General features: G+C 43.2%; 2 protein-coding genes and 1 long non-coding RNA gene across 6 annotated transcripts; 1 reads left to right on the top strand and 2 right to left on the bottom strand.

Annotated features, from left to right (window-relative positions):
• Window positions 1-2,563: 2,563 nt before the first annotated feature.
• Window positions 2,564-17,147, bottom strand: NR2F1 (nuclear receptor subfamily 2 group F member 1). 3 transcript variants are annotated; one of them, XM_064140235.1, is made up of 3 exons: window positions 16,274-17,147; window positions 12,062-12,589; window positions 2,564-6,298 (listed from the first exon to the last, which is right to left on the bottom strand). In XM_064140235.1, exons 1-3 carry the CDS (start codon window positions 16,722-16,724, stop codon window positions 6,018-6,020), a joined length of 1,260 nt encoding a protein of 419 aa, XP_063996305.1. In that variant the 5' UTR covers window positions 16,725-17,147; the 3' UTR covers window positions 2,564-6,017. The 3 variants fall into 3 exon arrangements, with proteins under 3 accessions (XP_063996305.1, XP_063996308.1, XP_063996307.1); XM_064140238.1 differs by lacking the exon at window positions 16,274-17,147 and adding an exon at window positions 13,655-14,329; XM_064140237.1 differs by lacking the exon at window positions 2,564-6,298 and adding an exon at window positions 11,154-11,614.
• Window positions 17,148-17,274: 127 nt separating this feature from the next.
• On the top strand, window positions 17,275-64,676 carry LOC135173379 (uncharacterized). The gene is made up of 6 exons (XM_064140239.1): window positions 17,275-17,788; window positions 20,410-20,518; window positions 20,741-21,249; window positions 51,515-51,597; window positions 55,040-55,163; window positions 61,860-64,676. Exons 1-3 carry the CDS (start codon window positions 17,502-17,504, stop codon window positions 20,744-20,746), a joined length of 402 nt encoding a protein of 133 aa, XP_063996309.1. The 5' UTR covers window positions 17,275-17,501; the 3' UTR covers window positions 20,747-21,249; window positions 51,515-51,597; window positions 55,040-55,163; window positions 61,860-64,676.
• LOC135173380 (uncharacterized) lies at window positions 18,243-19,194 on the bottom strand. Of its 2 annotated transcripts, none has more exons than XR_010301301.1 (2): window positions 18,710-19,194; window positions 18,243-18,328 (listed from the first exon to the last, which is right to left on the bottom strand). It is a non-coding gene; the product is annotated as an uncharacterized LOC135173380 (long non-coding RNA). The 2 variants fall into 2 exon arrangements; XR_010301302.1 differs by lacking the exon at window positions 18,710-19,194 and adding an exon at window positions 18,461-18,589.
• Window positions 64,677-123,499: the final 58,823 nt, after the last annotated feature.

The following is a 123,499-nucleotide window of genomic DNA, read 5'->3' as shown; positions in this document are numbered from 1 at the left end:
TCCACTTCGAAATGGATTTATTTATCGTTTTTTCCTATGCTCCCTGGAATCACTGCAGAATGCTCATCCTCACCCGCCCCGACCTACGGGGGATTAAAATGGGGGAAGGGTGTGCGTGTCAAAAAAAAAGAAAAAAGACAACAGAAAAAGGAAAGAAAGAAAGAAAGAAAGAAAGAAAGAAAGAAAGAAAGAAAGAAAGAAAGAAAGAAAGAAAGAAAGAAAGAAAGAAAGAAAGAAAGAAAGAAAGAAAGAAAGAAAGAAAGAAAGAAAGAAAGAAAGAAAGAAAGAAAGAAAGAAAGAAAGAAAGAAAGAAAGAAAGAAAGAAAGAAAGAAAGAAAGAAAGAAAGAAAGAAAGAAAGAAAGAAAGAAAGAAAACCCCTCACCTGAAGTCGGTGGCTGTGAAGTCAGTTAGAAAGGCAGACTTTTACAAATAAATAAATAATTAGACAGGAAGGAGGTCTGCGTATTTGCGGACGTCAAGCCGCGTTTGGAATTATCCTCAAGATGTAAAGAAACGGGAAGAAAAGTAGAGACAAGGAGAGGGGAGAGGCTCCTGTCTCTCCCAGGAAATCAGAGAGCAGCCAGGATGAAGATGTGGGTCTTAACCAAAAAAACCCTAAAACCCAAACCAGCCCAACAAAAAACTCCAACCAACCAAAAAAAAAACCCAAATCACTAAAAAAAACCAAAAAAACCCAACCCAACCAAAACCAAACTCCCCCCTCAAAAAAAAAAACCCACCTAAACCCAACAACAATAAACAAACAAACAAAAAACCCCAAACACACACACACACACACAAACCACCAAAAAAAAAAAAACAAAAACCCACAACTCAAAGTGATAAAGGAAAAAAAAAACAAAAAACAACCCAAACCCGAACTCTCTATTTCAAGTCTTAAAATAATACCCTTTGAATAGTCAAAATGCCCCATGAAACCGGAGGAAACATGTCGACAGTGCCTGTAATAGCCGTGCACACGCCTTCGCGGGCATTGCTGCTGAATGGCTGAGTGCCTGGACACTGCTGCTGGGGCTGAAGCCAGCCCTGACACACACAAACCCCCACACACAGACACCGCGTTCCCAGCCTCCATCCCTCTGTTCCTAAATCGCAGGGTCCATCCAGGCCAGCTGGGATCACTGCCCTTTGCCAGCTCCCGTTCTGCGCACTCCTCGGCGGCGGGTCTGGTGGGCAAGGGGTGCCTGACTACCACATACCACAGTCAATCAAAAGATAAAGTGAAATATACAAAATAAAAGAACTTGGAGGGTCTGTCGAGCCCTTTCCTTCGGATAAAATACATTTATCTTTTTGCGTGGAGAGACAAACATTTTCCTGAAACAAAGCAGAATTTACTCTTTCCACACACACCCCTCCCTCCGGGATGTGTGTGTTTTTCTTCCGCTACCACTTTGCTAGGGCCCCCCGCTCAGATCGTCCCACGCTAGATCCTCCACACACCCATCAACGAACACAGATTTTTCCATCTAGAGTAGCGGTGGCCCAAGGTGGGGGTGTCCACTCACAATGGAACCTCATCTCCTTACTCCTTCATCCCACCTAATTTGGAGGGGGAAAACTGTGGATACACTTCACCCTTTCACCCTGGCGGTGGGCTCATCACCCTCAGGTGAAAGGGGTAGGTGGAAGATGAGCTGCCCAAACGGTACCTTCCTCGGGGTTGCGGATGTCGAAAAGCCACGGGAAAGAAGCTGCCGCTGCCCCTTTTCCTGGCCGGGCAGGCGGAGGAGGTGCAGGGGCTGGGGGTGGGAACACACACGATCCCTTCCACTGCCGGCAACTCGCGCCCCCTTTGCCTCAGTTGGGGTTCAACCTACCACTTAGCAGCATTTCCAAATATTTATTCGATTGAATATATAGAAAAGACCTTAATTGGGCAGTGGGAGGAGGCAAGCTAGTTAGCGAGAAGCTAAGAAGGGGGGGGGGGAGGGGAGGGGGGCTTTGTATCTGGGCAGATTTGATGCTCAGGGCTGAGGTGGGAGGGTCGCAGCCCCCCTTTTCCCTTCAAATCCCACCCACCCCTTGCTTTTCCCCCCTCTTCTGCCCTTTGAAGCTCCGTGAGCGTGGAGGGGCCACAGAAGGGTGATGGAGGGAGTGGGGTGAAGGATGCAGGAGAAACTTGGGGTGATCATAGAACCATTTCTGGGTGACAACAGAGCAGGAGAAATCTATCTGGGATTGGTTTTAAAGCAATATATTGAAGGTTAGGAACAAATGGGCAGAAGCTTGATTAGGGATCCCAGCCCCTTTCCACATTTGCATATTATAATTATTTTAATTTAAAAATATTTTTATTTATCTGTTGTTCCCATTTCTTCCTTCTTTCCTTTTTTCCTTCTTTCCTTCTTTCTCTCTTTCTTTCTCTCTTTCTCTCTCTCCTTCCCTGTTTCTTACTTTTTTTCCTTCCCTCCCCCTGTTATTTTTCCCCAGCAAATGTCATGCCACTATTTGAACATTCAAGAGGCTAGAGCATGGCAAAGGTAAAACATCTCCCGACACAACATGGGCTGGACAGTTAACACGTCAGAACACCATAACTGTCTTATAAGCAAAGTTTAATAAGGGATTGAAACACTTTCTTTCTAGGCACATACATGGAAATAAGTGCATCTTGTACACCTCCTCTACACCTGCAAGTTTCTTGGCAATCTGTGGATTTGTTATTGTTATTCATAAATATGAAAATTAATTTAAAAATACGTTTCTGATCTACGAGGGATGGAGTGGGGGAAATTTAACTGTTTTCATCAGTGGGATAACACTGTAATGAATATATTTACATCTCATTGGAAGAAACCAAGACCTGTCTTTCACTTCCGATATCCCCATTTGTTTGGTTTAATTAATATTAGTTGTTGTTTTGCTGTTTTGTTGGGGGTTTTGATGGATTTTCTTCGCTGTGTGGTTGGTGGTTTGTTGGGGTTTTTTTGTTTGTTTTGGGTTTTTGGGTGGGTTTTCCTTGTTTTATTGTCTTTTTTTTTTCTTTTCTTTTTTTCCCCCTCTTTCCTCTGTGGGTGTTTTTGGTTTTGCTTTTTTCATTTTGTAGATTTTTTAAAAAAATATTTCTTCTTTTCTTTAACTTCTTGACCCATCTGGGTCCCCACTCACCCACCCCACCACAAAGCAATGCTGAAGAGCTTCTCTAGCACCTTTCAGGGCTGAGCATCTTCCCTCACTCTCACTCCCTTCTGAGAGACTAGACAGGGTGCTGGACTCCTCTCTCTTTCCTTTTCCAGGGTGGAGAGGAGGCAATTAGAAGCAGAAGCAGCAAATCTATCCCCTATGCAGCAGCCTATGAGGGAGCAAACTCCCATCCTTGTGTACCCAGCTTTGAACGCACCCCTGTGGTGTATGTGTCACCACCATCACCACCACCACACACACAGCACCTGTGAACAGGGGCCACTTCCCCACCCTGAAATGGGCTCTACCCTCGTTGAGGACCTGCCTGTGGTGGTGTTGATTATCCAGCTATAAGTGCCTACTGTATAGAGAGCTGCTCTCACCTCGGATCTGCTGCGCCTGGAATATTAAAAACCCCAAGCGGGTTGGATTGAAGGATCTTGTTAATGCAAGGGAAAGAAGAGAGAGAGAGAGAGAGAGAGAGAGAGAGAGAGGGAAGGGAAGGGAGAGAGAAGGAGAGTATGGAGGACAGTAAATTAAAAGGAAAACATTGCCCATGACTCCTCAAACTGAAAAGCCTTGCCTCATCCAGGCTTGTTTGGAGGGTATGGGAGGTGTCTGCGTGCAGGAGAATAGGAGGGGGTTATGTTATTTTTAAAGATCCAGCTTTATTAATACGTTAAGGAAGAGCTCCCTTGGTAGTATGTGTTCTTACAGCTCCATCTCAGATCCCATAAAACATTAATGCACTAAAAGCTGTTACAGAGATCTGCACCACCAACTAGAAGCATTGTGAAACCTTTACCTTCAAAGGAGCTCCATTACAGAAACCGTTTTTTAGTTTTCATTGAAGAAAAAAAAAAAGAAAAGGAAAAAAAAGGGGTGAGCCGAAACACAGCAGGACTTTTGGCTCTAGCACCCAACAGTGGACTGGGGAAGGGAGGGCCACAACCCACTGCACATGAGCACACAAGGAGCAGACTGGCTTTCCACCCAATAAGCCATCATCCAGTTGGATTTCTATATGAATGGGTTGGGAACATGCTCCACGCTCAGCGACCAGAGTCTGAAGAAATAGTGAGAGGGATGCTCCAGCTGACAGCAAGGCTGGGAGTCTGTAAGTCTTTGGGGTGGAAAAGAAGATGAAAGAAGAAAAAAATCCCAACACCACCAAAGAATGTTTCCACCCCACTCCAATCCCCTTAAAAGCAGAAGACCTGCACCCAGCAAGAGTCATGGCTACATTATGCCAGCAATGAGCAATGGTGGCATACAGCGACTTCAATCCGTGACCATTGTGCCCATGAGCAAGCAGCAAGGTGTGAACTCGGCAGAAACTCCAGCTGATGGCAAAAGATGTTTAAAATAAAAAAAAGAAAAGGTGTAGGCCACTGTGAAGGGCCCACCAGCCCTGGCGGAGAAACCTGTAGCGCAGCAGCAGCGTGGAAAGGTCAACCATGGTATTGCACTGGGCCTCACTCTTCCTAGGCCTTGGTAGCTCAGCCCTAAATTCATATACAGTCCAACCAGTCAGGGGACATCACTTGGCTTTACACAACTTGGTTACCCCTTACAAGTTGTGGGTTTTTTTTTTTTTTTGGTGTTTTGTTTTTGTTTTAACATCTCCCTTTTAACACCAGGGTAGGAGATTAAAAATCCAGGGAGATTTGTTGCTGCATTATTTTTTTTTACATGTCTGTCTTTCTTCCTTTCAATTTAAGTAATTTTTTTTTTGGGTGAACTGTTGGCATGTGTCAAGCAACAAGACTCGTGGGTTGTGGGGTGATAAGTTTGGTTTTGTTGTTTGTTTGTCTGTTTGTTTTTTTCTAAATTCTTTTATTTTTGTTTAAATTCTCATTTCAATTTTAATTCTTGAAGAACAGCTTTGACAACATATAATCGCACTCATTATAAGAAGCAAAGGGTTATATCAAAAATTATTAGTATAGAATCACAGGAAAACCTGGTTTGGAACCAGAAAAAAATACAAAACAGATATAGATACATAGACACAGGACAATTATTTTTTTTCTTTTTTTTCTTTTTTTTTTTTTTTATAATTATTTGGAAAATGTTATTTTCCCCTAATTCTTGTTCCTTTCTTTTTTCTTCCTTTTTTTTTTCCTTCTTTCTCCCCCCACCCCCTTCCTTTATGCGCATAACGATGTTTTAAGTTTTACAAAAAATGAAAATAAAGACTAGTATTTTACAAAATGAGTAACAATGCTCGTGGTAAGTGGTTGTGTGTGTGGAATTTTTGTTGTTGTTGTTGTTGTTGGTTGGTTGTTGTTGTTGGTTTTGTCTGCTTATTTGCTTTTCATTCTGCACAAGGTTCAGTTCAGCTTCATCGCTTTTTTGGATTTTTTTTGTTGTTTTGTTTTTTTTGTTACTGTACAGCATATATCAACAACAGTCCACAATAAATCCTGGAAGATCCAGTATCCCCTTCAGGTTTGATTAATATCCCCTCAATACTCATTTTTTAATTTTTTTTTGTATTTTTTAATATTTTTTTTGCCTTTTTTTTTCCTCTTTTATTTATTATTGTTTAAGTATTTTTTCCTCCTCTCCAGAGAAAAAAATAAAAAGAAAAGGCCAAAAAACCCAAATAAAAGAAAAAAAAAAAAAAAGCCAAAAACACCACAACCTCCACCGGACCCGAGGTCCTTCCTCTCCATCTCCCTTACCACCACCACCACGGCCACACCTCTTGCTCCTACTCGGCCCCTTTCTTTTGTTCAGTGTCCGCCTCCCGGGGCACCCCCCCACCCCCGCACCCCGACTCGCCCCCTTCTCGGGACGATGCCCACCACTACCGCCGCCGCCGCTTCCTCCGCATCCTTCTCTGCCCGGGGGTGCGGGCCGGGCTCTAGGAGCACTGGATGGACATGTAAGGCCAGTTGAAGCTGCTCCCCGACAGTAGCATGTCCCTGATGAGGGTCTCGATGGGGGTTTTACCTACCAAGCGGACGAAGAAGAGCTGCTCGATGACGGAGGAGGAAACGGTGCGCAGGGAGGGCAACCTCAGCAGCAGCTTCCCGAAGCGACTGGGTTGGTTGGGATATTGGCTTCTCACGTACTCCTCCAGGGCGCACTGGGATTTCTCCTGCAGGCTCTCGATGTGAGCAGCATCCGACAGACCGCAGGCGTCTACCCGCCGGCACCGCGACCGCGGCAACAGCCGAGGAACGGCGGAGAAGCAGGAAGGAGGAATTTGGGGTGGGAAGGCGGATGGTGGTGGAAATGGAGATGGGGGTGGTGGTCGGGATGAGGTGGGGGGGGTTGGATGAGACGATGATGATGAGGAAGGCGACGAGGAGGAGGAGGAAACGGGGGTTAAGATGGTTAGTGACAAGGAAGCACCAACGGGATGAGGGGGTGCCCTTCAAAAGGCGCACCCCCTGCACCACATCCCATCCTACCCCATCCCACCATCCCTCTCCATCCCCATCCCACACCTCCACTTGAATACATATACCCCTTGTCTCATGGATATTTCCATGGAGGGGGTGTGCACATACCCCCATCACACACTCACACCCCCCTTAGCCTCCCCCAGGACACTTCTTGCAGGCTTCAAGGCGCCACTTCGACCGGCAGTGGCATACACACACTCCCTGCTCTGTTAAATAAGACCCAAGTCAGGAGAAAGAAGGGACGTTGGGGAAAGTAGTAGCAGTAGTAATAATAATAATAATAATAACAATAATAATAATAATAATAGAAGTGGAGGAATGCACACACAGAGGGAGTGTGTTGACATGGCTGCAAATCAGAGAAAGCAGTGGCTAGAACCTGAGGAGGCTGTCAGGGAACTGGCCAAAGCTGGGGGGAAGGAAAGGGGGTCCCCTCTGCTCCTGCTTGTTCCAGTCTGACTTTTTTTTTTTTTTTTTTTTTTTTTTTTTTTTTCCATAAACCCGGGCAGAAAATGGTTTAGTTTAGTCCTGTCTTGTTCTGAGACCTATGCCTTCATCCATCAGACACTAAGCTGAGGATGACTTTGCCTAAAGGTGATCTAGGAGAATCCGTATCTGTAGGTCATTATGGAACATATAGGGTCAGGAAACATATCCTGGCACCGTGCAGAATGACGTCAAATAGGCAAACTTGCACAATCCCTTCACATCAATGGATTCACACCCCATACGTGTTCTGCGTATGTATGAATACGGGCAGGGATATGTAGATGGCTTCTGTGCTGTTATACACAGTCGTGCAACCTCTTTCTGTGAGCATATAGCCCAAAACAGGAGTTGTTTGTGCACCGGCTGCTTGTTGAGGCACTTGGGGAGGAAATTAGAGTCATGAAAAAGTGTCAGGGTAGATGGCTGGGTAGTGGAAGCCATCCACATTGTTTCAAAGATTAATAATAAATATTTAAAGGGGGAAAACAACAACAACAAAACAAAACAAAACAAAAAGCCCCAACACATCAGGATCAGAGGGAGGCAGTCAGCTGGCAGTGCAGTTTTAAGACAGATCAAAGCCAGACTTTGCTAATATATAGATCTCTATATGAATTAATGCATGCTAATGGTCCCCAAAAGGACATTACAAAATTGTGAATGTAGAATTATGACCCTGGAAAAAGGCACAACAAATTGTTCAAAGCCCCATACGCCCCCCCCTCCCAACCCCGAAAAGAAAAGAAAAGAAAAGAAAAGAAAAGAAAAGAAAAGAAAAGAAAAGAAAAGAAAAGAAAAGAAAAGAAAAGAAAAGAAAAGAAAAGAAAAGAAAAGAAAAGAAAAGAAAAGAAAAGAAAAGAAAAGAAAAGAAAAGAAAAGAAAAGAAAAGAAAAGAAAAGAAAAGAAAAGAAAAAGAGGGGAAAAAACCCAAAACTGTTTGCAGCTGCATTTTCTTGAAGTTTAAGTCTTCCCCATAGAAGAATTGGCTTTACAAAGATTTCTGATCACCTTCATCTACAATCCAATGGCCTCAAGCAAAAAGACAAATAAAACAAGCCATAATTCAGGAACTTCTGAGGAGGAGAACCTCTGACCTGTGCTGCGGACTTGGCATCCCTCAGATATACAATTACCCGAGCCATTCTGTTCTACTAATCCATACTGTACCTTCAATGCAACAATATTCTATGACACCTAAAGCACCAGATTGCAACATATAGATCTATCAAAAGAATGAGCCTGCCCTTGTTTGCGATATATATCAAAACCATGGGCCTTGTTCATATGTTGATTGCCACAAATCACACTCCATATTTACATATATCTTGCTATTTTACATGCATTATCTGTCCATTATGCATTAGGATCCTATTCAGCTTCCAAACAATGCAATATGAAAGGGTCTTACTGACACCCTAGCAGGGCTAGAGTTTCTTTCTTTTCTTTTTCTTTTTCTTTTTCTTTTTCTTTTTCTTTTTCTTTTTCTTTTTCTTTTTCTTTTTCTTTTTCTTTTTCTTTTTCTTTTTCTTTTTCTTTTTCTTTTTCTTTTTCTTTTTCTTTTTCTTTTTCTTTTTCTTTTTCTTTTTCTTTTTCTTTTTCTTTTTCTTTTTCTTTTTCTTTTTCTTTTTCTTTTTCTTTTTCTTTTTCTTTTTCTTTTCTTTTCTTTTCTTTTCTTTTCTTTTCTTTTCTTTTCTTTTCTTTTCTTTTCTTTTCTTTTCTTTTCTTTTCCTTTCTTCCTCCCTTTCCCCATCCCCTTTCTGTCCCACATGTCATACCCTTAAGGTTAATAATATATTTATCAGGTATTTACAGTAATTGCACCTACAACTGCAGGGCACTGGACAATGTGGATGAGGAAGTTTGCGTGTTGGAAGTATTGCAATCTGAGGAAAGAGTGGATTATAGGGAAAAATAAAAGGTCTGGGGCTTTGCTTTGGACCTCCAAACAGTCAGAATTTCCTCATGTCACTAATATCTACCGAGTTTTAATTAATTAAAATGGCCTGGCATATGCTTTTACTCAGGTTTTACTTCACATCCTTGAAGGTGAAGGTGTGAAGACTTAACTCTACCCTCAAAACAGAATTAATAACAACAACAATAATTAAAATTAAGAAGGCACAGCTTGATTACATTGTGGAGTCCAGAGAGGTGCAAACTGTGGCATAAACCAACATAATCCCTGTTTACCAGAGGTAAATTATTATTCCATCTCAGAAAGTGGGTTAATGTGGAAATCCTGCTTGTGCCTCACACTTTTTTTCCTTTTTTTTTTCCTTTTCCTTTTTTTTTTTTTTTTGTGTGTGTGTCAATAAGGGAAAGCTCTATAATTCTTCCTCCAGTCTACAGAAAAGAAATTATGTAAATAAATAACCATTACTGCTCAGCACACTCCAGCCTTCCCTTTTTGCAGTGGAAGGAGTGTATTTTATGTTAACGCATTCAGAAGAGTTTAGCATTGAGAAAATAAAGATGTAATCAGCTGGCATCTAACTAGAAATCAAAGTTCTTATTGCCCTGCAAAAAGACTTCTTTTTAAAATTTATTTATATCATCTGGCTCTGTCCCTTCCTGGAAACGTTTATTTATGAGGAGGAAAAAGTAGGTGCAGGAATTAATAATCTTAAAGTTTGGAAGGGAAAAACAAACCAACAAATAACACACACACACACACAAAAAAAAAAAAACAACCCCAAAAACAAACAAAAAAAACAAGACCCCAAGAAACCCCAAAATCAGGAGGAGGTTTTGGGTCATGACCTAGTCTTTGGATGGTGTCCAGGATTTTACGAGTTAAATACATGCTACCCAGAGCCCAAATCCAAAAAACACAACAGGATAAAGCCCTGCCAGTTTTAAATACTTAGTTCCCTTTGCAAAGGGCTTTTAGGGTTGTTTTTTGGTTTTTTTTGCCTTTTCATTCCCTTTTGACAATATGCCTAAAAAATATCTTCCATGAAGTCTAAGTTTGTTTAAAAGTTGGATGACTTTGAGAGAGGCTTTCCATGAATTCCCCTCTGGCTAAGCAATCAAAACAAGTTTAGTGCAAAGTGAAAATGTGCGGGTGGGGGAAGAGGGGTAGATTACTCCTGACAGATGGATTTCCATTTTCTGAGGTGCCCTGCTCCATTCTGCACCAAAATAATATTATTGTTCCCTTTCTCAAACCCCTATTCACTCTCTGGTCCATGATGGGAAGGGGCTGCTCCCCTCTCAAACTTTAAGTTATCACATTTGGTTCTAAATACATATAAATGAAGGGCTCCTCTAAAGCCACTTTTCCAGCCAAGGTCAGTGGGTTCAGGAAGGTAAAAGGGAGAGATGGGAGAGGAAGGGAGAAAAAAAAGGAGAAAAAAAAATAGCCTTCACAAGTAACCCCCAAATCTTCTTCTCGGGTCCTTTGGTGAGTGGAAAGGACGAGGAATAGGCCAATTGATCTCTCAAAATCTGGTCTGGCCATCAAAAAAATAAAGTCACATCACTACTACTAATACTAACAAAAAAGAAGGGTTCCCTGAGTATTGATGAACACCTTTGGGGGGAAAGAAAAAGAGAATGGGAATGGAAGGTCTGTGAGTCTGCAGGCAGTCCTGCGCAGTTAAATCAGCCTGATAAATGCCGGCAAGGTCTCTTTGTCAGTTTTGAAAAACATGTTTCCATCCAGAAGACTTATTAAGATAAAACGCATTAAAATGTCTAGCCAGCTATTCACTAAATCTTCCATTTGTTTTAAGATCCTCACTTTATACTCTGCAAAGAAATAATTCCTTTCCCAAGACTGCGAGACTGCATTTGCACTGGAAGGAAAAGGGGGCAGTCACAGTACACGTCTCCGACCACCCTGCATACAAATTAGAGACTCCTGTCTAAATAAATTACCCGATGCTCAAATCGATATTAATACTGCATTTTGCTACATTACAATATTGTGCAAATTTAAGAGTCATTTTAATACAATGCAAATACTATTTTTCATGCGTGGAAGGCAACAAATATTGACGGATGTGAAAAGTGCTGGCTGCTAAGGGCCTCCCCCCCCCCCCCCCCCCCCCTTTTTTTTTTTCCTTTAAAAAAAAAAAAACAAAACGATTTACCATCTTTGTTCAGGAATGCTTTTAATTTTGCCTCGGCCCTAGTTTTACACCAGGTTTATCAGAGATGTTTAGTTAGATGGCTAACTGGTGGGACCCGTTTGGAATAGAGGGGGGTGGTGGTGGTGACAAGAAAGGAGTAAGATGGGAAGGGAAGAGGGAGGGTAAAAGAAAAAAAAAAAAAAAAGAAAGAAAGGAAGGAAGGAAGAAAAAACAAACAAGCAGAAAATGCGGCAATTAGCCCATTCGTGGTGATAATTAGAATAATAATTTTAAAATTACACTGCCAGGCCTCTTATCTCGCCTTGTTTCCATTTCCTATATTTCCTCCACATCGTTTGCCTTTGATGTTTATAAATTTCTCTCTCGCAGGTTACAATAATAGAAGACATATTATATTCTTATAGGCTACGACCAGAGCACTTCAAAGGCGACGCTAATGCACTTTCCCGCTAGTTAATTCGAACCATCTATCACCGGGGGAAAAAAAAAAAAAAGAAAAAGAAGAAAAAAGAAAAAAAAAACAACAAAAAATTGTTAACATGTATGTTTTCACGGCCTCCACTTAATTTGGTGTTTTATGACTCTGACTCTCTCTATATATATACAAACACACACACGTATTAGTGTTTGGGTTGGGGTGGAGAGTGGGTTAAAATGCTCACATCAGTGGAGCTGAAGGGGAGGCTGATCCTTAGGCCAATTCAGGCCCCCTCAGGCTCTACACTCACTCGGCCTTCCACATGTTTTCTTCACACAGAATTCGACTTTTTTCCCCCAGCTTTTTTTCCACTTTTTTCTTTTCTTTTTCATTTCTTCCTTCTCCTCCCCCCCCCCCCCCCCCCCCCCCCCCTTTTTTTTCCTCCCACGGCGCACTTCCATCCCCATCTCGTATTCCCCCTATCCCTTCCCCTCACCTGAGGTGAAGAGGACGATGGCTTTCAGGCAGCTGTACTCGGCCGAATCGACGTGCAGAGCCTTCAGCTTCTCCACCTGCTCCTGGAAGATGCGGATGTGGTCCATGAAGGCGACGACTCGATCGGCCGACATGGGGGATGCGTGAAGACCGGCGGCGGCCAGGAGAGGGGCCACATGGAGGGGCATGGAGCACTGGGCAGCATTGAGGACGAAAAGCTCGCTCCAGGTGAGCCTGAGCAAGGCCACCTGGTCGGTGATCTGCAGGTCGGGGAAGAAGGGGATGTTGCGGGCCCACTCGACGGCGCTGAAGAGCAGGCGGGCAGCCAGCTCGCAGATGTTCTCGATGCCCATGATGTTGTTGGGTTGCATGCACTGGCTGCCATAGCGAGAGGTGGGGTAGGGCTCGGCCCGCAGAAGCAGGGAGATGTATCCCGAGAGATAGCAGTGCCCGTTCAGGGGGTCCCCGTTGGTCAGGGCGTACTGGCCGGGGTTGGGTTGAGTGGGCGGCATCCTTCCTCTCTGAACCGCTGACAAAAAGGAAAGAAGGAGAGGAAATGTGCATCCAGGAGGATCGCAGGCATCTCCCCGCCGGCGCTGCCAGCCAGCCGGAGACAATGCCCGGGCTGCCTGCACCCTCAACAACCTCACCACCATCACCCCCTAACCCCAACCTCCTCCCCTTCTTCTCTCTTCCATCGCCCCCGGCACAAGCACAAGCACGGACAGACACAGGCATGCGGAGCCGGGCGGCTGCATCGACATCCCCCAACCCCATCCCGGTCCTGACCCCAGCATTGGCCCCGACGCCCTTGCTCAAGCAGACCCAGCAGCAGCCAAGCGCGTACACCCCTCGATCCACCTTCCACCACCCCCAAATGCAGACAGGCTTCACAAAATAAACACAGATTAAACAGATTTAAAAAAAAAAAAAAAAAAAAAAAAAAAAAGGTCAAGGCAAACAAGACAAATCCGCAAAACACCCCCCCAACCCTCACCAGGCCCCCCTCCCCTCTTGCAACAAAAGGCAGCCCCGCACGTTGAAAAAACATAATAAAATAAAATCAAAGAAATCTTCCGGGGTGGTTGAGAAAACGGGGTTAAAAATCGCAGCCAGCTGTTAAAAAATATATAGCCCAGCTCTGTTGTGGATCCCAGACGATTGCCCTGGTTGCACTGAGATTTTACAAGTGAAATCGCTTTTTAAATAAAATAAATTAATTCATAAAAAAAACCCACAGTAAAACACCCCTCCCCCCCAAGACCCCCCTCCCCCAGACAAACAGATTCATCCTTATTCTTCAAAATTATCGCTTCTTTGCCCTTCGAGCTGGAACAGGTCGCAGCCCCCCCAGCTAACTTTATTACACAAAACAAGTTTGCCGTAAAGGACACTCCCACCGCAACCACCAACCCCAACAACCTCCTCCCCAACCCGGCAAAGTTGTCCTTGCTAAAAGGAAGAGAAATATTAAGATATTATAAAGGGGAAGGGGGGGGGGGGGGGGGGGGGGGGGGATAAATAAGAAAAAAAGATAAATAAACCAACCAATTAAAAAAAAAAAAAAAAAAAAAAAAAAAAGCTCCGAACTTACAATAGCCAAACATTCGTGGTAAAGAATAGGGACGGTGCAATTAGTATCTTTTGGTGCGCTGTTGCCACTGCAAAAAGCCTGCAGTCAGCGTTGCACAGTGAATGCACAAGCTTGCAACTGCAAAAACACTGGATTCATTAACCATCTCCACACAGAGCGTAAGCATGCCTCGAGTCCCGAAAGCTGACCAAAGTTGGGTGTTTTTGGTTTGGGTTCTTTTTTTTTTTTTTTTTTTTTAAAAGCGTGTGCGTGTGTTTTACTCCATCAGTGCCAGCGTTCACAGCCGCATGCCATGTAAACAAAGGTAACTTCAGGAGGAGGGAAAAAAAAAAAGGGGGGTGGGGGGGAGAGAAGAGGAAGATGCAGCTCCTTTCCTGCACACCCACACTCCGCACACGCACACACATGCACACGCGCAGGCAGATCACTCATATTTTTTCTGGAGTGACACTTTTTTTTTTTTTTTCAGCTCAACTTCCTCTTTTTTCTTTTCCCGGACCATCTTTCTCGTTTTCCTGCCCTCCAGCCCACCTTTCCCTCTTACATTAGCTTGTAAACTTGGTAGTTATTTTTCAATTAACTGCGAGTACCACCGTAACTTCTGATTTTCTTTTTTCTTTCTCTTCCCCCCTCTACCTCCTTCCTTATATATAAACTTTTTTTTTTTTCCTTCCCCCCCTCCCCCTTTCCTCCCAGGCTCCTACCAACACTCCCTGAAGCTACCAATGAAGTCGTCATATATCCGAGGTTGTTTTTTTTTTCTTTTCCCAGAGCTGGATCAGCTTAATTTATTTCTTTCTTGTGGCATTTATAAGGTAATAACAATAATAAAAAGAAACCCAAAACAAACAAACAAACAAAACCCCAAACAAGGCAGCAGTAATAGCTGCTCCGCCAAAAATACAAAGAAATCGACTTTTCCCCTGGCATGACTCTGAAACATCTTTAACGTCAAGTCACAGGGTAAAACTTTTTACTGCAAATCGAGAAAATTACGTTTCGAGGGGAAAAGAGGTCAGCACATCTTCCTACTCGAGAACAAGCGAGCAAAGCCCCAGCGACTCTCAGAGAGGAGGAAGAAAATAAGAAAAGAAATAATAACATAAACACAGAGATGAGTAGCTGGGAATGGTGCGGAGCCCGCTGCCAGATGCAAGGCTGCGGGCTCTCCTAAAAATGAGGAGGACCGGTAAAAAGGTTATAAATGGCGATTTGTATGCAGGCTTTAAGGAGAGGGTGGAGTTTGCTGAAGAAATAAAATGAGCAGCGTGGTAAGGCAAAGGGAAAAAAAGAAGGGAAAGAGAGAGAGAAGAAATGACAGAAGTAGAGAAACACGGTTCAGTCTCAAACTTTCCTTTGAACGCATGTAGTGAAAAGAAGGCCAGATCTCACACAGAAGCATAATCAGAGGCACCGGGAAACACAGGGAAGCAAAGATACAGTAGCTCTTGGCCCCACTTTCTCATTCCCCCCTTCCTCTTTTTTCCCCACCCCTTTTTCTTTTCTTTTGTTTGTTTGTTTGTTTTCTTTTTGTTTTATTCCCTACTTACATGTCTTTCATCTTTCTTTAAGGAGGGAGACAAATAAAAATAAATAAAAACAACAAACAGATGAGGATGGGAAATAGGTCTACCGAGAAGTGTTGCGGGTTTTCAAAGGAGAAATGATGGGGCGGAAGGAGGGGGGGGGGGGGGATGTGGAAGGAGGGGGGAAAAGGAAGCTGAATGGAAGTACATTTCGTACGGGAAAGAGAGATGTATCTCCCCCCACCCCCCAGTCTGAAGCCAACAATAGACAAAACCACATCCAAACACACACACAGGGGATCAGTGGGGGGGGGGGGGGGGGGGGTAGCTGCTACACCATAAATATTTCAGCGAGCGGTCGTAATAATAATAATAATAAATATTAATAATTAATTATCAGCACAATGAGATGGGGAAAGGGGTGAACACAGCGATGCTGGAGAAAAGAAGAAAAAAGGGAAACGGGGTGTATGTGTCGCCGTGTTTAGTTGAGGAAGAGCGGAATAAGGGCAGGAAAGCACAAACCGAAAAGCAAGGAGGAAAAAAAAAAAAAAAAGAAAAAAAAAGGAAAAGAAAACATCACCAACCACCATCAACAATAACAACAAAACCTGGCGCAAAGCTGCCAGATGGGAGCGCAGGCAAGGGGGAGAGATTGACATGTGCATGGAGATATAGAAGAGAGAGAGACCTAGATCTCAGTGGCGGTATAGATTGTATGTATAGATGTACACGGGCATACACGTATGCCCGCGTGTTTGTGGATATATAGGGCATATAGATGCTCGTAAAGCACATTACACACTCACATTACAACCAGAGAAACCCCCTTGGCACACTCACACACGCCTTGCACAAGCCGCGGGGTGGGAAGAGGAATGAATGGGGATGGGGAAGTAGATGGGGTTGGAGATGGAGAGGCAGAAAAAAGATCAAAACAACCCAAAAAACCTCCAAATACCTCCTCCCACCGAAAAAAAAAAAAAAAAGAGGGGGGGAAAGGCAAAAAAAAAGCAGCAACAGAAAAAAAACCCAAACCCCAAACAAACAAAACAGAAGGGGAGCGATAGCATAATAGGGAAGAAATATTCACCTTCCCGCCTCATGCCCACTTTGAGGCACTTCTTGAGGCGGCAGTACTGGCACTGGTTGCGGTGGTGCTGGTCGATGGGACAGTTCCTGTTGGCGCGGCATGTGTAAGTTAAGTTCCTGCGGACGCTCCTCTTGAAGAAACTTTTGCATCCCTCGCAGGTGAACTGGCCGTAATGCTTGCCGCTGGACTTGTCCCCGCACACCACGCATTCGATGTGTTGCTGGCTCTGCCCCGAGCCTTGCTGACCTGTTCCCTTGTCCCCGGCCGTACCCGGTGTGGATGGGGGTCCTGGTTGGCTTGGTGTTTGCGGGGTGTGCGGTGCTGCCGAACCCCCCTGTTGTTGGGCTGGTTGATCCCGGGCCGGTTGAGCGGCGGAGGGGTTGGGGCCGCTCGGGGTTCCCCCGGCCACGTCTTCCTGCGGATCTCGCCAGCTGCTAACTACCATTGCCATATCTCGGCCCCAAAAAAGTGCTGGGGAGCGCGGGCGCGTCTCGCTGCGGGCTGCCGGGGAATGGGGGGGGTGAGGCGGCCGGCCGGGAGCCGGGGGCGAGCGGGGAGCGAGGGGACCCTGCCTGCCGCCTGCCTCCGCCTCGGATGCCGCTGCCCTGCTGCCGCCGCTGCCGCCGGATGGAGCCGCTCCTGCCGTTTTCTTTATTTTATTTTTTTTTTTCGCCGCGAGCCCCCCTCCTCTCTCTATTTTTTCTTTCTTTCTTTTTTCTTTTCTTTTCTTTCCTTTTTTTTCCTTTCTTTTTAAGGGAAGGGGAGGGGGCGACGGAAGATTTTCTCCCTCTCTCTTTTTTCCCCCTTTCCTCTTCCTCCTTTCCCCTTCTCTTTCCTTCCCTTTCCTCCTCTTTCTTTCTTCCCCCCCCCCCCCTTCTTTAAAACACCCCCTTCTGGCCTCTTCCCCACTCCGCTCTCTCTCTCCCCGGCTTTCACGGCTTCTCCTCGCCCTCCTTCCACCACCACCACCTCCACCACCACCACCACCCCCCCCCCCCCCTTTCCGCGCCGCCGCCACTTCAAGTTGCAAAATCAGAAACGGCAAACAAGGCTGTCGGGAGGAGAGGCATTCAGAGGAGTAACAACACCACCACCACCACGCCGGACACGCACACGCAAGCACACGCCCGGCACAAGGCTCGGCTCTTCCTCACTCGAGCACACGGCAGCACCACACAACACACGGGCACAGCCACCACACGCGGTCCGGGCGCTACGGGCGCGGAGGATGTGCGGGCATAGAGGAAGCCGCCGCGCCGCCGAGGAGGAGGAGGAGGAGGAGGAGGATGAGAGGGAGGAGGAGGAGAGGGAGGAGGAGGTGGAGGAGGAGGAGGAGGAGGAGGAGGAGAGGGAGGAGGGGAAGGAGAGGGAGGAGGGGAAGGAAGAGGAGGAGGAGGTCGCCGCTCGCCGTTCGCCGCCGCCGGGGCCCGGCCGCCGCTGCTGCCGCTGTCGGTGCTCCTGCTGCCGCTGTCGGTGCTGCTGCCGCCGCTGTCGGTGCTTCTGCTGTTGTGGCCGGTGCGGGTTGTGGGAAAGGCGGGAGGAGCAAAAAGAAGCCGTTCGGTGTTGCAGATCAGGGCATGGAGGTGTCCGGGGGCCAGGTCCAGGGCAGGGCGCAGTCAGCCATGCAGGGCGGCAGAGCCCGGCAGCGCGGCGGCGGAGGCGGGCGGGGGGCTGAGGCAGTTTGAGCTGCTGTGGCGGCGGCGAGGAGGAGGAGGAGGTTGCCGGTCGCTGCTCTTTCTCTCCCAAGCTGCTCCCTCTCTCTCTCTCGCTGTATCTCTCCCGCTCGCTTGATCTCTCTCTTTTTTTTTCTTTTTTTTTTTTTCCCGTAAAAAAAAAAAAATCACATACACAAAAAAAAAAAAAAAAAAAAAAAAAAAAAAAAAAGAAGTCGGATGTGACTAAATTCGCAGAGGAGACGAATTCACGGCGAAGTGTAAAAATAGAGAACGGGAATAATAATGACACGCACAGCAAAAAGAGAGATCCAAAGTAGGTCGGGTAAATAAATCCTCTTCTTTCTCCTTCCTTCTTCGTCTCCTGTGAGAGCTCACGATGCTGGGGTGCGAGGGAAAAAAAAAATTAAATAATCATAAAAAAAAAAAAATCGGTGAAAATCACCCCCAAAGCGTTCATTTTTGTCTCTGTGTGTCTGTCCGCCTAAAAAAAGTATTTCGGGTAAAAACTCACCAGCCAGCGGCGAAGCCCTCCCCCAAAATAAAAAAAAATTAGGCAAGAACGGTCAAAATAATAACGGTATTAAGATGTGAACGCGTTCTCTCTCTCAGGGCTTTTTTTTTTTTTTTTTTTCTCTTTTTTCCCTGTCTCTCTGCTCCCCTCCCCCCCCCCCCCCCCCCCCCCCCCTTCTTTTTTTCCTTCCTTTATCGGATTTGGTTTTGGGTTTTTTTTTTGTTTGCTTTTTTTTTTTTTCAGTTTCACCTCTCTCTCTTCTTCTCCTGCAGGAATGAAGCGAAAGACACAAGGAGAAAGGGTGGAAAAAAGAAGAAAAGGGAAGAGAACAGGGAGATGAAGGGGAGGGAAAAAAAAAAAAAAGCACACAACTAATAGAATATGCAAGAAAGGGGAGAGAGAGGAGAGAGAGAGAGAGAGAGGGAGTGAGAGAGAGGGAGAGAGACCCAAAAAATGAATGCGTTTAAACGGGAAGCCTAGCAGAGCAATGTTTCCGAAAGGGGGATCTGCGCGAATGTCTGTATATAGTGAACTTTGACACTACTATTGAAACTGACACGTTTCTATGGAGATCGCTGCCTTATATGGAGCTCGTGTCAAGGAGCCAAGAGAAGGGCTGCTGGCAACTGATAATCAAAGGCGACTGACTGGTCAGAGCCCTGAATTGGGGGGGAGAGAAAATGGGAGGCTAAGGTTAGCCAAGCCTCCTTCACTCCATTGGTTACCCCCTCCCCCCCCCCGCTATTTTTTTTTTCTCCCTTTTTTCCCTCCTCTCTTCTTCTTTTTTTTTTTTTTTTTTTTTTTTTTTTTTTTTTTTTTTTTTAATTCTCGCTACCTACTGACTGGGATGGGAGGAGAGAAGCGAGCAAGGGGTGGGGGGGGGTGTTGGGGTGGGGGAAGTGAAGGAGGGTAGAGGGAGGGAGAGGGGATTCTTCTGACAAGCACAATTTACACTGAGATCGCCCTGCGCTGCTATTTACTTTGAGACCTGATTAGTATGGGTCGTCTACGGTCTCTCTCTCTTTTTCCCCGCCCCTGCTCTCCCCCACCAGCAGTAGCAGAGGATGCACTGCGATAGCAGAAAGGGGGGAATTAAAAGGGGACGATGTGGGCTCCCCGTCAAAAGTTGATGGGTTATTTATTTATTTATTTATTTATAGTTATCCCCCCCCCCCCCCCCCCCCCCCGTCTTTCTCATTTGAAATCGGGATTTCTCTTTCCTAATCTCAAAATTCACCCCCGTGTCTGGGGGTTAATGATGGAGAAGCCAGGGTCGCTGCTCCTAAGGAGCAGCCGCGCTTGTGCACGCAGCCTCGCACATGCACGTCCGCGCACCCTTCTCGCATACCGCCGCACACATTTACGTCCCTATACATCCCCATTCCACTTTGGGCTATTTTATCTTCCCACCTTCCCACCCTTATTTCCCACCTCATACATCTACTGTCTTCCCCCTGCTCCCCTTACACTTCTAGTTTTTGCGGAGTAGGGATCAGAACATCCCCAACACCCTTCTTCTCATCCTGACTCCCTCTGGAAGGCATTCTTTCCCAAAAGCCAGTTGCTCTATGCAGGTGGTGGGGCGGATAAAGAAAAAGAAAGGATGTGCAGAGGAAGGATGAGGGGTTGGGGGCTGAAAAGATGTCACACCGCTCCGCTCCTCTCCGCGCTTCTCTCCGCGGTCCCGGCGGCGGCGGCGCGGAGCGGGAATCGCTGGCGCCGGCTGCCATCTAGTGGGCACCGAGCCGGAGGCCCGGGGGAGACAAGGCGGGAGGGGGGCTCTTGGGGTGTGTGTGGGGTTAGTATGTCACTCTCTTAGGCCTTTCACATTCCCCCTTCCTTTTAAAAATATTGCCCCCCACTTCCCCCTCCCTTTATCTTTCATAGAAAACCGCGCCGAAGAAGAAAACCTCGAAATTCACAATTTTTATCCCATTTTTGTCTCTAAGCATGTCTTGCTGGCAGCTTCACCCTCCTGCCAGAGGTCTGAAATCCGCTTTGGGACGAAGGATTGCGACAAAGAAAGAACAAACTGTTAAAAGAAAGAAAAAAAAAAAGGCGAGCAAACCTTCTCCCCCTAAGTCACTGCTCTACCCTCTTCTTATGTCTTTTAAAAGTTTATAATCGGACTGGAAAACAAGGAAAATTCTACATGGAAGGAAAGGGAGATGAAAGATATGGATGAAATTTTATTGTTAGTTTTTGTACAGGGATTTAAAAATAAAAATAAATAAACTGCTCTCAACTTTCATTCTTTTTTTTTCCCCCTTTCCCTGTCAGCTCTGAAATGGGAAGACTGGGAGCCAGATGAAGAGGAGAATCCTTCATGATTTCTGAGATCAGCATAAACGCTTGATTTTGCCCCGAAATAATGAAGAGATTTTCAATGAGTTCCCTTGGCCAAGCCGTCTCTATTGTATATCGCATTGATAAAAAGGATGTTATTGACTATGCAACAGTAGGCTCCTTTCCTCTCTCCCCCCTCTTTCCAAATAAACTCTCGCTCCTGTCTCTTGGTCAGTGAAAAGGTGAAACGAATAAGATTAAATCGGACAAAAAAGGCAAGCTCGGTATGTGTATCATCTAGATTTTACTCCCCAGACTGTGAAGAGACAGGGAAGTAAAAGAGGCAGAGCAAGGCACGGAGAGAGAGGGGGAGAGAGAGAGAGAGACAGAGACAGAGACACAGACAGAGGCAGAAAAGCCTGGGAGAAGGTGGACGGACCCACAGCAGCCGCAGCCCGGCTCCTCCCGGCCCCGGCTCCCGCGATCACGCCGGGACACCCCAGGCAAGTCGCCGCTTCCTTCCTCGGGGTTTCGGGGCGGGGGGAGGAGGTATGGGAGCGTGGCCGCGACGTTTGGCGGGGAGACCTTCTCCAACCCCTCCTCGCCCCTTCAACCTCCCAACCTTCTGTCCCCTTACCCGCCACCCCCACTATCCCCTTATTTGGGCGGAGAGGTGCTTAACCCTCAGTTTGTCCCTTCCCCTCCTCACTTTCCCTTTCCTTTCCCCCTCTCTAGAACGGTGTGTGGATATTTCCATTGCATAGTGCCCCTTCCCCACGACTCCGTAGTGTCTCTCAGGGCTGACCCACGCATGTATCGACCCCACGATGATGCTCAGCGCAACTTGTAGCGACAGCAGCAACATCAGCGGCAGGACGGCGGGGTGGGGAACTGCGAGAACATCCTAAAGCTCTTCTCTTTCACCTGCTCTGTTTGTTATTTGACCACCTAATGAAAAGATCGATGGCAGCCTGTTTATCCGGGGTGATAGTGTCAACAGATTAAAGTGGTAGCTATCAGATGCTTCCCAGCCGGGCTGCGAGCAACCGCAATCAGGAGGAAGCTAAAACCTGCTGAAATTGCGCTGATTTGGGGGGGTGGGGGGGGGAAGAAAAAAAAAAGGGGAGATGTGTGTGTGTGCGGCGGGTAAGGTATTCTTGTCCCCTCGCCTGGCTATGAATGCTTGGTGGCTGGTGGCTTTTATTTGCTTGCGTGGTGAGGGAAGGCAAATCTTAAATGTGGGATTTTCAAAACAAACCGATGCAGAAAGGGACTGGTGAAGTTTGCTGGTGTCTCGGGGAAAAACCTATTTGCAGCACACTGGGGTTGTGCGGAAGCCTAGAGAGGGAGCCAGAATGAGGGCCAAGGCAAGGAGAATCCATCAAGAAAAGTATCCTCATGCCTCAGATGACCAGGTTAAAGCACAGTTCAAGCGGCGGGAGGCATTTCCTCTCTCCGACAAATTGCAGGGACACTCAGAAATGGTCACAACTCACATTTAATTGGGAAATGAGCTTTGATTGCTTTTTAACCTCTGCGGGTCTGGAACGAGTAGAAAAGACGGTGCTAGGGACTTGCTCAAACGTAATTTCCCCCTCCGTCTTCCTTGTCCCCGCTTTCCCAAGGCCAAGGTCCAGGTTAGGATCTGAAGGTGGCAGAGTTTTGGCAGGATTTAGGGTCTTTTCCCACCTCCCTCTCCCGGTGTTCTTCTATTCTCCCCCCGCTCCCGCTATGTCTCTCTTTCTTCCCCATCCTGGTGTAGCCAAACCCGGGACGGTGCTGGCTTCTCCCTCCTCTGTGCGCTTCTTATCCCCTCTGGAAGGAAAAGTAACTCTTGGATATTAAAGATGACAACTTTTACACGCTCTTTCTAGTGGAGGGTGAGTTAAGAAGGGGGGCAGACTATAACATAAACCCCAATTTATGGTATTATTGCTATTATTTTGCAAGTGGCAGGGTTGGGAGCTGTGATCTGCAGCCTGCGTTTTCCAAAACAAATGTGAAGTGCCTGATTCACCCGCCAGAAAGCATATATAAAATGTATATATACACATTCACAGAGGCATGGATGTATGTGTATACATGTGTGTATATATATATATACACACACATATATATGCACACAAGGAGGTAGGAAGTGAGGTGGAAGGAGGACAATAAATGCGAGGCTGCTGTCACAGGGAGCAGTGAGTGTCTCTGATATGCAAAACTGTCCCTCTCACTCTTCAATTTTTAGAGTTTTTACCTCTTATTCTGACTAGCAGAACAACTTCAAGCTATAAAATCAGAGTAGGTCTCCCTGAAGTCTCTTCCCTTGTATGTATTGTTCTACCTCCACCACGTCTCTGGGTGCATCCTTCAGTTGGAGCCATCAGGGCAGCCCCTTTTCCCAAGCTGGGATGTGACTGGTGACTATGACACTTCCCTGGACCCAGCTTTAAAAGTGTGTCCCGGTTCTGCTTCAACACTCCTGGGACTCCTATGGCTGAGGCCAGTCCTCAACAGCTGGAAATGCCTGGCAAGGCCTCATTTTCTGTCAGCAGTGATGGAGCCTTTCCTCCCAAGGCCTTTTTGCTTCTTTTGCCTTTTTTTCCCTTCATTCTTTTTTCTCATTTTTATTCCACTCCTTTTCCCTCCACCACATCCTCCTCCCATTCCTACCCCCCACAAGCTCTTGACCAGACCTGACAGACAACCAAATTGGTTTCAGATGTGCAAGGGGGAGGTGACACTTTAGGAGGGGCAGTTTTACCCCCAACTTTGCCCTCAAAAGGTGGTCTCCAGTGGGTTGCATCACCATAGGCAGCCCAGAGGATAGAGAAGTGGCCACGATGGACCCTCCAGAGGGAGGAAGGCAGTTTGGACTGCTGTCCCGCAGCACCTGCCTGCAAGTCACAACCTTAGGGGTCTTTGTGCCTGTCCCTGACGCTTTCTAAAGGAAGCTTGATGCTGGAATGATGGATACTTTCAACACCCCCATCCGCCAGGACCTCTGGGGTGGGCATCTTCCTGATGCCCTGAAGGTATCCCTGTCACTATCATCCAAATCAATCTACCTCACATCAAAGGCCTTGGGAAACAGGGGCCTCCACCTTTCCCTGCTCAGCATTTGTGGCCCACCCTGTCACACACATAGTCCCTTTTTTATTTATTTTTTATAAAGCATAATCACTCCTAGGAACATAATCCTTCTCCCTTCGCTCAGAAATAACCTTCTGAAGTCGTGCCCGACATTCCTGCGTTGTCCAGTGTGGATCTATGTCTCAGCAGGTTTCACGAGCCCCGCAAGGGAGGGTCTTCGTATCATATATGTATGCTTGTGTGTCCCTCCCCTATGCTCCTCACTTTCTGCATATGCTTAACCTCGAGCCCCGCCGCGCACACCTTCTGCTTCCCTGGCATTATTTCAGACGGGACTGACAAAGAAGCGGCGTGACAGCGGTCTCCCACCCTAATTCTGTAATTTTCTACCTCTCCCCACCTCATCCACCCCCTCAGGAAGGCAATCTGCTCTCCTTGCAGCATTCCCAGCACAGAGACCGCGTTATAGCAGCGGTTTTGTCATTTGTGCCACGTTCAGAAACTGCCGGGCATTGGTGACAAGCCAAAAGAGGGGAGCTGAATCACAACTCGCTATCTATGCCTCCAAACTGAAGTGCTCGAGCATCCCAAAGTCTGCATTTATTTATTTATAATAAAAATTAAAAGAAAAAAAAAGAGAAAAAAAACCCAACCAATTAAACCTATGTCTGTAAGCTAAAAAATTAAGCAAAATAAAACCCCAAACCACACCACGTCTGTGTGGAGAGTGGAGAAAAAACTCCTCAGACTGAAGGCCACTTGTCTAACAGCAGAAAGGAGCAATTCCAAGTAAGAGCCCCGAGAAAAGGAATTGATGACCTCTTGAGGAAAAAAAAAAAACAACTCCCTCCCCTTGTATAAAGCGAATCTAGGAAATGTTTTCAACAGAAACTGCTGAACCAGGTACAAATATTCACCTTTGATGCAAATAAAACTGTGGTGATTCCAGCACCAAAGCCAAGTGAAACAGCAATGTTATTATTAATAATAATAATAAAAAGTGGTGCAAAAGCCATCAAATAGGAGGCTTTGCGCTTTAAAACCCCCTCCCCAGCTTCTATTAAGAATAAAACCGGGGGTTATTTATAATCCCAAACTGGGCTGGATCTTTTGATAATAGGGCTGACGTTTGGAAACGAGATGAGAAGTTGTGAGATTGTCCTGGCAATGTAACCGAAGCAGGATATAATAAGTCTCGTAATAGTTACCTGTCAGATATCCCATTTCTTTTACTGAGGGGATTAGTTCGTGTCAGGAGTAGATTCAAGACGGACTTTACACAGATTTCCTTCGAGATGTTTAAATGTGTAACATCACTTTCTCCCCCTGCATCGGAGATAAAACGCTACCAAAAAGGGATTTTGGTGAGGACGAAAAAACAAATACAGCGAATTCTGGCGAGAACAGCCAGCAATATAATAAAATCTACCTCATCAGGAGTTGATCTGAGTAATAAACCTCGGCGTTTTCGCTAAAATTATCAATGAGTTAAGATATGTTTATTACAGTGAGTTCTGCCTTGAGTGGGGAGGACGATGATGCGCTTCAGATAAAAGTTTAAACGAAACAGAACAAACACAACAAATCTCTTCAGCCCTGCACAAAAGCTGCAAATGACTGCTGTGTATTTTACCACCAGAAGGCTTTCTCCCCGTTTTCCGTCTTTCTTCTGTTATTTATTTATTTTTTTAATTCACACTTTTCAAGGGGTGAAACCTAGGCATATACAACGGTATCGTTAATAAGGTACACAAAATTGCCTGATCCTACGAAAAAACGGAGCTAGAGTTATATGTTTTATTGTTAACCCCTTGCACTGAATCTTCTGAAGCTGAAAGGGAAAAAGGAAAGGGCTTTTGTCCGAGTTGATCCTTGGCTATTCTAGGGCTCAGGTTGGTGTGAAAGGGACGAGGAGGTCACTTGAAATCTTCTTTTATCTACTGCTATTTTCTCTCTGGATCAGCAACTTTGAATAGACACCACCTAATCGCTCGTAATGGAAAAAGCAAGGAAAAAAAAAAAAGGGGAAAAAAAAAAGAGACAGGGAGAGAAGCGGGGGGTGTGTGCTTCGGGAGCAACGAAAATGTTTTTGCTGGAGGGGTGCGTGCCCGTGGGCGCTCGCACACAAGTGATCCTCATGGGCAGCCCTTCCCAGCAGTTTTCTGCCATGTGCACTGTGCGGGCCTGCATAGGGACAATTGTGACCCCCACATATCCCTTACACCCCGCCCTACAATAGGGTTTGGGAAGACAAACAGCACCCCAGAAACTCCCCCTTTCTCAACACCCTGCCAGGAAGGACCCTTCTCCGGGAGTGATGCTCGGAGGAGCAGCGAAAAGAGGCGGCCCGACATTATTTCCCCTCTCAAGCTCAAAATCCGAGATTTTGGTTAACTTGCACTTACTGAGGGTGTCAAGATAGGGAAACCCCGAATGCCCAGGGGAAGGTGGCTTTTGGAGGGGGCTATCTGTTTTAGGAGGCTTTGCCTGGCAACGGGGATGCCCGCTGTTTTCTGGGGTCACCTTGCCAAAAGCTAGTTATTCTACTATTACTACTACTACTACTACTACTATTATTATTACTATTAACTGAGAGGGGGAAAAAAAAGGAGAATGAAAGGCGGCAAATCTGGGGGGCGCTGGCAAATAGAAAAAGCTTAAAAGCTTTGTTCTAGAGGCTCAAGCCATCTCAAGCTATCTCTTCCCTCCGAATCGCTCAGAAATTGTCGTTTCTTCCTCAGTCTTGGGATGCTTTCTCTGTAAAATTCCTTCAAGTGACTACTTTGTTGCTAAGGCTACAAAATTCCCATCCCAACAAGCAAATCTTTCTCACTCCAGGACCAGTTCAAGCCCTGTGCAGAAGTTTTGACTTAAGAGGACCTACTTCAAACTCCTTGGAGTGCCTCCCTGTTAAATACCTGCGGTTCAAATGAAGAACTAAAACAACCCTCCCCTCTTCCCCTTCTCTGTGTGTTGTCGTGTTCCGCCTCCCCATCCCACCTTTCCACCCCCCCCCCCCACCCCCCCCCCCCCCCTTTCTTTCTTTCCCTTCATCTTGTCTTCTGCTGGGATTTTGGTGAATAGATGGTGAGGAGAAGCCCAGTCCAATAAAGATTAAATTAAGTAGAAGGAATCCAGCCGGTGTACGCTTTGAAGCACCGGTGGGGCGTCAAACTGATGTTTAACGCATTTTTTCCACTCACTGTGCACAAGTTCTCATCCACACCACAATCACGGTGTGTTGTGTACCGTTCCTGTCCCCGTCCCCGTCCTGTCCCCCCGGCTCCGAACGCCCCTTGTTTTATTTTTTCACCCTCGAAGGAGGAAGCATTTTTTGGGGGGCGGGACAGAAAAGGACATCCCCTGGCCCACAGATGTTTTTCCCGTCCTCTCGTGCAGATGAATACCCTGTCTCCCAGTAATTATGGCTAGCAGGGGACGTCCAGCACAGAGATACCTGTGAGTTGCGTTGTTGGAGTGGAGGAGGGGATCATCCGGACTGCTCTTAAATTCAGAGCTGGGGTGGTAGGGGAATTTGGATTTTTAAGCTGAATCACTCCTTTCCTTCCTGCCCATCGCCCTCTCCAGCTCGCTTGGCTGCACTGACCAGGAAAATAAGCTTTGCATTCCCTCCGCCCCTAGCTCACAGAGTGGACACGTTTGTGTCCTCCATCATCGCCAAGATGAGAGCGTGGCTTCTTGGATGTGAAAAGGGGGATTAAAAAACCCAAAAACCCAAATACCAAAACCCCAGCCTTAGAGAATCTGGCAGCCTGTAAAAGAGTGACTTGGTAAACGTTTGTAAATGCAAATAGAAATGAATAAATAAACCTCAAACCAGGTAGTTTGGGTGTAATAGTTTAGCAGGACTAATTGCAGACAATGGAGCTGAAATGACTTTTCCAATTAGCTGCTGGTTGGAGTTTAGTTGGAGGAACTGTCAGCTCCAGCGATGGGTAATTGCTTTATTGCTCACAAAACTATCATCTATTTAGAACATATGTGCTAATTACTCTGGATGGGCGTCGGAAAAGAGACCATAAATCTATTAGCACTTTAAAAAGTCTACGGTACTTGTAAGCGCCCAAACTCACTTCATCTGAACGCTGAGGGAGAAGATTCGTGCCTGGATGGTATAATTTCCGGAATAAATAAATAAACTCAGATTTATCCATGTCTATACTAGGGTGCATCTGCCACCTCAGAGGTGCCTGTGACGAAGAGTGGCCATCTTCAAGGGAGGAAAGCCTCTTTCTACACACCGAATTGGTGCAATAGATCATCGCCATAAAAACGATTTTCCTCTTTTAGCCTTGCACTATTAAAAAAAAAAAAAAGATTAGTTTAAAAATCTTTTAATTGGATTACTCTGTAAAATTAATCTCTTTTAGGTTAGAAATTTGTGTACCAAATATTTGGAATTAACTCAGTGACATACCCACTTAGGCACAGACAGATAGACACACAAAAAAGGCGCAGCATCCGGGGTGCCTTTTGTTCGAAGTGGCTAAGAAAAATAACAGGTAAGGAAGGTGGCATTTTAGCCTACTCATGCATGTCCCCTAGCAGGTCCATATAGAGCAGAAAGATCTCTATTGTAAAGAAAATAAAGAGATTTTTTTTTGCCGGACCACGCTGCATGGACCGGGGCTCGAGCGCGGGATAAGAAGTTTAGAAATAGGTAGTGGTGCGGAGGGGAATAATAATAATAATAATAATAATAATAATAATAATAATAATAATAATAATAATAATAATAATAAACAAACTAAAGAAACAGACACACGAAAAGTTTTGCAGCCCAAAAGAGGAGTCCTCCTAGTGCTCCGTGCTCTGAAGGAGCATCCCTGGGCCAAAGATAGTCCCGGGACACCCATCCCTCCACGCTCCGCTTCTGGTATCTCCCAAGGCGAGTGCGCGCAGGCTCCGCGGTTCCGGTCCCAGGGGCTGCCCGGAACTCCTGGACCCATTCCCGGGAAGTGAGCGTGTCCGGCTACCGGGGGCTGCCCGGAGTTTGTAGACCCGCTCCTGAGGGCTGCCCCGGAGCTCGCAGACCCTCTCCCGGAGACTGAACTTTTTCGGCCGCCGGGAAATGCCTGGAGCTCCTGAATCCACTCGTGGGGAATGCTCGAGGTTGACTCTGTCTGTCTTCCAGAGGCTGTCCGGGGCTTCTGCTTCTAGAGGCTGCCCTGAGGCTTCTAGACTCCCTCTTGGGGGCTGCTCGAGGCTTCCGCTCCCGCTTCTGAGAGCTGTCCTGGGGCTCCCGCTCCCGCTTCTGGGGCTGCTGTCCTGGGGCTCCCGCTCCTGGGGACTGACTCTGTTCCGCTCCCAGGGGCTGTTGCTGAGCTCCTGGTCCTACTCCTCGGGGCTGACCCGGGACCCGCGGCTCTTTATTTGGTAATGGGGCACACGCCGGGACTGGAGGGGGTCCCTTTTAGTTATCATCCCAAGTTCGCTGCTAGCAGAAGTCCCGTGAGGTATGTTTAATTGGTGGAGGGTGAAGGCGTAACGACTTGTCAGGGAGATGGTGGTGACTCCTTCACGTACTGTTTTGCGCCCCCGTCTTCTGTTGTCCCCCTCCCCACCTTTTATAAGCCATCTCAGTGTTAAAAGAGCAATAAACCCGAGTTAATTTATTTATTTTTACTTGTTCATTTTTCCCCGAAGGAAACGAACCTCCAGCTTGTTCCCGATGATTTACACAGGGGTTATGACACTACTTCGAGCCCTGGCAGCCGGGGGTGGGGGCTGACGGAGTAGCGAGGATCAGTGGGGCAGGGATAGGGGATCGATTCCCCGCCAGCTCCTGGCGTCTTGGGGAAATGATAGGGAAGCTGGAAGCAGAGACCGTGTGTATGATCTCAAGTTAAGATGAGGCAGGTTGGGAGGCAGCATGGGATGGGCACAACCCAGGCTAGACGAAGAGAATGGATGAAGATGAAGATAAGGATGATGGTGAGAATAAAAAAGAAGATGAGGATGAGGACAAGGATGAAGACGAAGATGGGTTTTGACCTCTTGAGCACTCGCCAAACACATAACAGCACCTCTCTCCCAATATCCTAAATCCCAGTCGGTCTTCCAGGGGTCCGCACTTGACGGATCTCCTGATTAGCGTGTGACAGTTCCGAGTTGTCATTAAATTTTTAGCGTCAGCCGTTACCCAGTTGCGAACCGCCGAGAGAGATTTTCCGCGGTTAATAAACATGGGAGCAGGGATGAGTGCAGTTACGCAGAGGGAAAACTCACAGGGAAATGTGGGTGAGAGGGGATGGATGTATAAAAAGTATATATCCCACGCTACAGCCCGACGTCCATCTGTATCACACAAACCTAAACACCCGAAGTCAAGCCCAGACCAGGCGGGATATCAGCATCTTCTCGACGGGTGGAGATCCTTGCTTGAACGTTACACAAGCAGATCGCTGTTTCCAGACGGGATTCTATGCACTTGCTGAACAACCCTGTCGTCTGCAGTGATTTAATTAACTCGGACGCTGATCCTGCCGTACATCATCCCGGGTAATGTTATGAGCAAGGGGTTCACCTTGTGCTCCCCCATTAGCGTTTCTCCCCTCTGCGTACAGGTGGAAATTTCTCAGCCCTGTGCCGTAGCTAACCAGATTAATACTCCTTGACAGAGCCTTTATCCCCTCTCCCAGGATATTAAATGAATCCTAAAGTCCCTTCCGAGACAAACGGGGAGCTCTCTCACTCTCTGCCTGTCTCCCTGTTTATCTGCCTGCGCTTCAGATATGCCCTGTGGAAGACTTTACAGTTTGGAAGACTCTAACCTTGATTTTTAACAGCTTTGAGCTCCCTCTGGAAGCGGAAAGAGCAATTACTCCACATTACTGTACATATTTCCACGCCGTGATAGATCGCAGGTGTTATTGTCTGCCCTCATCCCGCAGCCCTGGGGATGCTCGGGGGTTGGGTGGTGGCCACAGCACTCTGCTAGCACTCTCCGCCCCTCCTCAAACACCCACGGAGGTGCGGAGAGGAGTGAGCTGGCAGCCTTAATTCCTCTGTCCCCCGACCCCATACCCCTCTCTCCCTCTGCCCAGCTTGGGGAAGCTCTCTTTCACCCACTCGAGAACACATCTACTTCTTGTGTGGACATCAATCTTTCTGGGTCTAACGTCAGGATCGCTGAACGCCTAACGCTGCGTGTAAGAGGCAGAGGAACCCCACCGAGATAAGCCCTTCAGGGCTTGTGAGGGGAGAGAGAATGGGGATAGACGCTGAAGGACTCAAGGCAACAACGAGGTGGGAGGACTGAAAATCCCCGAAATATCTGGAAGTCCTGAGGTTTGGGACAGGAAACGCCTGGAATGGTGGTTTTTAAAGTAGTGGTCCTTTCGGAGAGGGTGCAAGGGGGTGCCTTTGCAGTGAGTTACAAAAGTGCAGGGCTGCAGGCCAGCAGGCTGCTGTGAGATGCCGGAGGATCCCCGAATAGCATTAAACTGTGTCATGGATCAGTGTCATGATGACGTATGACACACCACAAGGGATCATGATGAGTGACTGGCATAATAGACATGGAGAGTGGACCAAAGTCTCCTTGACAATTCTTAGTCATATATCTTGGGGGGATAGTTTTACATCCTTGATCCGTTTATTTGGAGCCAATTCCGGGAGAGACACATGAAGCAGAGTCTAAGTAGGATGAAGACGGGGGCTTAAAAGGCACAAAGGATTGCAGGGTTCGGAAAGCTGAAGAGGTCACCGCTTAAGGTGCAAAGCTCTTGGCAACACCCACCCCCCCAGCTTAATTAAGTGAGACTCTCCTATTTTTTTCCCCACCAGCCTGGGAAAAGCAGGGTTCAATTTACGCGCCACCCAGCGCATCTCTGCGCTATAATCCGCGGAAGGATAGCATTTGTGATAAACCTTCTGTCCCATCAGAACTGGTGGGAATCTACTCAGGCTCTTCTCATCAAGCATAGGGTTTGCTGTCGGATTGAAAACGGATGAAATCCCAGGGATGGGTGCCTCCCCGGCTTAGGGAAGGACGGGAGGAGGGAAAAGTCGCATCCTCGTATGTCCTCGGAGCAGGCAGAGAGCACATCTCTTATAGACTACTGAAACTGAGTGAAACGAGTCCGAAAGTGTCTCTCCCTGAGAGGAGGAGAGCCCGAAGAGCTTGAGATGCGGTTATCTTTTGTTTGTAAGAATCCGGAGCAAACGGAGGAAAATCTGAGACTTTTTTTTCTTTTCCTTTTCCTTTTCTTCTCCCCCACATTGCTTTTCCTTCCTTCCTTCTTCCTTCCTTCTTCCTTCCTTTCTTTCTTTCTTTCTTTCTTTCTTTCTTTCTTTCTTTCTTTCTTTCTTTCTTTCTTTCTTTCTTTCTTTCTTTCTTTCTTTCTTTCTTTCTTTCTTTCTTTCTTTCTTTCTTTCTTTCTTTCTTTCTTTCTTTCTTTCTTTCTTTCTTTCTTTCTTTCTTTCTTTCTTTCTTTCTTTCTTTCTTTCTTTCTTTCTTTCTTTCTTTCTTTCTTTCTTTCTTTCTTCTTCTTCCTTCCTTCCTTCCTTCCTTCCTTCCTTCCTTCCTTCCTTCCTTCCTTCCTTCCTTCCTTCCTTCCTTCCTTCCTTCCTTCCTTCCTTCCTTCCTTCCTTCCTTCCTTCCTTCCTTCCTTCCTTCCTTCCTTCCTTCCTTCCTTCCTTCCTTCCTTCCTTCCTTCCTTCCTTCCTTCCTTCCTTCCTTCCTTCCTTCCTTCCTTCCTTCCTTCCTTCCTTCCTTCCTTCCTTCCTTCCTTCCTTCCTTCCTTCCTTCCTTCCTTCCTTCCTTCCTTCCTTCCTTCCTTCCTTCCTTCCTTCCTTCCTTCCTTCCTTCCTTCCTTCCTTCCTTCCTTCCTTCCTTCCTTCCTTCCTTCCTTCCTTTCCTCCTTTCTTCCTTCCTTTCCTCCTTCCTTCCTTCCTTCCTTCCTTCCTTCCTTCCTTCCTTCCTTCCTGGATGAGGCACTCAGTGCCATGGTCTAGTTGACTGGCTAGGGCTGGGTGATAGGTTGGACTCGATGATCTCGGAGGTCTCTTCCAACCTGGTTGATTCTATGATTCCTTCCTTCCTTCCTTCCTTCCTTCCTTCCTTCCTTCCTTCCTTCCTTCCTTCCTTCCTTCCTTCCTTCCTTCCTTCCTTCCTTCCTTCCTTCCTTCCTTCCTTCCTTCCTTCCTTCCTTCCTTCCTTCCTTCCTTCCTTCCTTCCTTCCTTCCTTCCTTCCTTCCTTCCTTCCTTCCTTCCTTCCTTCCTCTCTCTCTCCCTTTCTTTCTCTTCTTTCTTTTCCTTCTCTTCTTTCTTTTCCTTCTTTCCCCCTTTCTCCCTGCCACACTACACACTTTCATCCAAGCTTGTGCCTTTCTCAGCATGTGCCCCGATGATACTCTCTATTCAATCAGCACCCCAAAACTGGGTGAGTGGGAATGATTTGGGACGCGTTGGCATTTCATCGAGAATTCCCTTCAGGCTTTTATTCCGGGGAAAGGATGTTCATAGGGCTCCCTGTTTGTGTAGACCATCCAAGGGACACTGATGCCCTCTAAAAATATTCAGAAGACTATTTACCCTGTCAAGAGCAGAACAAGTGGTATTTATCCTGAAAAGGAGCGTTACACAAGGAGAAACACCTTGTAAATAATAATAATAATAATAATAATAATAATAATAATAATAATAATAATAATAATATAATCTGCAACTCCAGATGTTGTAAAGGAGTTCACTAAATGAGTGAGCAGGTAATGCAAAGAACATTGATGATGTTAACAGAAAACCTCTAATTAACAATGACTTCATTTGATTGGAAGATGAAAAAGCCTTCTAAAATCAGTCCAGATTTACTGGCCTAAGTACAGCCAATTTATGAATATGGAGGTTGTATTGTGTCTGCCTTCTCTCAAGATGTCATCTGAGGGGTAATAGTATAGGTGAAGTCATTTAGTTACACTGTGGAAACTTTTATAGTCACTTTCTTGGGAATTTAATTCAGTGCTTCTTCATTTTATTAGGAACAGACTGACTCCATCAACCGCAATTGCCGTATTTAGAAGCATGACTGCTTGAAGCAATTAGGCTCCCCAATTAGCATACTTCTCCTGACCCCAGCAGCATCACCAGGTCCTTACATTATCCATCTCTTCAAAGGAGGAACCAAAACCAGAATAAACCATGCCTCCCAAGTGTCCAAGGTGGTGAAACCAACGTGTGAAAGGACTACCAAAGTTACCGAGGGGTGTGTGTACGAGCAAAAAAATAACATCCAAAACCTCCTGATGACACCTCAGTGCCGGCATTTTGCCGTTTGGTGTTGGTTTTCAGCGTATTGACAAACCTCTGCCTAATCGCTGCCCGTTCCCCACTGCCTGGGGCAGAAGCCTCATTTGCGAAAGTGTTCCAGGATGGGGATCGCCCCTAGAGATGAAGTATGCTCACAGTATCTGAAACGTGGGTCATATCCAGGCAGGCAGGGCCGAGGAGGCTGGAACCGCTCAGGCATCCACCTCCACGAGTGGATTTTTTTGCTGGGGGAAATGCAAGGAGGGGGAGCAGACCGACTGACATTGGCGGCAGCGAGCATCCCTCCCGGAAAGCCCCCTTCCTCTGTTCTCTCTGTAGCCCTTTGTGTACCACGTCTAAGCATAGGTCAATGGTTTCAAATCCTCTTTGCTCCTAACCTGGGTTTCCCGAGAAGGTGATTGCAGGGTGAGTATGCACGAATGCAACGAGTCTAACCCTGCCCAGCCCCTCTGCGGAGGACTCCCTCCTCACCGACCTTCTATTGACACACTCATCTTATGAAGCTGAAAGTTCTGTCAGGGTCAACGGAACCACGAGGGATTTTGGAAGTACACCCTCTCTCTTCACCTTCAAAAGGCAGTATTTTAGTTCATCATCGGTAAAAATATTCCTTTAAAATATTTATTTATTTCCTTACTTAATCCCACTCCCTCCCACTCTTGTGGAAGCCAAGGAAAGATCCAAAGAGTCAGTGATCAGCAGATAGAGCCATCCATCCAGAACTTCTCAGCACTGTGGAAGAAAAAAAACATCCATAAAACGAAATAGGCAATCAACTGAAATCTATCCTCTTTAAATAAACTGATTCCATAGTATTTTCCCACTGTTGCTGTAAGTTGTTGTCTGTGATGTCCCCCAGGGCTCTTTCCTCTGCTCTCTGATTTGGTGTATAAAAGCAGCTCTGAATGATGGATTACTGTGTCATTGCAGCCTGCGAAGGATTAATTTGTTTCATTGATTTCTCTTTAGGCAGATTGCCAGAATTCTCTGCTTCCCACCTTTCCCTGGGACTTCCAGCAGTAATAGACAGTAATAGTCTAAGACAAATCAGCCCATTCTTGTAAAAATAGAAACATAAAATCCTCAAGTCCCAGAAAATCCATAGAGAAGTTTTTTCCCTTGTGTTGCAAACCCACCAGTTCTTAAAGCAAGTCCATCTTCTTTTCTCATCTCTCCTCACTACCCTGTTTATAAAAATTTGCAGAGTCCTTGGGTGGGGGTTGTTGAATTTCAAAAGCAATGTCAGCAAAAAGTTGCAGGAGAATGGTAGGCATTTGGTGGTGGTAGAATCACAGAATCACAGAATGGTAGGGGCTGGAAGGCACCTCTGGAGATCACTGAGTCACAGGATCACAGGATCACAGGACGTTAGGGGTTGGAAGGGACCCAAGGAAATCATCGAGTCCAACCCCCTGCCAGAGCAGGACAATACTACCTAATGCAGATCACAGAGGAACACATCCAGTCAGGCCTTGAAAGTCTCCAGAGAAGGAGACCTCACAACCTCTCTGGGAAGCCTGTTCCAGTGCTCTGTGACCCTTACAGTAAAGAAGGTCCCCCTTGTGTTGAGGCAGAACCCCTTTTGCTGCAATTTACACCCATTGCTCCTTGTCCTATCACAGGGAGCAAGTGAGCAGAGCCTGCCCCTCTCTCCTCGCCAGCCTTCAGATACTGATAAACATTTATCAAATCCCCTGTGAGTCTTCTCTTCTCCAGCTCCTCTGACAGGAGAGTCCAACTCCCCTGGCAAGGAACGTTCACCTGGAGGACATATAGGAACGCATTCAGGTTTTGAATGTCTCCAGAGACATTCCATCATCTCTTTGGGCAGCCTGCCCCAGTGCTCTGTCTTTTTAAAATTTAAGTATTTAATGCTCAAATAACAGGGTTAGAAAACACAGAAGGACTGACTGAACCTCTCAGCCCATTCTTTCTTAAAATCACAGGGCTGCCTATAGCTAATGTATTATTAACCCATCTGCCTGTCTAGGGTAAAGAGAAGAAGTGTGGTTTATGTCAGGACTTAGAATCACCAATCTGATGGGGAGGTGGGGGGTAGGACTGGTCTCTTCCAGGTCAATTTTTCTGCATGCTTTCAGGATAATCTGATTTCAAATTCAGGTCTCGAGGCACTGAGGTGTGGTAGAAAAAGGGATCTGGGTATCCTTTCCAGTGCAGGTCAGGAGAGGGCAAGGTGGGGAGAGGAGATCCCCACACTGTGTATAGCTGGTTGCTACTCTTCCACCCACAGCACTGCCCTTTTCAGACCTGCCTCATCAACAGCAGACATGGGTCAGCTGTGCTGATCCATTTTTTCCCACAACGTGGGGTAAAAAAAATGGTATTGATTTAGTGTTCCCAAGTTAAACTTGGGATGCAATTAGTCCCACAGTAAAAAGTAATGTTGTCATGTGCTAATGCCTTTCCAGCTTGGGCTTGGGAAAAGCTCTGCTGTGCCGAAACAGCACTTTTATCTAGCACTGAGGTTAGAGAAGCATTTATTTCACTCCTTTCTTTTTGCCTTCTGATGAGAGTGGTTCAGTAGCTGCTTTAGAAAGGACGGTAAATTTACCACGGTGGATAGCACAGATCTACCACCCTGCAAACCCTGGAAATTCTGAAGATACAGCCATGTTTTTTTCTTTTACCCCCCCCCTCCCCCCCCTCTTTTTCTTCTCTTCTCCTCCTTAGCTCTCCATAAGGATGTTAGCCTGCTACTTCCTATTTTAATTTGCTGTAATTTCAGGTTGAATCCAAATACCAGTACTTGGGCCACAGCATGATTTCCTTGATATCATGCCAAAAAAATATGCCTTGCCTTGACTGGGACATGTGTTTACTTGAATGAGATCTCTGTGCTCTGTACAGAGTCTAACTTCTCCCTTCTACACACAATGTAGGTTGTGAAGGGACTGCTATAAAGAGAGATATATTTTTGCTCCTGAGAGTTCCTAGAAATCTCTACATTATCTGGTGAAACCTTGCAGTGTGGGTTAGCCTGCAGTAAGACAAGGGTGGCTGCCTCAAGGCACAGCAGTCTGGAAAATGATGGTATCCTGAGGGATGCCGTGAGCGTCCCTTCAAAGCCTTCTTTGGTAGAACAGGGACCCTGTCTCTTTTCTGGCATCACTTTGCCCAGTGGTTTCATTTCTGATGGTTTTTCACTGTCAAACAACTTTAAAGGGAAAGGCACAAAATACAACAGTTCACATTTTTCCTGCTTGGATAGTCAAGCCCCAGGGAGGCTTTGGCTCTGAACACAGAGCTTGTCTTGCTTGGGAGCAAACTCTCCAATCCCTTCTGCCCCGTCCTTCTTGATTATCCTTTTTGGCTCACACAGGGGAATCCTTCTGCTCCTTCACTAGGCACTGAGGGAAGTTTTGCTCTTGGTAAATAGTGATTACAGTATTCTTGGCTTGGAAAGCCTTAGTTAGGAGCAGAGACAGATTTCCACCCCCATCCCTCCCGTTTGCAATAAAACAGGCAGAATCCATCACAGACCAAACTTAAAAAGCTTAAGTGAAGCTCACATCCTTTCATCCCTGCAGGACTGGAGAGAAACAGAGTCTGTTAGATTAGCAAACATTAACCTCTCGCATAGTTCTGGATGTAGGATTAATGTCTACTGAAGGGACAGCTGTATGACCCTCACACATACACTAACTATACATTAGGGCTGTCACTCTATCGATCGGGGAGAAGTTTGTGTGAAGAAGCATTTCCCACCAGGGAGCAAAGCAGACTGGAGCTGGAAAAAGCCATTTGTGCCCTGTGAAGGCAACACACTAAACTACTCAGTTCCTGTTCCTGGCATCCACAGTTCAGATAAGCCGAAATCTGTGTTTTATTCCAAGGTTCTGCTGCCTACAGACCGCACACAACTTCCAGCTGTGACCCTGGGATGGGCTCATTTTCGGACAAAACAGACCTGTGCCAACCTTGGAGCTGCAAATAGCACAGTGTTGCTTGCAAGTCTGACCACAGGGGTATTGGAGTCCTTGTGGGGATCTCAGTGGCTGTATATCAGCATATCCCCACTTTTAGCTGATTTTGGAGAGACTCCTCCCCAACATTTTCCTTCCTTACCTCATTCTCTAATCAAAAAGAAGCAATAAGAGTGAATAATACATTTGCTAAACTTTCTCCCACTAAAACATGAAATCTCTGTGCTACAAAAACACAGGTTGATTGTTGCCTAGGGCTTGCTGGATGAAGTACAAACACTGGGCTGGACTCTGGTCACACCCTGCTTTGGTGTTAGTCTAACTCTTCTCATCACGCTGGAATTCCATGGAAGTAACAGCAAGTTCAGTGCATTTCTGAAAACACACTTATTTTAGTTGTTTCAATGAAAATAAATACTTATTGTTTAAGCCTGTGCATTAAACATGAACAATTTCTTGGAGTCTGATCTGCCCAAATATTTAGATGTCAAATATTGAACTTTCCATCCCTTGGTTGAAGGAGAAATGCTGTGGGTTCTCAAGCACCCTGGAGGAAAGAGAGATGTGTACCTCCCAGAATGTACTCAGCTGAATCTGTCTTCCTTGCCCAAAAAAGTACATTGGCTGGCAGCAGGGACCATGGTAGGGACCATGGGGGCCCGTAGAGAGCCTTCAACCAGTGACAGTTTCCTGCTACAGGCAGCTTGGTGAAGATGACACCAAGCTAGGAGCAGGTGTTGATCTGTTGGAAGGTAGGAGAGCCCTGCAGAGGGACCTGGACAGGCTGGATGGGTGGGCAGAGGCCAATGGGATGAGATTTAACAAGGCCAAGTGCAGGGTTCTGCATTTTGGCCACAACAACCCTAAGCAGCGCTACAGGCTGGGGACAGAGTGGCTGAGAGCAGCCAGGAAGAAAGGGACCTGGGGGTACTGATAGATAGTAGCTGAAGATGAGCCAGCAGTGTGCCCAGGAGGCCAAGAGAGCCAATGGCATCTTGGCCTGCATCAGGAACAGTGTGGCCAGTAGGACAAGGGAGGTTATTCTTCCCCTGTACTCAGCATTGGTCAGGCCACACCTTGAGTCCTGCGTCCAGTTCTGGGCCCCTCAATTCAAGAAAGGTGTTGAGGTGCTGGAACATGTCCAGAGAAGGGTGACAAAGCTGGTGAGGGGTCTGGAGCACAAACCCTATGAGGAGAGGATGAGGGAGCTAGGGGTGTTTAGCCTGGAGAAGAGGAGGCTCAGGGGGAACTTCATTGCTGTCTACAACTATCTGAAGGGAGCTTGTATCCGGGTGGGGGGTGGCCTCTTCTCCCAGGCAACCAGCAACAGAACAAGGGGACACAGTCTCAAGTTGTGCCAGGGTAGGTCTAGGCTGGATGTTAGGAGGAAGTTCTTGTCAGAGAGAGTGATTGCCATTGGAATGGGCTGCCCAGGGAGGTGATGGAGTCACCATCCCTGAAGGTGTTGAAGAAAAGCCTGGATGAGGCACTCGGTGCCATGGTCTAGTTGACTGGATAGGGCTGGATGATGGGTTGGACTGGATGATCTTGGAGGTCTCTTCCAACCTGATTGATTCTATGATTCTAGGAGATGAGACGAGGAAATTGAGATGACATGATAAGATAAGATAAGGGGAAGCCAATGTCTTTCTACACAGGCCTTCTGTGGATGGGACATGCTGCTAAGATGAGCTACCTGAGATGGTTAGGCTTGCAGATAGATACATCCTCTGCAGATGCCCATACCCAGATCTTGTTAGTGTACTGAACAGAATAGAATGATGACCTGCTCAAAATACTATTCTCTGATTATCCATCCTTGTGGGCTGTGTGTGGCTGGAGAGAAATGTCTTGCAGGCAATGTTTTGGGTTCCCACTGGGCTGTCGGCTGCAACGAGTTTCACATTCATGGTCTTTTGCTGGAACAGCACTGGTTGAGCTCACACAAGACTGCTAAGAGTAGAGGCAGCATACTGGAGCTAAGCTGTCAGGAGCTTCCTCCTAGGAGAAGGCAAAGTGGACCTCAATCTCCTTGGGCAGGAGAAACAGCCAAATTGAAACTTGCAACAGCCAATCCAAATGTTCTTTCGAAGGGTCCAAACCATCCTCTATGTGTTATCTACCAGTGGATGCAGTTGATCCCAACATCCCAGAAGCACAAATCCAAGTATAGCTTAAAAGGGGTAGAGGTCTGCCACCCCTTCTGTAACAGTAGGAACTGGGCTGAACATGACTGTGAGTTGCACATATATCACAGAGTTAAGGGATTGGAACAAGCTAACGGTGCTTGTGAAGAAACTAGAGGCACAGCTTTGTTCAATGAGTCATAGAGACGTAGAATCACAGAATTGTTTGTCTGGAAGAGGCCTTTCCAATCATGAAGTCCAGCTGTTAATCCAGCACTGCCAAGGCACCAAGTTCAGCACTGTGGTGAGCCCTGACCTCTACAACGCTGAATAGTACATCAGAAGGATCTCCAGCATATGTGTTGGGACAGGGTCTGTGCTGGTAACTGGACTAGCTGTGAAGTAACCAAAAATTATTTACAGAACAGTTTCCAAAACAAATTGCTGATTTGGCAGAACATTTTAGAGGAATACATCAGTTGACAAGGGTAATGAAGTGAAGGGTTTTGAGAATAAGTCTTAAGAGGAGCAGCTGGGGGAACTGGGGTTGTTGGATAAGAGGAGGCTGAGGGGAGACCTTTTGGCTCTCTACACCTCCCTGAAAGAAGGCTGGAGACAGGTGAGGGTTTGTCTCTTCTCACTAGGCACATGATAGGAAATAGCATCAAGTTATGCCAGAGGAGGTTTAGGTTGGATGTTATGGAAAATGACTACACCAAAAAAGGTTCTAAAAGACTGGAACAGGCTGCCTAGGGAGGTGGTTAAATCCTCATCCCTGGAGGATTTAAAAAGCCATCTAGATGTGGTGTTCAAGGATATGGTGTACAAGTGGTCCTGTTAGAGTTAGGTAGTGGTTAGATTTGATGATCTTAAAGGTCTTTTCCAACCATGGTGATTCTGTGATTCCATGTTTCATCAACTCTCTAGATAGGGGAGCATGAAAACACTTACCTAGAACCAGTTTTGCATCCATTTCTTTGCATATATATATTAAATTTTTTTTTTTGGGTAGAAGATAATTACTAGGTCCTGTGCCAGACTTCTGGATAGCACTAAAGGAAAGATCCTTGCTGAAGAGGTAAGTGTTCAGTCGGACCTTGGTCATAAATACTTTTTTTTTGTGTGTTCAGAACCGTGGAGTAGCTTTTTTTGTTCATTACTGAGGGCTATACTTTCACAGCTGCAGGGTGGGTGAGGAGCTGCTGGATGTGTAGAAGCTGAAGATCCCCTTCTTTTTAACTCATCTCTAAGTCACTCAGCTCAACCAGTGAGATGAAGGGTTAGAAAAATATTGGTAGATCCATGTACCTAAAACTGGCCACGGTCACATCTCTGAAAACAGAATTGTAGAATCACTTGGGTTAGAAAAATCTTTGAGATTATTGAGTCCAATCGTTCTCTAACTCTAGTAAGTCTGCTGCTAAACCATGTCACGCAGCACCACATCTCTGAGTCTTTGAAACATCTGTTCCACCACCTCCCATAGTGGACGGGTGGGGGAGGTAGGTTGGAGGAAGAGAGTTTGAGAACCCTTTCAGTCAAGGAGTTTCTCCTAAGATATGACCTAAACCTCTCCTGGTGCAGTTTGAAGCCATTTCCTCTTGCCCTTGTGCTTGTTACTAGGTTGAAGAGACCAACATCAACCTGGATGCAACCTCCATTCAGGTAATAGTAGAAAGAAAGATCTCCCCACATGCTCCTCCAAAGAAACACACTTCTCACTAAACCTGTTCTTCAGCACTTCACTAGCATTATTGACCTTCTTTGTATGTGCTCCAGCACTTCAATGCTGTTCTTGTAGTGAGGGACCCAAAATTTAACCCAATACTCAAGGTGTGGCCATTCCAGTATTTGAGTACAGGGATCCTGTTTGTCACATAGGTTCTCTTGGTAAATCAAATAATCATAGAATTGTTTTGATTGGAAAAGACCTCTAAGATCCTCAGCTTCAATCATTTGACTTTATCCATGGAGGCAGACAAGTATAAGCACCAGCTGGTATATTGGTGACTTGAAAGTCCACTCAGGGTTAATTGCAACTTTCCCAGGAATTTATTTTTCCCCCCTACCTAGAAGTTTGAAGTTGCTTAATGTAGGAAGTGTCATTCAAGTGGCTAACAGTCATAAGCTTCTGAACAGCATTAGCAGAGGAAGTAAGGTCTCTTGCCCAATCATTAACCTTTGCTATTATGGGGCTAGTATACTAGTAGCAGTAAAATTGACCTCTCTGCTGCACTTGTTGCTGTACTGAAGAGCAAAGTTCTGTAGCATGGGAAAATGTGGGAAATTTAGCACAATTAAATCTGCTCGTTTAGGCAGAGCTTGGTGTTCAACGAGTAGCAAATCTCTGCTTGTCCACCATGGGCATGAATGAAAACACCAAACAGCTGAGCAGAGATTCCTCATTTCAGATTTTACAGCCCTTACAGTATTCATACTTTGTTTTTTTTTTTTTTTCCCTTTTGAGAAAAAGTTAAGTGCACACAGCTTACCACAGCAGTGCCTCATTATTACCATCACCAGTAGTGTAATAAATATGGAGGGATTCTATGTAGTTCAAGAACTATTAAAATTAGCTGCACCTGTAATTTCTTTCAATTTACACTGTCTTAAAAAATATAGCTCTGGCTCTAAGCAGCTTTTGAGCTTAACTCTATTCCAGGATACCAAGAAGATTATCACTAGCAAACTATACCTGTGTCCTGGTGGAAATCGTGGCCGTGGAAGGGAAGTCTTCTCAAGATCCACCGAGTTTTAACATGACAAATGTAACATGGAGGCTTGAGCTTGTGACTACCTTATTATCCTAGTTGAGCATCCTTTTCTAGAGAGTTCAATGTGAGTTCTTATGAGGAGAGGCTGAAAGGTCTGGAGCTGTTTAGCCTGGAGAAAAGCAGACTGAGAGTTGTGGGTCTTCTCAATGTTCTGTGAGAGCTAAAGGGCCTGTGGGAAGCAACAGGATGGGTCAGTGGTGTCTAGTGACAGGACAAAGGGCAATGGGCAGAAATTGGGACCCAGGAGCTTCTATCTGTACAGGAAGAGGAACTTCTTTTCTGTGAGGATGCTGGAGGCCTGAAACAGGCTGCCTGGAGAGGCTGTGGAGTCTCCTTCTCTGGAGAGATTCTGTAACCACCTGGACATTGTGATCTTCTGTAACCTGCAGTAGGTGCCCCTGCTTTAGCAGGGGGAGTGGACTGGTTGATTTCCAGAGGTCCCTTCCAACCCCCATCAGGTTGGGATTCTGTAATGAGGTTTGTTAACCAGCTGCTATGGTTCCCCTTCATCTAGAAACACTGACAATGACTTTAGTTAGGAAAAATACATGTCTTCAGCCAATACTGCACACTGGACTAATGCAATTTTTTGAGGTTGTGTATTTTTTGTCTGTTTTAAGCAATTAGAAAGTGAAGCATTAGCAGGCAGGAATGACATTAAAATTACCTGTGATACTTCTCATCAAAACTGTCTTTTGTCTTCTGATTAATGTCCTAGGGATGGTTTGTAGCCTTCAGTTAGTAAAGATTGGAGTATTTTAAATGTTTGTTATGCTTTTTGTATTTTTTTCCTTCCAGTTTATTTAACAGAGAGAATATTTTCTTGACAATTTTGCTCTTTTACTTTCCAGATCTCCTCTCAACCACTGACTTGGTGACATAATGTCCGGGCTAGGAGGATTTTCACAGATTTAAGTTCCGAATATTGTGGTTTTTAGTGGAAACAAAAGATGTCCCAATGTGCATCTAGGCTTGCAGCTAGTTACATTTCAGCTGTAGTTTATATTTGGCTTGATATTGTCCCTTTGAGATGACAACAGCTTTGGAGAAAGTGTAAAATAGCATGAGAATGCCTGTAACTGTAGGAGCAGTGTCCTGGCTATATTTCAATTTGACTAATTATATACTGGTTTTCTAAATTCAGGTTTAGCTGTGAGTTTGATCCAAAATCTCCTGAAATTTCCTGAAATAAGTGTTTTCCCACATTCTGATCCTGGGCTGGTTGTGATTTACTGTTGGGTGATGCCATGTGCATGTCCTGTGTGATGTTTTTAATGAAGGAACGATTGTTTTTACTGGGAAAGTCTAAACCTCACATCTGGATGACAAATACAGGGCCAATAAAATACTTAAAATCCTTCTGGCTAAAATATCACCCAAATATTTTAATTGTATTTGAACCAAAATTTAATTTTATTGCTTAACACTTCTTTTCTGTGTCATACATATCCCCCATGAAGCAAAAAAAATAAAATAACACCAGCATAATTGTAAATCACAGACTCATAGAATGGTTGGGTTGGAAGGGACCCTAAAGATAATCTAGCCCCACCAGGCTAGGGCTCTCAAAATGAGAAAAAGAGACAGAAACCTACCAAGGCATATTGGCTACTTGATATTTGATGTTGACGAGGGTAGGTAGATGGAAATGTCAAAAATAAAGTATATCACGATGTGGGTGCCATCATTTAAAAACACAGCTTTGCCTGATTCAGTTGTTAGGGTGTCAAAACCACATATTTAGGGATGCGTGAGAAAATAAACAGTACAGCAAACAATGAGTTAAAATTCTGGTGTAAGAGAAATCTGCAGTTTGGAGAGTCTCTGGGTAATGCTAACTGCATGGTCCAAAAGCTTTTTTTTTTTTTTTTCTCTCTCCTTTTTTTTTTTCCCTTTCTTCAGCAAAAGCCTGAAAAAGGAACTGAACATAAAGAAATTTGAATATACATGTGAATATAATTAACACTTATTAAGCTACAACTTCTGCACCATTTCATGCTCCGGGTAGCTGTTTCTTGTTTCCAACTCTGTCTTAGAAAACCTATCTGATTCTGCTGGATTACTGGTAAAAATGCAGAGATGCAGGTCACATCTTATTAGATAATCATACAGTGTTAAGATGCTTCTCAGCTAAAGAAAGAGGGTGAAGCAGTTGCTCTTTAACAGATGCCATGCTATTTGAATTATGTCATTTCCATAGATATAAAACAACTTGAGAAAATGTTCTGTAACAATATGATCTATGCTAGGATTGATTACCCCCAAATCCTTTCAAGAGGAAAAACATAGTGGGGACAAGGAGGGGTGGGTGGGAGGAAAGGGAATGACTGCTTCTATCCAAGCTTCACATTCTAAAGGTTTAGCTTCTGTGGAGAGAAAAAACACATCACATTCTGTTGTTACATTGGGTGGTCACTCCATTTGTGTATTCGTTGTGCACATTAAACAGTCAAATATATTACTTCCAATAAATATGAATAGTTTAATTTGTTCTGCTGAAAGAGAGACAACTATCAGAAACAGCAATAAAAGTCACATAATGAAATAAGAATACTAGAAAATCCAAGGATTTTAGTACGGTCCATTATTCATTCAATTCCTGGCAGCCTTTATGATTACAAATCACTTGATTGACTAACTAGACATTCTCAAAGTGAATTATGAATCAGGTTCATTTTTCCTGGTTGAGAGTTGGTACATGCTATAACTCTTCCACTTTGTGATATATCAAGATCTTGTAACAGTAATATGAGGTATAATAAACTCTTTATTTCAGGACAAATAAATTGTCTTAAAAAAACCCCAAAGCACAAACAAACCCAACCAAACAAAAAACCCTAACCCAACAACAACAATGACAAACAAACAACAACCCCCCCCCCCCCCCAAACAAACAAACATACCCAACACAAAAAGAGAGAGAGAGAAAGAAGAAAAAAAAAACCCGAAATGTGGTTGCTAACATTTTAAGAGTGGACAATGTAATTCCTTTCTGCTATTCTCAGGCATAGCTTTTGAGCCTTTGACTTCACCAAAATGATTTTAAGAGCCTCACACCCTGAGCCCATGCATGCTGACTTTGGTGGAAGTTTGGGGCTGGGGCTCAGAGCAGTCAGTGATCCCTTTTTTTACTTACTGAAAACCTTGGACACTTAAACCATGGGCCACAATTTGCCCTTTTGTGCCTGGCTCTGATCTCAGCTTGGGAATGCTGCAAGAGTTTTAAAGCTGTTTAAGTTTACTTTGAAAAAGAAAAAGCAAAAGGAAAAGAAAAGGAAAAAAGAAAGAAAAAGAAGTAAAATGAATCTCTTCTAAAGTATGCTTGACCCTCAAGTCCTCTTGCATGAAAACTCCCTCAGGCTTTTGTGTAAATTATGCAAGGGGAATGACTGGCAGGCTGGGGTGGGAGTTATTTGTGGAACAAATGCACAATCAGATCCCAAATCCCTCTAGAATAGGTTTAGTGTGAGGTGCATTTCACCTTCCAATGGCTACAAGGAAACAAAATTGAGAAAAAAAAAACCCAAACTACCACTACGACAACAAAACAGACTCAAGCTGCTTAAAATCTATGTGAGTGTCCAAGGTGAAAACCTCTGAAAACTGTTTATGCCTTGCATTTGGATGTCAGATGTAGGCAGGGCTGCTGGCTTGGCTTTCCTGAACATGGTGGTCTATGAATGCTCATGATCCACTTTCCACCCAGGGTGCCATGGGCTGGAGACAAGGTGATTGTGGGTACACCAGACATCATCATGTCTGAGGGACAGGGTACACTATGTCCTTTGTTAGGCGTTCCAAAGCGTCTTCTCACATGGGTTCTGTGCAGCAGCTTTAACACAGTTTTGCAAGCAGAGGAATTTTCTTCTGGTTATGGAGGTGATCCTGGTGTTTTGGGTACTTGTTTTGGCTCTGGTGAAGGGACAGGCTGATACTCAGTGGGTTCATATTATTTATAGAACAATTTCAAAGGCTTTTAATCCCCTCTCTTTGCTTCTCCCAAAAACAAAAGCATGTTTCTAAAGCAGAATCTTGTGGGAGAAAAGATGTATTGCCACTTTAGTTTTGGGAAGACCTTAATGTGGTCATTCATTCTGGAAACAATGGTTGCAAGCTTCAGATTTATTCCTTATTCATCTTTATATCTAATTTTTAATCTTCTAATAACCTTAATTAAATGATGAGTAATTTAGAATATTATGAAATAGCTTTCATAGTATTAAAAAAAAATTCTGATTACATCATGAGTACAGATTATTAAACATGCCATTCACTTTAAAATTATGATTAAGAGGATAATCCCCCAAAAGATGTTTGCAACAATTTTAACTAAGCTGTGTTAATTGAGTTAGGGGATAAGAAATGAGATTTAAAGGGTGAGCAAGGGGTAAAATCAAAGCCTGCCTAGTTTTAAAATCAAGTGGATTAAGAGATGGGTCAGAATGGAGAAAGTGGAGGGTCACCAGAAAATGAATGAGTGGTTGGAATTGAAAAATCACTTACCTTTAGGACATGTTACGTGTCTTACATGGGAATGGTGTGTGTGATGACACCCAATGTAACGTGGTTAAACACAGGCAAAAAGGGAAAAAAACGCTTGTAACAGATCAACAGACTGCACATTGCTCATTGTCAGGCAAAGATTTGCAAGAGGAAAGGACACGGAAAAAGCCTGCTCTAGTGTCACTACATCTGACAGCGTTGTGTCCCCTGATGTGGCCCAGCATCCCATGTCAGCCTCCAGCATGCCTGTGCTCCACAGGTCGGGATCATTATCCAAAGCGATGCTTTGAGTGGCACTGAGCAACTAACTGTTTGGATGCATTTGGCTCAGGATGTTGGACTTGGGCCTTTCTGGCATCATTCTCCTGACCTTACATTTGTTTGTAACTCAGTAATTGTCATCATAGCATGAATTTTGCTAAGTTATGTTTCATATTGCTCTAAAACTTTCTTTGGAAGCTGACTGTTGACAGGTTTTCTGGTGACTACTTTCTCCTCAGTGGCTGTGTCCTCCTTCACCACGCGGGGCTTCACATGTGATGTTCCCAGATCATCATTGCTAGCTAGAGCATAGATCTAACATAACTAACTCACAGAAAACCAGGCAGGATATTTTTACTTGTGTTCCTTAAACTCTGTGAGAGAGAACTCACATGCTGGAGGGATTTGTGGAATCATCAGTACTTATGGAAATTGCAGAACCCTCTGCAGTTCCCTACCAGGGAGGTGAGAGGAAACTAGCGCCTGTGAAATTAAGATTGAGGAGGAGAAAGAAACGGAAGCAAATGAGAAGCAGGGTGCAGAACTTCCGCTAACAGGAAGGACTGATGAAGACTGGGAGCTTTTGTTTGGAAGATGGACGGAGACAGTGTGGTGTTGATTAATCTGTATGGTCATATTCAGATAAGTTATCACGTTCATTGCTTGTACATGATCTTCCAAAAGAAGGTTGTACTGAGGTGGAGGTCAGTCTCTTCTGCCTGATATCTGCTAATAATCAAGAGGAAATGGCCTTGAGACTGAATATTAGGGAAAAAAAGCCACTGGAAGAGTGGTCAGGTGTTGGGACAGGCTGTCTGGTGAGGTGGTGGAGTCACCATTCCTGGAGGTGTTCATGAAACATGGTTTAATGGCCATGGTGGTGTTAGGCTGATGATTAGACTCAATGATCTTAGAGGGCTTTTCCAACCAAAACTGCTCTATAATTTTGTGATTTTGTGATTCTATGGTTCCTTGCACTTAAACTATCTAAATTTCTGAATCAAAGCAGTTGTAGGAAGAGCGGGATAAATCAGTCCATGAGCCACAGACACTGAGTGAAGAGTACATGCTGCCTCTTTGGGACTGTGTTTCACAAAACTTGCACTAATTCAGGGTACGAAGGTCGATCTAAACCATGGTACATCCCAAAGGATCTGGGGAGAGGCTGACTGTGAAGAAGCAGCTCTTAACCCCCAGAGAGAGAAGCAGAAAATGAATTTGAATTTAACCAAGAAGAATAAAATGCTGTAACGACTGAAGAAAGCCTTAGTTTCATAGGCTCAGTTATGTAGGCTGGGATTTAATCTGTTTAAGTCATTTTCTTCCAAGCTTAACAGCTCTAATTATTTTTACAAAGAAAGGAAAAAAAAATCAATACATCCTTACACACTATTAATAAAAAAAAAAAACCCAAAACCCCTCCAACCAAAACCACAGGTATCATTGATATTTGAAAACAGAAATCATAAAGAACATATTGCATTCACACCAACTGCATACCAAGCAGGATGTTAATAACATTAACCTTTATTCTATCAGATATTTTTCAAGAAATACCACTGTATTTTTTTTTTTTTTTGCAATGGCTCATATCTGTCACTTAACTGACATGTGATCTTTGCTAAGTTTGCCAAATCACTGAGGCCTGAATACCATTCAGCAATGTTAATTTTGTTTTCCTATTCCAGCCTTTACACAATTATTCTCATGGCAATCATTCTAGCCTTGAGTATAAATAATACTTCAAGTGGTTTGTTGATATCCAGAAAATGATGTGTATCTACATTAAGAGATTCTGGAATCTAATGGGAGAACCATGCATATTATTAAGCTGAAATGCCTATTTCTTTCCTCCCAGATGGGAAGTAGTACAGGGTAGTGCCATGGCACATGCATTCATTTTATTCCTTCCGCAAATTTTAGCACATATTATTTTTGCAGATTTTGAGTCTCTTTGCTTCCTACCAAATATCCAGGAGATTTAACACAGGATTTTGCTGCAAAAAAAAAAAAAAAAAAAGTCTCAGTCATAACACTTAGGATCCCTGGGTAATTCTCAGGTGATCTGAGGAAGAAGAGCATGGAAAGCAGTTTGGCTATGGAGAAGAATAAGGAAAGAAACGAGAGTTCGGTAGGAGGAATCCTTGTGGATTAACAGAGAGAGAGTTACTTTCCTGGCTCCCATATTTCAGTTTTACAGATTTGGTGTGCTTTTTCTGAAGGTTCCATCAATAAATAAAGTGCATATTTGAAACGAGGGGGTTTACGCCCCCAAAATTAACAAATTCTGTCAACAAATAAAGTGCATATTTGAAATGAGGGGGTTTACACCCCCAAAATTAACAAAGAACATAAATATCAGTATCTGTCCATCATCATTGTTACCTCATTAATACACATAAATGCTCTTCTTGTTAAAAATTAGCCTGTAACAGATTCTGTTTCTAAGCTTGTCGATTTCTTGCATGTTACCCTCTATAATTTTTATTTGGTGCTATTTGCTTTTCCCCATTCCATGTCTCTCTTTACCTTTTCTTTCTTTCTGGTTTATGAGGACTTTTTATTTCCCTGAAGAAGAGGAAGGAGCTAACTGAAAGTGTAAGTGTGAGCTGTGAGGGAGCATTTTCTCCATCACTTTATAGATGATACTCTGAAGGCCATGTTTCAAATCAGGGTTGTTGATGTTTGCAGATATGTAAACATAGTGGTGCCTCAGCTGGAAACGCTGAAGACACTGGAGACACAAGACATTACAAAGTGAGGGCTGGACTCATGTGATAACTCTTTATCTCTTTACTGTCTCAGTTTCTGTGAGTCAGTTTTTAAATATGTTTTGACATCACAAGCTGTAACTATAACCTATTTAAGGAGTTTTAAGCCAGTGTGAGCTGACTACGTCCCTAAAGGCCAAAATCTAGAGTTGGTGTTGAATCTTGAGGAGATCCTTGGGAGAAAGTGGCTCAGGGGAGTGGTGCAGGTTCAAAATCTGATTGTCCTTTCACCCAACTCAGCCAAAGGCTGTAATAAACCATCTCCTGAAGGCAAAGTTCCTCTTCCAGATCTGAAGAGGAAAAAAGAGTATTTACAGATAAGGAGGTGGATAAAGATGTGATGCTTACCAAAACCCACTACCCAAAACAGCTCCCAGGAGAAGCTGTACTTGCCATACTTGCACAATAACTTGGCCATATTTCTCTGCTCTGAAAAGCAGGGGATCTATTGATTACAGTGTGGACCACAAACCTCCCCACTGTCTGAAAGCTTTCTGAATGGAGAAATTATCTGCTTATAGAGGGGAAAAAAAAGAGTATTACGAAGTATGGGCACATGGTGCTTGATTTGAAAAGTGCATTCTCTAGCCAGGTCAGCTCAGACATAACCCATTTTAAAAGCACAGGTCTGATACCCAGCTGCAAATCTACATATAAATTGGTCTCTTCAATGTCTGCCCAATCCATCTTGGCTTTAATTTAACCCACTCATCATTAATAAACATCATAGGATTCTTTCCCTCCCCACTGAGTAGCAATGGTAAAAAAATCCCTAGGTTAGACATCTCAAATACTTCAAGTTTAGAGATCTGTAACACACCAAGTTTAGCCATGTCAGTTAAGTGCTACCACTAGAAGAGATGAAGGGATGAAGCCAGCCTTTATTTCAGTTGTTCTTTTTATGTCCTTTATATATGTGTGTGTATGTGTATTAATGCTCTCTCCCCATCAGCATAGATGCAATTGTTGTCAGGATAACTTCTGTTGTGTCTGAATTCCTCTTTGTGCTCTTCTCAGCATTTCAGGCAGCACTGGACTGCAGCATCACACCCCTCTCTGGAATGCTATTCCCTCAAGACTCCCATGGCACAGAGAGATGGGTAATGTTTTCTGAGCTTCTTCCACTATTACCACGTTTTCTATAGAGGATCAAAATGGATTATTTTCATCTTGACATGCAAATGATGAGGCTGTGCCCTTGGCTGAGATCTCAGTATTGACTACAGAAGTAAAAGATATGGGGGTAGTGGCTTTTTAATATCACATGTGGTAGTGGCAGTTTTATTTCTAAAGGAAAAGAAAAAAAAAAAGTAACTGTAGTCCATTGTGCCTCACAAAAAGGAAGAAAAAAAAATGGAAAAGCCTAATGAAAATATTTCCTCATGCGCTTACTGAATACTGTATTCACAGGCAGTCTCTTGTCTGCACAGAGGCAGATGAATGTTGTCTGTGACTCAGGACCTTGCTGTTGTGCTCTGATCTGCCTGTGTGCTGTGCCAAGGTATCAACGGGAAAGAAAAGCAGCATGAATAATTTTACCAAGTCAAATTACAAACCCGAAGGTGGATGCTTAATAAGTGGTGGAATTAGGACAGAAGTGGGGACAATTTCTAAAAGGGCTCCTCGTGAAATGCTTTATGGAGCTAAAAAAGGTCAAACTTGTCATTTAATTTTCACTTTGTGCAAAGAACAAAGTAAATGAAATAACCTGACCTGCAAGTCCGTGAGGGATACATCGGTGCACCCTAGAAGTCATTGTGTGGCTTCATGTTAACATGAAAGAAATTATGTCTGACCATGAGAGCACCAGCACTGACTCACTATTATTATTATTATTATTATTATTATTATTATTATTATTATTATATTATCTTTTTGAAACAACCGCCGCAACAAAACAACATCAAGCAATTGCCTCCTGGCTAGTGTTCTTGGCAAACCCTCATGCCTATTGACTCAAATGAGCAGCCTAGCAAGTAAGTTGCTAGCTTAAATGAAAATTGTAGCAGAGACAAAAAAATGTCAGCCTGGGAACTGAACTATTAAGGGGAAGGAATGTGCACAAAGCTGCCGGCGCAGTTTTAAACCTCGGGAAGCATAAAAGGAAAGAGCGGTTACTGAAATTAGCTGCTGAGGTTGAGGTAAACAGGAAGAATTCCTTGGGTTTTTTTTTTCTTTCTTTTTTTTTTTTTCTTTCCTTTTTTTTTTTTTTTTTTTTTTTTTTCCTGTTTACTTCATTCTCACCAGTTAATTTCTGCATCCATCCTCAGGCTATGCAAAGCTGGTGAGCACAAGACTCTGAGCAATGATGGCTTAGGTACATCTTCACGCATTAAAATTTGAAATGAGGTTTATGGTAGGTGCCGAATTAAATGTTTGCTGGCAGTTTAGTGACCCAGTGCCATTGTCAGCCAGTCTAATGATCCTGCTTGTTTGGCTGGTATGCAGAACAAGTGACAAGACAGGGTTAGGCAACCTAAATGTGTCCTTCAAAGCAGCTCGTGAGGGATAAACAGGCTCTTGGTAAGATGTGTGTGGTGGGGGAGCTCTCTGGTGCAAGGTTCTGTATGGGGTGAAGAGTTGGAGGGGAAAGGTCATAAAGCTGCGGTGAGTTTGTTCTGCAGAGCCCCTGGCTGCTGTTCAGGATGAGGTCTTGGACTGAGTCCACCAACAGGCCTCCTGCCAGCGGATTTGTTACTGTGAGAGCTTGGCTTAGGGAGGATTTTATTACAAAAATTGTCTTGAATCTTCTGTCTTATTAAAATCTATCCCACCCTTCTCTTCCACCACAGGAGAAGGAATATTTTGTATATATCTGGGTGAAACACACAAACAAATTCATTTTCCATGGATAATATATTCAGAGTGATTTGCTTTTCAGAGTCAGGAGCTCAAAAATGATGAATTTATTATGCAAAGTAATAATTGCAAATTATATTGGCAAACTCCATTCCAGGAAGAAAAAAAAAAGTATTAATATAACTAAAAGGATTAAAAAATACTGGCTGTTAACTTGAGGCTACTGCAGATATTTCAGGAGGTTATATATCTCTGTTCCACCTAAACTACCAGAGGCAGTAGCTTTCACTTTAAAGGTCTAGTGAGATACTGTAATTAATGGGCCCACATCACTGCGCATGTTGCACTTGTACTGAGTTGTAGGACGTGATACATGTTATGAAAGAAAGTGGAACAAATTCTTACTGCCATAAAACTTTGCATATCTTTATATTTTTTGTTGTGGATTTTTTTTTTTGGTTAAGTATTTTTTTTTCTGTGCAAAGAAATGGAATATGTGAGTTGGAACATGAATGAGTTTAACTCCAGTTTTTGGGTCGAGCTAGCTTGTGTCTTTAGTGGGGTGACTGGACATCATATTTTGACTTCACAGATTTTTACAGGATCAAAAATGCCTCATTATCAACCCCCTGGAGATATAGAAAATTTCCTGAGGATGACTGGAGCAGCCCAGAGGCTTCAGGTGAACCCACGGACAAATTCCTCCATCAGGTTGTCCACAGGTCACCTGCCTGACTTGGTCTTTGATGGTCATCAGCAGAAATGGACCCTCATAGCTGTCAGGATCGAGGTCTCCAGTGAAGTGCTTGTCAGCTGTGTGAGATGGATTTGCTCTGTTGGATACATATGTTGTGTCAGAAGTATTCAAAGGATTACTTTACAATCATGGTCATCTTCACAGAAAAAAAACACATCTCTCTATTGACATAGAAGCATTTTTCTCCCTGGTGCACATGACCCATTAGGAAGTACTCTGCAATAAAATATGTTTTCCAGGATAGTTGAGGTTTGTAGGTAATTATGAGAAAAATAAAGATAATGTGCTTGTCAACCTTGCAAGCAACAGCTGCAGAACTAATGCTGTAATTTGTAGACATGGCACTGATACTAAGTGATGGAGTTCATTAAATTAAATCAATAGCGACATTTTAAAAGTAGTTTTCATTGAATTATTGTGATCCGAGTGCAAGGATGGGATTGGAGTCCTCCACAAGTTGCTCTGATTGTTCTGACACACATGTTGGGCGCTCTCTCAAGCTGTTCATAGTGCTTCAGTCCCCTGAAGGGAGATGCTCGAGAATCACCTGATGCTACCAACCCTGGAGCAGCTTCTCCAAAGCTTGTGTTGTGAGAGTCTTAGTGTAGTTTGGCTTCCAGGGCATGCCAACAGGCATTTTAAACCATGCCTGCTTGTAGCTAAAGCCTTAAGTGATGTGCCTTTGTAAGATGGGGATTAGAGTGATAGTTACTTAGCATTTGCAAGGGACTTTGAAGACACAAGAGCTATGGGAGTTTACACACCATTGTAAGCCAAGAACAAACCGTCTCACAAGTATTTCCTCGCATCTCCTCTTGTAATGTGCCTCACTGACAGTCATTGCTGTGAAAGGAGCTCCACCTTGTTGAAAAGGTCACTGGGGAAAAAAAAAAAAAGGGCAGTTGAGATGTTTAGTGTATGAACATTGAATTTCTGATCGATAACTGCTCACTGAACGACAAACCTCTATTTTGCTTTTCAAGCAGAGCCTCAGAGACCCTGATTCACAGATTTTTACCAGATCCCAAGACCAACATGCCTTAGGACTGACCTAGAGGAGCAATCTGCAACCTCCAGCATCTCCCATCTACCACAACAGCAGGCTCAAAGGTAAACTTAGTAACTCAGTGTCACAATGCAACTGAATGTCAAACTGCATCTTGGTTTTGATCTTCCCAGCTAGGTGATGGCATAGACCAACTAACTCCTTTAATCACACCCTAAGTCCAACTGAAAGCATAAATAAAACTAGAAATGGGATTTGAAAATCAACAAAACTCAAAAAAGCTCAATAAACACTCATCCAAAGCCAATATTCTTGGTATTTGTAGAGTTATCCTTGCAAATATGATGGTTTGGGACATCCAAAACACTTATTGATGGACACTGACAGAGATATGCTACTTTGCTTGATGTTGCAGTGTTTCGATGGAGTTTGAGAAGTTCTTGTTACTTCTGTTATGTGTTCTGGCTGACACTTAGGTTGTGCTGTCATTTGGCCAGATCTTGACAAAATAGAGATTGGACAGAGGGCAACTTCATGAAGTTCAACAAGGGCAAGTGTAGAGACCTGCACCTGGAGAGGAATAACCCCCTGCACCAGTAGAGGTGAGGGGTTGATCTTCTGCAGAACAGTTCTATAGAGAAGGATCTGGGAGAGCTGGGGTACAACAAATTCACTATGAGCTAGCAGTATGCACTGTGGCCAAGAAGGTCAATGGTCTTTAGGTTGGACTCGGTGATCTCAGAGGTCTTTTCCAACCTTCGTAATTCTGTTATTCTGTTATTCTGTCTTTTGGGTTCCATGAAGAAGAAGGTGGCCAGCAGGTTGAAGGAGATTTTTCTTTCCCTATACTCTGCCATGGAAAGGCCACATTTGGAGTCCTGGTTCCAGTTTTTGGCTTCTCAGTTCAAGAAAGGAAATAAAATACTGCATTGAGTCCAGTAAAGGCTATGTAAATGCTGAGGGGCCTGGAGAATCTGTATGAGGAAGAAAGGCAGAGAGCCCTGGGGATGTTTAGCCTGGAGAAGAGCAGTTTGAGAGGGGATCTTCTCAAAAGCAATATTTAAAGAGGGCAAGATGATGGGGGCAAACTCTTTTCTGTGGTGCCCAGTGCCAGGACAAGAGGCAATGGGCACAATGTGAAACCCACAAAGTTCCACCTGACCAGGAGGAGAAAATTCTTTGCTGTGAGGGCACTGGAGCCTTGGAGCAGGCTGCACAGAGAAGTTATGGAGTCTCCTTCTCTGGAGACTGGCCTTTCTGGTCCTGGGCAAGCTGCTGTGAGTCAGCCTGCTTCAGCAGTAGGATTGAACTGGATGATCTGCAGTGGCCCCTTTCAACTCCCATAATGTTGGTGTTCTGAAATTTACAGTGAAATTGCTACTGTGACTGATGACAACACCACTGAGAACCTGTTGCTCAAAAAAAAAAAAAAAAAAAAGCCATAATGTTTAGAAAGAAGTGTGTAAGTAATTACAAAGAGTTCCAGCTGAACTCTATGTGTCAAACACTAGGAAGTGTTTTGCTTCCTGCTAAAGTGCAATATGGCAAGGTGAAGCTTAGTATAGAGGTACTGTCACAAAGAGAAAATGTTTTCAGAGTAAAAATCATGTTAGTGGCACTCAAATTGCACCAAAACCAATGGTCTTTATTTCCTTGATAGGGTCTCAAATCTGGATTTGAGGGTTTGGTTGCCTCTAGTCCCTTGAAATCTACAGAAGAGGTTGATTTTTATTGATGTTTTTAAGTGTCTGGCAGTCTAGACTGCTTCTGCTCCTAAAGAAGAGGACAGGGATGTCCAAGGATCTCTTCATGAGAGGCAGGCTCTGGATCACTGATTTCTGAAGTCACCAAAGTGATGCGGGACTGAAGTGCCTCCAAGGCTGATATTGCTACAGATGGTTCTCAGCATGCAACACAAAATGCTGAATGAGCAGCCTGTGTTTCCTCCTTAGCACCTCAAAATGGGTCTAAACCAGATGATAGAAACATCTATTTGCTTAGTAGTCCAACCTACTAAGTGTAGGTTATGAGTGTAGGTCTTACAATCTCTTTTTTTGTTTTGATTCTTGATGATCTGAGAAGGAAATCACTTGTTTTCTGTTAAAATACGTTGGGAGGATGGGATAGAAAGCCATAGTGCCTGCCTCCTTCTCATAATGCAATAGTTTTATTGTCAGAGCAGTCACAGAGGAAGAGGGACACGTGGGTCCCATTTCCCCTTCTGCCTCAAAACCCGTGTTTCCCACCCTTTAGGGAAAAGTCTGTGGTCAAAGGGAGGATCTAGGATTTGCCAAGTCAGCCAGTGAAGATGAAAGGGAGCATGACTCCAGGGCTCAGGGCATCCCTTTGGTTCCACTCTCTTCTCCCAGGATTATTTCTGTCATTTATTTAAAGGCTGTTTCACGTAAGCATGCACAATCTGGGACTGAGATGACACAGTGGTATGATTTCACTGCCTTCTGTTGACCCACACAACATGCACTATGCTTGACAAAACAGTATAGAATTCACATGATTTCATAGAAACTGAAATGGTAGAGTCTGGGACTGTTCTGCTGACAAATATGAGTAGGACATGATATAATAGCACTGAGACAGTGCATAATGCTGAAAAGGTAAACCAGGTTCTTCTTTTTATCCACTAAGAAACAAAGTTTAATGAACCAGAAAGTGGGAGAAAGAATTAATCAAAGAAGCTTCCCCCCCCCCCCCCCTTTTTTTTTTTTAAACAAAAGCTGTAATTAACTTGTTGAACTCATTGTTAGTAGGTATAATTTAGGCCAAGAGATTAGTAGGATTCAGAAAGGATTAGACATCTATATGCATAAGGAAAATATCCATAAGCTAGAGCGGGTAGAATGTGATCTCAAACCCTTTTATAGAACAGTTTGCCTGTTAATACCAAGTGAATCCTGTGTGCCAACATTTATCTGGTCAAGAACTTTGTGAAGTATCTCTTTATCCTGGACCTTTATGCATTATTTTATAGAAAAACAAACAAACAAAAAACAAACAAACAAAAAATCAACAGATAACTATTTTTCTGTGTCGTTGCTGTTCCAAGGAAGAAGCTGTTAAATTGCTTACATGGAATAGTGATTTTTCAAACTTATCTGATATTTGTATTCTTCTTAAATTGGCCTTCCCCCCCACCCCTCCATCCCTTTTTTTTTTTTTTTTTACAACATAAGTAAAACTCAGCCCTGGTAAATTAGTAGAAGGAGAAGCTCAAGCTGACCACACAGCTGAGTTGAATAGAATCATAGAACCATAGAATCATGAATATTGGAAAAGAACAATAAGGTCATCAAGTCCAACCTTCTACTCAACACCTCCATGACCTAGTGGAGTTCCACATCTACTTGGCTGGTTCTTTTTTAACATCTCCATTGATGCTGACTCCAGCATCTCCCTGGGCATCCTGTTCCAATGCCTCACCACTCTTTCAGTAAAGAAATATTTCCTAATATTCAGCCTAAACTTCCCCTGGTTCATCTTGAGGCCATTTCCTCTTGTCCTGTCATTAGTTACCTGGGAGAAGAGGCCAACGTTGTCTTCACTATAACCTCCTTTCAGGTAGTTGCAGAGGTCTGTTGGAGCTGCTATCATAAGAGGCAATCCACAACTCTGAGGACCTGATTTCCCACTTGCAATAGGAGTGAGATGGTGGAAGTAGTCTCTACAGTACAGCTGTAGACCAGTAATGTGTTGTGAGAAACAGAGGGCTACCTAATTCTCCACCTGTGCATTTAGTGCAAGCTCAGACCAAACTTTTTTCCCACCCAGATATATAGTAATGCTTGCAAGACCAGAAAGCTCTTCTGAAAATCAGAGCTAGGTTCTTCTTTTTACTTCTTTCATTTATTAAGAAATAAATAAGGGCAGGCAGATCTTAAAATAACTGCCAGAGTTACGTAATTGGCTTCAGTCTCTGGGACACTGCAGAAGTTAAGGGAATCATAGAATCATAGAATCAACCAGGTTGGAAGAGACCCTCAAGATCATCCAGTCCAACCTAGCACCCAGCCCTAGCCAGTCTACTAGACCACGGCACTATTGTCAATAGTTAGTTATTTTCTGCAGAAAATGTATAATTAGATTTGCATTTGCATTTACATAGTCTTTTCTTCTCTAATTTATTATTGCTGATTCCTCTGGCCATTTATACCTTCCTATTCCTGAGGAATGTTACCCAGGGAAGTGGTGGAGTCACCATCCATGGAGGTATTTAAAAAACGAGGTGCTTAGGGACATAGTCTAACAGTTTTTCACAGATAGATGTTAGGTTGTAGCTGGACTTGGTGATTTTATGGTCTTTTTTCCAATCAAGTGGTTCTGTGGCTGGTTCCAGCCCCTTAATGTAACCCTAGGAGTGAGATGATGACCTGTTTATTTTTGTTTTGTTTGTGTTTTGTTTTTATATTTTATTATGTAGTGTTTTACTGCTGTGAAAACCTTGGTGCCAGAGTCACTATCTCACATTCTCAAATTCAGAGAAATAATCCCATCATCTTTACACCCCCAAGATTGGATCAGCATCAAGGGGATTCCTGAGTGCCCTTAGATACCATTAAAGTTTTTTAAGTGGTGCAAAGGTGTTCAATGTCTTAAGTCTTTGGGACTAGAGCAAGTATTTCCTAGTTAAATTCTTTCTACCGACACAAATTTACCACTGAATTTAGTTGTGGATGATACCTAATAATTCCTGTCCCTTTGTTCTTGGTTTACAATTTGTCAGCTCTATTTTATTACTGTTTGCAAAAGTAACAAAAGGTGCTGCAGCAGGGATTCATTTGGGCAAATTAAACCTGCAGTGGGATTTCAAATGCCAGCATTTGTCCTCTGGGATTAAACATCAGCAGCCTGTGGAATTACTTCTGACATTTCATCCATCATACACTCAGAATACCTAAACGAACTGGTGCTGCTCTCTCCCTGCTCAAAGAACAACTTTCACAGAGCCTTCCCACAGAAATATCCCAACCCATTAGTGTCAGGAAATTGTGCTTGGAAAGTTAAGAGGAAAACAAGGAAAAATCTTCTGCAAGTGAAAGGCAGAGATGTTATCATGAATCTATAATGTGTGTTGGGAGGTCGGCTCACAAACAGCTCTCTGGATGGTGTAAATTGGAATGACATAAGTGGTGTAGATATATTGATTTTGTTCAGTCCAGGAATTTTCTCTGTAGGAGTGAGTAGATTTACAACTGTGAGAATCTGAACTTCTTCTGCTTAAAGCAAGATGCCAAATCAATGTTAGCAGACATAGGAGGAAGACTACGTCCTGCAAAGACTGCTTCTTCTCCACTTCTTCACAGAGAAAGTGATTTGCCATTGGAATGGGCTGCCCAGGGAGGTGGTGGAGTCACCCTCCCTGGAGGTGTTCAAGAAAAGCCTGGATGAGGCACTTAGTGCCATGGTCTAGTTGATTGGACAGGGCTGGGTGCTAGGCTGGACTGGATGATCTTGGAGGTCTTTTCCAACTTGGTTGATTCTATGATTCTTTGTCTGAAAAGCAAATGTCAAAACGCACACATGTTCAGCATAGACTCTGACAGCATGTATTTTTCAGCCTTGAAACACTACGAATATACTTTGGTGTTTTGGTGGACAAAGTGTCACAGAGTCCTAGAATTACCTTCGGTGGAACAGACCTGTAAGATCAAGTCCAACTGTCAACCTAACACCACTATGGCCATTGAACTATGCCCTGAAGTGAAGTGTCCACATGCTCATCTTGAATACTGTGTTCAGTTTTGGGATCCCCAGTTTAAGAGGGATAGGGATCTGCTGGAGAGGGTCCAGCAGAGGGCTATGTGGATGATGAGGGGACAGGAGGGCATGGCTTATGAGGTGAGGCTGAGGGACCTGGGGCTTTTTAGTCTGGAGAAGAGAAGACTTAGAGGGGATGTGATAAGTGTTTATATGTATCTGAAGGCTGACCAGGAATAGGGGGAGAGGCTCTGCTCACTTGCTCCCTCTGATAGGACAAGGAGCAATGGGTGTAAATTGCAGCAAAAGAGGCTCTGCCTCAACACAGGGGGGAACCTTCTTTACTGTAAGGGTCATAGAGCACTGGAACCCAGTGAGGTTGTGGAGTCTCCTTCTCTGGAGACTGTCAAGGCCTGTCTGGATGAATTCCTCTGATCTGTGATAGATTGTGTGGTCCTGCTCTGGCAGGGATGTTGGACTTGATGATCTTCTTGGGTCCCTTCCAACCCCTAATGTCCTGTGATGGCTATTCCACTGCTTCCCTGGGCAGCCTGTTCCGAAGCCTGACCAGACAGATCATTCCTGGCTAATTATGATCAAACTGGATGAATTGTAAGATTTAGATATGTTAGCATTATCAAAACAAAACCTATGGTCTAGATGCATAATTGGAGGATAACAGCCCCTTCATCTCTGTTTTTCTTATGTGTATAGATATATAGATATAGATAGATATACAGATAGGTAGGCAGATACAGATATAGACATAAAGAGAAGTTGTGTAGTAGATCTCAAATTCATTTTCCGTTCTGGAGAGGACTCCAAGGATATATCTCAATTGCATGAGTTACCCTCCCCTCCCACACTTTTAATAACTAATATAATGTGCTTTGAAGTGATGTGGTTTAATACTGAAATCTACAATCAAACACCTAAACTAACAGAAAAGGTAAAAACCACCACAAGGGAGAATTTAGAAACGGAAGTGCATAATCAGATAAACCAGAAGAAAGTTTTGAAAAGGATTGCAGAGGAGTAACAGGAGATATTGCTGGTGTGTTTCTTACTTCATTGTTGTTTTCTTTCAGTAAAAGTTCTATCAGCTGGGGAGAGTTGCTCACTTCTTTGAAGCTGGCTCTTGTTTCTCTGAAATCAGATTCCTTATTCCCAGGACTCCACTCTGTGATGCCAGCACAAACACACATCGGCAGCTGCACAGCGCTTTAAAGAGTTAGCAAGGAGCTATCAAACAATTACTTATTCCATTTCAGATCTCCATCCATTATTTTCACTAAGAGAGTTTGAAGTTGGGGGAATAAATATCAGAGAAAGCAAATAAATATTTTGGAAGCCTGAGAATCTCACCGAAGGAGAGAAGCTTACCTACTGCTACCCGAAGAGGCAAGACCTGTAGGTGATAAATGCCAACAGGAAGAATAACCCCTTAAAAATAGAAGAAAACCTTAAAAAGTGCTTGAGTTTTCACTCTGATGAAAACAGAGTTTTTGTCATCTGAGCCATTGTCACTTCTTGTGATGGTTGGTGCAGTTCTGACTCTTTCTGCTTTTGGACAGCAGGATGTACAGACTGGACTCACCTTTGATAAATTATAGAATTACAGAACACCAGGGTTTGGAAGTGACCTGAGAAGATCATCTAATCCAGCCTCCCTGCCACATCAGGATCACCCAGAGCAGGTCATACAGGAATACAACCTCTCTGGGCAGCCTGTTCCAGTGTTTTGTCACTCTTACAGTAAAAAAGTTCTCCTTACTTTCACATGGAACCTCCTATGCTCCAGCTTGTGCCCGTTGCTCCTTGTCCTATCACTCAACATCACTGAGAAGAGCCTGGCCCTGCCCTCACAACACTGCCGTTCACATCTTTATCAACAGGAATGAGGTCACCCCCTCAGGCTTCTCTTCTCCAGGCTCAAGAAACCCAGCTTCTTCAGCTTTTCCTCAGCAGATAGGTGTTCCTTGCCCTTATGAAGTCCTCTTAGAGTTAGTAGGTTTGTGCTCTGCATGTAGTTGGGTAGAATGAAGTAAATGAAGAAATTAAGCTTGAAATTCTTGAATTGCTTCCAAATTTAACTGTTGCTATTGTTACTGAGCCTAGAATTGACCTGTTCTGTGTATGTATATGAAATACAAGCTGTCATGGACAGAAATTGACTCTTACTATAAACAACTGTACATTTATCCTTTGGCCTGAAGGGTACGATGAATAAAAACATTACAAGTTTCTCCTGAAACCATCAATACTGGAAACATGAACTGTTTCAGAGGCATTAGTGTGACAGGGCATTGCTAATAATGCCACTAGCATCCCTGTCTGGACAACAACAAAGCTGAACTGCCACCCCAACATGAAGGCAAACAGTCTTCCGTAAGCTCATGAGAAAAAAGCCCAACAAACATCGAGAAGCCAAGCTCTGCTCTTTGTCCTCAAGTTGTGTCTTGGCTTGAGTGGTATTTATTAATTGTATTGGTGGAAGTGCCACACTGAATATGATTTACCATGGTGACGAAGAAAGTTTCAAGCTAATCCTTTCAGATCCTTTACAGTTTTCTCAAATTTTGGCCACCTAAGCTCCACATTTCTTTGCATTTTCCTAGGTGAGAAAGAAAAAACAACAAAAAACAAACACTGAAACTTTTTATTCCTGAACGGAGGAAGGAGATTCTCATAGATCCAATTAGATGTGCCTTGTTGCTGGGGACGCAAAACTTGGATAACTCGACAGGACACTTTCTAATGTTGTTTCTCAAAGTAATCTTTGAGACTGCATAGAAACAACCTTCTCCTTCTTCCCTCCTTTCACATTGAGGGAGTGAGATCTACTTCTAGAATCAACCTGTGCCCAGGGTGACTTTCCCTGATTGCACACCACCAGCTGAGTGGCCAATATTCCTGTGAGAATGACCACTCGCACAGAATCCCATCATGGTGAGGATGGGAAGAGACCTCTGGAGATCATCCAGCCCACCCCCCCGATAAAGCAGAGGCACCCTCAGCAGCTTGCCCAGGATCACAGTGTGGGGCAGTTTGGAATCTCTCACGAGAAGAGGACTCAACAAACTCTCTGGACTGCCCACTCCAGGCCTCCACTACCTCCACAGGTTTTAGTTTGTGCCTGTTGCTCCTTGTCCTATCACTGGACATGACTGAGAGAAGTCTGGTCCCATCTTCTTGAAAATCATGCTTTAGATAGTGATAAGCATTGAAAAGATTGGTAACTCAAACTATGCCATTGATTTACAGCCTGGGTCTTCACCTGTCCTCATTTATTAACCTACACATCAGTGCATCCAACTGATAAAATGCCTACAGTGCTAGAATTTCAGGAAATTATTGTGTAAATGGACCAAATCCTCACCCACGTTGAGCAATTTGGTAATTTTACAGTGGGAGTAAGAGGTGTGAGCAGGTCCTGGGAGACAAAACTTGCCATCATCTTTCTGGGTGGCTTATCCATCTTTGTCCCAGGCTGGTTTAATTTCACTGAGAACATATTATTATGAGCAAGGACAGAAAGTGAGAGGGAACTAGTCAGGGTGGGAGTACAGTCAAGCTTTGCATAAACCAGTAGTTCAGTCATTCACCCAAAAACCATCAGAGGATCAGTCCTAATCCCTGAATCAGTTATAAAACAACATCAACATGGAAGACAGCTCTGTGCATTTTTGGAGACACGGGGTTGGATGTCAGCTTTGGGGAGACATGTACAGATCTGAGTTACAGTAAAGCAGAGACAGGCATCAACTCAGGGCTAAGGATTTCCCCAGACACTGTAAAATTAGGTTATTTTATATATTTTTTATCCCCAAAGACTTTTTCAAGCATCTGATTCTGCTTCTAAAACAGTCATGAGTAAAGAAAGATATTGAGGACTGTATCTGTAACTAACTTGTAGCACTTAGTTTTTTAATGAATGATGAATTTTTTTTTTCACTTTTTCCACCCAGAAAGAATGAAATAATTTTCTCAACCTTGATGCTGGGAGTGGAGAAAATAATTTATGTGTGGCCTCCATATGGTGGCAGCAGTTTTGTTGGTTTCTCTATGACAGAAATGAATGGCTTGCAGCACACTGCTGTTGAACAGCAGACTAGATGAAACTTGTTCACTTGGGTTTCCCAAGTGGTCCTACAGATGTTGAAAGAATAAAGCAAAGGTTGTCCTTAGTCCAAGCTCTCAGACTGATCAAATAGTTAAGCTGTGAGCCTGTATGGCAGATTTAAGCTTTCTTTCACAAGGATGGAGGACTTGCTCTGTGATGTGCTGCATAATTTCCTTCATGATAACCTTCACTCCCTCCACTCTTTTCTTCACACAAAGAATTGTACTGGACATTGGTAAGGCCACACCTTGAGTTCTGGCCCCTTATTACAATAAGGATGTTTTGCTGCTTGAATCTGTCCATCCAGAGAAGGTCAGTAAAACGGTGAAGGGTCTGGGGAACAAGTGTATGGTGAGCAGCTGTGGGAACTGAAATTATTCAGCCTGGAAAAAAAAGGCTGAGGGGAGACCTTCTGGCTCTTACAGCTCCCTGAGTGGAGGTTGAAGCCAAGTGGGAGTCAGTCTCTTCAAAGCAATTAGTGACAAGACAAGAGGAAATAGCCTCAAGTTTCCCCAGGAGATGTTTAGGTTGGGCATGAGGAAAAAAATATTCACTTAAAAGGTTGTCAGGCCCTGGAACACTACATCCAGGACAGTGGTGGAGTTATCATCCCTTGGGAGGTATTTTAAAAACCTATAGATGTGGTGCTGAGGAACATGGTTTAGCAGTGGACTTAGGCGAGTGTCATGTTAATGTTTGGATTTGATGTTAAAGGTCTTTTCCAGTCTAAATGGAACAAAATGTTAGATAATCCCTTGACTGATATTCCCCAAACCACTCTCTGTTTCTATGCCTTTTACACATGAAATCTTTGGAAAAAAATGAGCCATTGAAAATGACAACAAGAGAAGGCAAGACATCTACAATACATTGTGGTAGCCCAGCCAAGCTGGAGAAGTCTCTTTCAAAGAGGACTTGGTTGGGGACTCAACCTGAAATCAAGACACCAGCTCTGCTGTGTCTCTTTGTTTCCTTGCCCTTTTTTTATCCGTGGTGGGAAATAAATACTTCTAGATGAGAGGAGCTAAATGTTAGACAGTTAAAGGTGGGTGAGTTGAGTCCCACACATTTTTATTACAGCTAGATATTTCTACAAGCAGTATAAAACAAAGTCCCTGTCATATAAAGATAAGTTTTATAACATTTTATGGTAGAACCTACGCATCTCCCCAAAGACATGAGAAAGTTTCAAAAGGTTGTATTATCATTTCATGTATGACAGTAGCTGAGAGACACTGTATGAGGCCTCAGGCTGCAGATAGCAGCTTGATCCTGCATTCCTGAAACCTCTTAGAAATTCTGCCAAAGTACTGGACTAAGTATACTAAGAACGCTAAGGAGAGATGCTAGGCAAACTGGGACCCTTTCTAAAGTTCCTGGCTTGTGGTAAACAAATCGGAATCACAGAATCACAGAATGGTTTAGTTGGAAGGGACCCTGTTTTGGAGGGGTTTGAGGTTGCGTTTGGGTTAGATATGAGGCCGATTTTGAAGGTTTAAAAATAATTTAATAATATATACAAAGAGAATTTCCCCCAAACTTATCACACAGTATCACAGTATCACAGTATCACCAAGGTTGGAAGAGACCTCACAGATCATCAAGTCCAACCCTTTACCACAGTGCCCAAGGCTAGACCATGGCACCAAGTGCCACGTCCAACAGTTAACCCACACAAATTCTTTGTACGCGGTTAGTGAAACTATTTTACAGAATGTCTATTTACAGCAGGATGAACCAATTCAGAATCATAGAATCAACCAGGTTGGAAGAGACCTCCAAGATCATCCAGTCCAACCTAGCACCCAGCCCTACTGGTAGAGGTTTAGAAAGATTCTGGTTAGGGGGTCTTGTGGCATAAAGTGACACTGGTAAAGTGGTAAAGTCAGTGAAATTTTTTAGCTACTCAAATCGAGAGAGTTCAATTACTCACTAATTGGAAGTCTCAGTCTTTGTGGTCCCAAAATGTATAGAGTGAGAGTCACGTACTTAATCCTTATGGAGCTAATAGTTCAGTTTGGATATTGGGGTGCTCTGAGAAGATTCCGCGGGCACAATCGGGCTGATGCAGCGAGCTGGAGCGGTGGCAGGCCGGGAACGCCTTGGTCGATCACCCAAGGATTGGTGCAAAGTACTGTGGGACAAAGAATCATATATAGCAGATAAAGGTAGTGGCCCCAGGCAATGAAGAAGCTGGAGAAGTGAGCGGAGGATGGTTGCAGGAGACGAGAGGCACTTTGTTTACCTGAATCGCCCTATTTATTGAATGTGGGCCGAGATTAATGGGTCCTTTGGCCACTAGAATGGCCAATCAGTTTGGCATCACCCAAATCTTATCGTAATGGGCAAAAGGCACTTGCCTGGACTATCCCAAATATGGGGATCACATGGACTTACCCCAGGGAGACATGAGCTGGGTGTGTGAGGGCTTACACAACCTGTTTACAACCAGAGGTCCTGGCAGAAAGACATGTCCAGGCAAGCATAAGCATATTTGGGCCTGTGTGACCCTCCACCACAGACCCCAAGGATCATCCAGTTCCAACTCCCTGATGTAGGCAAGGACAGCTCCCACTAGAATAGGTTATTCAAGGCCTCATCCAACCTGGCCTTGAACACCTCCAGGGAAGGAGCATCCATAAGCTCCCTGGGCAACCTGTGCCAGTGTCTCACCACCCTCACTCTAAAGAGCCCTTTCCTAACATCTAGTTTGAATCTCCCCTCTGCCAGTTTAAACCCATTACGCCTTGTCCTGTCATTACAAGTCCTTGTAAGTAGTCCCTCCCCAGCCTTCCTGTAGGTCCCATTCAGATACTGGAAGGCCACTATAAGGTCTCCTCGAAGCTTTCTCTTCTGCATATATGTAAATAATGTACAAATTATAATTTTACAGATGCACATTCATTATGGGGAGAAAAAATGATTAATTATGTCTACACATCAAGGCCATGCAACACTGGAAAGGTTCGTGAAGGTAAATCCAGGTGAAATTATGACCTTGTTGATTGATGCCAACTGCAATCTTTGCTTTGATGCAAGTGGAGCAGCTTTTAAAAGTAAAATTAGCAGATTTCTTCATTCGGACATCACCTTCCTTTTCCTTAAGCAGCTAAGGTCATGAATGCCTCAAATCAATATGGACACAAAGGGCTACAAAGAGGTAAATGCACAACTATTGTTGTTAAAAGGATGTTTTCCTTACAAGAAAGGTTAGCCCTAACTATAGAGCCCTATTGTGTGACAAGATCAAAAAGACCAATTGATCTCTCCAACAGCCAACACCATACAGAGAATTCAGAGTGGAAATCTCTGACCTGCCCTGTAGATGATCTGTTGGTCTGCAGTTACTCTATGCAGATGTTGACATCAATAGGGCTGATAGAAGAGTATGTGTCAAGGTGACCCCTTCTCGTGCTTTGATTAATTGACTTAATAATTTGTCACTTTGGGGGTGCAGAAAGGGAACATGTAATTAACCTCTTTTGGAAGATACATATCTCAATCGAGTATAATAATTTTTCTAGATAGGATTATTACAACCTCTTCCCATACTAATAAATGCTATTCTAACTCAAAACTGGTACCAGCAAAAAGATATTTAACGTGTTGATCTAAAACAAATTGTTCCCGGGCTTGATGGTGTGTGATGAAATCTGGAAAGGGTTTGTGCCTCCCCCATCAGAGTAAGGTAACAAAGGACTTAGTTCCTAAGGACCATAGCTCTATAAGAATAGATTTACTGTAAGTTACAATTTATAAGACAATGAATGTTTAGAAATTCTGATAATTCACAAATATTCAGCTACATTTTTTATTTTTAAAATAAAAACTAACCATGCAAAAAGACAACAGCAAAAATTTAACAGGATGTATAACCTTAAGCTATGTGATGTGCCAAAATACTTTTAAATATGTGCCAAGAACTAAGTGGTCTTGCTTTATTCTTATCTGGGAGTTGTTCTACCCAATCAGAACTTTAATGTTCCTTTTTTATTCTGGGTGTAAGACCACGCTATTCACACTGGTTTCCAAGTATGACAGATTACAGCCCAATCTGATACTGCAGTGACTGTTCATTTCCCACTGTTGATCACCCCCTCATCTTATGGCTGCAAAGAGAAATACAGAGAAGAATCACAAGACTCTCTACAGTAATAATGTACACTTTACAAGGATCCATATTCTAGCACTGAGGAGAAAACATTGTGGTCTGTTTCCTTACTTTGCCGTTTTCTCTGGTGCAAATCTCAAAAATCAGCTGAATCAGTATAATTTCTTGATATTTTTCCCCTTCTATTTTCCTTTGGTATCTTGCTTGCCAGGATAATTTGTGCAAATTATGCCATGACAAAAGGAAGGTACTTAAAATAAATGGAGATATTTGCAGACAGCACTTTGGCAAAGGATTGATAGCATTGTTTTTCAGAAGCCCTGAGTACTTTCTTCACTACATACAATTTGGTCTCTACTAATGCAGTTGCTCATGCATCTACTTTGGATATGGGCTCTCAGGACATTTTAATTTATTAGGCTATGGCTCGTCTGTATGCTTCTGTCTTTTTTTCCTTCCCACTACTGTTTAAAAGATTTTAGCTTTGGCCCTTGTTGCAATGCATCAGTTTAATTAAAATCTGCAGATGTTTTCCATAGACCATGTTAAGTGGGACTTACATCTCATCCATGAAGACACATTGGCTCGTACTGGAATATATTAATGGATACTTCAAATACATTGGCAATAAATAGGTCCTTTTTCAAGAAACAAGAGCAAAACATGCAAGCATGTATGCTCTACAGTGGTGAGAAACAAGACCAGGTTTGGGAGCTGTAACTTGTGTGGCTATGCATAGACATCAGAGTGATAATCAAGAGAGTGGGACGAGACTCTTCAGTAGTCACAGGATAAGGGGCAGTTGATACAAACTAGAATCCAGGAGGTTCCACCTGAACAGAAGGAGAAAGTTCTTTGTGATGAGGATGTCAGAGCCCTGGAATAGGCTCCCCATAGAGATTGTGGAGTCTCATTTTCTAGAGAGGTTCCAAAGCCACTTAGATGTTATTATTCTAGGCAAGCTGCTGTGGGCAACCTTGCTTTAGCTGGAGGTGTTGGACTGGATGATCTCCAGAGGTCCCTTCTGATCTTCACCATGCAGGGATTCTATGATTCTACAATAAGGAGGAAGCTATAATATAAACATTGTGAAAGGACTTGGTTTTCATTCCAGTTTAATTTGTCAGAGTATGATCTTTCACCTGAACCCTGAAAACAGGGATGCATCATCCTCCAACCTATAAATCAGCTAGCTGAAAGATTGGCAGCTGCTTGCAAACTGAGCACATCTTGTGCTCCATCCCAGGCAGGTGATGATTTAATCACAGCCATGGTGATGGAAAGGCTGTGAGGGTTCATCTTTCACACACCAACCTAAACAAACACTGCACAGCATCTGTGGAGCCTGGAGAAGAGAAGGCTCAGGGGAGACCTTATTGCTCTCTACAACTACCTGAAGGGAGGTTGTAGCCACACGAGAGTTGGTCTCTTCTTCCAGGCAACTAGTGACAGAACAAGACGACACAGTCTCAAGCTGTGCCAAGGCAGGTTTAGGCTGGATGTTAGGAAGAAGCTCTTTACAGAGAGAGTGATTGGCGTTGGAATGGACTGCCTGGGGAGGTGATGGAGTCACCATCCTGGGAGGTGTTTAGAAGACTGGATGGCATGGTTTAGTTAATTAGAAGGTGTTAGGTGATAGGTCGGACTCAATGATCTCAGAGGTCTTTTCCAACCTGTTAATTCTGTGATTCTGTATTGCAAACCAGACTGGTTCCTGCTCCAGCATTCCCATCACACGCTCATCTGTCTGCACTTTCTCAAACATCAGTCCTTTACCTGCTCCTGTGTCACTTTACATCTCTGAGATTGGCCTTTTAAAGACCACAGGATGATGTTTTCCACCATCCCACCAAGCTGTAATTTCATGTTTACAAAAAAACCTCCAAAACCCAAAACCGAATCACCACATCAGGAAAAGGAATGAAACAAATTCCAAAAATCCCTCTTAATTATTGATATGTAGAAAAAAATTGTTCTCCTGTGCTCTGAAAACTGGTGTAAAATGTCACAGCTAGAAGAGTTTCTTCCCAGTAAGTTATTCTCAGTAAATTTCGTCTGCTCGTTGCACGCATACACATATAGATATCTCAGATCTGTCTTTGTAGATGCTTTCTCCTCATGAAAAGCATTCTGACTACTTAACAGGCATGTGGGATCCTGCATAAATTATGCTGATTTTATATGATTCAAACTATAAAATATAAAATTACATTGCATTTTCAATTAAGTGTACACACAAACCAAGTGGAACATGGAAGGTCAGACTGGAAATTCCCCATTCTCACATGTGGATAATTTTTCATTCCATCCAGCAGCCCCATTGATTTTCACTGAGCTGAGGAAGAGGTCTCGTGTAAGACCATCATCTAGGCATGTTTTAAGACCACTTCAGGGCTCCAGTCTGGCAATCTGATCTGTGCATAGACAGATGCACACTTAGCTGATGTCAGTGGGCTGCTTTTCTCATCTTGGGAAGGCATTTCATGGATCAAGGCCATAACAGTTAACTCAGCTACCCGAAGAAGAACATGACAAAGCTCCACTACAACATTTTAATCAGGTGCTTTTGAGATTATATTGGCATTTAGCTTTATAGATGTGTGGCATTTCTCCACTAAAAAAAAACCCATAATATTCTTACAGTATTCCCATGGTTTTAAGAGGACAGAGGTTAGAGAAAGACTAGCATTTGGTATAGCTGAGGTGAATTGCACCGGCAGAATGGAAATCACAGAATCACGTAGAAGCCTAGCATGGTAGGGGTTGGAATGGACTTCTAGAGATCATCTGGTGCAACCCCCTTGCTAGCAGGGTCACCCTCAACAGCTTACTCAGAATCACAATGTTCAGGTGGTTTTGGAATCTCTCCAGAGATCTTCAGGCAGCCTGCTCCAGGGCTCCAGCACTCTCACACCAAAGAACTTTCTCCTCAGGACACCCATTCCTCCCTTGAATTCCTGTACGTTTCTTTTCCTTTGTGTTTGCTGCCTTGCAGTGAAGTTTCTAAACTTGCTTATGTATATCCTACCACAGGAATTAGGTGCCTGTTTTCAGAAATAATGAGTGTCTGTGAAGCTGCTCAGTTAACAAAAAGGTGGGTGTAACCTCAAAAATCAGCTGTCCCTTGAAGCTGGGGATGAGATCCCCAGCTGTAGAGCTGGACATACTGGTACTTAGAGATTGTTCCTGGTTGTTCTGGTATTGTACAGAGATCTGCTCTCACAAGATGTTGAGCACTGACCAAACAGCCTCTGAAGTCTGCGAAAACTCTCCCACCAACTTCCAAAGCAGACTGTGAGTTGTGCTTGAAACCTACTGCCTATTTTAACCCATGTCAGTCACCAACATGGTCTCTCTTCTGGGTGTCATGGATACATAGAATCATAGAATTACCTGGTTGGGAGAGACCTGAAGATCATGGAGTCTAACCATCACTTAACATCTCCATGTACACAACTGTTAGTCTAAATCCCTTAGCACGTCATTGAAATGTCTTTTAAAAACCTTCAGGGGTGGTTACTTTATCACCTCCCCGGGCACCCTGTTCCAGTCCCCAGAACAGAAGCTGAATTAGCCACCAAAAAAAATTTAACAGTCTTTTACAGGTGCAATTTCTGTGACAGTGCCTACACATTTGAGAGAGTGTTGCAGTGTCATTCTGCTTTCATTGCTGCCAGTTTTATTGTCACCTGAGACCAGAAACACGAGTACTCTCTACAGAGTACATCATACACTCTTACTGGGCTCTGCCTGACTCAATCACTGATCTCTGCAGCACTTCATCATGTTCTTCCTTCACAGATGGATCAGACAACCCACTCTTCTAATGTATGGCACACAGATAGATGAATGCATCTACACAAACCCTGTTGCTTCAGTGTGCATTGGTATAGCAATCAGACATGCATGGCAAGGAGAAAAACTGGGACTTCACATAAATGAAAGTGTCCTGTCATGTCAGACATGAGATGATCTTTAGCAACTTCGACTATTATTTTCCAAACCATAGGCACCAATACAAACTTTGTTCATTACCAGCTGTTAGGCATGCTATCATGAAGACTATGCACATCTGTGGGTTCAGTTTTTAACCAGATCTTCCCTGGGTGTAAGCAAAAATGATGGAGGGCCTTGGAGAAAAACTTTGCTTTGGGCTTTTCAGAGTGCCTTGGCTCATAAAGTAATGTTGGTGTGATATATTACCCTTTATTAATGTGTTCATTTTTGGGCCACTCACTGCAAGAAATAAGTTGAGGTGCTGGAGAGTGTTCAGAGAAGGACAACAAACCTTGTGAAAAGTTTGGAGAAAACAAGTCTTGTGAGAAGGAGCTGAGGTAACTGGCATTGATTAGACTGGAGAAAAGTCTGAGGGGACATCTTCTGTCTCTCTACTATGCCCTAAAAAAAGGTATTCACTCAAGGAACAAAAGACAGAACAAGAAGAAATGGTCTCAAGTTTTCCCAGGAGATGTTTAGGCTGGACATGAGAAACAATTTCTTCTCTGAAAATGCTGTTAAGCCCTGAAACAGTCTGTCCAAGGCAGCAGTTGAATCATCACCCCTGAAGTGATTTATAAACCATGATGATGTAGTGCCGATGGATGTGGTTTGGTGTTGACTTGGGAGTGTCAGATTTATGGTTGGAACTGAAGATCTTGAAGATATTTTGAACTAAATGATTCTATGATTCAATAAGGTAATTCTGGTGCGATATCTGGCTACATCTGATTGTCTGTGCTAGATCAGGACTAGAATGTCTTAAGGTGAATTTGTACAGAACTGAATCCTAAAGAAGTTGGACTGGATGATTCTTGAAGTCCCTTCCAACTTGGCATTCTGTGATTCTATGAATGCTTCTGCTCATGAAGAGTCACATTGCTGCCCATGAAGTTGCAAAGGTTAAATAAACTGTGGTTTCAGGTAGCATGGATCCAAACCAGTTTCTAATTTTGGCTGGTCATTTTGATACCCATGAGGAGCCACCAAATACTTTCAAGGGCATCCCAGTGAGACCGCTTCTTTCTTGATTTACAAGAAGCTCTTCTGATCCTTCAAACACATTTCAGAGGATAATCAGGACAGGTACAGTCTTCCTTACCTGTTTCCACTTCATTTCCATTGGTTCCTCATTTGCTAGCTGTCTCACTTGTGCAAGTGCTCATCCCACTTTTCCCTGGTTGTGCACTCAGTATCATATGAATGCAGCTGTCAGAATCTAAATCAAGACACAGTTCAAATTAGATTTCTCTGTCATAGTGGAAGGAAGGAAGCATTCTTGGAAAGTTGATCCATTCCAAATTTCAGTTATCTTCAGCTAGTTGTTTTGAATAAAGCACTTGTTGTGGTTCAGTATTGGAACACTTAAACCAAGGCCATGTTGGACAAAGTCTTGAGCAACCTGGTCTTGTTGAAGGCGTTCCTTCCCATGACAGTGATATTGGAACTAGATGATTTTTAAAGTCCCTTCAAATCCAAGCCATTTGATGATTCTATAAAATATAGGAAATTAAAATGGAAACTGCTATATATTTTTAGCCATGATTGTTTTCTATACTAATCTACCTGTATGTGTAAAACTAGTTGGGACAGAGCCTTCACCAACTTTAAGCAATTTTTGCCATCAGTGTAGGGGAAGGCTTAAAAAGAATTAATTATTTGCATGATAGCATTGATGATAATGCCAAAATAATTAATGCACCGAGTACAAAAGAACGCATGAAAAAAATAAGGGGTCAGGATCAGGAACACTGAAATGTAGAAAATTCAATTAACAGTAATAGAAAAGATGTGGGGCCTGGCATGTAAATGGAGGTTGCCTGGGGCCAAGTGTTCTCAATAGCAAAGCCAGCAAGATATTAAAACCACCCCACTTTGTTTTTCAGCTCATAAGCAAATCCATGCTAAAATATGTTTATCTGTTCTAATAGCAAAAGCAAACACATTCCATGATTTCACAGTATTTCACAAGAATGACTTGTATAGCATTCACAGCTAGGAAAACGTGACTACATACAATAAGAGCTGGGGAGTGAAGAAGGAGGAAAAGTGGTAAGAAGGACAGACGCTTAAGGAGAAATAAACTTCCTAACCAGAGGTTTTTGACAGACCACACCATCCCGTGTCCCACATGCTGGCTTCTTGAGCAGACTTATTGCCAAGACAAATTTTTTCTTGGACTCTAACATTTATAGGCTGCGCTTGGCTTGCACCAAGAACACAGCAGTTCCTTCCCCACATAAACAGCTCCTATCTAGCTAGGCTGGATATAAACAGTAAGGCTGCTTCACTAATTACTTACACAAATGCAAAGAAAGCTGCATTCTGGAAGGCTCATAGGTTTTGTTTCATTTTTGGTTTGAGTTTTTTTTGGGTCTTATTGTGGTTCTGATTTTCATGATCATCAAACTCCATCAAGAGTAGCCTAGAACTTCATACACAGGAAGGTAATTCACAAGGTTACTACTTTTCTTTTTTTAATTATTTTTGTTTTGTCTTCTCTGACAATTTAATAACAAAGTATTTAAATAAAGCAGTATTTTTATCTGGATAGGGAGTTTCTTTTCCTACCAGCCCCTGTGGCTTTTGAGACTATCTGTGTGAGCACTGACCTCACTGTAGATGTTTGGATCATGAGAAGAAAATTCTTACACATCCTGGAAATGCTAGTGCATTTCAGTGCACTGACATGTTCCAGCGAATGGTGGCTTTTCCAAAGCAGTATGACTACTTCTATGAGTCAAGAGGAACTCATTCATAAGTGTTTTCAGATTTGAGCCAAGTGTTTTTAAAATTATGCTTCATCCTCTTCCCTCTTTTCTCTTCACTTTTAGACCAAGGAGTTGAAATATTGAAACAAACTTAGCAGAGGGAGTAAGAGGAATATGATTTTCTGAGTGCACCACATACCGTTGTCCTTGTCCTTATACACAAAATGCAGCTGAAATGTGAAATATATGAAATATGTTCCTGGTAGTTTACAGCAAAGCCACAGGGAAAGGAGATGAGAGAATTAAGAATAATGCAGCCAGTGGAAAAACAAGCAACATTTCATTCAGACAGGCAGAAAACTGCTCAGCTGCCATCACCTAAGTCCATAAACTAAACCTTGCAAGTAGCCTTACTCTCTTTAAAGCACATTTTTAGAGTCTGAGGAATAACTGAACTCAGTTTAGGCTCTGGGATTAGCATACCTCTTGTGCAAAGTACCATGGAATTTTAATGAACACAAGTAGTCAGAATTTCTGTGGTCCCCACCCTGAGGTTTGTTTATTTACTTATTTAGAGATATGTTGAACATCTTTAGTGGTGCATCTGCACTAGCACCACAATGAGGCAATGATTCAAAATCCTCCACTGAGAAAAGAGTGGTTTCTGTGAGTAATTTATAGTTCTAGACACACATATAGATGATCTCTGAAAATATTGTCCCCAGCTGAGATAATATGATATTAGAAGATATTACAATGGACACAGATGTAGAGCATCAAGGAGGCCAGTTCAGTTCACTGTGGTTTTTTTTTCTTTGTCTTTAAAGTATAAGGAAAAAAATTATTTTAGTTGCTATTATAAATTACAAGTATTTTTCCTTAGAATATGGATATTTCTAGGGCTTGATTAACTTAGCACCTGGTTTGGTCAGGTAGAGCTTTAATGCAACTTTATGCTTCGAGAGCAGTTCGGTATTTGACTCCATTTGGTAACCACCACCATTCAAGGTCTGTATCTCAGCTGCTCCTTTACTTTAGATTTTCTGAATTATTTTCCCCTTTAAAACATTTCTTTAGAGTAATAGAATCATAAAATTATTTGGGTTGGAAGTGACCTTGAATATTATCTAGTTCTAACGCTGCTGCCATGGACAGGGCCAAGTTCCACTAGACCAGATTGCTCAAGACCCTGTCCAACCCATCCCTGAAAACCTCTATGGAGGGAGCATCCACAACCTGCTTGGGCAACCTGTTCCAGTGCCTCACTGAGCTCATTGTAAAGAACTTCTTTCTAATACCCAGTCTAAATCTTCCCTCTTCCAGATTCAATCCATTCCTCCTCATCCTATTGCTACAAGCCCAGGCAAAATGTTACTCTCTAACATTCTTACAGGCCCCCATCAGGTACTGGAATGTGACATTAAGATCTCCCTGGAGCCTTCTCCTCTTCAGGCTGAACAGCCCCAGCTCTTGAAGCCTGTCGTTGTAGAGATGTGCTCCAGCCCTCTGATCATCTTCAGAGCCATAGGGACCCACTAGCAGCACAAGCAAGGGCAGCTAGGGAGGAAATCTGAAGTCCTTGGTCTCATGATGGCTGGCAAAAAATCTTCACCTAGCCAAGATGTTTGGCCCAAATATCTTGCCAGGCCCAGAATTTTGCATGAGTGGCCTATATGATTTTAGGAGTGCTGAAGGAGAAGGCTAGTTTTAGCTTCAAGATGAGTCATTGTGAGCTGCTTTGTAGATGCTTTGGGACAAAATTTCAAATTTTCCATTGACATTTGCAAAGATAAAGTAGCTGCCTATACAAAATCTGGTCATAGAATCCTGCAAATCTGGCTTCCTGCTAAACAGAACCAGACAATAATACAGAATGTGTTAATTTTTATTTTGATGGTGTGAAATATTTTGGATATTAGCTGTTTCCTGCAATGAATATAAGTTTCAACAGGAAATCCAATTACTTAAAAAAAGAAAAAGTATTCAACCCCAACACCTCATTCCAACTCCCAAATCTTTCCAGAGCATTTTATATGGTTTCTGAATTTTAAGTGCACTCTGAATAACCCTCTAGTTTAGTTTTTGGAGGTATAAAACTCTATTATCTGTCATTTAATTTATCTCTTATTATCACAGGTGAAAGCAAATGATTATTTGTTGAATTTTCATTCTTCTTGAAAAAAAAAGGCAAAATGTTTTTGTTATGATTAAAAAAAATGTTATAGTCTGCTGGAGAAAAGACAAACTTTGGTAAAATCTGGCTAGATAATATATTCTCTTTGTGATAAATTCAGCAGAGTGAATATTCATTGCTGAAGTTGTGCTCCCTAAAATACAAAATTTGTAATAGAAGTGAGATTGTGTTCTTCGCAGCCTATATGAGACAGACTTTTTTTTTCTTAAAGCAACTCTCTACCTTTTAAGTCAATTATTTTGCCTATTCTTTCAGTGACTCTCCTCTCCCCCAAATGTATCAGATGATTTTTTTCATTATCATCTTTCAAACAAGAAAATAAAAGCTGTGAAGAATCAATAGTACAGTCCACATGATCAGATGTTAATCTTCTGCCCATCTCACCATGCATCCAAGACAATGATCTTATTGGTGTGGGGACCAATATTTTTAATGGAACTCTTGTAGTTATTAAAGTCAGTAGCAGTAGAGTCTTGGAATTGGTAGCAAAAAAATCAACTGCATATTCGAATGCTTAATTTTGCGGCTATAAACAGCCACGTCACACTTCCAGCAACAACAATGGGATGGTTTTCAACACTGCTCTACCAAGCAGGCATGTTTTCTATTTTCCTCTTGTATATACAATTAAAAGCATTCCCACCAGAGAACTCTGCCCCACATTCCCTTCTAAAACACAGCGTGAGAGATGACTTGCAAAAGTCAAAACTCTGCCTTTCCTTGGGCCAAATAATGAAAGAGAAGCCCAGCAGTGCATTGTTACTTCCAGGGCTTCTATTAGAAGTTTGAGTTCATTGAGTGATTGTTGATACTTCCCCCAGCATGACATTAATAAGGAGATTTCTGGTCATGAGAAAAGGTGGTTTGTGTTTTTTTCTCCCCCTCTTTTTTTTTTGTTTTCCTTCTGTCTGAAAAGGTGACTTCACCTTTTATCAGGCAGGAGATAAAGTACTGCATGCGTGGAGCACAGGCAGGTTCTCCTCTTGCTCTCGGGGATATCCACCAGTGCTTGCGTTCTTGTTGAGTAATAATGAGATACCATAACCAAACAGTAGAAGATGCATGTCAGATGGTTCTGCAATAACATTAGGAAAAAAAAAAAGCAGCTGATGTATGGGATATTGAAGGCAGATTAAGTTGTTAATGTATATTAGTATATTCTTAATTTCCTTTTAATTGAAAAAGACATATTGACTTTAATTAGAACCATTTCACAGGAACTGTCAATTAGCACATGTCAAACTAGTTAATTCAGAACAGAATTCTTTTAATTAGGGTCTGCTTTCCTTTAACTGTGGGGCCAATGAAATCAGCCTTTCCTTATCAAGATTTTAAATGTCTCTAAGACATACAATACAAATGTAGCCTCTTATCTATTATTAGAAGCCCATATGGATAACATTAAAATGATGATGCTGGCATTGTTCATGCAGCACAACTCAGAGTTTCCTTTATGACTGTTTGGGAAAAAAAAATTTAAAAATAAAAAAAGAAGGAAAAGATTGCTTTGAAGAAAGACTATTTTAAATGCACAGATTTATCTGTCTTTAAAGAGACTACAAAATTTATGACACCCATGCTCACATTTAAAGTATTATTTAATATGTCTGCTCAAATAAATGGGCCTATTCAAACGTTTTGTGTGTTCTATCAGCTAAAGACACAAGAAACATTTTCCAAGCCATGCACTAACATTCTTCCCTTAAATGAACTGTAATCAAAAGGAGAAAACAGACTCCATTTTTTGGTGGGGAGACAATATAAACCCAGCGTTGTTAACTTTCATTGCATAGTGAAAATTTAACACTGAATGCTAATCCAGTGGCTGCAAATGCTAGGGAGCTAATGTCATCTCAGTTATCAAACAGCATATAATCCTGGCCTTCACTTTTGAATGAATTTTCTGAGGATGTGTGAGTTTGCTGATGGATCTTAAGTTGTGGTCGACATGCTGGTGTCAAGAGCTTCCCTGTGGTTTCTGGGAGGTGCCACATGCAATACCTGCAATGCTGGTCACATCCCTTCAGGAGCAGGATTAACTGAGATAAAAAAAAAAAGCATAAAATACAAAAGGAATGATTGCAAAATCTAGAGTTAGTTTTATCATACAGGGTTTACCCACTGTTTTACTGACCTATATCAACAGAGGATTACAGAGATTAGTGAAGGGAATACTTAATAACTAAACTGTGGATTCCAAAGAGGATTATCTGGCAAGATATTTCATGTATCCCAGTGCTTTGTTGAACATATTAAGGACCTGATTATGGGCCTGAGTAACTCAACAATAAAAGAAATGTCGTTTTCCAAAAGCAAGTACAACTGGGATGCATTAAAATTTAATGTGTTCTAGAAATACTTTTTGCCTAGAATGCTAACCACACTATTTTTCACACCTGAGGCATCTCCTCAGGGTATAGAATTGTAGGATTCTTTCAGTTAGAAAAGACCTCTAAGATCTTAGAGCACAACTGTCAACTTAAGACCACCATGACAATTAAACCATGTCACCAAGTGGCGTGTCCACACATTTCTTGAACACCTCCAGGGGTGGTGACTCCACCACCTCCCTGGACAGTCTGTTTCAATGCCTGACTACTTCTCAGTTAAGAAGATTTTCTTAACATCCAGTCTAAACCTGACAGAGATTCAGGCCATTAAGGTGGGTAATAAATATGATGGGTAATAAGTTGTAAGAATTCCTTGTGCTAAAATGTGTGCTAAGGTTTCCACAAAGCCTTGAAAACTGAATGAACCTTCACTAGATAATCTGCAGGACTGAAAAAATGGTGTCCCAAGACTTCTTCACCTCAAGATGCTCTGCAGACACCTCTTTTCATTACTTACTGTCCGGCATGAAGTCTAACCTCAGTGTAACTAAGAGCTCCAGTTCTACTTTTAAATGTGACTGTAAATAGGTAACATAAGACCCTGATATTTATTCATTAATCCTATTGTGGCCCATATTAAATCTCTGCTTATCAGTTTAAATGCTTACCATAATTTAGAACTCTTTAAGCAGATCTAAGTCACTTCAGCACTGAATTGCATAATCCAACTTCTTTTATAAGACAGCAGAAACAATACTTTGGATTTTGATTATGTTGCTCAACCAGCAATGTATTCTTTGTTTCAAAATGGTAATTAGCACTTATTCTTCCTTTAAAGTCACCCCCATGATGGCTGTGCATAATAAGACTGGGTAAGTTTGTCACCAGAGCTAGGTGACTGCCTTAATGTTCACATATTATATATTTTACTGAACTTCAAACTACAGGAATTATTGAACAGTTTAAATGTTATATTTTCAGATTGTGGTGAAATTTTTAGCCCTTGTAGTATCCCAGTCAGGTGGATAATGATTTATCTAATCTACACCTTGTGGCTGGGACAAGAAGGAAACGGTTGTATGAGGAGAAAGTAACTTGCCCAAACTCCAAATCAAGGCATTTAGAAACAGAATTAAAAGTAGAAGTTCCCAATTTCCCTGGAATTTCATGATGCTTCCTGGAAGTACACCAATGCACCTCTCAGCACAGTCCACTGCATGCTATACCCTTAGAGCAGTGCAGAACATTCCCCCCTCACCCCTAATTAATACTAAGGCAATTCATTGCTTAGCAGCAGCACTAATATTTATACACTCATGGATCTCATGATTAAGTAGCAAGCTTTGACTTCAATTAAACCTGGCAGTTTCTGATAGCAAAAAGTCATTACAGAACTTCAAAATCACTTGGACTGCAGCAAGATCCTTGCAATTATCTATATAATATCTTTCAGCCTTTGATGGCTTCTTGATCTTTTGCGGTAGGACCAGCTTCTCTGTCAACTTTAGTCTATGAGAAGCTGAATCTAAATGCATGCTATTTTAAAAAATAGTAATAATGAAAAATAAATAAGAAAATTCTGCAACCTACAATGGATTACACTCAGTCTGACTTTTCTTTTTTTTGTGTGATAAGTGGTTAATAAAAATTGCCCATGTGAATCATGTACTGTTCATGTATTGTTCATGAATCAACCCAAGAGCCATTTAAAGATGACTAGTATTAGGGAAACGTAATAGCTTTTTAACAGATTATTTAAATGACTGTAGCTCTGATTTCCAGTCATTTTATCTAAACAGCTGTGGCAGAACTATCCCTGAAAATGGAGTAACTTTCTGATTAAACTCTTTTGTTGTTGGATTTAAGAAATATTTTAGAAGAGAGACTTTCTCAATTATGTATTCATTTTTCAGAGCCTGGGCATGGAGGGATGTAACAATTTGATCAAACCCAGCTGAAAGCATTAACGGTTTGGAGGATTCATTCCCTTCTTACAATCCTAGAGAAAAAAAAGACTTTAAATTATGTTCAGAGCAGACCATTTGAGACTGACCAATGTGTAAATCACTTCATTGGTAGTTTCTTGTCTCCACTGCTTGGCTTGCCTGTTACTTTTGTAGTGTGATGTGACAGAGATGGAACATTTGTTCATTTTTGTGGCTAGATTATCAACTCATCTGATCCCTTCCTATTTGCTTTTTTGGCTGCACTCATCATGATGTAATTGAAACCAGCAGATACCCTCATCCCCTCATGTGCTCTTGGCTCCTTGCACTGGTGCTGCCAGTGCTTACATTCTTCATTCCTTCCTCCTTTTCCAATGAGAGTTTTTAACCATGACAGTTGTGACATGTTAAACCATTTGCAGTGCTTGAAGATGAAGTCACATCCTATTAAACTGGAACAGTTCCTTGCTCTGAGTCCTCCAGGCCAATGGTTTTCATTTACTGTTACTGTTTTGAAGCATAGCCCAGATTTTCTGAAAAAAAACCTCAACCCATGGTCTTTTGGGCAACTCTGGGTGCTACCATGTTCAGTTTTGGGCTCAGGATGACCAAAGAAAGGCAACAAAGCAGGTGAAGGGTCTGGAGTACAAGTCTTGTGAAGAGTGGCTGAGAGAACTGGGACTGTTCAACTTGGAGAAAAGGAGCCTGAGGAGAGGCTCTCTACAATTCTTTAAAAGGAGTCTGGTGTGAGGTGAGGGTCAGTCTATTCCCCCAGGGGACAAAAGACATAACAAGAGGAAACAGACTTGTTTCTCCAGAGAGAGGTTTAAGTCGCCCATGAGGAACACTTAGTTTCCCAAAAGCATTGTCAAGACATGAAACACGCTGCCCAGAGCAGTGGTTGAATCATCATCCCCGGAGACATTTATAAAACATGTAGATCATAGAATCATCCTTTTCAGGTGGAAAAGACTTCTAAGGTCATTGAGTCCAACCATAAACCCAACACCACCATAGCCATTGAACCATGTCCCAAAGTGCCATGTCCACACTTTTCTTGAACATTTCTGGGGCTGATGACTCCTCCACCACCCTGGACAGCCTGTTCACATGTCTGACCACTCTTGCATGAATGAAGTTGTTTCTAACTGTCAACCTAAATCTCCCCTGTCAAAATTTCAGGCCATTTCCTCTCCTTTTATTACCTAACAGAAGAGACCAACCCTCACCTTACTCCAGCCTTCTTTCAGAGAGTTGTAGAAAGCAATGAGTTCTCCTCTCAGCCTCCTCTTCCTCAGGCTGAACAATCTCAGTTCCCTCAGCCTCTCCTCACCAGGCTTATTCTCTTCACCAGCTTCACTGCCCTTCTCTGTACAGTCTCTAGCACCTCATTTTGACATTTGAAGGTCCTTTCCATCCCAGACGATTCTATGATTCTGCGATTCTATGAATTCCTTTCTCATAGTGAAGGCCCCAAAACTGAACCCAGTATTTGAGGTGTGACCTCCCCAATGGTGCTGAGAGATGTGATTTAGTGGTGAACTGGCCATACTGAGTTAATGTCTGGACTTGATAATCCATCCATGGGGTTGTTTAGCCTGGAGAAGAGGAGGCTCAGGGCTGATCTCATTGCTGTCTACAACTACCTGAAGGGAGGCTGTAGCCAGATGGGGGTTGGTCTCTTCTCCCAGGCAACGAGCAACAGAACAAGGGGACACAGTCTCAAGTTGTGCCGGGGGAAGTATAGGCTGGAGGTTAGGAGGAAGTTATTCAAAAAGAGAGTGATTGACATTGGAATGGGCTGCCCAGGGAGGTGGTGGAGTCACAATCCCTGGATGTATCACAGTATCGCAGTATCATCAGGGTTGGAAGAGACCTCACAGATCATCAAGTCCAACCCTTTACCACAGAGCTCAAGGCCAGACCGTGGCACCAAGTGCCACATCCAATCTTGCCTTGAACAGCTCCAGGGATGGCGACTCCACCACCTCCCCGGGCAGCCCATTCCAGTGTCCAATGACTCTCTCAGTGAAGAACTTTCTCCTCACCTCGAGTCTAAATTTCCCCTGGCGCATCCTGAGGCTGTGTCCTCTCGTTCTGGTGCTGGCCACCTGAGAGAAGAGAGCAACCTCCTCCTGGCCACAACCACCCCTCAGGTAGTTGTAGACAGCAATAAGGTCACCCCTGAGCCTCCTCTTCTCCAGGCTAAACAATCCCAGCTCCCTCAGCCTCTCCTCGTAGGGCTGTGCTCAAGGCCTCTCACCAGCCTCGTCACCCTTCTCTGGACACACTCAAGCATCTCAATGTTCCTCCTAAACTGGGGGGCCCAGAACTGAACACAGTACTCAAGGTGTGGTCTAACCAGTGCAGAGTACAGGGGCAGAATAACCTCCCTGCTCCTGCTGACCACACCATTCCTGATGCAGGCCAGGATGCCACTGGCTCTCTTGGCCACCTGGGCACACTTCTGGCTCATGTTCAGGTGGGTATCAATCAGCACCCCCAGATCCCTCTCTGTCTGGCTGCTCTCCAGCCACTCTGACCCCAGCCTGTATCTCTGCATGGGGTTGTTGTAGCCAAAGTGCAGCACCCTGCACTTGGAGCTATTGAACCCCGTCCCATTGGACTCTGCCCATCTGTGCAGGCAGTCAAGGTCCCGCTGCAGAGCCCTTCTGCCCTCCAACCCAGCCACATCTGCCCCCAGCTTAGTATCATCTGCAAACTTGCTGATGACTGACTCCATGCCCTCATCCAGATCATCTATGAAGATGTTAAAGAGGATGGGGCCCAGCACAGCTCCCTGAGGGACACCACTAGTGACAGCCGCCAGCTGGGTGTGGCACCATTCACCACCACTCTCTGGGCTCGGCCCTCCGGCCAGTTCCTAACCCAGCACAGGGTGTTGCCATCCAAGCCATGGGCTGACAGCTTAGCCAGCAGTTTGCTGTGGGGGACAGTGTCAAAGGCTTTGCTGAAGTCCAGATAGACCACATCCACAGGCCTCCCCACATCCACCAAGCAGGTCACCTGATCATAGAAGGAGATCAGGTTGGAGAGGCAGGATCTGCCCTTCCTAAACCCATGCTGGCTGGACCTGAGCCCTTTGCCATCCCTCATGTGTGCTCTTATCACCCCCAAGATAACCTGCTCCATCACTTTCCCTGGCACTGAGGTCAGGCTGACAGGTCTGTAGTTCCCAGGTTCCTCCATCCGACCCTTCTTGTGGATGGGGACCACGTTGGCCATTTTCCAGTCTCCTGAGACCTCTCCGGTGAGCCAGGACTGCTGGAAAATGATGGAGAGTGGCTTGGCCAGCTCAGCTGCCAGCTCTCTCAGCACCCTGGGATGGATCCCATCTGGTCCCATGGACTTGTGGGTGACCAGATGGCTCAGCAGGTCCTGAACTAAATCTTCATGAATTTCCAGGGGAACACACCACTCCCCGACCCCATCCCCCAGTTCAAGAGGCCACCTGCCCTGAACTCCTCCCTCCTTACTGTTGAAAACTGAGGTGAAGAAGGCATTCAGGACCTCAGCCTTTTCTTCGACATCAGTTATAGTGTTCCCCTCCTGGTCCAGTAAGCAGTGGAGGCTCTTCTTGCCCTTCTTTTTAGCATTGATAAATTTATAAAAGTGCTTTTTGTTATCTTTCACAGAAGTGGCAGCCTAAGTTCTAGCTGGGCCTTAGCCTCTCTAATTTTTCTCCTACATAATCTGGCTACCTCCTTAAACACATCAGGAGAAGCCTTCCCCTCCTTCCAGAGGTGATACACCCTCTTTTTTTCCCCCAATTCCTTCAGGAGCTGTTTACTCATCCAGGCTGGTCGCCTTCCCTGCTGGCTCATCTTTCGGCACATGGGAACTGCCAGCTCCTGTGCCTTCAAGAGCTCCTGTTTAAAGTAGGTCCAACCATCCTGGACCCCTTTGTTCCCAAGGACTGCTGCCCAGGGGACTTTGGAAATAATTTCTTAAGCAAATTGAAGTTTACCCTCAAGAAAAGACTGGATGAGGCACTTAGTGCCATGGTCTTCTTGACTGGCTAGGGTTGGATGCTAGGTTGGACTGGATGATCTTGGAGGTCCCTTCCAACCTGGCTGATTCTATGATTCTATGATCCAAACCAATTCTACAATCCTATGATTCTATTTTAAGCAAAATATATGCATCTTTGTGTTAATGATGAAAACAGAGTTGAAAAATAATGCTGAGGCACCTAATATAAGTCTAATTCTTTGCAAAGTGGTTTAATCACTACTAAAAGGGGAAAAAAAAGAAAAAAAAAAGAGACAGTCAGAAAACTTCCCCATGGCCTCAAAGAAAGGACTTGTGGACCATCAGAAGCTCACTGATCATATGTGAGGAAGCAGCTGCTCCTGCTCCGGCAGTGTGTTTGGGCACATTCCTTCAGGACACACTGCCTTGTGCTACAGCACTGTTAACTACTCCCTTATTAAACAATTCTCCAAGCATAACTAAAGCATTTGGGTTGTTAACATACATAATAAGTTAAATTTAAGAAGGTTTCAAATCAGCACATTATATTTTCTAGCTAACTCATAAAAATATGCTAACATGATAACATCTAATGAGGGAAATGTTGCATGCAGATGTCTGTTTGCCTATTATCCCATAAAATGACTGTATTTTTTTATTTATGTGAGTAATGTTAGACACAAACATGTTACCAAAAAAGCATTCATTTAGAGAATGTATAAACACAATGACTCTATTATAAGAAACTGTTTTAAAACATTTTTTTCTAAGTGTTTATAAAATGAAGAGAAATTAAAAAAAAAAAAAAAAGTTCCGAAACACATGGTGTTTTTTTTTTCCCTCCCTCATGATGAGAAAGAAATATAGGTTCTCAGCCTGCATATTATTTGTGATGTGGCAGGGAAGTGAAATTTGTGCCTCGCCTCCTGTATCCTTTACATGATGCAAAGGAGTATAATTTTATTTTTGTTTTATTTGAAGGCTCTGTCTGGGCACATTGGCCACCAATTTAATTTTTATTGCAGTGCATGGATAGCAAAGTCACATATCCTTATGTTAATGCAAAGGGCATAGGAAAAGAAAGGGAAAGTATAATTTTTGCTGTTGCTGTTGTCATTTGAAATTTCCATAGTGTCTGTGCACATTGGGTACCATTTCATTTTTATTGCGCTGCACTGATAGCAGTGTCACATATCATTAAGTTAACACCAAGTTAGAAAACAAAAAACCTCACCAAGTTAGAAAAAACAAACAAACAAAAAAATAAAAACATTTCCCCCCTCCTCCTGCTACTGTCACTGTTCGAATTCTTTTTCATACCGTGTGGGTAAAATTTCTGTCGGGTGGTCGAAGTCCTGAAGAATCTAATATCCAAGATGGAAAAAATCGTATACTTGACTTTTTTTGTGTTGCTCTGTGAGTGGGAAACATAGAGCTACACACATCCCTTACCAGTGGAATAAAGGTTTGTTCAGTATCTAGAAATGGTTAATGTGGAAATGGCCATTTTTCAGGAAAATTGGAATAATTCCAGAGTTAATTTCTCCAAATCAATGTATTTTATTAAAGTATTTATCTCACGGGGCCTAAAAGACCTTCTGTATTTACCTCATTGTATTTAACCCCCCAGCAGAGAACATGAGAGCTCAAAGAGTGGTGGTGAATGGTGCCACATCCAGTTGGCAGCCAGTCACAAGTGGTGTTCCCCAAGGATCAGTGCTGGGCCCAGTCCTGTTCAATATCTTTATTGATGATCTGGACGAGGGCATTGAGTCCAGCATCAGTAAGTTTGCAGATGACACCAAGCTAGGAGCAGGTGTTGATCTGTTGGAAGGTAGGAGAGCCCTGCAGAGGGACCTGGACAGGCTGGATGGGTGGGCAGAGGCCAATGAGATGACATTTAACAAGGCCAAGTGCAGGGTTCTGCACTTCGGCCACAATAACCCCAAGCAGTGCTATAGGCTGGGGACTGAGTGGCTGGAGAGCAGCCAGGAGGAAAGGGACCTGGGGGTACTGATAGATAGTAGGCTGAAGATGAGCCAGCAGTGTGCCCAGGTGGCCAAGAGAGCCAATGGCATCCTGGCCTGCATCAGGAACAGTGTGGCCAGTAGGACAAGGGAGGTTATTCTTCCCCTGTACTCAGCACTGGTCAGGCCACACCTTGAGTGCTGTGTCCAGTTCTGGGCCCCTCATTTCAAGAAAGATGTTGAGGTGCTGGAACATGTCCAGAGAAGGGTAACGAAGCTGGTGAGGGGCCTGGAGCACAAATCCTATGAGGAGAGGTTGAGGGAGCTGGGCCTGTTTAGCCTGGAGAAGAGGAGGCTCAGGGGTGATCTTATTACTGTCTACAACTACCTGAAGGGGCATTGTAGCCAGGTGGGGGTTGGCCTCTTCTCCCAGGTAACCAGCAATAGAACAAGGGGACACAGTCTCAAGTTGTGCCAGGGTAGGTATAGGCTGGATGTTAGGAAGAAGTTCTTCACAGAGAGAGTGATTGCCATTGGAATGGGCTGCCCAGGGAGGTGGTGGAGGCACCGTCCCTGGGAGTCTTCAAGAAAAGACTGGATGAGGCACTTAGTGCCATGGTCTAGTTGACTGACTAGGGCTGGGTGATAGGTTGGACTGGATGATCTTGGAGGTCTCTTCCAACCTGGTTGATTCTATGATTCTATGATTCTATGACCGCCATGTGACCTCCACTTTGGCATGAGATGGGTTAATCTGTATTTGTGGTAGACCCACACTTCATTGCTGACACCTGTAAATAAGCGCCACCAGGATGGAGACGGTCCTCATCTACATGGGGAGCACTAGCCAGCTGTGTGGCTGCTTTGCGCTACGTGACAGGTCATTGTACAGGTCACCACTAATAGCAGGCAAGAATACAGCCCTTAGGCTCCTTTGGGAAATTTGTGCCTTAATGTGGTGAATGTATTGCCAACAATTGTCTCAGTTTTGGAGAGCAAAACAGGCCAACTTGTTTTATTTTACTTAATCTATTATTAACCATTTCCCATACCATGCTCAGTACAGTCTCTTTATGTTTGACCTTTGGAGCAGCTCTGTTGTGTTCCTGTAGGTCAATGCCCATTTTTAAGAAGGCACTGCCAGACAAGCAGATAGAGGGCTGCCAAAAAAGCTCCAATGTGGTCCTTCTTGGTCTACAATTTGGCAGGTCTACCAGTTTGAGATAAACATCATATACAGCATCTTGCACTCTGCCCTCCAGGCAGAAATCACCAAGCTGGGCAACAGAAGTGGTGACAGTGCTGGAAGCCATGTCCTGTGAGGAGTGGCTGAGGACACGAGACTTGTCTAGTTTGAAGAGAAGGAGGCTGAGGGAGAAGCTCGTCCATCTCTGCAGCTTGCAGAAGAGAAGACATAGAGGAAGAGATGCTCATCTCTTCCTTCTAATATCCAGTGATAGGATATATGGAAATAGGTCAAAACTGCACTAGAGGAGATTCAAAATGGACTTCATACTGGGAAGTATTTATTAACAGAGCGGCCAAATACTAGAATTAGAGAGATGCTTGATGCCAACCTTTAGAGGCTTTTGGACATTTGTGAGATGTTTTATCTTTTGGTCAGCCTTGAAGTGGTCAGGCAGTTGGACTAGGTGGTTGTTCTTTCCCCTTCCCCTTCCCCTTCCCCTTCCCCTTCCCCTTCCCCTTCCCCTTCCCCTTCCCCTTCCCCTTCCCCTTTCCCTTCCCCTTTCCCTTCCTGTTCCCTCCTATCCTGGACAAACTACTGTGATTCATACTGAAAAATAAAAGGCTTAAGCTAAGGAGGCTATATCTCCGTGGCACTTCATACACTTTGCATTGGTCTTGCAGTGTTCCCACCTCGTGCTCACAGTGGAAGGCAGGCCACAGAGTGTGGTGTCTGACAGCCTATTCAGCATCTGTAACACATCTTTCCTTTCTGCCACACATTTTGAATGTGACCATTTTTGGACCATATGGTTTGACCATGGATGGACACAAAGCTGTGTCAATTCCAAGTCTGTCCATGGGTCTTTGTAGACCCTGTTATTCGAGGGGAGATAAAAGAACATCTAGGCACTTTCAGGCTTGACAGGAAGCAATGCAAGGAAGGCTCTAGACTGAGATTTGTGGTCTGCATGAACCAAGCAGAATCTGGAAGGACAGGAGAACCTCAGCCAGCACATTTAATGAAAGCCGTATGACATTAAACAAGCACAGATGTATGCAATAGATTTTGTGGTGTCACAGTAGGCTACATCCCAACAAGCCACCTGAACATGAAAATATGTGACAGCTAGTGTGGTTTACATTTTTAATGCACTTCTTTGTGTGAGGCTTGGAAAAGCTTCCTCCTCATCCATTACCACAGGTGCAACAGCAGCAGCACTCCATCTTCTAAACATTATGTATCACAAAACAGAGGCTTGTGAAATAAAGGCTGGCCAGAGGAATCCTACCCTTACACTGAATTCAAGGTGTCAGCACCTCTTTCGTTGCTGCAGTTCCTTGGACAATGTCCACGAAATAGTTTCTGCAAGTAATGCAAGGTCAGTGGGGATTGCTTGCTTTGAAAGCGATGATTTCACTGTTGGGCACAACCTTTGATGGTGCCAGTGTCCCCCAGCACCTTGAGCGAGACAGAAATATTTTGTAGCAGGTGTTAGAGAAAGTGGAATAACATGGCAGTTTTGGAAGAAGTGCTGGAATAGGAATATGCTACTGAGCTCTCCATCTGGAGAGAAAACCCAGAACCACCCTTTCCTTGCAAGCAGCAGGAAGAACAGAGAAGTGTGTGTTTGGGGGTTCGTAGAAGACAAATTTCTTCTTGTTTCTAAATGTCTCCATATGTTTTTATTTGTATTATATACTTTCTTCTTGTCTGTACCAGATCTCTTTTGTATTACACTGGCATGTCCCAGAACATTTTTAAGTTATAAAAAGCTTACTTATCTCAGAACTCCACCAATGAACTATGACTTTTTCCCTTCCCTGGACTTTGATTGAGGTTGGTAGGACTAATTTTCTATTGCTCTTCACCTTGCGTGAGCCCTTATACTGGTGCCAGATGAGTGTAAAATACTGGCTAAAACTAGACAACATGCCTCTGACAGATCTAGCTAAAGGTCTGGGATCACACACCAGAATTCTGTGTCCAAACCTAACGCTGCCAGTGTGGGTTGAGCCTCTCCAGATGGTGAGTGATATTCCATTTTCTGTGCCACATCTATCTGCAGCAAAATGCTGACAAACTTTCCTTGTAGTTGAAATTAGGTGGCATCATACACAGACACACACATAGATATGTATATATACAACTTCTTATTTTTCAAGTCAAAGAGATTATGTATGTATATGATTTCCTCTGCACACATACATATATATGAGGTATTTTAAAATGATAGGCTTTTAGGGTGGAAAAAAATAAGTCTGGAGTACTGTTACAGAACATGAACTTAAATGTCATGAAAACTGATGTCTAAAAGCATTTTGGTTTGCTGCTTGTGCCAGCCAAGAGCCAAAGCAAGAAGAGGCAGGAGAAGCTCTTCCAGATAACTCAAAACTCTTAAAACGTGAACTGCTGCTAAATTGCTGTGTGTGAGGAATTTAATGTTCTCCTTGTGCCAGCACCTTGGGTACCAGTGGAGGGCTTTTTATAAACAGTTTTAACTCCAGATCCAGGAGGAATGGCAGTACACCATCTCCCAGCAATGGTAATTTACTTGCTTTAGTTGGACATGACTTCTGTCAATTTTTGATAGCCAAGGGATACCAGCAGAGCACAAAGGGTTGGCATCTTGAGGAGTGACAACTGTCCCAGATGGATGGAGTTTAAAACATCAATTTCACATTTTTAAGGGTCCAAGAGACACCCCAAGCTCTTTGGGGTTGTAATGTGGGATAGGCTGCCTGTGTTGACTTAGCCATTGCGCATTATAACCATGCTGGCATAGAAATTACCAGCATTCAGCTTTGGTAATTCCAAATCCACATGGCAGTGGCCATGTGATGGGAGGAACACCAGAGAACTGGACTCAGTATACAATGCATTTTAATAAAATTCTTCATATGGTTTGATTTCTAAGGGTTCTCTCATCAGCCTATTCCCTGCGTTTTTTTGTGACAGTCACCACAAACACTGGCAAGGAAAATGTTAGCAGGAAAAACAGGTTTTCTCAACATGTTGAATGCTCTGCCAAAATACTCTTACAATCCACCTGCAGTTTGAAGACTTATTAGAGTAATTGGAGTTACATAATAGAGTATGGATTTTATCTACTCCTCATATGTTAAAAGAAAAAAAAAAAAAAAACAACCCCTGAAGGCAAGGAGACAATATTTCAATCACAGTCAAACTTGTTTAATAATAAAAAATGCTAATGACTTTCTGTGATAAACTTCTTCCATGTAAAGCTTTGGGATAGCTAATGGATGGTGACAGACACCAGTCCACAAATCAAGTTTTCTTTTAGAAACTTATTATTGTTATGTGCTGATTATCAAGTGTTCAGACCTGGTGTGAACCCAGATCTCTTATGTGTGAGTGGCTCTTCAATGTAAGGCTCTTCAATGGCCAGACATTAGAATATATTGCCCAGGGATGTGTTGGAGTCAGTATCTCAGGAAGTGTTCAAGAATTGTGTGAACACAGTACGGGTTTTAATGGCCATGGAGGTCTTAGGTTGATGGTTGAACTCTATGACCTTAGAGATCTTTTCCAATCAAAACAATTCTCTGATTTGATGAAGATGTCTGCTCTTGTGCACTTCTTTAATAATAATTTATTGGATAAATTTGAAAGTTAAAAAAAAAATCCTGCTTCCCCTAATTTGATCATTTATGCATCTGGCAGCTGAGATACAAACATCCTGATGTCATAACCTTTGGAAAATCAAGGGAAAAAAAAATAATAAGCTGACTTACAGTAACCAAAAATTGATTTTGCCTGATTCTTTACAAATTGGGTACTGGTACTTATAAACATTAGCATGCTCTGGCAAAACCAATTTTGGACGAAGTGCAATGTTGAGCATTAGCTGTCTTGGTAGGAACAGCAAAAAAAAACACATATTTTTTATGAATGCTATATTTACCACAGTGAAATCAGTATCCTTCCCTCACTCAGACAAGATTACAATGAACAGGAATTTTCTCTGAATTGGAGAAATAAGGATTTGCTCATACTTAGAATGTTAATTTCCCCTTGTCATGAACTCAAGCTCTGATTAAAAAAGAAGTAATTATAATTTTTCAGCAAATTAACTTAAAACCATTCTGTCTGTTAATCTATATTGTCAGGTTACATTTAATACTTATTATGAGATTAAACCACTAAAATATATCTATTTTGAGGAAATATCTTCAAACTTCAGTCATAAAAGAACTATATTAAAGCAAACATTCAGATTAATTGATGATGTTAGTGTCTAACAGCAAAGAAGAGCCTCAGACTAAATCTATTAGTGCTGGGTGAAATCTCGAGGTCATCACCTACTCATTGCAATCACTACCACCAATGTTTATACATGTAAGTTACAAGTGAAAATGAACTAATAACTTCAGGATTTAATCTGATGCTATTAAAGTTTTTGCTGATTGTTTACCATGTCTGACCAGCTTTGTAAACACGTTAAGCCATTGCATTGTCTGTAATTGCTATGCAATAGATGATGTTGTAGGGTAGTTAAAAGCATATGTCTTGGTTATAAAATAAAAAGAACTATTCTAGCTCAATTTCAATATTTCTATTAAAATTCTAAAGGTTTAATAATTAACAAGCAATTTGAAACAAATATTTTTCTTCATTTTTAAAAATACATTTAATAAACAAAATTTGCACTAAGAAACCTGCTAGCATGTCCTGCAGAGGTCTTGCTAATATTTAGTGATGATTCTATGAAAGCAACTTCTAATGTGAAAACAGTATCAATATATCTGCCCTGTCATGCATGGGGTTAGAAGAAAAATAATATTTCTGGGCTCCCCAGTTCAAGGAGGACAGGGATCCACTGGAGAAAGTCCAACAGAGGGCTATGAGGATGATGAAGGGACTGGACCACTGCCTCATAAGGAAAAGCTGAGAAATCTGGACCTTTTTAATCTGGAGAGGAGAAGACTGAGAGGGATCTAATAAACATATATAAATACATAGGGGCTGGGTGTCAGGAAGGGTTGGACAGGCTCTTTTCACTTGTGCTTTGTGATAGGACAAGGGGCAGTGGATGTAAACTCCAACACAGGAAGTTTCACCTCAACATAAGGAAGAATTTCTTTACTGTAATGGTCACCGAGCACTGGAACAGGCTCTACAGAGAGGTTGTGGAGTCTTCTTCTCTGAAGACTTTCAGAACCTGGTTGGATGCATGCCTGTGCTGCCTCTGCTAGATTATATGGTCTTGTTCTGGCAGGGCTTTGGACTTGAAGATCTCCAGAGGTGCCTTCCAATCCTTGACATCCTTCGATCCTGTGATTTCATAGAATCACAGAATCAACCAGGTTGGAAGAGACCTCCAAGATCATCCAGTCCAACCTAGCACCCAGCCCTAGCCAGTCATCTAGACCATGGTACTGAGTGCCTCATCCAGGCTTTTCTTGAACACCTCCAGGGACGCTGCCTCCACCGCCTCCCTGTGCAGCTCATTCCAATGGCAAATCACTCTCTCTGGGAAGAACATTTGATGCAAATGCAAAGAAAAACTTATTTTAATTAACTCTAAATTCAAGAAAAAAGGCTTTGTGCATAGCTTGATAATGTTTGTGCACACCTAATATGACTATGTGGAACATGTTATTTATTTAATTGATGAATATCCAAGTTATCACCATGTTTTTTAGAGTCTGATGAGGTCCTGTCCATTTTCCTGGCATACCAAAAGAGCTGAAAGAAAATTACTTGGGAAGAAAACTATTACTTCCCTGCCTTAGATTCAGCCAGAGGAACTGATGCTGTGTTGTGCTATCCAGCGACTTTGTGTGTTACCCAACAGCTCTTTCACCTGCCTCAAGAATGTGCTCCAGAGATTGTCCCAGAAGGAGAAGAATGCTCTCTGAAACATGTACTTCTCTCTTTCTCTCAAAACATAAGAACCCTTATCCTAGGATACCACATCCAGACATGGAGAACTCCTTGCAGCAGAATGAGAGGATATGGACAGACCTGCAGATTTCCACATGATTGTCTCCTGTAAGTGAAAACAGTGATCATGCATGGTGCCATGACTTGTGGTCTACTGGCTGAAGTTACTTCTCATTAATGATTGATGTTGCCATACAGAATCATAGAATGGTTTGTGTTGGAAGGGACCTTTAAAGGTCATCTAGTCCAATCACTCCTGCAGTGAGCAGGGTCATTTTTCACAAAATCAGATTGCTCAGAAAAACTTATTGGAATGGGCTAGAAATTCAACAGAAAACAGTCTGTGCATAGCTTGATAATCAGTGTCCTTCCAGACATCCAGTGTGAATACAATTATTATTAACATAATTCCTTCCCCAGGATGTTTTAGTGCCAGATAACCTTATGTACAGAATTGCAGTCTCACAGAACTGCAGAATCATAGAATGGTAGGAGATCATAAAGCACAACCCCTCCCTGCCAAGGCAAATTCACCTAGAGAAGGTCACACAGGAACATGTTGAGGCAGGTTTTGAATGTCTCCAGAGATGGAGATTCCATCAGCAATCTGAGTCGCCTGTTCCAGTGCTCTGCCACCCTTAAATTAAAGAAGTTCCTCCTCATGTTTAGATGGAATTTCTTATGTTCCATATTGTTTCCATTACCCCTTGTCTTGTTACTGGACACCACTGAAGAAAGACTAACCCCATCCTTCTGATATCCACGTTTTAAGTATTGATCAGCATCAATGAAATCCCCTCTCAGTCTTCTTTATTTTTTTTGGTTAAATGGGCTGGCTAAAAAGAAACAATTCTCTCAGTCTTTCCTCACAGTTTAAAGAACCTCTGCCAGGAGCTGAAGAGCCATCAGTTTTGGTGAGCACCAAACAGACTGAGACGGGCCTTCATTTTTCTTAGAAACACATGAAAAACAACTACTGCCATGACCATAAGGGAATAGTGATCCCTCTTCATAAATTCAATTTGTTCATAACCTTTTGACACAGACCATAAATAACTTTCATATATTTCACACACACAGACACATGTAATAAATTACATGAACCATGTATATAAATATTTTCTTTACAAAAACACAAACTGAACAGAAATAAATGCCATGTGAGACAGCCATCTATTAGCAAAATGGTTAATCCCCTGTGCCAATCAATGACTGGATTGCATCTTTGCTTGCCCTGTTTCCTGTGCCACCGTGCTGTGCTGGTTGCAGGGACAAAGTGGTAGCAAAGAAAATGTTAATTAATTGGCAGTGAGGCTGTTGCAGCAAAGGTTACAAAGGAGACAAAAGAAGAGGCTGAGATGTAGCTCAGAAAGGATGGTGTGATTTTCTGAAGTGGATTATGAAATCTGTGAAACAGAAAAGTAGTTTTAAAAAAGTGACACTTTTGTGCCTGAAAACTGTTCTCAGTGAGTTTACTTAATATGTTTTATTTACATATATGATTAGTATAATAAAACAAAACTGAAAGAAAGTGGCAAAATCCCAAAGTGGTAAAACAGAAAATGTTTATGAGAGAACAGTTGTCCTTCCCCAGCTTTATAACTAAACCTCAGGTATCCTACAGGAATTAAAAGAAGAATACCATCTGGGCCCCCTGTAATCTGGAGAAGATCATAGAATCATATATCAGTCCGGGTTGGAAGGGACCACAAGGATCATTCAGTTCCAACCCCCCCGCTGTGGGCAGGGACACCCTACCCTAGATCAGGCTGGCCACAGCCTCATCCAGTCTGGCCTTAAACTCCTCCAGGGATGGGATCTCAACCACCTCACTGGGCAACCCATTCCAGGCTCTCACCACTCTCATGTTGAACAACTTCCTCCTCATGTCCAGTCTGAACTTTCCCACCTCCTTCTCATTCCCCCTGGTCCTGTCCTGTCACTCTGATATCCTGAAAAATCCCTCCCCAGCTTTTTTGTAGGGCCCCTTCAAACACTGGAAGGCCACAATAAAGTCACCTCAGAGCCTCCTCTTCTCAAGATAACCTGTCAAATGACCTAGGTGCTTGATTTTAAAAATGATATAATTAAAATATGTTGTGAATTAGAAGTTTGATTTTTAAAATTATGTGTGTGATAAAAAATGCTGATAACATTTAAGACAGAAAACTAACAATGGTATATGTTAAAAAGTACTGAAATTTATTCCCTGTGTCGATGTTATCACAATTTCTGGATGAAGATTCAGAGAAATAAAAAATATTACATTAATGGATTATTTAATTTTATTTTTTATTTAAAAATAAGATTTTTTTTTTAAAAGAGAATTACACTTTCCAAATAGGATGCTGCTGATTTGTGTTTTCAAAGGGAAAAAAAAAAAGAATTGTTAAACAAGAGGAATCAGAGAATCATTCTCACTGCTGGAAATGTCCTTAGTCATCTCAAACTTTTTTAATCTTAAACTCTCTTACAGGAGAAACTGTGAGTTTGTCCAATTGCCAAGAGATAGCACAGGGCCAGACAACAGCTTACATCAGTCACACACTTAAAAATGACACAGTAAACCATGCTCTTCAGCACTGCATCTAAAACAGAGTCACAGAATATCAGAGGTTGGAAGGGACCTTGAAAACTCATTCAGTCCAACCCCCCCCCGCCAGAGCAGCATCACCTATACCAGATCACACAGGAACACATCCAGAAGGGTCTTGAATATCTCCACAGAGGGAGACTCCACAAACCCCCATGGCATCCTGTTCCAGTTTTTTGTCGACCAAACAGTGAAAAAATACTTCTTCATGTTTCTATGCAACTTCCTATGTCCCTTGCCTCTTGCCTTGCTGTTGGGCATCACTGAAACAGAATCACAGAATTGACATGTTTTTTTTCAACCACGCCAGGGATGGGGACTCCATGACTGCCCTGGGCATCCTGGTCCCGGCCTTGACAACCCTTTGGGGAAAGAATATGCTCCTCATGTACAAACTAAACCTCCCCTGGTGCAACCTGAGACTTTTTTTTCTCTTGTCCTGTCACTTGTTATCTGGGAGAAGAGATCAACCCACACCTGGATCCAACCTCTTTTTGGGGAATTGTAGAGAGCTATAAGGTCTTCTCTCATTTTCCTTTTCTCCAGACTGAACAATCCTAGTTACCTCAGATGTTCCTCACCAGATTTGGGCTCTAGACCCTTTACCAGATTTGTTGCTATTCTCTGAGCATTTCACCGCTTCGGTAATCTTCTTGGAGTGAGTGACCCAAAACTGCAACCAGTGTTTGAGATGTGGCCTCATCAATGCCATGAGCAGGGGTATGATCACTGCCCCAGTTCTTGTTGTCTTGGGTTCAAATGCAAGTTCCCAGAGACTCTTATAAATTTAGTAGACCCAATGACAATTTATAGAATTTATAGAGTGCCCTCCCCTCTTCCCCCTCCTTTTCCCAAAAGACAGGGAGAGAGAGAAAGGTAGGGACACCCAAATAAATCAATCTCACTCGATTTGGAAGTTAAAAAAGGAAAAGTTTAACAATAACTTAGAAAATAAGGTATGGGAGGTAGGGGAGTTTACAAAGGATAAGGAAGGGAAAACAGCAAAATACAAACAGGGATGGATACAACCCGAGTAGTGTGATGGTGTCTCTGCCTCGTGGCTGCCACGTGGTGTGCTGGTATGCAGTATGCGTGTGTGTGTGGTCATGAGTGAGCGCAGGAAAAAGAGAGTGAGGAGCAGGAAGTGCTCCTCTTTTATACCGCAGGAAGTGGGGGGGGGGGGGGGGAGTGGGTTAACCATCACCTGGAGTGTGGCCCCCCCCACACCTGGGGAGGGGCCAAGACCCCTAGGGTCAGGTTCAGGGTTACTCCCCCAGGAGTGTTAACCCTATACACTTGTAATGTTATGAGTTTCTGTGGATCAGCTGAAGTTGGGAGAAAAACTCTACAACTACTAATCAAACACATCTGATCTAGAATGGTTCCAGGGTAGAGGCATCTCCTATCTCTCTGGGCAACCTGGGCCAGGCTTTTGTCAGCCTTAGCACAAATTCTTCCTTTCTTCTTTCCAGTCTGAATCTCCCTCTTTCAATTCAAACCACCACTTCTAGTCCTGTCACAACAGGCCCTGCTCAAAAGTCTGTCCCCACCTTTCTGTTTAGCCTCTGTAATCATTGAAACGCCACCAGAAGATCTCCCTGGAGCCTTCTGCTCTACAGTTTGAACAATTCCAACTCTCTCAGCCTGGCCTCACAGCAGAGAGCTTCTTTCTCATTATTGCTATGGCCTCCTCTGGCTCCATTACAACTGTGGTAGTTTGGGGGTGTGTGTATGTGTCCTCAACTTTGGACATCACACAGACTGGACTCAGATGGCTCTGGAAATTGAATGAAGCTTATTATTTACAGCTTAGCAGAATATGCAAGCAGTTATTTACAGTATATACACTTACATACAGAAACATACAAGCTAAAACATGATACAGAAACACAACAGCCCTCCCAGAAACCTGAGTCCCCAGGAGAGTCTCCTGACCACCCTTTCACTGTCTCCCCCTCCTCTGCCTTACACCAGATGTTGCCTTGTGCCCCAAGGAAGAATGGAGGGTCAGCTAGGGGGGTTAGCAAGCAAGTGGATTAATCAGGGAGATGGTGAGGTCAGAGAGAAATGCAGTCCAGAGCCCAAGCAGTGCCTGAATGCCTTATTTATGTTTATACTCTTGTTCTTATAAATCTCAGCAAGCCTATGAGTGAAGTAGACATCGCTATTGTTTCCCTTTCACAGCCTGTAATGCAGTTCTTCTCATCTAAACATTCTAGTTAGCTTCAAATTAGCACAACAGATCCATGTCTCTGCTCTGCTGAGGACTCTAGAGCTAGCCCCAGCACTGCAGACAGAGTCTCAGCAGAGGGGAGATGAGAGGCAGAATCCCTATACCTGTTGCCTATGTTACTGGGGATCAGTGAAGGATATGGTTGGTTCTGGGCTGTAAATTCATGTTGCTGGCTTGTGTTCAGTTTTCCCCCCACCATTATCAATGGTATGTGGTAGATCCACTCAAAGCCGTTTTCTTTGGCCCAGTTTTTCACAAGATTGTTCTTGAAATGAGTGCCATTGTCTGACTCGATTCTCTCTGGAGTTCCATGTCTCCAAATGATTTGTCTCTCCAAGCCAAGAATGGTGTTACGTGCAGTAGCATGTGGAACTGGATAGGTTTCCAACCATCCAGTGCTGGCCTCTACCATCATTAGCGCATACTGCTTGCCAGAATGAGATCGAGGTAAAGTGATGTAGTCAATCTGCCAGGCTTCACCATACTTGTACTTTGACCATCTCTCACCATACCATAAGGGCTTGATTCGCTTAGCCTGCTTAATAGCAGCACAAATGTCACAGTCATAGATGACTTGGGTGATAGCGTCCATGGACAAGTCAATTGATCTATCGTGTGCCCATCAGTATGCTGTATCTCTGCCTTGATGAATCATGGGCCCACCGAGCTAAGAACAGTTCACCTCGGTGTTTCCAATCAAGGTCAAGATCAGAGTTGGTATCAACTTGAGAAATCTTAGCAGCTTGGTCTGCCTGCTGGTTGTGTTGGTGTTCCTCAGTGGCTCTGCTCTTAGGCATGTGTGCATCTACGTGCCGCACCTTCACTGGAGTTTTCTCCAGCCGTGCATCAATGTCCTGCCATAGATCAGCACACCAAATAGGTTTTCCTTTCCTCTGCCAACCATGCTTCTTCCAGTCCTTTAGCCAACCCCATAGAGCATTGGCTACCATCCATGAGTCGGTGTAGAGGTAAAGGATAGGCCAATTCTCACGTTCAGCCACATCCAGAGCAAGTTGGACAGCTTTTACCTCAGCAAACTGACTGGATTCTGCTTCTCCATCTCTTGCTTCGGTAACTCTCCTGGTAGGACTCCAGACTGCTGACTTCCATCTTCGCTTGTTCCCAACAAGACGACAAGAACCATCTGTGAACAAAGCATAGTTCTTTTCCTGATCAAAGAGATCACCATAGGGAGGAGCTTCCTCAGCACGGGTTACTCTGTCCTCTGGAGGTTTTATACAGTCTGTAACTTCTGGCCAGTTGGTGATCACCTCCACCAGACCAAGTTGATCAAGATTACCCATCTGTGCTCTTTGGGTTATCAAAGCCATCCATTTAGACCAGGTTGCATCTGTGGCATGATGTGGTGATGAACCTTTGCCTTTGAACATCCAGTTAAGAACTGGCAGTCTAGGAGCTAAAAGCAATTGTGACTCAGTTCCAATCACTTCGGAATCTGCTTTCACTCCTTCATAGGCTACTAGTATCTCTTTCTCTGTTGCAGTGTAATTTGCCTCTGAACCTCTGTAGTTACGACCCCAGAAACCAAGTGGATGACCACGTGTGTCATTTGGAGCTCTCTGCCAAAGACTTCAAGTTGGACCATTGTCACCTGTAATGTTGTACAGAATGTTTTAATGTCTGGACCAGTTAGCACAGGTCTCAAACCCACTGCATGGACTACTTCTCGCTTGATCTGATCAAAGGCTGCTTGTTGTTCAGGTGTCCACTCAAAATTGTTTCTCTTATGAGTCACATCATGCAGAGGTTTGACAATTTGGCTGAAACCAGGAATGTGTAGTCTCCAAAATCCCACTGCACCCAGAAAAGATAGAGTGCTCTTATTGGTGGGAACTGCCATGGTGGAGACTTTGCTGATCACATCCTGAGGAATGTGATGGCGACCATCCTGCCACCGCACTCCCAGAAACTGAATTTCTTTGGCAGGTCCTTTGACCTTGTCTCTCTTAATGGCAAAACCTGCTTGCAACAGAATGTCAATGATTTTGTTACTTTTCTCAAAGAGTTCCTCAGCAGTTTGGCCCCACACAATGATGTCATCGATGAACTGGATGTGCTCTGGAGCTTCACCTTTCTCCAGCACTTTGTGGATGACTGAGTGACAGATGGTTGAGCTGTGTTTCCACCCCTGAGGCAAACGATTGAACTGGTACTGGATTCCTCTCCAGGTGAATGCAAACTGAGGCCTGCACTCCTTTGCTATGGGAATAGAGAAGAAAGCATTAGCAATGTCTATGGTAGCATACCATTTAGCCTCCTTCGATTCCAGCTCGTACTGGAGTTCCAGCATGTCCGGCACAGCTGCGCTCATGGGTGGAGTCACCTCAGTGAAGTCATGGAGGTCTACTGTGAGGTGCCAGTCTCCATTAGATTTGTGCACAGGCCAGATGGGACTGTTGAAAGGTGAATGAGCTTCCTCAATGACAGCCTGACTCTCCAGTTGACGAATCAGCTGATGAATGGGCAACACAGAGTCATGGTTAGTTCTGTACTGTCTGTGGTGCACAGTTTGAGTAGCCATTGGCACTTCCAGATCCTCTATGTCATGATGTCCCACAACTGCAGATTCATCTGGAAGTTCAGGTCTAATGGACAATTTCAATTTACCATCCTCAATCTCTACAGATGCTATTCCAAAAGCCCATTTGTGACCCTTAGGATCTTTGAAACAACCTTGTCTCAAAAAGTCAATTCCCAGAATGCAAGGCGCATCAGGACCAGTTACAATAATATGTTTCTTCCACTCTTTAGCAGTTAAACTGATCTCAGCCTGCAACTTCCTGAACTCTTGAGATCCACCGGCGATTCCAGAATAGTTATAGACTATCCCATTACAATTTGATGGCAATAAAGTACACTGAGCGCCTGTGTCAGCTAAAGCCCTGTATTTCTGAACTTTTGAACTGCCAGGCCACCTAATGAATACATTCCAATAGATTCGGTTTTCTCCACTATCCCTTTCCTCCTCCTGACTGGAGGCAGGGCACAATGATTGGTGTTGTTGTGAGAGAAACTGCAATTGTTGGAATAATTACAGTTACTCTGGGGAGATGAATAAGTGAGAGCTACTTTTCTGGCATTATTGCCTCTGTTTCTGCCACTCTGCAGTTCCTTGACTCTCTTTGAAAGAACTGAAGTAGGTTGACCATCCCACTTGTCCATGTTCTCACCAGATTGGTCATGCAGGATGATCCACATTGACGCTTGTGATTGCTGATGTCTAGGTGGAATTTGTCTCCTTCTGGGCTGGAATTGCCTTGCAGGAGGTGGGCATCTGCTCCCGATGGCAGAAACATGCACCCGTTCAGATGATGAAGGGATAGTATCCTTTACCATATTGGAAATGGAGATTGGAAATGAAGGTTTTAAGACTCTCCCTCAGTTCTTTCATGATATCTCTAATGCCATTCTTTATCTCTTTAATCTCTGTAGTCATAGTTTTTATAGCAGAGACTAGGGCAGAATATGACAAGCTGTCCTCTACCTGCCTGAGCTGGTCAGTGAATTCACCAACAGTGAGAAGCCTTCTATTATCCCTCCTTGATAGATACCTGCTAGCCAAGATGTTAGCATAGGATGAAGGAGCAAGCTTTATAAGCTTCTTCATGAGACCCGTTCCAAGAGGAATGTCATCAGGTTTATGCATGCCATGATCTCCATAAAGCGCTTCCTTCACAGCAAACTCCTTCAGAAGCTTAATTCCCTACTCAATGGTGTTCCACTTCTTGGCTGTCCATGGCAGATCATCTTGGGAAGGATATCTCATAGCCACAGCCAACAGGAGGTGTGTCCACAAGCTAACCTTACCAAGAGGACTTGCCCTAGCAAGTATTTGTCCATTCCACTCTCCTTTGTGAATGATCCCAGCTGCTTGGCAGACTTGTCTCCTACCTGTAGGGCATTGGCACCAAAAGTATGGCATCTCACCAGCCATCTTAGGATTGGCTCTCTTGATTCCCTTGAGTATTCCTTCCTAACTTCCCTGACTTCTTCAAAGAAATCATTGGAATCCTGGATGTCAACCTCCTCCTCTTCCTGTGGTTGTCCTGGCTGAACCTGGCCTAGAAACAGAACTTTCTTAAGAGTGCTCTTAAACTCCTCGGAACCATCCTTCTTCTTGGCAGCCAATCTCACAAAGCTCTTTTCATCAGAGTACTGAGATATAAGTATGTTGGCCAAATCTTGAAGACGTAATTCTCCTCTTCCTCCTCTTGTGCACCAGAGGCCCCCTCTCCTAAATTATCTTTTGAATCACTCTTTGTTAAATGTTTTGTTTTCGCCTGGGCTTCTGCTGGGCCAATAACAATTTCAGCTGAAACGGACTTGGAGGTGACTTCTTGCAGCTCTGAATTATTTGAGGCCTGTGAGTTTGAATCTGGTTTAGGGTTAGGGGTTTCTGCTGTCTGGGGTTTCGAAGTAGGTGAAAGAACATCAGAAGCTTAAACTGCTATCTTTGTTCCTTGGTTGCCTGCCATGTTATTGTCAACAGCCGGAACTTTGGCAGTTGTCCCAGAACCTGTGGGAGGAGGGGTAGTGGTGGCCCCACCTTGTTCTCCCTCCAAGACAACATTGTTTATATTCTCTGTACTCTTTATCTTGGACTCTCTAGGCAAGGACACTCACCTCTTTTTCTGCTTAGAAATAATATTCAATTTTTTCATACATGATGTCAGAAGTAATATAAAAACCAGAATTGTAAGAACTAAGATCACACATGACAAAAATGCTATGGTATCACATGAAAAAAAATACACTCAGGGATTAGGTAATCGTGTTTTAGGCAAAATAACTCACATTAAAGCTGTTGAATAAATTCTAGCCGATGTATAATTTCCTGACTTATTAACAACCAATTTGACAATAACATTTGTGATGTTAAATTCGACCCATCCAAGAATGTAGTCCCCAAAATCAAAGAACATTCCTTTAATCTTCCTCTAAATAAGATTAAACAAAAGGTAACAATTTGGGCTGTCAACCAACAGTAAAAGTGTGAAAACTGGCCACACAACAGCCCCAAATTAATTAACAATCAATCAAATTTAATTTGCCCCACATTCGGCACCAAAAATAAAGATGTGATGGTTTGGGTGTTTTGAAAATCACCCAGACTAGACTCAGCAGCTCTGGAAATTGAATGAAGCTTTATATTTACAGCTTAGCACAATATACAAGCAGATATTTACAGTATATACAGTTATATACAGAAATATGCAAGTTAAAAAGTAATACAGAAACACAACACCTCTCCCAGACACCTGAGTCCCCAGGAGGGGTTCTCAACCACCCTTCCACCTTCCCCCCACCCCTCTACCTTACCCAAGACTTTACCTTACACTCAAAATAGTTTGGAGGGTTGGCCAGAGGAGGTTAGGAAGCAGATGTATTAGTCACACAGACAGCAAGTTGGGTTAGAGAGAAGTTCATGCAGCCCCAGACAGAGAGTGACTCCGTTATCTATATTTATGTTCTTGTTCTTATGCATCTCAGCAAGCCTATGAGTGAAGTAGACATCACCTTTGTTTCTTTTTCACAGCCTGTAATCTAATTCTTCTCACAAAAATATTTTAGCTAGCTTCAAACTAGCGCAATTCCAGGGTTTGCCATGACTCAGCTACAGGACCTTGCATTTTGCCTTGCTGAGGTTCACATGGTCCCATCTGTGAAGCTTGTCTGAATCTTTCTGGAAGACATCCCATCTCTGAGACATGTCAATGACACCACACAGACTGGTGTCATGAAACTAAAATATAAGCATGCAGTTAGTGAAACAGGAATTAAATCTGAAGTCAATACATTTAAAACTACTCAACGGCCCTACCCTAGATTTAATAGTAATTACTTGATTTCATTTGGGTCTACCTTTTCCATAGAACTTTGTCTTTATAAATGAATAGAGGGCTGTTTATGTAGAGTCAGCTGGTCCTGGCTCCTTCGCCTTTGCTTTGCCTCCAAAGCAGTTGGAAACAACCCCACTTCAACTTTATTTCTTTTAACTTTGGTTTAGGAAAGTACAATGTCAAGGCAGGACCTCAAGATGTCAAAGAAATTTCAGAGTTGAAACTTTTCCAGGTAACATAAATAGATTAGAGCATAGAGTGACAAGGCAGGAGCAGTTAAGACTAAAAGATCGAAGAAGCTATAAGAAATGAATATAGCCAGAGATCTATAGAACAGGTATCATATAATGAGATTAATCACCAATGCAAATGGTACATGTGTAGACAGTACTGTGTGCTACAGAGAGGAAACAGGCAGGTCAGATGTTGAATTTCCCTGTTCCTTCATTTCTTCCTTTCCTCATTAATCACAGAATGATAGAATTGTAGACTCATAGAAAAGTTTGGATTGGAAGGTACCTTAAAGACCTTTTAGTTCCAACCCACTCACTATGGCCAGGGACACCTCCCACTAGATCTCCCATTTGATCAAGGCCCTGCCAAACCAGGTCTTGAACACCTCCAGGGAGGTGACATCTACAACCTTTCTTGGAAACCTGTTCCAGTGTCTCACCACCCACAATCTCAAGAATTTTTTCCTAATACCTAGTACAAGTCTCTCCTCTCCTGGCTCAAAGCCATTGCCCCTCATCCTGTTGAAATAAGTTCTTGTCAAAAGTCCCTCCTCAGCTTTCCTGTAGGTCCCTTTTAATGTACTCAATGGCCAACCTAAGGTCTCCCCAGATTCACTTCTCCAGCCTGAACAGACCCAACTCTCATAGCCTGTGTCCATAAGGGAGATTCTCCAGCCCTCTGATCATCTTTGTGGCCCATTCTGGACCTGCTCGAACAATTCCATGTCCCTATTGTGTTTAGGGTCCCAGAACTGGATGCAGTACTCCTGATGAGGTCTCACCAGAGCATCTTTGTGCTCTCTCATCCCTCTGCTCACAGTCTTTGATGCAGTCCAGCTCATGGCTACTTTCTGGGCTGCCAGTGACCTTTACTGGCTCATGTTGAGGTTTTCATCAAATGAAAGCCCTTCTTCTTGAGACTGCTCTTAAGCCACTCTTTGCCCAGCCTATATTTGTGCTTGAGATTGCCCTGACCAGGTGCAGGTCCTTGCACTTAGCCCTGTTGAACTTCATGAGGTTGACATGGACCCACCTCTCAAGCCTAAAATCCACACCACAGGAGGCCTATTTCTGACTGTATGTTTCACTGAAGTTTCATCTAGTTAATGGGGATTCTGCAAACTAATATGGGATGCTGCAGCATAATTCAGTGGATTATGCTTTCAAATAAAATTTCCAGACATATCCTTCTATTTTCTTTTTAATATTTTTTCCCCATTATTGTAGTCAACTATCTTACAGTGGTTGTTATTAAAGATTTGAAATTAACACCAGTTACCACACCACAGTGTCTGAAATATTGAGCTTATTTTCTCCAATAAAACAGAAATATCAGGATTAATATTTTAATGACAAAGTAATATTCTTTTCCTCCATGATTACTGTTAAAATCCCACAAATGTTTATAGATTTTTATTACATATCCTCTTTGTCAATACTGAGAACTTGATCTTTTTCTACTCAGTAAGCTCCCACACACTTTTAATGTATTTTTATTTCCAAATTCTCTTCCAAGGTGACTTTTCACAGGACATAAAAACTTGACCTTAACAGGCTGATGTATGGCACAAAAAGGATGGAGCAATTTTAGGGATTCAGTGATGGCAAGTTATCAGGACTGAATGATCTCTTTCCAGAATTCCAAAGCTAGAAAATTATTAAGTGCCATGTATATAGATGGAAATATACATTATGTTTTAAAGACAGGAATAATACTATATAATATTTCCCCATTTTCCTTCTTAGGGATTGAAAACCACTAATAATGTTAAATTCAGGGGGTTGAGTTTCCTTTTAAAATTTTTGTGACAACCCAGGCTCATATTAGTGCTGGGAACACTGTTGAGTTCTTAGGAAGACGATAACACAGAATTTGGAAGGGAATAACTGAAAAGACCAGAACTCATTTTCTTCTTGCAAAAAGGAGATGAATTAGGACAAAACAAGTAAAATGAACAAGAAGTAAATAAGCTTGAGACTTCCCAGAAACTTATAATAATGATCACAGAGCACAGTGTGCTAGGGGTTGGAAGAGATTTCTAGTGACCATTTAGTCCAACCCCCCTGCCAAAGCAGAGTCACCTAAAGAGAGTCACACAGGAACATGCTCAAGGAGGTTTTGAGTATCTTCAGAGATGAAGACTCCACCACCTCTTTGGGCAGCCTATTCCAGTGGTCCATCACCCTTAAATTAGAGATGTTTCTCCTCATCTTTAGATGGAGTTTCTTGTGTCTGTTACCTCTTGTCCTGTCTGAATAATCCATAGAGGAGAATTTAAGGCTGGAAACCGCTGCTTAGAAAGAAACGAGCTCCTACTTTAGATTAATCCAGGTATTATTTTATGATAAATAGCGAACCAGTCTTCTCCCTACAATGCAAAAGTGAATTTAAACTGTGGCACCAAGAGGTTAGGATGGGTAATATGCTCTGCTAAATTGCTATGGACGTGTCTACACAGCTGACTTGGAAGGAGAATGTCAGAGCTACTTATTGTTGATTAGATGCTTTGAGGGACTGTACAGCTTATCTGTCTAGTAGAAGGTAATTGTGGCAACCAAGATTCCTCTTGAGCTTCCAGATATCTCTGTCAGCTCCTTGAAGAGTCCCACACTACCAACAATCTGTCTGTCTGTCTTTGCCCAAGTTGAAACTATGTGCTCCCCAAACAGACCTTTACTCTCTTATTTGTCTTGTTGGACTGGACTGCAGAGTCTACAAGGATGTCAGTAGTGCAAGATTTGCTTGTGATGAGCAGTGAGCTAGATTGTATTTGGCTACTGCCGCATTTGAAAGAACAGCAGCAACTCAAACAGCAATTAAATACTTACTTTTCTTTTGTTTTGGTGCTCTAAATCTATGAATAATGCAGAGATCAGTGTCATATTGTTATACTTATCATGTCTTGTTGAGTGTGAAAGCACCTTCGGATTTGTTTGCCTTTTGGAAAGGACCTCTTTGTCACTTGGGTGACATAACTTTGATGTTGGTTTTATTTAGCATGTTAAAGAGCAAAGTGAGTGATTAGACTTTGGTCTGAGTCTGACTAACTTTGGATTCACCCAAAATCTGTAAAAGAGAAGATTAGTTGAGTGGAGGTAGATGAGTGACAAAAAATCAGTTTCTCTTCTCTTTGAAGACCCGCAGAATGAAAATAAGGCATATAGATAGACAGAAATAAAGATTCAGTTCAGTTCAGAGGGGTCATATTAGTTCACTGTTATTCACTGTAGCTACTCATGTAAACAGATAAACGTGTGACTATTTAAGCCAATTGCTGTACTCCAGATTTGGGGTTATACAATGTCTGAGAGCAATGTTTGGCTATCAAAAAGCAATCAAACCTAAAGCTTCATGCTCCATAGTAACCTGAAGATGTCACGAAGGAAACATTTTCCAATGCTAATGGGTAACCTCAGTTTTGTTTTTCAGCAGTTGACGTCACCTTCAGCTACTTGCTATTTAATGGTGACAACAAGTGCCACTGTCTGACAGTTTGTGGCAGAAGTGTTATCAGTCTAGCTAGGACAAAACACCTGACACCTAGGGAAAAAGGGAGCAATTATACCCTTTGCTTCTTGAGACACATCTCAGTATTTTTTTTTTCTCCCCACTGAGGGCACATTTTAATCAGTGGGTCCAGTTCTGGGTTCCTCAGGTCAAGAGAAACAGGAAAATACGAGAGAGAGTCCAGTGGGGACAATGAAAATGCTGGGGGGGGCTGGAGCATCTCCGTGAGGAGCACAAGCTGAGACCCCAGGGACTGTAGAGCCTGGAGAACAGCACCCTGAGAAAGGATAGGATCAACACTCAGCAAGAGCTAATGGAAGTGCAGAGGGCAAGAGGATGTGGACAGAATCTTCAGTGCTGTTAAGTGGCAGGGCAAGGGGCAATGGGCACAAACTGGAGCACATGATGTTCCATCTGAACAGGAAGAGAAAGTTCTTTGGTGTGAAAGTGCTGGAGCCCTGGAGCAGGCTGCCCAGAGAGGCTGTGGAATCTCCTTCTCTGGAGAAATTTCAAATCCACTTGGATATTGTGATCCTGGGCAACATCCTGTGGGTAACCCTGCTTGAGTTGGACTGAACAATCTCCAGAGGTCTCTTTCTATCTCCATCATGCATGGATTCTGTGATTTCTCTGTGGTCCTCCAACTTTTGTCTGCTTCCTTACACTTTCAGTCTATCAAATGAATTTTAAAGATATTATTTGACTCCTCTAAGCCTGTGCTTTACCTATTGAGGCACAAACACGGAAGTGACACAGGACATTGGACAATGGAATTGGGTAGCCTAGGGAGGTGTTGGAGTCACTGTCCCTGGAGGTGTTCAAGAGGTGTATGGACATGGTACTTGGGAACGTGGTTTAATGGTCATGGTGGTGTTAGGTTGATGGTTGAACTTGATCTTGGAGGTCTTTTCTACCTGAAACAATTCTATGATGCTATGATTTTATGACTCTCCCATGTACAAAACTCATTGAGTACACCTGTGCCTGATGAGAAAGCACAAACGTTCTAGTGACAATCAAGAACAACAAATAGTACTAAAAAAAAAAAGTCTCTTTCCTGTCAAATACTGTGTGCATATCAAGGATCTGGAATATAAAGCAGACTTAACAGCAATCACATTTTGAGTAGAATTCACTTGAATGTAACACCTTCTCCCTCTAAGGTTTTGAGTGTGGTATCTTAAAGAGGATCACACCAATTACTCATTCTGGGAACAAAGACTCTTTTTTGAAAGCTGTCAGCTTGCTGACAGTTATGATGAGCATTTACTTCAGGCTTGTAAAACATATTAATCAAACTTGTTCCTATAGCTTAGGTCCAAGGAGGGTTACTGTTTCTTTTAGAGAGATGTTTTACGTAAGTGAAGAGCTCTGAATACATATACACCATGAATGCAAACCACTATCTATGTCATTCATTTATTCCTGATGAATAAATACTACATTGCACCAGTCTTAAGGAAGATTGAAGCAGAATAGGGAAATCTGTTTATTACAAGACAATTTGCTGAAGACCTATGCACCATTCATTGAACCTGGGAGAAGAAAAAAAAAGCAAAACAAAACAAAAAACCACCAAACAAACCAAAACCAAAACATTGGAAAATATGGGTTGCATTTGCAAACTTCAATGTATGACATGGAGATCTGGCAAGCTGCCTAGTTTCTACTTAAAGGATTGTCATTCTGGGAAAAATAAATTTCTCTAACTAGACAAAAGTCAATGTTTTCATGTTTTACTGCAATCAAACTGATATGGCTGACAATTTAATGTCTCAACACTTAAAATATCTGTGGATAATCAGTTACTTCAATCAATCATGACTACAAGATTTCTCTATTTTCAAAGCCAGTATACATGTGATTGAGATATTTAACACTTTAGAGAAACCTTTGATTCTTAATCCTTCATGATTTCTCCTGAGCCATGCAGTTTTGTTGCTTTATTATTTTATCCCCCCCCCCCACCCAAATACACCACTTTATAATTTCTGGAAAAAAATCCAACCTTGCACTGTAATCAGATTTCACAACTCTTGTGTTAATGTCCTGTTTTATTTAATTTTATGTATATTTTATAGTCTGGTTGCCTGTCAAAAAGATGTGGAAATGTGCTGGCATTCCAGCTGAAGACATCATTATGAGTGAGAAAATGCTCAAGGCTTTTTCAAAGTGGGTGCTGAAACATACGCTTTTCTTCTTTGACTCCAGGGGATGCTAACAGCTGCCCCAGCAGACAGGTATCCTGAGGTCAAAGGCTAGCAGAGCTGTGCACCTCCAGGATGTGGCTGCCAGCCAAATAAATGAGTGGTTTTCTCAAAACTGATAACAAAAATAGCAACAATGACGAGGAAAAGAAGAAGAAGAAGAAGAAGAAAGAACTGACAACAACAACAACAAAATTTGAAAAGGAACCTGCAAGGAGAGAATTTTTGGTAGAGGGAACATTTGGCAGAGCTGATTTTAATATATGACAAATTGAGTTCACTAATCTTTGCTATTCATACTGACGTGAAACTTCATACAGTGTTAGAGATTTGTATCTATTAAGACATGGAGCAATGCTCCTACAACACAGGAACAAGTTTTCTAGACCTGCAGCTCTTCCTCCTCTGTGATAAAAATTAATACGAATTGTTTTGAAAGCCTAGCAGATAATTACTCTCAACACTCAATAAGGAAAGCTACATCTTTGGAGCCTCATTTATAAGAAAGAAAGAAAGAAAGAAAGAAAGAAAGAAAGAAAGAAAGAAAGAAAGAAAGAAAGAAAGAAAGAAAGAAAGAAAGAAAGAAAGAAAGAAAGAAAGAAAGAAAGAAAGAATCCCAAGCCCCCCAAACCCACCAACAAGACAAAACAACATTCTTCCCCCTATTTTCTCCCCCCCTCTCTTTTGTTTCTTCGATTACTTGGAGCCTTGTAATCAAACTAAGCTTAGTTTCAGCACCCTTGGGGCACTATCTCTTAGTCCCCTGTCAGGCTGCGTTGCAAAACAATCAATCTTGCTCTTGCATCGGCTTGGTGGAAAGTGCCACGACACGAGGAGTGCAATGCTTTGCTTTCGCTGTCTGAAGCTCCAATGACAAAAGTTTTTATCAGAAGCTGACTGTATTTAGGGTTATGAATATGCAATGACTCTCATTAGTATTGAAGCGCAGGAGCACAGGCTGACATCCCCCGCCACTTTTAGCTGCTACGGAGTCGTCTAATGAATTGTCTTTCTCTTTCACTTCGCCGTTATGGCTCCCTGTTCCAAGGGGAGTTGCCCAGTTTGAGAATACTATTGATGGCAGAAATTAATTGCCAAGAACTGCTCTTGATTTTGTTAAACAGTGTTGAGACAGTGTCAAAACAGAAAGCCATCAAATTCTGCAAGAGATAAGATCGTCACAAGCAAAAGGACCTGTGTGTTTGTATGTCTGCAAGCATACAGGTGTGACCACAGGTACGCATATGGTCTTGTAGCCATACCTATACATACAAACATATGGAATCATAATATCATTAAGGTTGGAAAAGACCTTTAAAATCATTAAGCCCAACCATAACTCAACTACCATGACCACTAAACCACATCCTGTGATGTCACATCTACAGACTTCTTGAATACCTTTGGGGACGATGATTCCACTACTTCACTGCCTGGCCTCACCACTCTTTCCACAAAGAAATCTTTCCTAATATCCAATCTAAACCTCCCCTAGAACAATTTAAGCTCATTTCCTCTTGCCCTGTGGCTAGTCCATGTGTCAACGATGGGTCTCAGAAACCTGACCTTCTGTTGATTTATCCGTTATTCTTCCATCTGGAACAAGCAGGGATAAGAGAAAGTTCTCCAAATGAGCAAGCTTCTTAATACAGTGGTATTTGATCAACCCTTTAATACTCTTTCTTTTCCCTTTGGGACCTTGCCAAAGATTTTACAGCTCACACATCTGCAATTTTTATGAATAAGCTACTGATAAGGATGTTTCCCACAGATGATTAAGATATCTAGCTTGATTTGTCATATTTGAGGAGATGTGTAAGCTTTCAGGAAAAAGTAGAAATGACCTTTTTTTTTTTTTTTCCTTTCCCAATTGGTTAAATTAAGTATTTTTTCCCTACTATTCATCTAAAATTTCTTCTGACATAAAAGGAGCTTTTGTGGCTCTCTGCAGATTGTGAAGGATAGAGTGAATTGAAACAGATAATATATTCCAAGAAGCGTAAGTAGCATTCTGAAAGGTGTGCGTGTACTGCAAATAATAAAGGATATGAGGTTCTCCCAAGAAGATGTCAGCCCTGTGCAGCTCTTTATCCATTTAATCAGTGATAGAAATGGTCCCAGTGCAAGGATCTGTGTAATTTTTACTGGAATTTTTGGCATCGTTACCCCAAAGTGAGCTTGGCATACCTCTTGACCCAACCCCAGGAATGTCTGTTCTCATCAGCTGGAGGAAAAATAAACACAAAGAATATCTACATGTTGGGAGCATTGAATACAAGAGCAGTTTAAAATAAATGCAGTTCTGACAAAAGTGGCTCAAGTATCATACATCAAACACTTGTTACCTCTCTTGGCCTTAGTGATTGCACGTGACTAAGAAAGAGTGAGTGATAAAATCTGAAGAAAGATGAAACCAGTCTGGGCCTTTTTAAAGATCATCAATCATTCTGCGCAGCCATGATATTATTAGTTCCAGTAAGCCTTGTTCTCCCATTTTATGGACATCATAAACCCCCCACCCCTAGACCAACACTACCATGGGAAATCATTTTTATGGGCAGCATCTTAGCATGGGCCAATCAGATCTAATCACATAACAAGCTACTGAATTATTCAACGTTCTCCCTAATTTTGCATTCTTCCTGCACTTTGCTGTCACTGCAGGGTTTTAAAAGTATGTGTTTTTACAATATTTATTAAGAAGATAACCATACACAGGGATTTTTACTTTCTCTGTGTCTCTCAGTAATTGTTTGTTCCCTCAGATTTTTGCAGTATATACATTACTATATGGAGAATATTTTGTGGCTTTAAACTCTTTCAGCTTTTAGAATGCTGAGTGTTTGGACAACAATGGTGAAACAATTGTGTTCAAACATAAAATATTCAGATTTACTGAGCAAACTGTAACCAGCATGTCTCTTAGCTGTTGCTATGAATACAGGGCTCACATTGTATATGAAAATATTTCAGTTTTAATTGCAAATCTGTGCAGAGATGATTTGGGGTCTGTAATTAGCACATAAATTCCAGACTTTGTGACTGCTGTGAAAACACACATTATTTATGGAACTATTATCTAAATATAATTCAGTGGGGTTTTTTGCTTTCAACAACTACTGTAAAAGTCTGATTTAATAAAACGTGAAAAATTTCCTGTCTCTTGCACTTCTGTTTACATTATGAAGCATTCATTCCTCTGCACTTCCACTTTCCACTCAGCCATGCAGTGGACTTTGCTTTCAGTGGCTCCATACTTCATTCACACTTCAGGGAGGTTTCTTCACAACCATAAAGTGCCAGGCACTTAATTTGTTTAAAATGAAAGCTTGGATTATGCAAATAACTCTGAACTGCATGAGAAGAGTGAATTGGTGACCTCCATCCTCATGTTTTTCATCCTGGCTAGAAGTGAGAATAGATAGGAGTCCTATCTGAACTGGTTTTAAACCACTGTATGCAGTTTCACAGTTATTTGGACAGGATTGCTAGAAGGACGAAGTGGTCTCTTGTTCCCACCCACTCGTTGTAACTTGCAGACTCAGTCACTTCCATCTTCCATCAAAGTAGGGTACAACCTGCACAAAAAAATGTCTTTTTCCTCACTAGCAATCCTATGTGTTTTCAAAGCTGTTTACCCACACTACCTGTTCTACAGCAATAATTTTTGAGACCTTTCGTCAATCTAGTGTTTAAGAGTGTCGTATTTCAGGAATATTTCACTTGCTAGCTTTTGCTTGTCTCTTGGTGAAGAGCCTGTGCAAGAGTTCCACAAAGGCAGGTTAAAGAATAAAATAAAGCTTGCAAATACAAGTATCTATAATTTGGACTCAGTTTACTGCAGGATCAGAGAGTCATGGAATTCACCAGGTTGGTAGAGAGCCTCAAAGATCCTTCTTTCTTACTTCACCATCCTCTCAGGTCTCTCTGTATACTTGAAGTTTGCACAGTGTTGCTGTCTTTGAAGGAAAATCTTTCCCAACTATCCCTCTCCATCCCAACAGTGAGACAGCTTTGCTATCTTCAGCTGTTTCTGTACCTCTATGCAAGGGCAACCTCAGTGGTGACTGTAATAACTACTAGCAGAGTTGCACCACCTCTCCCAGGGCTACCCTTATTGCACCAAAAGCTGCATTTGCACCAGCATTCTCCATTCCAATCCATGAGAAGTGAGCAAATGGGCTTGGCACAGTCTCAGTGCCAAGACTCATACAGTGTCTCGGGTTGGCACTGAGAATTTTTTTTTTTTTTTTTTTTTTTTTTTTTTTTTTTTTTTTTTTTTTTTTTTACCACAGGCTACCAAGATTTGGTTACATCTGTGTGAGACACCTTCCTGTACATCTACCTAGTTGCCATTGGTTGATTCAGGTGGGATCTGTGAGTGGTGCTACTTGTAGTCTGGCACCCAGGCTGAGCAGTGATATCAACATCATGACACATACACTCTGGGAAGGGAGTTACCCAGAGTGATTGAGAGACTCAGTGTGACACCACTGAAAGCCATAATGTGAAGTTTCACTACTACTATTACTATTAATGTGACAGAGATACAATTGTGAATGGCTATTTTCTTAAATAAAATTGCTTTTTGTTTTCTTTCCCATCCCCCAGAGAAGCACTCATCTCTGCCTAGCCATCATGTCCTGTCTTTCTGGCTTCTGGTGTTGTCAGCACCTCTCCTGGGCTGGGAGAGTTGGGGATTTTTAGCCTGAGGAAGAGAAGTCTCTAGTGAAACCTCATAGCAGCCTTCCAGTGCATGAAGGGGACCTTTATGAAAGCTGAGGAGGGTCTCTCTATAAGGGTTTCTAGTGATAGGGGCAATGGTTTTAAACTGGAGAAGGGTAGATTTAGGCTGCACATTAGGAGAAAGTTCTTCACAATTAAGATAGTGAAGTATTGTAAAAGGTAACCTAGAGATGTCTCCATCCCTGGAGACATTCAAGGACAAAATTGGCAGGACCCTGACCAATCTAATCTAGTTGGAAATGTCCGTGCTTACTACAGGGGCACTGAGCAAGATGATCTTCAAGACTCCCTTCCAACTCTATGTATCCAGTGATTCTGTGATTCTATGATTAGGAGAAAATACTAAGAAATCCCTCAGACCACATTGGAGAGTGTACACCAGGAAGGCTGTAATGTAGAAACAGGAAGATGTTCTCTTAGGAGGCACCTCTGGGAAGCTAAAAGCTGATTGCAAGAGAAGACAGGAACACATCAACCAATCTGCAGAATAAACTCTTCCTGATTGTCAAGAGCATCCTCATTCCAAAAGGAAATTGCAGAGCAGAACAGGAAGACATCTTGGTGGTGTGACTGCTCCCAGAGGAGAAATAAAGGACATCAGTGGAACAAGCTTTTGGTTATGGACTGTAGACCATTTGTGTTGGTTGCTTTCTGCAGTACTGGCAGCCATTGAATTGGGGGTTCATGTACTACTTTAAATATTTGAAATACAGAAGCCAGAGGCTGTGCTAGGTGCAAGAACAAAAATGTCTGTTCTCCATGTCTGGGAGCTTACAACATAGAGAGTTAACTGGATACACTTCACTGCTCTGATCAGACCATGCTGGCAGTGATCCTGGAGGTAAAAACTCACCCCTTATGTCACTCCAGCTGAATCCGTGCACTGCTGTGACCATGTATTTTGGTTCTGTCTTTGACCTGGCTGCGACTGGCCCCATACTTTAAGTAGAGCACCACTGTGTAGCATCACCAGAGCAGGTCCTCCCAGAAGTATCTTCACAGCTGTCTGAATACTGAGGCCAAATGATCTTCAAAATTCAACCAGGACTTTCCTACAAAGACCAGTAAAGAGCAGTCCCAAAGAAGGCTAATTAGTGTTGGCCTAGCAAGTGGTGGTGAAATAATTCAAAGAGGGACAAATGCAGTGTGCAGATGGACAAATCTGTGATCTGCTGTGAGACTGAGAAAAAAACATAATTTATGTTATGTGATGTAGATACTCCTTACCTCTTTTAATTTTTAATAGAAATGTTCCTTTTTAAGTTCCAGGAACAATACAAGTTTAATGTGAGCTCAGAGAACCATGCAACACAAGCATAATTGACTCACTGCCATCACTTGCAGGATATATTTTCCTTTCCTTTTCCTAAGTTTTAATGTTTCCTAAGTTCTTAATGGAAACAGAACATGCTGGAGAGCCAGTATTTGACAGGGAGCTTGTAAACCACCGGTCAATATTGAAATTGGATTTGAATTATTTGGGAAGTAATTACTGATAAATGCTCTGGACTGGAAGGGAAAAGCATCAAAGCCACGGAACCATAAAATGGTTTGGATTGGAAGACCTTAAAGATATCTATTTCCAACTCCCTTGCTATGGACAGGGTTGCCTTCTACTAGACTAGGCTGCTCAAGGCCTCGATCAAAGTGAGGCCAGCCTCCAGGGATGGGACATCTACAGTCTCCCTGGGCAACCTTTTCCAGTGTTTCACGACCCTAACTGTAAAGAATTTCTTCCTAATCTCCAGTTTAAATCTCCCCATTTCCATCTCCAAACCATTGTCCATCTTCCTGCAGCTACAAACCTTTGTTAGAATTCCCTCTCCAGCTCTCCTGTAGCCCCCTTTAGGTACTTGGTGGCTGCTGTAAGTTCAAGCTGGAGCCTTCTCTTTTTCAGGCTGACAGCCCCAACTCCTGTAGCTTGTGCTTACAGGGCTGGTGCTCTAGCCCTCTGACCCTCTTCACGGTCTCCTCTGGACTTGCTCCAACAGTTCGGTGTCCTTCTTGTGTTGGGGGAAAAATTCTGGTAAGGAAACCATAAATAATAAGGGTCAAAGGTTTAATTTTTAAACAATTACTTTATTAGAGACTGGAGGTGAGTTTTAGATGTGTGGACTCCTTCTCTGAGTTCCGAGCTGGTCTTACTGAGAAGTCTTTCCATTTGCGGGTGTCACAAGTGAAAAGCCAAAGAGATGAACAGTATTTACACTAGACCTTTGAACTGCTGGCCTGAAAACATCACTCTTTTTAACCACAAAGTAGCTCGGTGTTTAACTAGCCCTACTTTCATCTCTGTCTCTGTTGGTGCTGCATTACCCCATCTGCAATAAACAACGTTGAGAGGCTCAGCATCCTGAGTAGTGACTATAACCTGTCCTCCCCTTAATGACAGGTTTACGCATTTTGTCAAAACCCATCATCTGAACAGATTGGACTGAATCCAGCAGCTGCTGAATTGGACATACTCTGAGCTGAAATAAAAGCAGCCAGGTGCCTGTGCTTATTAGGGGCTTCCTAACAGGGGAAGTCTTGGCGTCTTGCTGAAAGGCAGCTTTACTGTCACCAGTGGTGTTTGCTGGAAGCTGAAGCTGTGGAAGTTAGTGGTAAACAATATTTGCCCTGTTCCCCAGAAGAAAAACTTGTAGCATTTCTTTAGCTGGGGAAAGAACATTGCCACTTAAATCAGCCTGGAGCTGCTCTCAATTTTAGGGAGCAGATGAAGCCATCACATCCTCATCCAGGATTATTAACAATGCTGTGTATTCCACACAAAGCCCACAATCAGACAGATTTATGTTTAAAAGTTCAGTGATGTCAGCTGGGGTGTAACTTGAAGTTCCCAGTTAGGTTTCAGATACATTCCGGGCAGAACCAGAGCCCCTCCAGCTTCAGCCTCAAAGAGCTTTTTGTTTCACTTTCCTACCAAAGTTCCCAGTGATAGGCAAGCAAAAATGGAATTCCTTCTTCCCTTTTTTTTTTTTTTTCACATGCTTTTGCAGAAAAGGATGGCTTTGCAGCTGTTTCTTGATTCTATACAGAGGTCTGGCTAAATGCACAGGAGCAGTACAACTCAGTGGAAGAAGAACCTAAATGAAGAGGTGGAGTGAATACTGGGCACAAAGCTGGGAGGGGTAGCTGACACCCCATTAGGCTGTGCTGCCATTCAGTCAGAGCTGGACAGGCTGCAGAACTGGGCAGAGGAGAACCTCAGGAAGTTCAATAAAGGCAACTGTAGAGTCCTGCACCTGGGGTGGAACAACCTCCTGCACCAGTATAGGTGAGGGGTGATCTGCTGCAAAGGACCTGGGAGTGATGGTGGATGCAGAATGATGGTAGGCAACAAACTGCCTATAAGCCAGCAATGTGGCCTCATGGTCAAGGAGGCCAGTGGGCTCCTGGAGTATATTAAGAAAAGTGTGACCAGCAGGATGATGGAGTCTATTCTCTTCCTCTGCCTTGCCCTGGTGAAGAAGGCCACATGTAGAGCATTAGGCCCAGTTCTGGGCTTCTCAGTTCAAGAAAGACAGAGAATCACAGAACTGAACGAAGGGGGGTCTGGACCATCTCTGTGAGGAGAAAAGTCTGAGAGGCCTGGGGACGATTTGCCTGGAGAAGAGCAGCCTGAGAGGGCATCTTCTCAATGCTCATCAAGAGCTAAAGAGCCTGTGAGCACCAAGAGGATGGGCTACCAAGCAGCAGGATAAGGAGCAATGGGAACAAACTGGAACCCAAGAGGTTTTATTTGAACAAGAGGAGAAAATTGTTTGTTGTGAGGATGATGAAGTCCTGGAGCAGGCTGCCCAGAGAGCTTGTAGAGTCTCCTCTGCAGGAATTCCAAACCCCCCTGGCCAATGTGATCCTGGACAAGCTGCTGTGGGTGACCCTATTTTAGCAGGGGTTTGGACTGCATGATCTCCAAAGGTTTATCCTAAGTCCCACCATGCTGGTTGGGACACTCTGATTCTGGGTACTACTCTCTACCCATAACAAGAAACTGAGACGGAAGGGAGATGTTTAGTTGCAGCCTGGGCCCGTGCCTCTATTTCCAGTTTTAATAACAGCTTTTTGTTATTTTTGGTAGTGACATTTATTTTTTCCACATTTCAATGTATTAATCTGAAAACTTCTATAATAATAATAATAATAGGCACAGTGAGGCTAGGAGTTTTGACTGATGCAAGGAAAGCATTTTGAGATGAAAGCAAAGTATTTTCAGATGCTTGTAGGAAAGGAGAGGTAGAGGAGAAGAGATATAGGAGAGGAGATAAAGAAGAGAAAAGATGCACCAAGACGTACCTGGAGATTGGCTGGCAAGTAACACCACCTTATGTCACCACCACCTTAGGGTGATGACCCCATCTCTTAGTTTACCCTTGTTGTTAACAGACCTTAGCTCAAACCTGGTAAGGATATTGTTTGCACAGGCAGAAAATTGAACACATCCCTCAGAATTGTTTCTGAGACAAAGGGAAATATTTCTTGATTTTTTTTTCTCCCCTTCTTTCTTCTTGGGGAAAAAAGCTCATTAACAGTCTAAGCAACGATGGAATCAGCACTTGGGGTAACTCCAAAACCACCTACTCAAACTGGCAAGGAAGAGAGTTAGAGATATCCTGGTGGCAGGATTAATATTTCTCCTGGCTTGGCTCTTGTGATTTATGTTCACGGCTATTGAAAGCAAAAGAAAGAAAGGTTTCAAAGCTGTGTTTATATTCCCCAGCAGAGCCTGTTTGTGATTTCCATTTTGTAGGAGATTTTAGTTTCTCTTTTATCCATTACCGGGCAGACAAAACTGAAAGACTTCTACTAATTCTTATTCCCCTCTGCTGACATCACCACCAGATATAAATCTGGGAAAGCTGCATGCAGCATTAAGTTCAATTAATATGCTGGTGTTGTCTCTGGACTGGAGAATGTAACTACATATGTTTGCTGCTTGTTGTCCCTTCAGCAAAGGAACAACAGGAAAGAGGAAGGGAGGGAAAGGAAATTTTTAACCTGTTCATCTGTTTTCCTCTATCTGTGCAGGGACTTTTCTGCCAGGTAAATAGAAAACCAGGGTGTCTGACAGTTAACACCTTCATGGGCTATAAAATGTCTGTATACATGAGACAAATAAGTGGACACCCGGGGCACACTGATAAAATTGTGATCAGAAGATTAAGGGAGATTCTCCTTCCTCTCTAATCTGCCCTATTGAGGTTGGCCACATTTGAAGTTCTGGGTCCCATTCTAGGCTTCCCAGTTCAAGAGAGACAGGGAAATTCTGGAGAGTCCAGCAGAGGCTCAAAAAATGCTGAGTGGACTACAATGTCTCTGTGAAGAGGAAAGGTTGAGACATCTGGGGATGTTTAGCCTGGAGAAGAGCAGCCTGAGAGGGGATCTTCTCAGTGCTCAGCAAGAGCTAAAGGGTGTGGGGCAAGATGATGGGGACAGAGTCTTCCCAGTCATGTCCAACCACATGACAAGAGGCAATGGGCACAAACTGAAACCTGGGAGGTTCCACCTGAAGAGAAGGAGAAATGGTTTTGCTTTGAGGGTGCTGGAGCCCTGGGGCAAGCTGCCCAGAGAGGCTGTGGATTCTCCTTGTCTGGAGAGATACCAAACCCACCTGGCCATTGTGATCCTGAGCAAGGTGCTGTGGATGCCCTGCTTTAGCAGAGGAGCTGGACTGGATGACCCAAGAGGTCTCTTCCGATGCACAGTGGTCTGTTCTGTTACATTGATCCAAGGCTTTGAGTTCACAAATACATAAGACATGAAGAGCATTCAAACAATAGCCACCCAGGGCATAGGATGTGGAAGAAAATGGGGGAACTGTCATTAAAATACCTTTCTGTCTGCATCAGAAGTACATTAGATTCACTGATGACATCACTGTAGAAAGCAAAAGGAATTTACTAGAATTCGCCCCTCTCCCTAGAGGTGTCTGAGGCAAGTTTGGACAGGACTCTGAGCAACTTGGTTTAGTAGAAGGTGTCCCTGAGGGGTTGGAGCTATACGACCTTTAAGGTCCCTTCCAAATCAAACCATTCTATGATTCTATTAAATCAACTTCATTTTGGCCCTAATTCCTGAGAATCAAACATATGCTGAAGGCTGTCTTTGCTCAGGAAAGTCCTCGCTTAAACCTATTTGAGGAAGGATGTGAGACACCCTTTTAAATGTAAGCATATGCTGTTCCTGATAAACAGATTTTGCATTTTGTAAATCTAATTTGCATTGACATCGAAAAAGAAGTGCATGTTGCTATGTGACTTTCACTTTAGCTCCAATATCACACCCTTTCCACTTCCCCAGGTATAAAAGGTAGTTTAGACTGCTTTTGTGATCACATGGCTAGGCACTGTCTAGGCTATGCTCTTTCAAGATGAGGATGCTCTAATTAGCTTCAATTACATGAGCTCCTGGCTACTGAGACTGCTGGAGCACTGCGTCCCATGCCAGCTCTACTCTTGCACACCCCTCACTGCAGGCAACAACGAACACCCCAGGGCGTTTAAACAGAGGGCTGCAAATTGGTCCATGTGCATGCAATACAGTAAAAGGATCTGGGATAGTCTGACCTGAGCTATGAGCACAGACCTAGCCTAGAAGGCTACTCCTACTCCTATACTTTACCCTAGTGAGACCACATCTAGAGTACTGTGTTCAGTTCTGGGTTCTCCAGTTCAAGAAGGATAGAGATATACTAGAGAATGTTCAATAAAGCTCTAAGAATGATGAAGGGACTGGGACATCCATCTGATGTGGAAAAGCTGAAAGACATGGAGCTGTTTAGCCTGGAGAAGGGAAGGCTGAGAGCGGATATTATTAATGTTTATAAATGTCTGAAGGACAGGTGTCAAGATGAAATAACTTGTCTATTTTCAATGGTGTCTTG

The sequence above is a fragment of the Pogoniulus pusillus genome, chromosome Z, assembly GCF_015220805.1.
Source record: "Pogoniulus pusillus isolate bPogPus1 chromosome Z, bPogPus1.pri, whole genome shotgun sequence".
Classification (NCBI taxonomy): Eukaryota; Metazoa; Chordata; class Aves; order Piciformes; family Lybiidae; genus Pogoniulus; species Pogoniulus pusillus.
This window is presented reverse-complemented; position numbering and strand designations above follow the sequence as displayed.

Bases quoted from the DNA above. Each gene is read 5' to 3' on its own strand.
- NR2F1 (XM_064140235.1), bottom strand. From the start codon at position 16,724: ATGGCAATGGTAGTTAGCAGCTGGCGAGATCCGCAGGAAGACGTGGCC. The intron at 12,590-16,273 runs GTGAATATTTCT...CCTTTTTGTCAG, and splicing joins AGTGGGCATGAGGCGGGAAG to CGGTTCAGAGAGGAAGGATG. The intron at 6,299-12,061 runs GTGAGGGGAAGG...GCCGGCGGGTAG, and splicing joins CATCGTCCTCTTCACCTCAG to ACGCCTGCGGTCTGTCGGAT.
- LOC135173379 (XM_064140239.1), top strand. From the start codon at position 17,502: ATGTGCGGGCATAGAGGAAGCCGCCGCGCCGCCGAGGAGGAGGAGGAG. The intron at 17,789-20,409 runs GTGCGGGTTGTG...TTTGTCTCTAAG, and splicing joins TGCTTCTGCTGTTGTGGCCG to CATGTCTTGCTGGCAGCTTC.